At 48.4% G+C, this 142676-nt stretch overlaps 2 protein-coding genes and 1 pseudogene across 3 annotated transcripts; 1 reads left to right on the top strand and 2 right to left on the bottom strand.

The window, feature by feature from the left end:
- Positions 1-31352: 31352 nt before the first annotated feature.
- LOC118713468 lies at positions 31353-32551 on the bottom strand (annotated as a pseudogene).
- Positions 32552-56997: 24446 nt separating this feature from the next.
- Positions 56998-117664, top strand: DRD2 (dopamine receptor D2). 2 transcript variants are annotated; one of them, XM_036428070.2, is made up of 8 exons: positions 56998-57387; positions 106458-106777; positions 109961-110070; positions 111029-111165; positions 112332-112522; positions 113454-113540; positions 114988-115315; positions 116442-117664. In XM_036428070.2, the coding sequence occupies exons 2-8, from the start codon at positions 106493-106495 to the stop codon at positions 116633-116635; spliced, it is 1332 nt and encodes a 443-aa protein (XP_036283963.1). In that variant the 5' UTR covers positions 56998-57387; positions 106458-106492; the 3' UTR covers positions 116636-117664. The 2 variants fall into 2 exon arrangements, with proteins under 2 accessions (XP_036283963.1, XP_036283964.1); XM_036428071.2 differs by lacking the exon at positions 113454-113540.
- A 7823-nt stretch (positions 117665-125487) lies between these two features.
- On the bottom strand, positions 125488-137874 carry ANKK1 (ankyrin repeat and kinase domain containing 1). The gene is made up of 8 exons (XM_036428072.2): positions 137665-137874; positions 132140-132434; positions 129950-130101; positions 129700-129749; positions 128923-129078; positions 128136-128254; positions 127525-127561; positions 125488-126990 (listed from the first exon to the last, which is right to left on the bottom strand). The coding sequence occupies exons 1-8, from the start codon at positions 137844-137846 to the stop codon at positions 125687-125689; spliced, it is 2295 nt and encodes a 764-aa protein (XP_036283965.1). The 5' UTR covers positions 137847-137874; the 3' UTR covers positions 125488-125686.
- Between the last annotated feature and the right edge of the window lie 4802 nt (positions 137875-142676).

Consider the following 142676-nt stretch of genomic DNA (forward strand, 5'->3'; position numbering starts at 1 on the left):
GGGGTGGTGGAGGGTGGGGGTGTGAGCTCTGGCTCCATTGCAGCAGTAGTGCAGGCCTTAAAGGCCCTGGGTGCCAAAGGCATCATTTTGGGAAAAAGCATCTGGTCTGTGGCTTACATGGAAACATCCCATGTTTCCATAAAGGGGATTTGTCAGCATCCCAGAGGCACTCTTTTTCTGCTAAGTGGGGCTGGAATCAGCTTTATGGACCCCCATCTCAGAGAGCCTCTTTTGGCCTCCCCTTTCTGCCCCGGTGATGGCTCCTTGCAGGAGGACCCCATGGGCGACCTGGAAAGCTGGAGGAGGTCCATTATGGGACAGCCACCAGCAATCGTCTCCATCCACCTTGGTCCATGCATCACTCATTAACCAGACACTCTCTCATTTATTTGCTTATTCAGCAAATGTTTATTAAGTACGCTTTCTGTGCCGAGAGCTCAGCGAGGCTCTGGGAAAGAGATGTGGCCCCTAGGGCTCACCTTGCCAACCAAACCACCCATTTCATTGCCTTTATTTCACTTCCGGCCCCTGTCCCCATGTTCACACTCCCCTTTGGACTGTCCCTCCCATACACCCAGCTCGGGCCTATGTCAGGGCTGTGGTGTTGGCTGTTCCTCTTCCCTGGGGCCTCACAGGACTGGCACCTTCTCTTTATGTAGCTCAAAGATACCTCATTGCCTCCTTAGGGAGGCAGCTCACCTGCCCTTCGAGGCCTCATTACTCCGAATTCACTGGGTAGTATTTGTTTAGCATGGTGTTTGCTTCCCTCCCTCTGAATGTTGGCTCTGTGAGAGCAGGGGCCCTTTCTGCTTGTTTACAATGGTTCCTGCCACGTGGAATGGGGCTTGGCAAACAGGTGCTTGAGGAAGTATTGGCTGAACCAATGGGTAGCCAGGCTTTCACTACCTCACCTGGCCTCCAGGCTGCTCTGCTCACTCATTTCAACCTTAGCTTGGCCTGTACATGGTAACATGGTTGGAAAGAAAAATCACGAAGCAATGATAGAAAACTTGGTACATTTCAAAAGCTAGCTAGTTAATCAAATGGTTATCCTAGCAGGTGTCTTCAAACTACGGCCCGCGGGCCACATGCGGCCCGCAGAGGAGTCTGATCCGGCCCGCCAGGTTTTTTGGGCAGTGAGCGCAGCCGAGGTGTTACAGTAGGAATTAGTAGTTCATATAGTCCGGCCCTCCAGCTCTCTGAGGGACCGTGATCTGGCCCCCACTTTAAAAAGTTTGAGGACCCCTGTAAGGTGACATAAAGCCTCGTGGGCATCGTGGCTGATACTGATCCTGCTTCATCCTGCATGTGGGTGTTAAATCAGCTGTGCCCCCTCCTGCCAGCGCCAGAGCCTTCGCCCAGCCTCCTCCCTGGGAGAGGACCAGGACATGCTTCCTGGCCCTGGTGACTGCATGTATCTCTGCAGCAGTCCTGGCCTCTCAGGTCGACCTGGGCTTTTGCTGTTGGCAGAGTAGCTTCAAAGAAACAAGCCCCATGCAGAACAGAGCTGTGTCCACTGCTTGTTCTGGAGGGCTCTTCCCCCGGCCCATCATCCTCCCTGCACATCCGCAGCAGGTCCCCTGGCTGAGCATGCACTTCTTGCTTCTCCTGTTCTTTCGGGCGAAGTCTGGCTTTTTCCCCTACCTCCTCTAAGCCAGTGCCTGGCCCCACTGCACCCGAGGCCTCATGCCCTGAAAGGAAAGGTTCCTATGAGGAATCTTGGGATATTTGTTACAGAACTTCTGAGTTTCACTTTACTCATCTGTAAAATGGGGGTGATAACAACTGCCTCCTAAAGTTTTGTGAGGTTCAAAGAGATAACTGTATAGAATCTGGCAAAAAGTGAGAAAAATGTGGATCTGATTATTGTTAGTAAGCTTCAAGGTCTTCAGCCCCATTACTGGCTGGTAGAAGTTTCTGAATTCTCATAGTAACAGGGGAGTTTCCATCCATCCTTAGGTTGAGGGCACTACCTATTTCCATCCCAGGCAGCCAGGGAAACAAGGATATTGGCCTGGGCGTCAGGACCTGGGTAGACATAACCAAGTATCCCCCTGTGTGACCAGGTGAGCCTCTTTTCAGCCCTGCTGTGCCCTATTTTGCAGTCTGTGTGGTCGGAAACCCACAGGAAGCTGGAGAGCTGATTTTAAGGAGTAAGAAAGGAGATGTCCAGCCTTGCTAGTGAATGAGGGCTGCAGGCAACACATGCACCAACCCAAAAGTTGACTCCATCTATGAAAACAATTGTGAGAAACCTCTAAGATTAAATTCCTCCCAGTGCACTATCCATGCTGGTTTTCACAGCTCCTGAGAAAGCAGAGGGGGTTCTTTGCTTTGGTCATAAGAAAAGGCAGCAGCCCCAGTGCAGGTTCAGCTCTGGAGAGAGAAAGGCCAAGCTTGCCTGCTGAGGGGGTAGGAGAGCCTGTGTCCCTCTGCTGTTACAAGCAATGGGCACACTTCTCTGGCTGGTGCACACAGCTGTCCTTATCTTCAGGAAGCAGAGTGTAAGCAAGATGGTTAAACTTTAGTTAATGCCAGGTGACAGTCTGGGCACCCTGGGAGAGCATGTGCCCTCCAAACCCCATCCCCTTCCTCCTGTGAGCTGGAGATAAGGGTGGTGTGACCATCCTTGCCTTGCCAGAACTCCAGGCAATCAGTGAGATCGAGAAAGTCACTTCCTCACTTGGGAGAAAAGGCATGTGACTATTGGTAGAAATCCTGGCCAAATGGCATCCACATTTATTGCAGGGAGAAGGGGCCTGAGAGACTGACTGACTTGGTTATTACTTATCTGTCTATCTATCTATTATCTATCTATCTATCTATCTATCTAGTCACACTGCTACTTAGCAAGCATTTATCGTCTCTTATACTTGGTAATACAGAAATGAACAGAACATGGCTTCTGTCCCTACGACTCACATTAAAAGTCCCTGTTTGATCAAGTATCCTCTTAGTGTAACAATCCCGGTTCTGCCTCCCATCCTTCATATGAAAGGCTCTGAGCCCTCTCCACATTGGCTTGCCTTCCAGTCTCCTAGACTGCTGTGTATTTCATCTCACTTTGTTCCCGTAATGACAGCCTCTGGAATGGGCATTTGAAGCCTCATTGTTTCAGGAGGCTCCAGAAGGTCTCTGATGGCACCTGGACAGGACCTGGAAGGCTTCCCAGAGGGCATGACACTGGCTAGATTTTCATGGACCTAGTTGAAGGCCACTGGATAAGACGCCAAAGATATTTCAGGTATTTTACTCAAAAGCTTAGAGGTGGGATACGGCCTCCTGTGCTATGGAAATAATAGGTAGTTTAGTTGCAGCTTAGAAAAGTCAAGAGACCCTTCTATACCAGGCTAAGGAGCTAAGAATTCATAATGGGGTGCTACCAAGTATGGTGTGTGCATGTGTGTACATGCTTGTGCATATATGTGCATGCGCACACACATGTGTACACTGGGCTTTACTTGGGGAAGAATTGTTGATGGTTCTGTATTTGCTTGCCCCTCTGGTGAGAGGCAGATGATACAAGAGGAGGTGGGGCTGCTGGTAGACAGACAAGCTAGGAGGTCATCAAAACTGTCCAGTCATGTTGACCAATGTTTATTGAACAAATACCCATTTCCAGGCACAGTGGTGAGCACTTTACAAGACATTTACCAGAAATCTTGCAACAGCCACTAAGGTGTGTATTATTATCCCCATGTTACCTATGAGGAAACAGAAAATTCAAAAGGGTAAATAACTTGCCCAGGATCACACAGCTATCAGCATAAATTGATTATTGTTAAAAGAGCTTTTTCTGACCAGATTCCAAACCCTTTGCCATTAATTCCCTGGCACAACGAGGGCCTACACTGGGACAGGGACGATAGGAATTCAAGTAAAGGAAAAGTCTGAGAAACATTCAGGAGGGAAAACGAGTGTATTTGGTGAGTGGATGGACTTAGGGAAGGAGTGAGAGGGAGAAACTTCTGGCCCAAGTGACTCTGGAGCCTGAAAAAAGGTTTGATGGAAAATATTGCATTTTTTTTTTGTCTCCAGGTTCAGCTGGTGCAATGTAGCTAGATGCTGACTCCACTTCCCAACACATGAACTGCCCCTCCTTGTTTCATTCAGAGCTGGTGGGCAATCCATCCACACTCTCCCCTGGTCAATAAGGAAAGCATGGGCTAGGACAGGCTCGGATGAGAGCCCTGCCTGAGGACTCCAGGCCCCTCCAGGTTGGTCCACCTAAGCTGCTCTCTTTGGATATGGTCATTCCTTCAGGTACTAAGCCCCTGAGTGCATCTTCATCTAGTGCACACTTCTCCATCCGGGATCATTGAACCAAGGATAATGCACTTTTTGGCTATTCATCTAGCACCTCTATCAGAGAAGGCAATGATGTGCGTGAGGCATGATGGGTTCTCTGTGGACCCACACTAGTATCACCGCATCTCTTTCTGAGGGCTCGGAAGGCACCTGTGTAATATGGAATTCTGCAGTTCTACCTGGGATGGACCTCAGGAAGCCTTCTACCCTTTTGGAAAAGCAAGGCACTTGTTTGCTTCTTGCTGCTTTCCAGTAACACTCAAAAATACAAAAATTTTCATGGAAGGTTTGCTATGTACCAGGCATACCTGTTGTCCCTCTCCTGTTCCATGGGCTTCTTTTAGGATTCCCAACAGCAACTCCACACTCTGCCTGGTATCCTTAACCAGCAGTTCCAGGACCACAGGAGGGAGCTGACGGCTGAGACTCATTGAGAACTTTCCTCAGGGCTGGCTTTCTGTTTGCTTGTTTTTAATGTATCATCCCATGCAATACAACAAAGCCACAGGGTAAGCAACATTATGCCCATTTTAGGGACAGGAAACCGAGGTTCAGAGTGCTTAGGAAAATTGTCCAAGGTCGCATAGCCTGTACTGAAGAGGTGCCTCAGCCCTTCTCTGTCCTGTTGCTCTGAATATACCCAGGAAGGCCTGTGTCATGTCCACAGCTCATTCTGGCTGCAGCCTTCCTGACATTAAGCCTGAAGGTCTGTGTCACTCTTTGAATTTCTCCTGTGCAGCCATGTTTCTTCTGCATCAGAGTCACTTGCAATCGTATTGTCAGAATTTCATTTTGAAAAGTCATCCCTCCAGAGCTGTCTTCCTTGAGAGCATAAGGTTATGGGGTTTGCACGTCTTTTTTCTCTGAAGGTTTGGCAATCTGCCTTTATAAACATACATGCCAGACTGCCAGATCCCCCCATGAATAGTATAAACTTGGAGATGACCTGACTCCTATTTCTCAGGGGCTGTCCTCCCATTCCTTCCTCAGACAGTGTGTCTTGTTGGAGCAGAATCAGGTTTAAGATAGACACTTTGCCCTCTCCCCGACCTCTGCATTCTGAGAGTCAGTTTCGGAAGCAAATCACAAGAGCACTGGATGCTCACCGCTCTTACCTGCTCTGGTAGTTCCTGCAATGAGAGGTATCTGTAAATAGAGCTGATTAGGTAGCGTAGACTGGAAAATTACATGTCTGTGGGTCTGAGAAGTAGGAATGTTGATGTGTCTGTGTGACAGCGTGCAGGGACTCATTGAGCTCTCCATTGTATGTACTTCTGTGATATCAGCGTGTGTGGCTGTGAAGAGCGGCATTGGAGTGCATGTGCAGTTTTATGTAAAACAACATGAACCAACTTTGTATTTGGTAGACAACACAGAGGAAGGGTTTGGAGCATTTATTTTTGGAGACAGATGGGTTTTAGTGTTTTCTCCACACTTCATTGGCTCTGAGATGTGGGTCGATTTCTAACGTCTTTAAGTTTTCACCTCTGTAAAGTGAGACTGATAGGGTACCTCTGTAATGTCATAGGGTGTGTGAACACTGAGTAAGATAATCTACTGCAGAGCCTGGCACCAAGCGAACCACCCAGTTCACTTTAGAGCAGAGGTTCTCAACCTTCCTAATGCTGCGGCCCTTTAATACAGTTCCTCATGCTGTGGTGACCCCCAACCATAAAACTATTTTTGTTGCTACTTCATAACTGTAATTTTGCTACTGTTATGAATCATAATGTAAATATCTGTGTTTTCTGATGGTCTTAGGTGACCCTGCTAGCGGTTTTCAACTTGTGGGTCTCAACTCAGGTTGAGAACCACTGCTTTAGAAGTTATTGTGAGTATTTGCACCTGTTCTTACGGAACATTATTCTGGTTTGTATCCGTGTTTAGAGCTGAACGAAAACCTGTTTGTGCTTGAACTGTTTCAGTCTGTGGTGTGTCCCAAGGACAGGAGACCTCAAGAGCCTGGGATCCTTCTTGATCAGGGTCAGCTCTGCGAGGAATCCAGGTGGAGACAGCTCTCTTCTGAGAAGCCAGGCATGGGTGCGCCCTTTGACGTGCAGGGAGGGAAGGGAAAGGCAGAGGCTTCCATGTCTCTTCTCCACAGGATGAACGAAGATCAGTAACAGGTGGAGGTGGTTTTGGATTCATGGAGAGAAAGGTGGCGCTCTGACACCCAGGCTGACTGCGGCTGGGACCTCTCCCCGGGGAGGCACTCAGAGTGGCTGGGCACCCTCCGCCCAGCACTAGGCCACACAGACCTCTGCTGTGTGCTCCTGAGTGCTTCCTGCGGAAGAGCAGCAGCCTGCATGTGGTAATTCCTCCTCAACTGAAATCCAGCTTAGATTTCCAGGCAGCACAACATGTGTTTTTAGAAAAAACCCAGCCAGCTCAGAGGTGACGAGGGTGACAGGGCTGCAATTACCATCCGCTCCTCAGCACCTGGTGTATTGTGGGAAGGGTGCTGACAGCTCTTGAACTCTCTTTGTGTGGGGAGCTGAAGCCCCCAACCTCTGCTCAGAACGTTGGATACAGACATACAGCTGTGGGACCTGCGTGGGGTGGGCTGGGGTGGGGGGCTGTCACCTCCTCTCTTTCTTATGCTGTGGGAGTGGGGCTGAGAGGTTATAATACTAAGCTCGACTTTACTTAGGAGTCTCCTTAGGGTGTCAGACCCTACAATAAAGGAAAGCAAATCAGGTGTTCATTTGAGATTAACTGACCTTTGTAAGGGGTCAGGATGGAGAGTGACCTCCAGAGGGCGCCAGAACGACTCCATGTTAAGTAGCTGCTCAAGAAGTCAGTGGAACAGTATAGAGAGGTAGGGCTTTTGAGTCACAAACAGGTTAGAAACCTGATTCTGTGCCGCATGCAGAATCACTCACATGGACAACTCAGCCTCGTAGAGCTTCCACCTCCCCATCTGTGAAGCAGGGCAGCAGTGCCTGCCTTGAAGGGTTTCTAATGAAAACTGAAATGAAGATTAAATGAGATAATGCAGACCAAGGTGGGAGGGGCAACGAATTACTGCAAAAGATCTGGGTCTCCATTGGTACATCCCGCCCATCATCCACACATTGAATTTATGCTCCCCACTCAGATATGTTCAACCATTTTCCCCTGTGAACATTGGTGCTGCTCCAATAATAAAATGTGAATAATAAAATGTGAATTCAAGAAAAAGCACCCAGAATTCCTGGCAGACTTTGTGATCGAAAAGCACTGAGCACCATTCTCTACGTGGGGTCTGGGATGTGATTACTGTGAGTTGGGCGTCATTAGAAGCCCCCGGAATATTGGGGACCACGGAGATAACGCTTGTAAAGAGCTTACTCCCCACGCCCTCCAGCCCTGAGGAGGCGGGCCCTTCTGACCTGGCAGAGCTCTGGTTTCTTTCCTCTGAGGCTGCCTGGTCACCAAAAAACGCACCACAGGCCCACGGACAGGCCTGGCAGGCTTGACTGAACTCCGTAAAACGTTTGGCATTGGTGTTCCCTTCATTTCCTATGATGCCAGCTCCAAATTGGGAGCGTTACCCAGGGAATGACGCTTGTTACCTGACCTCCTGTGCTTAGTGTTCTTCCCACTGCTGCCCTCTGATACTGTGGAGAAGCTGGGGGCTCCTGGTTTGTATACAGTATTCTCTCCTCCAAGAGAAAGCTCCCCTGCTCCCTCTTACCTCCACTGCCCTGAAATGGACTGCCTCAGGGGTTCTCTGCAGTTCTACTGTTTGCCCTACAGGGAGGAGCCCTAGAGCTGGAGGGACCCACTATTGAGGGAGACAGATTCATGGAAGCAGCTGAACCATGACCACTCTCACTGCCCCCTCCACTTGCAGTGACCACCCCCTGCTGCCCAGGGCTCTTTCTGCACTCACCTCACAGCTGATGCTGTGGCCTTTGCTCCTCAAGGAGTGCTCCCTGGCCAGCAGCACCCTATCACCCGAGTGCCTGCTAGAAATGCAGTATCTGCTCTCGCCCCCTGCCCCCAAACCCACTGAATTAAAATCTATGTGCTAACAGGGTTCCTGACAACTTGTATGCACATAAACAGCTGAGAAGTGTGTATCTAGCTCAGCTATGGGCTCTCCTCACTTGCTGAGATACTTCATGGTAAGAATAACTCTAAGGATTAGATGGATCCTGCACACCCTCTCTCCAAGGCAGTGTGTTACCTCCATACACGACTGAGGACTGAAGACGTCTGGGACTAGCTTACCATCCCAGGGCTGGTGAGAAGGCTGTATGCCGGGTAGATGAGGAGAGAAAGGGAATTCTGGGCACAGAAACAGCCATATAGAGGCATTGCAATGGAAGACAGCATCAGTGGTGTCTTTGCTAAGAAACCATACCTTCATTGTGCTGGGCTAGGTGTTCATTCATCTGTTCCCTCCTCAACTTCACAGCTACTTACTGAATCCCTACTCTGTGCCAAACTCTGGGAAAGTCATTCCAATGTGGAAGAAGACAGATGTAGTCTCTGCCCTTGAGTATCTATCTGCCTTTCTACCGGGAAGAAAGACTCACTAAATATGACTTCATTAATTAAAATAAGAGCCACATGGCATAAGAAAGGAATCTAACTTAGGCCTGGAGGAGAGAATACTGTATATAAACCAGAAGTGCACCCCTTTTTTAGGGCCTCTGACTTCTCTCCAGGTTGTCAGAGAAGCTGAAATCATGGATTTATGTACATGCCACATACACAGGGATGCTAGACAGAGTGAGCAGGAGCTTGGGACCACCCTGCTAGAGAAGGGGCCAGAGCACAGAATTCCCCTTGAGTACCCGCATGGAGGGATAATGCTAAATATGATTTTTTCTTTTCTGATATCAAAAGCCCTGGGAGTTTCCTGTGATGCTGCTGCCAGGTGTGTTTTTGAGGAGGCTCCAGAGGAACGTAACATGAAAGCGTGGCCCAGCCTTTCTTTCTCCTCTTCAACAAAGACCACTCATGCTCTGACACAGCTGCAGCTCTTGCTCAGGTGTTTCTATTGCAAGGCTGTGCTTTGATTTAGGGCTCCAGTTCTCTCACTTGGGTTTGTTGCTTCTGGCAGCCCTGGTCCCAGCAAGTGACCTTGGCACATAGGACAGCTGCAGTGACCAGCCAGGGTTGCCAGGGAGGATGCATTCTGTGTCAGGAGTCAGGCACTTTGGAGTTTCCACATTGGCCTGCTCCAGTTGTTTGTGATGGTGTAACAAATCTCTATGAATTTTTGGAGAGTTTGTTCTAGGTCTGTGAAATATGCTGTTGGTATCTTAATGGGGATTGCACTGAATTTATATATTGCTTTGCATAGTATGGACATTTTAATGATGTTGATTCTATAGATTCATGAACACGATATATTCTTCCATTTGTTCCTCTGTCTCTTTTTTCACCATCCTATATCTTTCTGAGTACAGGTCTTTTACCTCATTAGTTAAGTTTATTCCTAGGTATCTTAATTTTTTTTGTTGCAATGGTAAATGGGATTTTTTTTTTTTTTGGTTTCTTTTTCTGTGAGTTAATTATTAATATACAAAAGAGCCACAGATTTCTGGGTGTTAATTTTGTATCCTGCTACATTGCTGAATTCATTTATTAAGTCTAGTAGCTTTTTTGATGGAGACTTTGAGGTTTTTATGTACAATATCGTGCCATCTGTAAATAATGATAGTTTTACTTCTTTTTCAATTTAGATGCCTTTTATCTCTTTTTCTTGTCTGATCACTATAACTAGCATTTCCAGTATTATATCAAGCAGGAGTGGTGAAAGTAAACATTCTTATCTTGTTCCTGTTCTTAGGGGAAATGCTTTTCGGTTTTGCCCATTAAGTATGATGTTGGCTGTAGGTTTGTCATAATTGGCCTTTATTGTGTTGAGATATGCTCCCTCTATTTCCACTTTGCTGAGAGTTTTTATAAAAAATGAGTGTTGGATTTTGTCAAATGCTTTTTCTGCATCTATTGATATGATCATGTAATTTTTGTCTTTCAATTTGTTTATGTGATGCATCACATTTATTTATTTGCAAATATTATATCAGCCTTGCATCCCTGGAATAAATTCCACTTGATCATGATGTATGATCTTTTTGATATATTGCTAGAAGTGATTTGCTAATATTTTGTTGAGGATTTTAGCATTTATGCTTATCAGGGATATTGTCCTGTAATTCTCTTTCTTTATAGTGTCTTTATCTGATTTTAACATTAGGATAAATATTCCTTCCTCTTGGATTTTTCTGAAATAGTTTGAGGAGTATAGGTGTTAGTTCTTATCTGTGAAGCTGTATGGACCTGGGCTTTTGTTTGCTGGGAGTTTTCTATTACTGCTTCTATTTCATCAGTTGTTATTGGCCTATTCAGTTTTTTTATTCTTTCTGATTCAGTTTTTGGGAGATTGCATTTTTCTAAAAATTTGTCTATTTTACCCACATTCTCCAGCTTTGAATCCTTTGTATTTCTGTTGTGCCAGTGGTTGTCCTTCACTTTTATTCTGACTTTACTTATTTGTTTTTTCTCTCTCTTTGTTTCTTGATGAGTCTGGCTAATAGTTTATCAATTTTGCTTATCCTTTCAAAGAACCAGCTCTTGGTTTCATTGATATTTATTTATTTATTTATTTATTTATTTATTTATTTTTCTCTGTTATTTATTGCTGCTCTAACCTTTATTTACTTTTACTTACTCTGGACTTTTCTTGTTGTTCTTTTTCTAGTTCTTTAAGTTGAGGGTTAAATCATTAATTGCTGATTTTTCTTTTTTTTTGAGGTATGTCTGTAGTCTATGAACTTCCCTCTCAGGACTGCTTTAGCTGTCTCAGGGATTTTGGGTTGTTGTGTGTTCATTTTCACTTGATTTCTTCCTTGATCTCATTGGTAAGCCATTCATTGTTTAATATTATGCTATTTAGCCTCCATGTGTTTGAATGTTTTTGGTTCTTGTTTTTTTTTGTTTGTTTGTTTGTTTGTTTTTTGTTTTGTTTTTTTACTATAGTTGATTTTTAATTGCATTCTACTGTGATCTGAGAACATGCTTGATATGACTTCAATCCTCTTGAACTTGTAGAGACTTGTTTTGTGTCCTAACATGTGGTCTTGGTGAGTGATCCATGCGCACTTGAAAAGAATGTATATTCTGTTGCGTTGGGGTGAAATGTTCTATAAATGTCAATTAAATCCATTTGATCCAGTGTGTCCTTTAGAGTCTCTGTTTTCTTGTTAAGTTTTTGTTGAGAAGATCTATCCATTGAAGTCAGAAGGGTGTTAAATTCCCCTACTATGACTGTATTGTTGTCAATCTTTCCATTAAAGTCCTCTAGAAGTTGTTTTGTTTTTAATATATTTAGGTGCTCCTATATTTGGTGTATATATGTTTATCAGAGTTATATACTCTTATTGGATTGATCCCTTGAGTAGTGACATTTGTTGTCTCTTGTGATGACCTTCATTTTAAAGTCTATTTGATCAGATATGAATATTGCTACTTCAGCTTTTTTTTCTTTTTCACTTGCATGGAAAATTTTTTTTCATCCCTTTACTCTCATCCTGTGTGTGTGTCTTTTGTATTGAGGTGAGTCTCTTGTAGACAGCATATAGTTGGATCATGTTTTTGTATCCATTCAGCTATCCTACACCTTTTCATTGGAGTACTTAATCCATTTACATTTAGGGTTATTATTGTTGGGTACTTATTTAATGCTATTTTAATTCTGTAGGTTCTTCTCTCTGTTTCTTCTTCTCATTACAGCAGTCCCTTTAGCATTTCTTGTGATGTTGGCTTTGTGATGATGTACCCTTTCGCCTTTTTTTTTTTTTTTTTTTCCTTTTTGGTCTGGGAAGCTCTTTATTTGTCCACCAATTTTGAATGATAGCTTTGCTGGATATAATAGTCTTGGTCTCAGATCCTTGCTTTCCATTATCTTGAGTACTTCATGCCATTCCATTACTCTGAACTCTGTTTCAGATAAATTTCTTATCTCTTCTTCATTTATCTCTTCTTCTGGAGAATTCTCTAGTTCTTATATTTGGGGGGTTGTTTCTTTGTCTCCTCATTTTGGCTTTCTGTTTAGGTTTATGACTATGGATTAGGTAGATCCTCTACACCTCTCAATCTCCAGTGCAGGATAGTGTTAAAGGCTCCTTCTTTTAAAATCAGACTTAGAAACTTATTTTGTAAAAATTTCTGACATGTAATATTACAGAGAGAAAAATTGCCAACTTTTTCTATTTTTTCTTCTGTAATTGGTTTGTTTAGATTTTCTCTTTTGTAGTCAGTTTAGAAAATCATATGACTTATGCAATTATTCAGTCTTTTAAAAATTTCAACTGGATTTACATAGAATTGAGGAAAGTAGTGTTTTGATTTCCTTTATACCATGGTTTCCCCCTCTATATACCTTATTTGGTAGAGTTTTGCTTTCTTTCTTATTAATTAGATTATTTATTTACTTATGATGTATTTTCCTAAAAGTCAGCTCTTGAATTTATTCTAACACTTTCCTTTTTAAATTAATATTTAGTTTTGTTCTTAGCTATTAAAGCCTTCCTTCTGCTTTCCTAAGCATTGTCTCATTAGTTTTATAGCTTCTAAAATTGAATGCTTAACTCATTTATTTTATATACCCTTGATTAATATTAGTATTTAATGAAATAAATTTCCCTTTTGATATTACTTTGGCTGTATCTCATTGAATTTATATATATTGTCTTAATTATCATGTTCTAACTATTCTGCTCTGTTATGAATATTTTCATTCCTTTTTTGACCTAAGACTTGTTTTAAAAAGACTTTAAACTTTTTCCCCCAATAATGAGAATTTTTTAGTTTAGATTTTATTATTCATTTCTAGTTTTAGTGCATATGACCAGAGAATGAATTTTGTACTGTTTTACTTTGAGTACATTTCAAATGAAGATGTTGTCTTTGTTTTAAGACAAATAAAATGTACTTATTTTGTCTGTTTTAAGACAAATAAAATGTACTTTTAAAGCTATATTATTATAGTCTTCTGTAGACTTAATTTTTATCCACTTGATCTTTGACCATAGAAAGTTGAATGAAGGCCTATTTCTTCTTTTCTTAGATCTTCTTCTATATTTGCTTTGTAAATATTGATGTTATTCATTTATACATGGGTAGTCAGAATGCTTTATTTCATGGTGAATTGTTGCTTTTAGCATTATAAAGTGTTATTCTTTGTTTCATTTTCATTCCAATTCAGCCTACCCAGTGTTTAGATACTGAACTGTTTATTTTTGTGTGCATGTGCCTGGTACCACTGCCTATCCGTTTCTTGTCAATCTTCTAAATCCCTTTGTTTTAGGTGGGTTTTACATGCATCAGGATTGGTTTTGCTTTGTGATATAGTCTGAAGCCTTTTTTTTTTTTTTTTTTTTTAAATAAAGTAGGTGAGTTTTAGTTGTTAACAAAGATTTACATGACATATGCATATGTTTGTCCATAGTTCTGTCATTGTTTTTATAATATGCTTTTGGTTTTTTACTTACAAAACATTCTCTTATGTTGACTCCCTCTCCCCTTTCCCTGCATTTGCCTTGTGTGTGTATTTTAGAAAGTTTGTACTTTTCTGGTACTTATCTTCATAACTATAACTTTGTATAATTCACTTAATCCCCTCTTTTTAGGCAGTGTCTGTAATTTTCTATATAATACATTCAATCCTCTATTTCTTTAGATAATAGGTACTAATTTCTTTTACATCTTTATTCAGTGTTTTTGCTTCACCAAGATAATTGCCTCATTATTTTCTTTTAAAATCATGGTGAAATATTTAGTCACAATTTATCCAGCTCTGTGGAAACATTTTCCTGTTGATTTGTTTCTCCTGTTTCTTTACTCCTTTCCTTTTGCTTTCTTTGTAGGAACCTGTGTTGGTTCCTTTCTGAATGTTCACTTTTGAGGGAGAAGAGGAGTGTTTCCTTGCAGTTAGCATGTGTGGGCTGGGCTGCGTTCATGTTGCCAGAACTCAGTGGGACTCAGGGTTCTGCATACAGTAGTTTAGGCTTTACTTCTCTACAGCCAGAGAAGATAAGCTGCTGTGGGCTAACCCACAGGCACAGCCCTTCCATCTGGCCCACTGTCACGAGGATGGACTGTCTCTGGGTGGCAACAGGTCTCTCTCCACTCTCTCTGCTTCATGGATTTGGGTCCAGAAATTCTCCTGGCACCACTCCATTTCCTTTGTCCTGCTTTTGAAATCATGGGGGTTGGGCTTTACATTTCAAGGAGGGCTTCTCACCTTCCAGAAATGTATTTTGCAAGTTCTCTCCAAGCTGTGCTGCTGGGACTTTCTCTTTCCACTCCTTCCAAATGGACCTTCAGTATTGGGGTGGCACGTCCATCTGCCGTGTGACTTCAACTTTCTGGTTTCTCCTACTTTACAAGGATGGAGTTTGTGTTCCTGCCTCTCGTTTGCCTTGTGGCATGGAGGTGATTTCTGAGAAGAGAAGGAAGAAATGCCAGCTCTATGTTACTCCAGTCCTGGCTGATATTATTATACAACTCTGCTGCTGGGCAGTGGGCACAGTGGGGGTAGCTGTGCCTGGAGACAGGGGATGGCTTCTAGGGAGCCATGCAGGTGTGGGAGGGCTGGATCTTCAGGCTTAGAGAGACAGACACAGGTGAGGAGGAGAGTGGCCTATCTCACAAGGGGGTCCTCAGCTGCTGACAGTCACCCACAGGGCAAGAGCTGAGGGCGCAGCTCGGCCTCCTGGGGACCCAGAATCTGTTCTGTGCATGAAGGGGCTCCATGACCTTGAACATGTTCAGTGCACACAGGAACAAGAGTGGCCATCTTACATTTACAGGTGGGGCCACCAAGGTTAGAAGGAAAAATGGTGTCCCAGCTGGTGAGCCTCTTGACTTACAGCCATGAACTCTCTCCCCTGAAAGTTCTGCCTCACAAACCATCGTGGAGCCTGTGGTCTCAAACTCAGGCTCCTCAGAAGAGACCACCTGCAGCACCCTGAAGGCTGTCTGCACGCTCAGCCCTGGGCCAGGCCCTGCAGTTCCCTGTGTGCGGACCTCTCCTCCCACTGCTTCATATCCAACCCCCGCCTGGCACAGCACCCTTGTACACCCCTGGGGCAGCCCTCCTTACCCTTCCCTGTTCTCTCCTGTGCTCGTCTAATGAGGTCCCTGGCCTTGAACTTCCTTTGTATCTCTTACTTATCCCACTATTTTGAAAGACTCTGCTTGTTTTTGTTTTTTGCCATTATTCTCCCCGATATAGGAATTTTCTTTCCTTTTTTTTGTTTTTTTTGTTTTTTTTGTTTGTTTGTTTAATATATTTTATTGATTTTTTTTTCTTTTTTTTTTTTTTTTTTTTCTGAGAGGAAGGGAGAGAGAGTGTTAGGAATATCAATGAGAGAGAAACATTGATCCTGAACACCCCTACTGGGGATGTACCCGCAGCCAAAGTACATGTCCTTGACTGGAATCAGTCCATAGGCCAACGTTTTATCCACTCAGCAAAACTGGCCAGGGCTTTCCCTTCATTTTTTATTGTTTATTCCCTCCTCTTACTTAGGTCCCTGCTCAAAAGTCATCTGTTGGAGGCTGCCCCTAACCACCCCTAATAAAATAGCACCCCAAGTACCCTCTAATCAAATTACTTTAATTCATAGTAAGTTATTTAATAGATTTTTTTGTTTGTTAATTGCCTACCTTCAACCATTAAGTTTCATGAGAGCAAGGATTTTATTTGTTATACACTGAGTGGTTATTATGATCTCTGGACATATAATAATCTGGCCACTCAGTGTATATCCTATATAATAAAAGACTAATATGCAAATTGTCCCCTCATCCAGGAGTTCTACCAGCAGGCAGGTCAACTTCCATGTACCCTCTCCCTGGCCAGGCTGGACGAACACCACCCATGCACGAATTCATGCACTGGGACTCTAAAACACACACACACACACACACACACACACACTCACACACACACACACACACACACACACACACACACACACACACACACACACACATATATATATATACATACTGAGTGGCCAGGTTATTATGCATTCAGAAATCATAATAATCTGGCCACTCAGTGTATATGGCACCACATACTCTGCAACTAGAAAAGTGATGCTACCAAGTAAGTGCTTCATATATATTATAGGAAGGAAGAAGGGAAAAAGGAAGGAGAGTGAGGGAGGAAGGAGGGAAGATCACTACATTTACACACCGCACTGAGCTAGCATTTGTGTTGAATTGCCTACCTCTTCCTTTAAACTGTCACGTCTTTCTGCCTGAGGCAGAGGCTGCCTCTGCATAGTAGAGGCTCAATATAGGTTTATTCAGTTGAATCAAAACACAGCATTTCTACCCCCAAATGAACCTCAGAGTGAAGAAGTTCATGTCAGAAACCTTGGGGAACAGCCTATTAATACCCCACCTCCCTCTAAGAATTCTTTATTTGCAAAGGCATCCCTTGTGATGTGGAGAATGTTTTATAAGCAACAGATTTCTTTCTGTCAGGACCACTAGTGTTCCTAGGAGAGCTAGCTAGGCCCGCCCTACCCTCTGCAGGAAGTGGGTGGAGGCAGGTGGGGTTGGTCCACCCATCAATGTGTCCTCTGACTGATTACTCCCCGTCCCCCCATCTGCATAGAGGAGCCTGGAAAGGGAAATGCCCAGGAGTCGTGAGCTCTGGGAGTTCACTGATGGGTGGACTTGCTGGGTCAGGAGGGCCTTGCTTTCTCCTACGCCTCATGGGAAACCGGTTCCTCTCCTGCCCCCTTCACTCAGTCCCAGCTTCCCGAAGAGCACTCCCCACTCTAAAGCCATGTTCTGAGCATTTATGCACAGAGAATCCATCTGGTACCATCCAGCTGCGATCCCTCTTGGAGTCCATTGTGCTCAGAACCCCGACTGTTCAGGCTCAGATAATTCATTGTAATGCTCACTTCAGATGGAAGAATATGAAATTGCTCAACGTGCCAGGCAATCTACTAAGAAAGGGAGCAGAGTCCTCAGGGCTGGAGAGCCAGCGCCCATTTACAGCGCCCTGGCCTGTCCACCTGCTGGGGCTGGTGATGTGGGTCAAGCCCTCGGAGGTCGCCTGGCCCCACAGCTGTGCTAGTGTCAGTATCTCATTTTAATAGCATCACCACAGAGATCTCTGCAGAAAACCGCTGCTCTAATCCAGATTCCTGGTGGCAGGACTCCTTCTATACATCCTTGACAGGACCATCGGCTTCTACTTGGAAACTGAGGTGTGGTGTGTTAACAGCAAAAACCATTGAAACCTGTAAATAATTTTTGTGAGTTTGAGCCAAATGATCGACATATGCCAGGAAGCAGAACTTCAACGGATTGAGATAATGCTCCGGAGAATGCAGGGTTATATCTATATTTATACATTGCAGTCAAAGGAAAGAGACATAAGTGAGTTACATGAAATTCATTGGTGATAGATTAGGGAAGTGGGACAGAGCAAAGAGGGGAAACCTCTGGGATAGGGTAAAAGGTGAAATGATGGACGTGCGCTTCTTTTACAGGATATTTTAATGAAATTAACAGTTGACAATTAACTTGATAACAATAACAATGAGGCCATTTGTTGTGCCCTGAGGGATCCAGGGTAAAAAGGAAGTTATAAGTTAACCAGGCATCTCACAGATATGTTATCTTAGAGGCAGGAAGGCAAATGCGCTCAGGAAAGAAGATGTAAGTTGATCTTTGTCAGATAAAATATCGGTCTAGGACATGACTACCCACTATAACCTGTTTGTAGTTAGATATTTAATTTTCAAACCATCTTTTGTGGTTGTTTTAGTTCTCTGAGTTTGCAAGACTGCCATGCAGGCTTCCCCTGAGCTTGTCAGGTTAGCATGTGGCTCTTTTCGTTCATAGGTGGCACTTTCGTTCATGTGGCTCTTTTCGTTCATCTCAGATGACACCTGGATTCAGCAGAAAGCTCATAGACTACTGAACTGTGGTGGTCTCCAGCTGTAGCCCCAGTTTCCCTCCTAAGAAGGATGACTGTCCTACAGGCTGCCCAGAGCCTGGATAGTGCTCACACCTCCATGGTTGCCATCACCATTTCTTTGTAGCACCAGCTCTTGCTCCCTTGTGGCTGTCCTGTGGGAAACCACGGCTGCACAGCCTGGACAGAAGCTGGGGTTAATTCTTCCTAGAGGCAGCCGGGGACCAATAAGTGTGTATGCAGGGGATAACTCGGAGTCACGAACGTCGTGCCATTCTCCAGTGTCCCTGCAGGATATGGCTCCTGTCACCATTGAGAAGCTGGCTTAAGTAAACGCCCCTTCATTGGCTGCCTTCATCCCCTGGATCACTCTGCCCTGTGCTCCTTGTACCTTCCAATAAACTTTACTCTTGAACTCTTGGCTCAGAGGTTGCTTCTGGGGGGACCCAAACCAAAAACCTTAACCACAAACATACAGGAAAATTGGAGACAATCAAATAAACACAAATGGAGAGATGTAACATTCAATTGGTGTGAAGACTCCGCTATATAATAAGATCCTTTCCCCAACTAATCTTTGCTTTTGGTGTCACTGTAATCAGGATCTCTCTAGGACATTCCAGAAATTTGACAAAATGATAGCAAAGATCATGGTGGAATCAAGGGCACATATATCTAAAACAAATCTGAGAGAGAACAAAAAAGGGAACCTTACTTGGCCATACACCAACACAAGTTCAAAGGTGTAGAAAATCCGCATGCACTACATGGGAATGGGAGCAGGCCTGGGAAAGGCAGCTGGAGCCAGCACCTGGGCCGGGGGAGGTGGGTGTCAGGAGGACAGGCCACGAGTGGGATGGAGGCCACTGGCTCTTCTCCATTTCTACAAAGACCCACCAGCAGACATGAGCTTGGCCTCCAGTAGAAGTGTGCAGTTTAGGTAAAAGTGAGAGAAAAAGGGTCCGGTCCAAGGCGTGTCCAGCTCTGTTCCACATGATGCTCCTTGGTTTGATAAACATGTCCCACCCAGGACAGGTGGGACAGACAGCGAGCCCAGTCCCTGATCAGGGTGTCATTTTGATGTGGCACTTCCCCTTAGTGCTTCCATTATCACGCAAAGAGAGTGATGGCCACATTTCTGGACAACGATGTGCTGTGAGTTCTGGCAAAGTGGCCGGTGGTGTGGACTCTGCTTAACACTGAGAGAGCCACACACTCCTGTCACAAGCATCTGGCCACATCTACTCCCTGACCTCAGACTCAGAATCAGAGAGACACATGACTCTTATAACAAGAAACCCCACACAGAGACATACAGATGTGTTGAGAGGACATTTCAACAAAATTTGGTGTACATGCTAAGTTCCATGGCAGACGCCTTTCCTAGTGCTGGGAGCTGTTTGGATGTGGGAGACACGATGCTTCAAGCCCTCCCCAAACACTCATGCACACGCACGTTCTATGATATTGTATGTCAGCTTGGCTGTGCCGCAGGGTGCCCAAGACACTTAGTCACACATTATTCTGGGTATCTCTGGGATGGTGCTTTTCAGATGAGATTATCATTTAAATTGGTGTTCTCTGAGGAAAGGAGATAAGGTGGGCGGGCCGCATCCAGTAAGATGAAGGCCTGGATAGAAGAAAAAGTCCAGTAGAGAATTCCCCAGCCAGCTGCCCTTGGACTTCATCGGCAACATTGGCTCTTCCCTATTTTACAGCAGACAGCTTTGGGATTTGAATTGCACATTGGCTCTCCAGGGTCTCTAGTCTGCTGGCCCGCCCTGCAGAGTTTGGTCTTGATAGCTTCCATATTCATGTGAGCCAATTACTTACAATAAGTCTTTTTACATTCTATTCTTTTTCTCTGAACAACTCTGACTTAAATGCATATGCACACACTCACACACATGCACACACTCATGCACATGCACATACATGTGCACACATGCACATATGTAGAATTTTCCCCTAAGGCTGTAGTGCAGAGTGGGGTTTGACAGCATACCTCTCTTGCTCTCCTCATCCTCTGCTTTCATTCCTTTGCCTCACACCTACCCACAAGTCCCAAGGATGGATAGAGGTAAACATTTAGAGCCAACATCCAAAGAGCATCTAGAGGCTGACTCTGGGAGACCCATCTGTAGGAACTTGGCCCCCACTCCACACCTGGAGTTTCTTCAACCTTACCCAGATCTCTGGGAGTGTTCCTAGAAGACAGCACAGGAGGACCTCTCCTGCCTGGGGACCACAGGGTCTTAACAAGCTCTAGTTTCTCTAGCAGAGTCTCTTCTCCATTCTGCCTCTACCCTCTCTCCCTCACTCCCTTCTCATTTCCACTCCCCATACACGTGGGCCATGTAGTCACTGCTGTTCTCACATCCTTGGGAAATAGACCCCTGGTCTCAATGAGAGGAGGGACATGGAGAAGGGAGGAGCCTGGAGTAGAAGTCAGAAAACAGTCCCCTGACCTCACTTCACCACTGCCCAGTCCACTGACCTAGTGCCTGTTGCCAACTAGTGCCCTTTTCCCAGCATATGAGAGGAAGAGGATGGATGAGATGGTCTCCAAAATGGGCATTTAGCAAGCCTACACTATGCCCCAGCTGGATGTAGTGGAGAGAATGCTGGGCGTGTCTGGCACCTGATGGGGACCCAGTGAATACTTGCTGATGCAACTGAATGACGGAATGACAAATGACCTGCACTTGTGATCCAGTGATATGACTTTTGCCAAATCACTGGTGTTGCTTAGATCTCAATTTCAGTAGAAATGAGTGTCTTGACGTGACCATCCCAGGAGACCGCAGCTATGAAAAAGGTCATTTCCCCTCAAGGTGGCCTAATTTTCTACTTTTGACATAGCCCTCTATAAGAACGAACACATTCAGGGCCACCACATTTGACCATCTCAGCAATTTTCTGCATAACCCTTTGTTATCAAGTGTTTCACAGATGTCAAAGGAGATGGTGAAGTGATCCTTCCAAGTCACATAGCTAGAAAGTGACTGAATTTGTTCATTCATTCAGTTATTCATTCATTCACAATACCTCCAGGCCCCACACTTGACACTGGGCACCCATTGATGAATCAGGATGACAGGGCTTTTGTGCCCAAGGAGCTTAGATCTTTCAGAGTCCTGCTCAGAGCTCCTCCACTCTCCCTGGTCACATGGTCTCTAGAGATCAGGTCCCAACACTGAGTTTAGATCCTAGGATGGCTCTTGATCTGGCACAACTGCCCTCTACCTTGGGCCAGTGGCTCTCTTTGCTGAAAAGTTAAAGAACCAGCCCCTGAGGTGGCTTATTAGGAGCTCCAAATAACCCTTGCCCATCTGAGTCACACCAGACTAGGTTTGGAGCCTGTGCTTTGGGTGAGTCTATCCCAGCAAAGTTTATTCTAAATATTAGGGTGTGCTTCTGTCTCCAAAGTCACCAGGTTCTGGGGGCTTCCAGGACATGGACCTCCAGGCTTTGGTACAGGTGCCTTGCACAAGTCAGCATTTGAGAAATTTGCTGAGCGAATGAATGAATACAGAGCTCCTCAGGGGGCTGAGTGTGAGCCCTAGAGGCTGGGCCACAGTGTTATGCACCTGACTCTGGCTACCTTTCCCAAAAGTTCCCTAGCTTGAGCATACAGCTTCCCTCCCCTTTCAGAGTCCATAATTAATGTGGCGTCCTCAGTAATAAACATGCGCGCTGTGGGCTCCAATCTTTCTCATTAGAAGCCCAGGCAGATTGCTTCTCTTCATTTTCCTGGCACTAGTGAATGAATCATGCTGCCCAGCAGATGACCCTGTGTTGTACTTGGGTGAAAATGCTCTGATCCTTTCAAGGATTCAGTGCTAGTGGCCAACACAGAGCCACACATCGAAGAGACATAGGCCCAGGTTTGGTGTTTTGGGGTATAAGATGGTCTAGGTGTGCCCCAGCCTGATGGCCTTCAGGATAAAGCCTCAACTTTCAGTATGCATTCATGACCTTCTCAGGCTTGGTCTCAACCTACTCTGTTGAATCTTTTGTTTCCCATACCACTCCCTGTAGCGTGTTTCTTCCTTCCTCAGTAGGTTATTCATTCATTTCCCTTTTATCTATTCCTCATCCTGTGGGTCTCTGAAGCCCAGTTATTGTGAAAAACCCATAAAATGGCACTTCCTTCAGGAAGCCTTCCTGGATCAATCCCTGTGCAGAGCCCCATGCCATCCTTTCACCTTCAACATAGAATGTCCTCTAGTCCTAGCTCTGTCCCTGTGTGTCATTTTCCTTCCCTGTGCCTCAGAGTCCTTCTTTTTAAATGAAAGGAAATTCTTTCATAGACTTTTATGAAATTTAAATGAACTTATTTCATTGAATAGTTACAAATATTTATTCTGTATTTAGTTCAAAACATGTAGGACTAGGTGCAGAGGACAAGAAGATGAATAAAAATACAGCTTATTCTCAAGTAGCTTATAGTTCAGTGGGAAATTATATAAATAACAGTAATAATAGCTTCACATTTATGCTTTCCAGGGAACAGGGAACATTGGGCTGAATGCTCTATATACAGAAAAGTGTACAGGAGATTCTAATACCAAGTAATAAAGTGCTTTGGAATTAGATCGAGTCACAAATAACTTGAGATAATCACCTTATCAATGCCCGGGCCCCATCAAGTGACACCATAGAGGACAGAGTGTATGTGGTCAGTCTGTCTCCCTTCTCCATCTCTCTGGGAAGGTTCTGCAGGTGGGTGGAGAAGGCAGGGCAATGTCTTGAGGTGCTGGGCAGGGAGAGAACAGGTGGGGAGGTCACTGCAGCATCTGGCGGGGCAGGATGCTCCTTGGGGCCCAGTCTGACTCTAGGTCACTTCACAAAAGGTCATTGCATTTGCATGGAGAATTTTCCAGCTCTTAATGAAGCCACCGAGGCAGTGCGTTGGTAAAGTTCAGCCTCTAATCCCCAATTAAGGTGCTGGGTCTTAACTGCATCCGGCACCTGGTTGCCAATGGCTACGGTAATTGTGTTTCTCGAGCTCTCTCTCTTTCCAGTACAATTTCCAGTAGGAGTGGGTCCTTTCCCTCAGGCTCCTGACAGCCAGAAACCCCTCCCCAAGGTGATGTCTGAGAGGGTGAGCAGAGAAAACTCTTCCGTCAGCTTAGCGCCCAGCTCTCCCCATGTCCCTGTTCATTCCTAAGCCCCTCTCCTGCTCCCTTCAGAGTCCTCACCCACGTCTCTTGTGGCCTCAGGCCATTTATGAAGAACCTACTCTGTGTCAGGTAGTTTGCATACATAATCACTTAATTTTCAAAACAAGCTGTGGAGGAAGAGTGAACCCCCTTCACCAGAGGGCAAAGTGAGGGTCTTAGAAGGCATGACCAGGTGAGACAGGGTAGAGCCCAGATTTACTCTGGGCTTGTGTGACCCTGAGTCCTTCACCACACCCATTCTCACTCCACTGCTGGTGTGACAGGGGCTCTGCAGGGCCTGTGGCTGAGGACAAGGAAGAAGACCAGATTGCTATAATACTACTGCTTATGACAATAATGATGACACCTGCCATTTTGAGCCAGTGCCTGGAATTTAGTAGATGCTGAGTGTTCAATTTTCATATGAAAGGAATCTGTTCAGATGCTGTCTGGGCATATTGCTATACATCTCACTTAGCTTCACAACGATCCTGACAGCTAAGTAACTTTACCCAATTTTACAGATGAACAAATTGAGGCATAAAGAAACTAAATTTATCTACAGGTTGGAATATATAAAATTTCTACATATGTAAGTAGAAATGGAAATATATCATCAACTTCATATAACTCAGCCAAATTATAAATGAAATAACCAGGATCTGAACCTAGTTATTTGTTCATTCCAAAATTCCTTCCTTCCCTAGCATAGCCCTCCTTTTGCAGTTTTTGGAAACTGTCTGATAAAGTAAAAGGGACTTGATGCCGAGCAAAAGAGAATGAAGCTCTGTTCACTGTCTCCTTCAACTTTGGAAGACTCCTCCTGCTCCAGGAAGCCTTGGCCTGGTGACAGTTTTCTGAACTGGGGCCATCTCTAAGGCTTGCGGTCAGAACTTTGGGCTTGTAACAACCATAACAACATAGACAAACAAACTCTCTAAGTAGGAATGAGCTCAGAGGAAGGGGTGGGGGAGATGGGAAGAAGTTAACCAAAGAACTTATATGCATAGATGCACAGCCCATGGACACAGACAAGTGTGGTGAAGGCCTTGGGGGGGGGGGGGGACAGGGAGTGGGTGAAAGGGGGCCCAGGGCAGAAAAATGGGGGACATCAGTAATACTATCAACAATAAAAAACACATTAAATTTAGAAAAAAGAAAAGAATGCATAGGTGATGCCCATGTTGAGATTCTCACACAGCCTTGTTCTTGAGACAAGGCAGAGCAGAGACAGAGCCCCCTCAAGAGTGAAAGGGAGTAGGTTGGGGTCTTGTCACATGCCTACCCTGGGCTCAGCAGAATGCTGGTTGTAGTAGATGTGCAATTGGGTTTACTTTGAATAATAAAGGGTAATTGGCCCAGCCTTGGAACACCAGAAAGCATATGCATTATTCACCAGCCACTAGGAAATCAGCTTCGGAGGTGAGGAGCATCTTTCCATTTCAACTCCTGTCAAAGTGTCACAGAGTCATGAAGGATATCCGTCTCTTTCGGAGCCTCAGCTATTTCTCTCTTTATGTCCTTGATTTATAGCCTCATGTGTACCCTGCCCAAGACCATGCATGAGCTCCTGGGGGATGGGACCAGGTTGTTTTTATCTCTAAGCTCCCAGTGTCTATGCCTGAGTCATGCTAGGTGCTCAAAGCTGTTTAAAAAACATGAACAAAAGTGTTGACAAAAGAGCACAGATAATAGAATGAGATGAAAGATGTCTGCCTCTGGCCTTGTCCCATCGCCACTCCCCCTAGAAATGGTGATGTTCCCTGAGCATATGAGCACCTGGCTTCCAGGCAGAGATCATGTGGTTCCTGGGGCCAGGCCATTTCAAGTTCCGGTTTGTGGCCCCACCAACTTCAGGGGCTGAGATGGGGCTGTTTCTTCCTTCTTTGGGACAGCACTGAGTCCTATGTCCTTTGAACACTCGCTGGGTGAATCCTCCCCATCCCCTCTGTGCTAACCCCTGCCTGAAGAAGGACGCTGAGGATACTTAGCAGGCTAGCATGGGTGCTGGGACTGCATCCTCAATGGGAAAGATTGCTGATCTCCCCAACAAGGGTAAGTGAGAAGCCCCATCCTCCCCAGCCCATGCTCTCACAGAATTCTTTCACCCTCAAGCCAAAATATTGAAATCATGTGCAGCACTTTAAAAATGCTGATACCTCGGTCTTACTCCCAAGAGATTCTTATTTTGTTGCTATGGATCATGGCCAGAGCGTCAGGATTTTCAAAAGTGCTCCAGGTGTGTTTTGTGTTTTTTTTTAAATAATTTTTATAGCTTTAATATGTTTTTATTGATTTCAGAGAGAGGAAGGGAGAGGGAGAGAGAGATAAAAAACATCAATGATGAGGCAGAATTATTGATGGGCTGCCTCCTGTATGTCCCCCAAGGGGGAGAGAGCCCAAAACCTGGGCATGTGCCCTGACCGAGAATTGAACCGTGACCTTCTGGTGCAAAGGTCAATACTAACCACTGAGAACACTGGCTGATCTCTTCAGTTGTTTTTAATGTTCAACCAAGCCCAAGGACCTCTGCATATGGTCCATTGTCTCCTCATCACCTAACACAGTCCTTGCATTCAGGGAATGTTTTTTGTTTGTTAATTTATAATCTTTGTTGTTGAAAAGATTATATAGGTCCTCCTTTTTCTCTCATTAACCCCTTCCAGCCTGCTACAGTCTCCCCGTCCCAGACTCTCACCCTCCATTGTCTGTGCAAGGAATGTTTGTTGAGCAGATAAATGAATGGTGAAAGAATGAATGAACATAGGGCTTCCCACCCAGGTGCCAACAACAGCATAAGCTGGCAATGTTTTGGGGACATATGAGCCCAGACCCAATGCCTCTCCATGCCCCTCACCACCCTTCCCATTCTCCACACTCTCAGGTTCAGTTTGCCTGCCTATAGTTTGGGTTTGTGTGCTTTGAAAAAGCTCTCCAGGTGATTCGGATGTGCAGCTTTGGTTAAGAAAAATGAGTGAGCGAATGAATCCATGAGACATCTGAGCTAATCAGAGGGGCGTAGAAGCAAAAACAAATGAGCATCCTATAATGTTTAGGAACCTGGTTGGTTTGCTCTCCCACTGATCTTGTTTCTTTTTGCTTGATTGGCAAACCAAACAGCACTTGGTCGGGAAGCAAGAAGTGGCCCTTTCCTCTTTCCTTCCAGAAGTCAGTAATGGCCTGGAAACGTGAGCCTGGCCTTTTCTTTTTTTATAATATATTTTGTTGATTTTTTACAGAGAGGAAGAAAGAGGGATAGAGAGTTAGAAACATCAACGAGAGAGAAACATAGATCAGCTGCCCCCCCCCCCCCCCCACTGGGGATGTGCCCGCAACCAAGGTACATGCCCTTGACCGGAATCGAACCCGGGACCCTTCAGGCCGCAGGCTGACGCTCTATCCACTGAGCCAAACTGGCTTCTGCTGGCCTTTTTTTTTTTTTTTTTTTTTTTTTAATTCCCAATGTGCAGGTCGCTGTGGTTGCTGTCTGGTTGTTAGTCCCTATGTTGGGTTGGAAGTTGAGGTCATGGTGTGGAGTAATACATCATGGAGGGGGAGGAGGGATGAGTCAGTTTGGAAGTGGGTGATAAATCTAGTGCTCCGCTCAATTCAGCAGAACCTGGGAGCCTGAGTTGCTGTTCAAGCCACTTAACTTTTAGTCACCTTGGACACTGGGGAGGAACAGAGGAAGTCAGAGATGATGGTGAAGAAAGAGACCAACAAGTCAGCCCCTGCAGGCAGTGCAGAGTCTCCTCTTCCTACTCGTCCATCCACTGCTCTGAAAGAAGGCACGGCAGCATCTCCTGGGCACACACCTTCCTGGGCTGGCAGCCACGCCACAGCCAGGCAGGGGCCTGCAACTGCCCCCAGCTGCGCTTATAGCAGTTTCCAGTAGAAACAGCAAGACAAACATACAAAGAACAGCAAAACGACAGGAGTGGGCCTTTTACTGCCAGTGTCCAATGGCATTTTCTGCAGGGGTGGGAATGTTCTGGATTCAGCCACTGGCTTACAGGCCACACTTAGAGTGTGGCTAGGAGAGGGAACTGACTTTTAAATTTTATTTCATGTCGTGAACTTCAATGTAAATAGCCATCGTAGTGGCTACCGTATGAGATAGTGCGGGTCTATGTGGCTGGGCTGATGGAGGAGGAAGAAGCCTGGAACTGGGTGAGTAGGAAAAACAACAACACTGGCCTGGCACCACATGGCAGGCAGACATCTCAAGTCTTTGTGGTGGGGCTGGAATACGATATGGAGTATTTCCCTTTGAGCCAGGTGCTCTGAGCTGTGGCTTCTTGGGATCGTGAGCTGCTGTAGAGTTTTGTTCTTATGGTTCCGTTCCCAGCAGGAAGGGAGGCTCCCAGTGAACCCTGCTGCATTCAAGGGAGAAGTGACTTTGTTCTTCCATTGCAACAGTTCTCAATGGAGGTGACCCTAGAAGGCAAGCCTCTCCTGCCTGGCGGAGAGGGGAGCTGAGCTAAGAGCTCAGGCTCTTAGCAGCATGCAGCTGCCTCTCACATTGGGATTTCCCGGCTCACATTCTGCTACCCCGTGTTTCCCTGAAAATAAGACATCCCCCGAAAATAAGACCTACCTACAGATTTCCTTCTGAGTGAAATATAAGAGATCCCTGAAAATAAGGCCCCCCTAGGCTAAACATGAGAGATTTGGTCCACTGATTCTGAAAGAAATGGAGTCATAAGAAATTCACCAGGAAATTCAGGAATTGGATTGTTCTGATGATGTTCCAGAAGATAATGACATGATTGTCATTGAATAAATGAGTAAATTCTTGATGCTGTAGGATTCACAGTTTGTCTGGTTTGTGTTGACAACTACCATACTACTATACTGTATACAGGTAATAAATTTTCTTTATTTTCATTTAACAATAAATGTGTACCGTATTCTTCTTCATGGAAAAATAAGACATCCCCTGAAAATAAGACCTAGAGCATCTTTGGGAGCAAATATTAATATAAGACATTGTCTTATTTTCGGGGAAACAGGGTATTAACTTGCAGGGCTGTGTTAAGAAAATCATGTAATCTCTCTGTGCCTTCTCTGTACAATGAGTGACTGACAGCCTCTAGCGTGACAATTCAGTTTCTAAGGGTTTAACATTTCCTTACTAGGACACAAATTAAAGTCAAATGGGCATTGGAATGGCTTCCCTCTCACTGCAGCGAGCTTTTCTTTCCACCCAATTACTGTCTACATTAGCTCTTTTATTTATTAGTATTATTAGTACTATTGGAACATCTTCTATTTTCTACTGCTCAGCCTGGATTACCCCCAGGAAAATCATCATCAGTTTCAGCAGGGCCTGAGTGAGCAGAGCCCAGAAGCACACAGTGTGGTCTGCAACCAATGGATGGGGTTCCCATAGCAAATACTTGCTATCATCTCCGCCTTTCTCCCCCTCTATTCCTTCCTTGCTTCTATCATCCTCCCCCCTCTTCTGTCTTTCTACTTCCTCTCTTTCCTCCCCAACTCTTTCCTCTAGCTTCCTCTTTCTCTGCCCCTCTCTCTCCCATCCCTCACCCTCAAGTCTTCACCTCCCCTTGTACTCCTGCCTTCTCTATGTCCTGGGAGCTCAGCTGGTTTTATGCTCTTCCCAAGCTACAGACGAAGGCACCCTTTGGTGGGTGGGAGGGGCACAGGGTGGCTGCAAAGCCTGAGAACACAACCTCCAATGTTTTTCAGATGAGCTTCCCTCTCCAAACACAAGGAGGGAGCCTGGCTATGGGAATAGCTCCTGTGGCAAGCAGAAAACACAAAAGGAAAGTAAAAACCTTCCAGCTGTTGTAGATAGAATATTTGTGTTCTCCCCAAATTTAGTGTTGAACCCCTACCACCCAATGTGATGATATTAGAAGGTGGGGGTTTGGGAAGGTAGTTAGGATTAAAGGAACGCATAAGGGTGGAATCCTCCTGAATGGGATTAGTGTCCTTTTAAGAGTCAGTAGAGAACTTGCTTCCTCACTCTTTTTCTGCCACAAGAGGATAGAAGTTGGCTATATGAAATCTGGGAGTAAGCTCTCACCAGAACCCACAAAAAAGCACTATAATCTTAAACTTATAGTCTCTGGAACTGTAAGAAATACATTTCCGTTGTTGATAAGCCACCCAGTCTGTGGTATTCTGTTATAGCAGCCTGAACGGACTAAGACACAGCCGAGCCCACCCCAAGTCCAAATGTTCCATAAGGCATTAGCAGGGATGTTTGGGAGTTGGGAATCAAAATGGGAGAGATTACCCCCCTGTCCTCCAGCTTAGGAAGGAATCAGAGAGTCTTGTCTCACAGAGAAGGCAGGCAAAGGATGGGCACAGTCCTGGGGGCATCCAGCAACTTCTCCAAGGAAGTCCTGCAGTCCCCCACCTGTAATCCAGGCTCCACAGCCTGGTGGCCACTCTGTCAGGAGATGTTGATGGGAAGCTTGGGCTGGGGACCAGTGAGTCTGCACATCACAGTGCCTCTCTTTTCCTTTCCCATGGAGGGTAGTAAAGAAAAGCCTTGGCTTCAGGGACTGTGCTCTCAACACAGTCTTGAGGATTTGCTGCTAGCTCAAATCAGTCATGCTTACTCCGTATTGTCCGCACCCCCTTTCCTTTTTGCTCCACAGAGATAAGACTTGAAATTCTGGTTGCTTCTGTGACCAAAGCTTCCTGTTCAAGCCCTATTCCTCTTTGTCAGGGGTAGCTGAAAAGCAGAGGAAGAAAATATGACCTTGAATTGTTTTTTCTAAATCTTCAGCAATAGTCTGAGGGAATAAAATTAGTCCTAAATCTGGATTCTTAGCCTGTGCACCATTTTCTAGCCTTGTGTTCCTTTCAAACATTCTTTTTTAAATCTGTGAAATGAGTGGAACACCTCATTCATTAGGGATCTTACGAGGACTGAAGGGATAATAGGTGCCCCCTTCTCTTGGACAGTGGATAGATAGGTGGTTCAGCTAGCCAGGAAGTTGGAGGAAGGTAGACCCAATAACCTCTTCAGGTTACTCCTAGCTTGACAATCTATAGCTCCAGGGAAACTTAAGTGAGTCCAGAAATAACCATGCGATTGACAGAAGTAGGTAACACTTAACAGCTCATTACCTGTGTGGCTAACAAAGCAACAGGGTCTTCAGCAACATTGAAACAGTCAAGAGAAGGTGCCAACAATGGGCATTTCTTTAGCATCCAGAGCAAGTTTCTCCAGCATCATGAATCAGTTTCCAGCAGGCTCCTGCTGATTTGATTTGCGCAGCCGGGTGGTATGGAAAGGCTGACGCTGATGTGTCCAGAGGAGGAGAACAGAGGGAGCATTTCCACATTTGAGTAATATGACACTTAGCCAGGAACAGACGAGCTTGTTATGCAATAGACATAATGGAAAGGGCCAGCCCAGGGCAGCAGCCTTGAATGGTAAAGCTGTGGAGGCAGAATTCTCCAATGGACATAAAATCAAACTTCAACTTCAGCATTGGGTAATGGGAGGGAAGTGGCTCAGCCTAAATAAAGAGCTGGCCGGCTTTCAAGGAGAGAGATGCTTTCAATAACCACCCTCCAAAGCCACTGTGGCTAGTAACAGACTTAAAGTCAATAGGCATTGACAGGAGCAGGAGGCACGTCCCCAAACTTGAGTCCTGCAAGCAGATACTATCTGTTCTCCCTCCTCTGTCATTTCTGTAGAGGTAGTGGATGGAAGGGTAGAGTAAGGCTGGGGCAGGACGGGCCACTTGCTCGTGATTAGGGCAGAGCTGTTGGGCACCCTATAAGGTTGGGACTTTTACGTGGAAGGCTGAAGAGGTGTCCTACAGTCCTGTTAGAAGTGCTTTATTCAGAGAAGGGTGCCTTCCTGTTTTCTGCTCCTATCAAGGAAAGAGAGTTTAACAGAGCAGTACAGTGGCCAGGGAACAAAAAATATATAAATTCGTTGCTGCACCTATTTGTGCATTCATTGGTTGCTTCCTATATGTGCCCTGACAGGGATGGAACCTGAAAGCTTGGCTTGTTGAAACAACATTCCAACCAACTGAGCTGCCCGGCCAAGGCCTAAATACTCTCTGTTCCCCTGGCCTTTGTTAGAAGTGAAAGTGCTGTTTCCATGAGAAAAGTGTCATGAACATGAACATCATAAAACCAAGCGCCTCAATGATTTTTCAGTTTAACCTCAGAAGAATCAACCCAAGAGCTTCAAAAGCCCAGGGTAGACTGGTCCCAGAGCACTTCCTCCTCTGCCCTTTCGTTGCCTTGTTCCCTTTTCTCTCTTCTACACATATGATTCTCTTTCTTAGAGGCTACATCTTGTCTGTCTTTTTCTCTCCCTTTGATTCTTAAGCTTTTTTGTACTGATCTTGTTTCTACTTCTGTTTTGCTGTTTTGGGTGCTCTTGTGTTTGTCTAAATTCTATTTTGTCACAACCTTTTTTTTCTTATGTTTGGGCTGCTTTTCCTCTGATTTCTCTCTGCCTTCTTCTGGGTGCTGTTTTCTGCTATATCCATTTGTGACTGGCTTTATGGGCACTGGTACTGTCTCCTGAGAGATGCTTGCAAACTCTAGATTCTATACTGTTTGAGCTGTAATAATACTCTTGCTGACTGCAGTTCAGGGGTGCTGGTTTTTTTAAGAAACAGTGCCTGGTGAATTGACAGTAGCTCAGGGAGTCTAGTCTCCGCCTGCTGTCATGGGCTGGTAGCATGAGGTAACTGTTTTTCCACTGTTTGTGAAATATTTCAAGTCTTGGGTGGGTCTGGATGGTTTCACTTGGGAGTCTTTGATCAAACATTCTGTACCTGGGTTTGAAACCAACTTCTTCTTTGTACCTACAGGTTTCCAAATAGTCCTCTCTCATCTGTCTGACAAAAGTCTTTGGTTCCAAGCCTCTGGCTCTCTGCACTTTGATATAATCTTCAAGTTCATCTTGAAAAGAGTCAGATGTCTTCTTTGAATGCTCCATTAGGTTGGCAACAAGGGATTTTCCTTATCAGGCTGAGAACTTGGTGGAGAAATCTGATCATATGCACACATGAATTGCCTTCAGTTTTCTAGTATAAACTTTCCCCAAACAGTGAGACTGTGCAACAACTGGGGAGCCTTTGAGGGGCAGGGGCCTGCATCTATAACTACTGTTGCTCTCCCTGCCAAACCCCTCTCTGGCCAGGGAGTAAGGGGGGGGCGGGCAGGGGGTAGGAATAGGCCCAGGTGGAGGTGCCAGAGAGGTAGGGTGGGAGGAGGAGGCGGAGACCAGGATTCTTGAGGGGGGGGGGGGCAGGGGGTAGGAATAGGCCCAGGTGGAGGTGCCAGAGAGGTAGGGTGGGAGGAGGAGGCGGAGACCAGGATTCTTGAGGGGAAGTTGCTGCTATCAGCAGCAGCTGACTGGCTGGTGCTGACACATGACCAAGGGAAGGCTTCTCTGACCATAGAGACGGTGAGCATGTGAGCCATAAGGTGGTACTTTGCTGCAGCAGTCCTAGGAAACTAATGCAGTTGGATAGATGGGTAATTAGAGGTTTAGATAGATATATGGTACATGATAAAAATAAGTATAGTGAAATGTTGAAAATTCTTTCAACATTGCTGTATATTTGAAATTTTGAAAAATTGTTAGGAGGGAAAGAGAGCATTATAAAATGTTCACTTAGAACAAAGAAAAGTCAACTTAGTTACCAATAGCAGCTAAATTCCTAGAAATTCAATGACTAAATAATTCCACAGAAAATATCAAATGAGCTATAAACACAGTAACCATGGCATTCCTCTCTCTCCCTCTCTCTCTCTCTCTCTCTCTCTCTCTCTCTCTCTCTCTCTCTCTCTCACACACACACACACACACACACACACACACACATCACAACTGAACTCTGGACCAGATGCTGAAACTTGGTTCCCAAATCCTGATGTCTCCATTGGTACAGTGCACACATCAGTCAGATGTATATGTGAATCAAGATTAGTTATTATCAGGACACTATTGTGATGGGTTCTTTCCCGGGCTTCCTGCCATTTGAGCTGTCTAAGGGATGCATTCCTCAGCTGCATGCAAAAACAATAAAAGATAAAGCACAAGGGTTTGTGGGACAGAAAGCCAAAGAGGGCAGAAGCAAGCTTATCTCTTTTTTCATTTCCAGGGAAGACTAGGAAAACACTGTACTAATGGTCATGGTCATCATTGCTGAGCACCTGCTGTGAATGGGTGTATGTACACAGGGATGCTAATAATAATACGTCACTGTTGAACTTTTACAGTATATATTTTATATACATAATCTCTTTGTTCCTTTCATCAAACCTAGAAGGTGAAGATCATTATTTCCATTTTATAAGACAAGATAGAATGAGGCATCTGCTCACCCTCACAGGTAGTAAATCAGCCGGAATTTTCAAAACCAGGTTATTCTGACTCTGGAATCTTCATACTTGCACATATACCTGCTGTTTAGTGTTCTCCTGGCCCTCTATGTCAGGATTTTTAATGAACTAATCCCAGTTTCTTCACCAGACTGAACCCCAGTTCTGTTCTCATTTCCACTGCTGTCAGGAGGAACTAGTGAGCACATTTCATTCCTTTAGTTTGATTTCCTGGCCTGACTCCAGGTTCCTTCCTTGTTTCTTTCTTTTTTTGTTTACTTTAAATTATTTTTTATTTTTCAATTACAGCTGACATATAGTATTATATTAACTTCAGGTGTACAATCCAGTGGTTTGACATTATATAACTTACTAAATGATCATGCTGACAAATCTTATACCTATCTGACACCATACGTAGTTACTACAATATTATTGATTATATTCCATATACTATACTTTATATCCCCATCACTATTCTGTAACTACCAATTTGCACTTCTTAATCCCTTCACCTTTTTTACTATCCCCACAATTCCCCACCCATTTGGCTACTATCAAAATATCCTCTATATCTATGAGTCTGTTTCTGTTCTGATTATGTGTTTTTTTAGATTCAGTTGCTAATAGATACATATTTATTGCTTTTTCATTATTCATAATCTTTTCTCTTCTTCTCCTTCTTCTTCTTAAAGAAGACCCTTTAATATTTCATGTGATACTGGTTTGGTGGTGATGAACTTTTTTAGGTTTTTCTTGTCTGGAAAGTTCTTTATCTTACCTTCAATTTTAAATGTTAGCTTTGCTGGGTAGAGTAATCTTGGTTGTGGGTCCTTGCTTTTCATCACTTTGTATATTTCTCGCTAGTCCATTCTGGCCTGCCAAGTTGAAAAATCAGCTGACAGTCTTATGGGAGCTCCCTTGTAGATAACTAACTGCTTTTCTCTTACTTCTTTTAAGCTACTCTTTTTTGTTTCTGACCTTTGGCATTTTAAATTTTGTTGTGTCTTGATGTGGACAGTCAGGTATGTTCCAATTTAATGTCATTACAACCAAAAGTGAAATAAGCACATATATATTTATACATTGGTATTATTTTTATAAGACAGTGTCTCCAAAGTGGAATTTCCAAGTCAACATGTAGAGATGTGCTGTGTGTTAAGTGCCATTGTTACTGTGGAGATTGCTTATTTGATGTTTTCTGTGGGATTATCTAATAATTGGGTTTCTAGGAACTGAACTGCTATTTGTAATGAAGTTGACTTTTCTTTATTGTAAGTGAACATTTTGTGATGCTTAAACCACAGACATGTATTGTCTCACAGCTCTGGAGGCTGGAAGTCTGAGATCAAAGTATCAACACAGGTAGTTCCTGTGAGGGCTGTGAGGAAAGAACCTGTTCCAGGCCTTTATCCATAGCTTGTATATGGCTGTCTTCTCCCTGGCCTCTTCACATTGTCATCCTTCACGTGTATCTGTGCCAAAATTTCTCTCTTTCACAAGGACTCCTGTCATATTGGATTTCACCCACCCCTATGACATGATTTTAACTGTATGAGCTCTGTAATGACTTTGTCTTCAGATAAGGTCACTTCAGAGGGGCTTTAACATGTGGATTTTGATGTGATGTAATTCAACCCATAACATCTACTTATTTTTTTTATGTCTTTCAAAGTAAATTTCAGACCTTAGTTCACATACCTTTGGATATTTCAGTGATCAAATCATTAAGTAGAGCCCCATATAGGGCAGGTTGCTTGAGTTGCTATCCGCAGTGTCACATTGATACGTAGTGAAACACACCATAATTCCAGCTTTTTTTGAAACAGCTGTGATTGAACTGGCAGGTACTACTGCTCTGTTCAGGTGTGAGGAGGATATTTCTTTGTTTCTTAGTCAGTCCATAGGTGGTGCTTGGTAAAATTCCACCAGTGCTGATCCCAGAACCTCTGGACCACTAGTTCAAGGATCAGGCAGATTCCTTTTTAGACCTACACAAAACAGGCAGTTAGAACCGCTTCCCAGCAGGTTCACGGCCTTCTTCTGGCTAAGCTCCCTCTACCTCTCTGAAAACCAGAAAAATTTCCAATTTCTCCCCAGGCCCAAGGAAATGGAAATCCAAATTTCTATTGCTGGAACCTTCGCTCTTGCCAGGTTCTCAGGTGATTAAAACTCATTCTCTTTCTCAATCCCTGAGCTCTCACATGCACCCTCCTCCTGCTACCAGTGTGGATGTTTTGGGTATGGCAAACTGTTTCATGTAGCTGTAAGTATTTCATTTTCAATGCTATAGTATTCCACTAATGAGTATAATTTATTACTCATTTTATAGTTGAAGGACTTTGGGGTTATGTCTAATTTGAGACTACTATAAGCAATGCTCTGAAAATGTTTCTATAGACGTTACTGATACCCAGGGGGCATGCACCTTCCATAGCAGTAGTCTGCTGCTCCAAGGAATCTCCAAGACCTTTTTAGGAATTCATGAGGTCACAGCTGTCTAAATGAGAATCCTGACATTGGCAACAGATGGTACTGGAAATCATTGTTGTGTTCACCACAATGTATCACAGTTTAAAACATGCCAGTTCCATTTAAGAATGCCCTTAATTAAGTAGGAAAAATTATGCATTGTTTTAAATCATGACCCTTGAGTACATGTCTTTTTAATATTCTGTATAACATAAAAGAAAAGTTAAGCACCTAGGAAATATGTAAGAAGAGCAAGATTTCTACAAGAAAAACTACTTTTATTAAAGGACACTGAATAAGACTTAAATAGATGGAGAGGTATGCTGAATTCATAGATTAGAAGACTCAGTATTATAAAGATGTTATCTCAAATTTAATTTCAAGATCTGATGCATAGAGATTGCTATACATGTACACTTTTGCAAAACTCTATTAGCACCTTAATGCAAGAAAGTTGATTCCTAGGTGCTTGATATGTTTTTATGCTATTATAAAATGTCTTTAATAAATATTTTACATGTAGAAGTATGTGGAGTTTTATTTATTTATTTATTTATTTACTTATTTATTTAATTTATTTATATTATAATGTGTACATACCTTACCAATCCCCACCCCCGCACTCCCAAACATGCCCTCCCTCCCCATAGTTTTTCCTCCATTGGTTATGCTTATATGCATGCATACAAGTCCTTCGGTTGATCTCTTATCTCCCCCATATCTGCCTCCCCTCCCCGCTGTAATTTGACAGTCTATTTGTTTCTTTACTGTCTCTGTATCTATCTTTTTGTTCATCAGTTTATAATGTTTCTTATTATCCATAAATGAGTGAGATTATGTGGTGTTTTTCTTTCATTGACTGGCTTATTTCACTCAGCATAATGTTCTCCAATTCCATCCAGGTCGCTGCAAATGATAAGAATTCCTTCTTTTTTATGGCAGCATAGTATTCCATTGTGTAGATGTACCATAGTTTTTTGATCCAATCATCTGCTAACAGGCACCTAGGCTGTTTCCAAATCCTAGCTATTGTAGATTGTGCTGCTATGAACATAGGGGTGCATATATCTGTTTTGATTGGTGTTTCTAGTTCTTAGAATATATTCCTAAGAGTGGAATTACTGGGTCAAATGGGAGTTCCATTTTCAGTTTTTTGAGGAAACTCCATATTGTTCTCCACAGTGGTTACACCAGTCTGCATTCCCACCAGCAGTGCACGAGGGTTCCTTTTTCTCTGCATCTTCGCCAGCCCTTGTCGTTTGCTGATTTATTATGATAGCCATTCTGACAGGCCTAGATGGTACCACATTGTCGTTTTGATTTGCATCTCTCAGATAATATGTGGAGTTTTTGTTACTACTAGTTCGATTCCTTTAATATTTACATGGAATTGTTCAGCTTTTCTCCATAATTTATTTAATTGGAATCTGTTGATGATTCCAATGTCTTTCAGTTTCACTATTATTAAGGGTGCTGCAACACATTTATACAAGTATTTGACAAATTTGTGACTCTATATTTAAAATATATTTTATAAGCTAAATTCTTACAAGAGAAATTGCTGGGTCACAAAATAAAAACAAGTTTAGCTGTTTGGGTCTTGACGTCAGACCATTTCTTACCTGAAGAAGCAGCACTGAGGAGAGAAGTGGTCTCTGTATGAGTTGTTTATTGGGGTGACAAGTTACCCAGAACTCCATGGCTTAAACCATAATAAACATTGTGTTCCTCAGAGTTTTTGTAAGTCAGGAGCTTTGGAGGGGCTTAGTCTTGAGATGCTCATCCAGACACCAGCCAGAGCTGCATCACCGGATGACTGTCTGAGGGTGGAGGATCCACTTCCAAGGTGGCTCACTCATGTGGCTGGATAGCTGGTGCCAGTTCCTGACAAAAGGCCTCAGCTTCTTCCCCAGTGTGGACTCTCCACGGGCTGTTTGAGTAGCATCACCACATGGTGGTTGGGTTCCCCAGAGCAGGGGGGCAGGAAGGGGGAGAAGGAAGAGGAAGGGAGGGAGGGAGGGAGAGAGAGAGAGAGAGAGAGAGAGAAGGAGGGAGAGAGAAGCACACGTGTTACAAACTAGCTCTGGAAGTCACACCATCACTTCCACCACATTCTATTCCTTAAAAGTAATACATTGTGAGCATGTTTTAAGAGCATTACAGCCTCTCTATGAGGCTAGTTTAAGTGGATTGATCTCCTTGGCACGAATCTTCAAAAATATGTTTCTAAGGAGATGCTGCCAACCCAGTAGAAGTCACTGAGGTAAATGAGATCAGCTGGTGGAAGTGTGGAACTCTGACTACGAGCTTTGAAGCATCTGCTGCCCTTGGTGTCCAGTGTCCTTAGTGTTCTGGCTACTACTCAGGCTGGAGATTTATGTCTTAATTATGTAAATGGAGCGATTATGCCATCAGGGGCTCTGGTAAGCTAATCACTAAACAAGAAATCAATACCACTGAAGTTCAAGGCTCCCACCATTCTGACTGCAATTGCAATATTGAAGATCTTATTTCCACAGACCATGTGAGAGAGCTTGGAGGGAGAGGGCCCTTCTCACCATGATTGCTTCAGTGAGCCAAACTTCCTTTTCTCATGGATGCTGGGGGCTGACAACAATCCCTGGCCAGCCTCTCCCACTGCGTGGCCACTGCTGCCCTTACCACTCAGCCTGTAAAAGCGCAGGTTCTGGGAAGTAACCATATGGCTTACTATGGCCAAGTGCCAGTGGGAGGGAGGGGCTCCAGCCAGAGCATCAGCTCAATTGGATGCGACATTTGCATTAGAAGGATCGAGGGAAGTTGAGAAGGTTTCACCAAGGTCCCTTTCTCTCTTACTCTCTGCTTCTCATGACCTGATTGTCCCTGGCAACGGGCAAGACTGGACAGGGAGGTCTCCGGACTCTAAAGCCCCTGGAGGCACAAGAACGTCTACTCTCCTTCCGGTGCACCCTTTGCTCTCTTCCACTCCCACATCGTAGGGCTCTGGGCTCTGTTTGTCTTGCTCTGTGAGGCTCTTTTCCCTTTAATTCCGAATGGCCTGGTTTTGCCTTCCGCATTTATCCAGTGCTGATATGAGAAACAGACATGTGCAATCTGGTTCTGCATTTATTATAAAAATGCTCTTGAGGCTGTGTCTGGGTGCATCTACAACAATGTTATGATGAGGATTTGTCTGGTGTCCCAGAATTGTGACCACGGTCCAAACCAAAGCAGTGAACAAGAGGCTCAGAGGAGCTCTGCATTCTACAGAGAGCTGTCCGGGAGGCAGAGTCAACATATCCTGGCAATATGACAACGTGGTCAGAACCAGCTGCACCTTCAACCCGCACCCCATCCTGACCCTTGTCCCCCCACTCTTGCTTCTATAAAGGAAGGATGGGGGTATGTGAAGAGAGAACATCAGAGTTGCCAAGCCTACAGTGTTTGGTGTGAGGGGCAGTTCCTCTGAAAAGACATATGTCATCACAGAGACCACAGCCACTTCTGATCTGAATGGAGGTGGCCCATGCCAATGAGGGAGAAGGGACTATAAAGGGCCTGAAAGGAAGGGCTGGAGGTACCCCCATCCCAGTTCCCATCAGTGCTTAGAAAACAAAAAAGTCTCCAGCCTTTCCTGTGGTTCCACCTAAAGGATATGGGCTGAGGAGGGTCAGGAGCTGTGGACTCTGCAGACTGAGTGCCTCCTGCCAAGGAAGGTTAGGGATTATGGCCCAGATTGAAGGGGGACTTTGCCATCACCTCTCTGAATGGGAGAGGCGATCAGGCTGAGTTGGGTATGGCTCCAAATCATGACCTCACCTTCCATGTGGTCACTGTCACTTCAGCAGGGTCACAGGTCTCACGAGGGAGTAGAATGAACCAGGCCAAGATCAGGAATGCCTCCTTACCACCACTGCCCCTCCACCATGCAGAAATGCCTCCTGCCTGCCCGAAGTCTAGAGAGCTAGACCAGGAGAGGAAGGAGGAGGAGCAGAAGTGAAAGAAGAGAGTACATTGCCCCTTCCACCTCCATCCCTGGAGCCATAATCCTCCTGAGGCTTCAGGGAAGGAAGAACTTTAAAAAAAAATATTTTATTGATTTTTTACAGAGAGGAAGGGAGAGAGATAGAGAGCCAGAAACATTGATGAGAGAGAAACATCGACCAGCTGCCTCTTGCACACCCCCTACTGGGGATGTGCCCGCAACCAACGTACATGTCCCTGACCGGAATCGAACCTGGGACCTTTCAGTCCGCAGACTAACGCTCTACCACTGAGCCAAACCGGTTTCGGCGGAAGGGAGAACTTTGAATGGACTGGACTGGGATTTTAACAACTGAAAGTGATAGGAACATTACGTTCTACCCAAAATGTCATGTAATGACAGGGGAAAGGAATTCAATAGAACACAGAAGAAAGCAGTGACTGGAAAAAATTAATTCGTGTTTATACCCCACTGAGTTGAGACTCTTCAATAATCCACTGCACACATTCCAGTCAGCGCTCCCTAAGTAAAGCCCCATGGACAGAAACTTCAAATTTTTTGCAAGGCCATTCAGAATCTGATGAAATGAGCATGTGCACACACTATGGGAGCAGAGGGAAATTGGGAAGGCATTTTGAGGAAGCAATTTGGCAATAATGTATCATAAGCCTTAAAAAGTCCATGCCATTAATACAGCTGTTTTATTCTTAGGAATCTATTTATTCAGTGTACAACAGATTTTTAAAAAGTTTTAAAATATGTTTTTATTGATTTTATAGAGAGAGGAAGGGAGAGAGGAACATCGATGGGTTGCCTCCCATACCCACCCTGACCGGGGACTGAACCCACAATCTGTGCACGTGCCCTGACCTGGAATCAAACCGGCAACATTTAATGTGCAGGAAGATGCCCGACCAACTGAGCCACACTGGCCAGGGCATTGTTCTACAGATCGTTATGGAGCACCAGTATGTGCTGGGCACTGTTCCAGGAGTGCTGACCAAGACAGACATGATCTTATCCTGTGAACTTGGTGAAGGGGAGAGACAGGAAAATAGGACATTACACGGTAGCCTGACTCCTGCTCTAGTAGAATGAAGGGCAGGCGATGGTGGCCACCGTGAGAAGGACAGCTGAGCCTGTCTGTGGTGATAATGGTGATGGTGCAGTGTCAGGGAGGTGATGTTTAAAAGGTGAATAGGGATTAGCTAGGTATTAGATTGCAGGTTGAGGGAGCGTGTGTATAAGAGCACAAAGCTGAATGGCACGGAGAGAGCCTGGTGGGCTTAAAAGCCCTGATATCCAATTGTCACTCATGACTTGCTAGTTGGGTGATCTTGGGAAATTTACTTGACCTTTAAGAAATTCAATGCACTCTTGGCCAGAAAGAGTGGGAAGATGATAAGGAGGAGTCTCTTAAGGGGAGGCAAAGGACCCTAAGGAAATAATTCCAGACGCACACAAAGGCTCACCAAAGCCTCATGTATAATTGTGATACCTGAAGTCTGGAGACAACTTCGATATCAAACAGTAGGTTCCCAGTGACACAAATACAATAGAACACTGCTCTGCTCTGAATGTATCGACGCAAACAATATTCAATGTTATATTATCAAATAAAAATCAGGATATAAAATAGTATGTAGAATATGGTCTTATTTTTATTTTAAAAATTTTACAAAGCCCTACCTTGTGTGGCTCAATGGATAGAGCACAGGCCTGAGGACTGACTCTGCTCAAGGGCACATACCTGGATTGTAGGCTTGATCCCTGACCCTGGTCCAGGTGAATGCAGGAGGCAATCAATTGATATATTCCTTACACGTGGATGTTTCTTGCTTTCTCTCTCTCTCCCTCTATCCTTCCCTTCCACTCTCTCTAAAAATCAATGGGAAAAAATGTCCCCAGGCAAGGATTAACAAAAATAAATAAAATACAGATTATAGAAAGATTCTGGGAAAATATTAACAATACTTACCTCTGAGTGCTAAGGTTGCAGGTGAATTTTATTATTTGCTGTTTGCTCAGCTGTAGTTTCTACTGTTGTTTATCTGTGTGCAAGTACTGCTGGGTAATAAAGAAGTGAAAATTATAAGACATAAAATCTCTAAAAGTAAGCTTAAAAAACCTAGTGACAGGAAAATCTTGATTAAACAAAGAAATTATTCAAAATTGAGAAGGGGAAGTCTGTGTAAATGCAACTGACATGAAGTATCGATTTTAACATTTATGAGCTTCAACAAATTTGCATGCTCATCCAACTGTGCACCACATGCAGACGCCACTCCCACCATGGCAGAGTGTGAGCCCAGGCAGCACCGGCATCTCAGAGATGTCTCCAATTCTGCCTTTACTGCAGTTTTGATCTTTGCCTAATAAAACTACATTCTCTAGTTTCTTTTTATTTTTTGAGGTATAATTCATATAAAAAACACTGCATATATTTAATGTACATAATTTGATGACATGAGCCTATACCTATGAAACTGTCAAGGTAATAAATATACCCATCACCTCCAAAAGGTTCCTTGTGCCTTTTTTTGTGGTGTGTGTGTGAAACACAACATAAAATCTGTTCCCTTAACAAAATTTTAAATGCACAGTCCAATGTTAACCACAGGTGTAATATTGCACAGTGGATTCTAGAATTTAATCATCTTGCAGAACAGACTTCATGCCCATTGAAGAATTTGCAAGCAGATTAGCTTATAACTACACTTAAGTTCACTCAAGGCCTTACTGATTCCAGTGGTTCACACAGCTTTGTCTAGGAAATAGGCAGCTTTTGCTGGTCCTGGTGGGTGTCCCACTTTGGAACCTGCACACACACATCTAGCATCATGAGTATATACCAATGTCTTACGGAGGCTTGCACAGCTGTCATGTACTGTCTCCTCTTTGATGACAAGCCCTTGTGTTAGTGACCACGTTTCCTTTTTGCCTGGGATGTGTGTAATCAGAAACCATGCGATGCTCAAGTATCAGGATTAGAGGAGAGCTCTTCCGAGTCAGCGGTGAACTCAAGCTGCCCCTCAGATGTGAGTCCACCAGCGCTGTGTCTGAAGCATGCCAATCTTCTTTTGTCTCCTTTTCCACTCCTGTGTTCATGATGGTTCTCTGAGCAAGAATTCCTCCTCTGAATCACTTTTGGTCTCCTGGCCTGTCACAATCCAGCTTACGTCTCACCTATGAAAAGGCCTCTCCAACGCTACAATTTACATAAACCTGGCCTGTGCGTGTTTTATGGGAAGAGCATAGACTTTGTCACTGGAAGCCCTGACATCCAACTGTCACTCAGAACTTGCTAGTTGGGTGATCTTGGGAAATTCATTTGACCTTTAAGAATTTTTTTCCCCTCTTAGACGTTGTGAGGGTTACAACATATTATATTTTAGGTCCCTTAAATTACCAAACATATGTGTATTCAACAAACATTTATGAAGCACCAACCATGCAGTCAACAGTAAACTAGACATCACATGAATGCAAGTCTTGTTACAGCATTCATTTATCAACAGTAGCCGTCTAGAGAATTTAGCAAACTGTGCCTCTTATGTTTCACCTATGAATGTCTCATTAATTCTTTTGTATTACCAAAATATTTATCAAATTCTTACTGTGAGCCTGTGGGGACAAAATTATGAACAAGAATCTGCCCTTCTTTGATTGCATGGATACAAAGGGTACTTTTGAAGACTTTAAGAAAGTGATTTGATGGGATTTATACCTTTAAAAATACCACGTTTTCCCCAATTAGTTGAAACTTCCTCCCCTTCCTTGCCTGGCTAAGTCCTCCCATTTGTTATTTTTCCAATTTGATGTTTCCTCCTGCAGAGATACTTCCCTGACCTCCAGGTCTGAGTTTGCACTCTCCCACGTGCCCCTCACAGCTGTAATTACACTGGGCAATAATCATTTTGAAAGTTGTCTATGTGCCCCCAGCCCACGAGCTCCACATTTTCATATATGTATCCCAATGTCCAACCAGAGCATAGAATCGGTGCTCAGTAAGAATTTGCTGAAAAATGGCGACTCTGGCAAGAACAGTTTCAGGGAGCAGTAGGAACAGAGCCAGACTACAGGAAAATGAAGCAAGAATGGGAGGTGAGTCCTGGAGACAATGAAAAGAGTTACTTCTTCAAGAATATTACTTAAGAAGGAAATGGTGGAGAAGGGCAATAGCTTGAAAAGGATACCGGTGGGATTGGGGGTAATATTGTAAGATGGAAGAGACTTAACTATATTTAAATATTGATGGGAAATATCTGGAAGAAAGGATATTAAGATAAAGAAGATTGCATTAGTCAAATGTGGCTGTTGCATAAGAAACAACCTCCAGTTTCAGTGGCTTCCAATGAGAACAAACAGTTATTTGATTTGCTCATATGTCTGTAGGTTGGCTCGGCAACATGTTGCATGTCTGCATATCTGGGTCTGCTCCTTGGGCCAGTGGGCTAGCCAACGCATGTTCCTCTCAAGGTGTTGGCCCAGGCTGAAGAGGGAGGATCAGAAACATTCAGGTCTCTTAAGGCCTTGGATCAGAATAGGCACGTTATTACTTGTGTTCACATTCCATTATCCAAAATAAGTCACATGGTAATCTCAATCTCAACATCGATATGTCAGGGAAAAGCACTCTGTCCACATGCCAGAAGCCAGTTCTAGGATGTCATAATTGCAAGAGTTTCATTGAAAGGTTGATGGGACTTGGGGACTTAACAAGGGCTGAGTCACATATGTTATCACCTGTTGGGAATGGCTAAAGGCATTTCCCCAAACCTGAAAAGGATGCATAAAATGATTGCTTGCTGCCAGACAGCTCAGGGCATCTTAATCTACATGCTATTGCCTCCTACTGGCCAAATACCTGAACAGGTGAAGGCAATTCCCCAATCTGAATGGATTCTGTACCTAACCCTACCCTTTGATGTGTATATCTCCACCTTGCCTTAGGACAAACTGTGTTAATAAAAAGCAAGGGGTTCTGAGACAAGGAGAACTTAGTTCCTTTAGCTTTGTCTTCTCTGACCCCCCATACTACCTTTCAAAGTTATGTTTAATCTCTGGTCTCTTATTTAATCTATGTATGACCCCCTCTTTAGATTCCAGAATCCTTCTAGATGCCAGATCAAGATAAAGACTAGCAGCATTAAATGACTCCTCAATGTCTGGCACATGCAGATGATAAAATCACCCAGTGTGGAGCAGCATGGTGAAGATGGATGTCACAGGGAACCTGGAGAAGGCAGGGTTAAGGAAAGGCTGGGATACAAACCTCAGGGAGGCAGGGCTTTGGATAGTATTAGAGGCACCTTTTTTGAAAGCAGTATCAGGGAGCATGGAGTAATCCATCTCTAACTTCTTTTAATATATTTTATTAAGTTTTACAGAGAGGAAGGGAGAGGGATAGAGAGTTAGAAACCTCAACAAGAGAGAAACATCTATCAGCTGCATCCTGCACACTCCCTGTTGGGTATGTGCCTGCAACCAAGTTACATGCTCTTGACTGGAATCGAACCTGGGACTCTTGAGTCCACAGGCCGACACTGTATCCACTGAGCTAAACCCATTAGGGCACCATCTCCAACTTCTGATAGACATTTCTGGGTTATGGAAGAAGGAGCAATTCCTAATAGAGAAGATTGCAGGGAACCAACATTTTTGAGAAAGAGTCAAGTTCCAGTTAGCAAGAAAGAGAACTATGTCATTGAAGAGTCTGAGGAAACAGGAAGTTTGTTTACTGAAGAGTTGGTTCTGCAGAGGGGCAAGCCTACAGCAGTGGAAGAGCAGACACATGCCCAGGGGAAAGACAGCATGAGTGTGAGGCATGCCTGGGCCTCTCGGGGAAAGAAGGTGCCAGGTGTTTCTGGAAAGAGGGAATCCAAAGCCAGGAAACGTAGTTGCTAAGACTCCTACCACAGAGGGAAAACAATAGGTATCCTTGGAGGATGAGGCAGTCCTAACTCACTAGAAAAGCACAAGGCCATAAGAAATGCTTAATAAAAAGAATTATATCAGAAGAAAGTACTGGGTCCATGAGCCACCTTCTCCTCCATCGGAAAGAGCTACAGCTCTTATATTTTGGTCCTGGTTAGGGAAAGGGTCAGTAGCCTTCTATGCCACAATAATTTGACTCCTACTGCTTTCAATCTTGGGAATTACCTGCCTAGAAATTTCAAAACCTTTGGTTATGAGTTTTGATTTCTCATGAATTTTTATGGAGTTTACCTTGAGAATTAAATTACATTATTTACCAGGTCATCCTCTCAATTAAGATGACAATTAGCTTCCATGTTCTATGAGGTGTTTAAACACTAGCATCTCCATGAAAAAGCTTAATGAAACAATTAGGACATATAATCACACTAACAAGGTGGAGCCCATAAGGAGGATTTGAAACGCCCAACAGTAGACTGCAGAGTAATGGAACTTCATGGTAAACACAGAACCAGTACTGACTGTCATATATCCAGTGGCACTTGAAGAGTGTGAGCCAGCTGGGACAACTGGGCACTTCTTGCCTTGGCAGGTCAAAGAAACAGGAAATTCATGTGCAGAACAGTGTGGGCAATAGGCCTCAATATAATGATGGCCAACAACAAATTTACTACTGCTATTTGTCAGATGCTTATTGTGTGTAAAGCATTATACCAGAAACTCTACAAACATTATGCTAATTCATAAGTACTAAAACCTCATGAAGTTAAGTATTATACTGACAAAGAAATTGGAGCTCAAATAAGTATAATAACTGGCCTAAGATCATGTGGATAGTAAGTAGCAGAGTTGTTACTTGAATCCTGTCTGAGAAGAGGCATGTTTCTCCATATGGTGAGAGACTGATGGAAAGCAAAGAAGTACTGGCCATAATGGTGCCTGTTGCTAAGATCATGTGGCTGCCACAAGAATGGCTTGGACCAAGAACAGCAAATATATGGCATATGTACTGCCTGTTGCTCCCCGTAGTTGTTCCCATGGCAGACATATCTAATTTATCATGATATTCTCCCCCACTGAACATAGATGCAGCCTCATAATCCTTCTCACCACAGCAATGCAGGCCACCCCTAAGTCAGTCTTTGCCATCCTGGTGTAGATGCTGCAGGAACATGTGATTGACAAAGAACTGGGTTTAGAGTTTGAGGTACCTAGCCCTGCCCAGCGTTTCTCCCTCTTCAAGTGGTTCCTGAGCTCACTTCACCATCTGTGAGATTTGAAGGCTGGTGTAGGATTAAATAAATGTCAAAGTGTGAACCACAGTGCCTCCAGCACAGTTAGTCCCAGGGAAGCATTTGTGTCCTTCTTTCACAAATAGTGATCAACACGTTTAGTCTTGGGTCAGGGCAAGAATAGGTTTCTCAACATCTTAGAAACTGACCTGGTAGAAAAAGACAATGACAATGAGCCTGTATAAAGAGGTCCAGGCGCCAGGACTTGCAGTGATGAGAGTGGCTAATGTGTCAAAAAGTTATCCAGCCAGATTCTAAGGGAGATCCCATAAAGAGAGGCAAGGAAGCCAATTGTGGCAGCAACCAAGAATCCCTTGATCAAGCTCAACCTGGATACAAATTCAAACCTATATCTGCCAAGGTGAGCCAGCCAAGGTGACCTGAGGTGAGGCTTTGGTAGCCCTAGGATGAAGAATGTGTGCTAGACAAACAGAATGTGTCTTACTTGACCTTTTCATTATTTTCCATGTAGGTTGAGTCGGGTTTTCTTTTAGTTTTCTAAAATTGAAAAATGCCAACTTATTCTGTTTTAATTTGAGGGGAGGAAGGTACTGTCCATAAAAAAAGGAAGGTGGGGTTTAGAGTAACCTAGATGCCAAGAGTCCTGAGGGCAATGATCATCTTTGGGAGAATGGAGAAGAACCATGGAGCTGGAGAAGCAGAGAAAGGACAATTTAGGAGTGTGGATGGAAGAAGACCAGGAAGTAGTCAGCGGGAACTGCAAGGTCTTCTCCTGCCTTTGATTTCAGTCTCCTATCAGATTTAAGTAGGTCGCTGAATGTCCCTCTAGAGTCCTCGTGTTCTGTTATCTCATTTACCCTTTCCAGGTCTTGACCTTGCGTTGATGGATGATGGCAGGGGGGGTCTAGAAAGAGCCCCAAGTTATAGAGGTTATCAAGTCAGAGATCCCAGCGTAGAGCACCAGATCTGGGCAGCAAGATAGGGCCTGGGTCTTGGAAAGAAGGAAGGAAAGCCTTGTTCAGAATCAGGACTCAGTTCAGAGTGGGTGTATTAGGCTCTACTGATGGAAAGGACTGGTGGCTTTCTTGGGTCACCTCGAGTCAGTATATGCTTATGTTTTGTGTGAGGAAAGAAGAATTATAAGGAGGAACATAGAAACAAGGCAGTTAGAAATCTCAACCACATTGTCAGGTGTCATGAGTACCAAGAAAGAAGAACCTTGAAGAAGAACAGGAACTGAAGTTTAACTATTAGATTTTGCAGAGATCAAAACCGGAAGACTGAGCTAATCCTATGTGGCTCTAGTGATCAGGATAGATTGTCACCCACAGCAGTTTCATTGCCACTGAAGTGTTTTCTACTCCACATGTCTGCTTCTTTGTGTTTATCTACTTCTCAGTCAGTAAACCAACACCCCTCACTCTACTCATATCTTTTGCTTACTTATAATTTAGTTATACATAAATATCACTTACTTATGGTTGGTCATGGTCTCTCCTTGCATCAGTGTCTGATCCTAACATCAATGAAAATATTCTCTCTAGAGTAGGGGTGTCGAACTCAATCAGAGAAGGGGCCAAAATCTAAAATCCAGCCTAAATTGCAGGCCGAATGGTTTACTGAACAGTCATAAACTGTCATTGTGATGGAAACGCAGCGGAGTGCAGTGATGACAGCGCGGTGCGGGCCACATTGCAAGGCCTGGCGGGACGGATTTGGCCCTCGGGCCTTGTGTTTGACACATGTGCTCTAGAGAATCTCATAATTCAGATTCCCAATAGAGAAAATCTAATTGGTCCAGATCATCATTATTGTCTCAGTTGAGAAAGAACTTTTGAAATCAGATGACCTCATAGATTGGTTGTTGTGAGTTACCCAACTATGAAAGCAGCCCATGACTGTGAAACTGTGCACTTGGTCTGTGTCCTCTCTCTGTCCAGATTGGAAGTTCCCAAAGGGCAAGGCCTGGAAACTAAGACTCTGTTGCTCCCTCCTGTGTCAGTCATAGGTGATCCTGAGGACTGTGTGGGAGATGAATATACCAGCCTCAGAGGTAAAGCTCATCACTAACAGGAGTCAATCCCAGTTACGTAGCACTTCCCATGGCCAGGCAATCTATAGAGAGAATCACATTTAATCCTCACAACTTTTAAAAATAAATTGTTATGTCAATTTTACAGATATGGAAACTAAGAGTTAAGCAACTTGTTCAAGGTCACAAAGTCAGGCAATAATATACAACTTTTGGAGCTCTTCATGAGTTTGGCCTTCCCAGCACAGATCCCTGTAGCAACTATGTGATCAAACTGGGAAAAGGGGAGTCAAATAGGAAAGCCAGTCTCCGGACTCTGTGGGAAGGTCAGAAACATAGAGAAGGAAGTTCCTGATCCTGGACTTGTGTGCTTTTCTCCTCTAGCCCCAAGCTGGCCACAAACTCAGTTGGGGATGGATGACTGATGGGTGGCTCCTTTCTGTATTATATATTTGTTAAAGAGAAGGGTCTATGCTCAAAACAAGAGTATGTCAAAGTATAAAGAGGGACCAGTTATGCTTTGGTCTCATCACTACTCTTCTTCTTCTTCTTCTTCTTCTTCTTCTTCTTCTTCTTCTTCTTCTTCTTCTTCTTCTCTCTCTTCTTCTTCTTCCTCTCTCTCTCTCTCTCTCTCTCTCTCTCTCTCTCTCTCTCTCTCTCTCCCTCCCTCCCTCCCTCCCTCCACCTTCCCTCTCTTCCTCTCTCCCTCCTGCTTCTGCTTCTTCCAATAGCCTGGTGCCTCAGTGTCAAGATATCTAACAACACCCAACTATTCTCTCAAAAGCCCTGAGACAGTTTGTCCCACCCACCCAGATATCCCTTTGTCCAGATTCTGGACACCAGGACCTTTCCCCTACCTCTAATTTTCCCTGTCTCTTCCCCATCAAAGCATCTACACGACCAGAGCCTCTCAGCTAGGAAACTGGAAAGCAATTTAAATAAACCAACTAACTCTAAATTGGGAGTAAACCAAATGGATTACTAATTGGGGAGATTTAGAAAACATTTGTTGCAAGTCTACCTTGTGATAGGTTTTGCGCAGGGGACTGGGCAGGGGGACTGTGAGTCAGGGGATATCCCTTTTTACTCAAAAAGTAAGAGAAGAATGCAAATAATGCAGCCATAAATTCCACAAAGAGGAGCATGACTTGATTAAGACTGGGGAAGGGTATTATATTATATCTGGGTTGGGTGTGGGAAATCAAGCAAGGCCTATGGAGCACAATATTTGAGCTGGGCATGGAAAGGTCAGCCAGATTCCGACATATAGAGATATGGAGTATGGTCAGGCATTTCAGACAAGGGTGCAGGTGGGACACAACCATGAAGGTGGGCCTGGAGCCTGTATCCACAGCACAATGGGCATAATGTGTGAGGAAGATGATTCTCTTTAAAATTAGGGAGGAAAGGGGCATTCTTTAAATCCCAGCCTTTGGTTTGTTCCTAGAAGGAACCAAGACCTTCTACAATTTTTCCCCTCCCCCTTCCCATCTTCCCTATCCAGTCCAGTCCCTCCCTCCCTGGAAAATGGGGCTGTGTGCTGTTTTGTCTTCCTCCAGCCTTATCTAAGGGCTGACCTGCAATGGAGGCAGCTCCCACCTGACTCTGCAAGGCTTTGGGCGGACTTACCTGTCATCAGGCCTATTGGAACCCAGATGACAAACCTGGAGGCCCTCTATGGGGCCTCCGAATAGCATCCCAATCTTTTTCAATGTTCCTTTCACTCTTCTCAAGTTGACCCAAAATTCTTGGTTTCTATAACTGTAATAATAGTCCTCCCTCTGGATAACTTATCCACTATTGATGCCTAATTACCATGTGGCACAATAATGACATGAACAGCACCAAATGTGTCACATTAACTTTGCATACAGTTTTGTATCATTATACCACCACACTTGATTTATATACACTGAGTCTTTTACTGCCCTGGGTCTCACCCCACATACATAAAATGAGGGTATGGGTTAGGTTAGGCTTTCCCCACCTGGCTGGGGCTCAGAGCCACTGGTCAATCAGCTTTTAGAAAGAGAGAACTCTAAGCCCTGCTCCCTAAATTCTGACCTAGCATAACTGGCATGGGGCTCCCAAATCTGCATCTTTTTCTTAGTTTTTCCAGGTGTTCCTATTTCATCCAACCCAAGGACTGACATTTAGGAAATGCTGGAGTAGATCATTGCTGGGACCCTTTCCAAACTCATTTATTCATTTATCGATTTATTCACTGCAGAGGGACACTAGCAGAGATGGGTTGAGAGAAGAAAGGGACAGATGTGGCAGGCATTTAATCCATTTTAACAAGATTAGAGTTTATCTCAAAGGCAACGGAAAGGCTTTGGAGGGTTTTAAGCAGGGGTGACACATCAGATTTTGTATTAGAAACATTCTTGTGTGGAAGGTGGGCTGGAGGTAGACACAGGGAGGAGCGCCATTATCTGCCTGAGTCAATGATGGTGACACCGAGACTGGAGTAGTGGCAGAGGGTGAAGAAAGGACAGGTCTGTGGTGTTCAGAAAGTGGGATGGAAGGGGTTGAATGATTTTTTTTTCCTTTTGGATCTGCACGTAGTGAGTTATAGTTTTTGTTAAATTCTACAGCCTTCATTCCTTCCTAAGCTGGGAACTCCTCACTGTGTGGCTCTTTCTCAGTTTGAGTTCAGGGAGAAGCAGATACCCCGGGTTTTCACTCAAGTGCTGGTGAGTCAGGAAAGCAGAGACAGCAAAGCAGTTATTCCGGGGGCAGCACAAGCAACCCCAACTTTCAATTCCCAGAAGCAGCATAACAGAGCTGCAGGGGGTGCCACCATGTCGGCAGTGGTGGCCATGCCACCTGATGCCCTGCCTTTGCCTGCAACAACCAAGTTCTCTCTTGTTGGAGTGCTGCGTGGGCTTGACTTGGTGAAGTCCTAACAGCATCAGACTCTCTGTTCCTGCTTTGCAAGACAGGTTCTCTCATCTCCCGTGTGACGCTGTAAGCCATGAAAACACTTCCAGTGAATTCCTTTTCTGCCCAAACTGTCCAGATTGTGTCTTACATCCAGGATCCCTGACTGGTAGTAACTGTGTTGAAGGCAGCAAAGGTGTGAGCAGTTGGGACAGTCCTTAGGAGCAGGCTGTGAGGGAAGAATCCCAGGTGCTGCTGGCTGGTTTACAGAACTCTGGTCCTGACTTGCTCACCCTCAAGAAAGGAAGCTTGGGTTGAGCCTTTCTTCACTAGGGAGTGTTCTCCAAACTGTAAAACTCCATTCCAGCCTGAGTGGCTGAAAGGTCCTTGCATTTGCTGACCATCAGAAACATCCTGGTTCCATTGTGGTCCCACCTTCTGGGAGGGAGAGCCTTTGATCGCCTTCCCAGTGCTCTTCCAAATCAATGATATTCTTGACCTCCCAAGCTATTGGAAGTAGATGAGACCACAGATGAGCAAGTACTTTATTAGCCACAGACAGGGCTGAAAAAAATCCTGGGCAGCACATACTGTTCATACTTTACTAAATGCAACTTCAGAAGTTATATACATTGACACTTAGGTTGGCTCTACCTTTTGGTTACTGTGAACATGGGTGCTATGAACATGGATGTGCAAACAAAGTGTGTATTTTTATCTTCTCTTCTGATCAAGAGATTAAATAAATTTGTAAACCTGCACTTTAATTTTTCTGTTTTGTAACGCTAAAGAACTGTATAGTAGAATTTTCATAAGGTGGGTCACCCCTGTATTCTTTATTGTTCCAAATGAGGAGGATGCAAAGAACACCTACCCATATCCCTTTCACACTGATGTAGTGCAGTACAGTAGGGCCCACCAGTAAGGAGTCATTCTTTAAGGCAGTTGCACGTGCAGATGTGAAAGCTATCAGGTAAGTAAGTCTCTCCGCTCTTCAATCTTGATCAGAGAGACTTCCCTGACCCTCAGTCTTTTTAAAAGGATCCTCCCTGCTCTAACTGGTTTGGCTCAGTAGACAGAGCATCAGCCTGCGGAATGAAAGGTCCCAGGTTCGATTCTGGTCAAGGGCATGTACGTTGGTTGTGGGCACATCTCCAGTAGGAGGTGTGCAGGAGGCAGCTTTCTCTCCCATCAATGTTTCTGACTTTATGTCCCTCTCCCTTTCTCTCTGTAAGAAATCAATAAAATATATTTTTAAAATAAAGAAAAAAAGAAGCCACTTCTCATTCCAGAGATATCCAGGCTTCATAGTTAAAAATAATAAATAAATAAATAAATAAATAAATAAACAAACAGATCCTCTGGGAGGACTAGCTTAACCTACCTTCAGACCGTCACTAGATTATTCTGACGTGCTGTGGCTCACTCAGTAACATCAGTAACCATGAATTCTGCATCTCTCAATGGTTTCCTGCACTTTGGTAGAAATAATAAAGTATAAGTAGTACATGTTCATTTGCCTTTGTCCACATCTCCTCTGGCTCAGGACTGCCACCTTAGCGTTCTCAGAGTCATTTGCAAATGGGATAAGAACAAAATGGCAAAAGACAGAGGAGGAGAACAAAAAAGATTCCCATAGTTTGAATGTAGGGGCTCTGTTTTCATCCACAAAGTAGGTTTGGAGTCTGGACTTGGGACACCACAGAGAGGGCGTCTGCGCTCCCTCAGTGCTCCTCCAGCTGAAGCTTTCTGTAAGAGGGAAAATGCACAGGATGCCTCTATCACCCAGGTGTGTTGCTCGTTGTTCACGCTTAAACTTCACGTAATCCAGCTGTGCGGGTCTCTATTCCCCTTTTACAACCGAGGAAACAGACTTACAGACATTTAGAACTTTCCAGGTTGTGGAGTTTGGACTTGAACAGAGTCCTGCCTTGGATGGTGCTGCTTCCCTCACCCTGCTCTGCTTCTGACCCTCCAACCAGGGCATTTCCCTTCTTTTCTATTGGAGTGACCTTCAGAGGGAGGGCTGTGACAGCCTGTGTCTCTCCCGCTGTGGGTGCATCAGATTTTGACAAGCTCCAGCCATACCTCACTGCCGGGCTTGGAGGCAGTCGTTGGAACACAATAGGGATTTCTAGAAGTGCCTTATTCTCGGTTGATTCAATTCTTTTTTCCTCATTTCTGTAGTCCAAGAAAACTCCCGCCTGCCTCGAACCACCTTCTATTCCTAATAGCCATTATTAATCATTTCTTACCAGTTTCAACAATAAAGAGGATAGTAATAAAAATTTAGACACATACTCTGAGACATACAGATGAGAAACTCAAAGAGAAAAGCTATCAAGGAAAATCTGACTTTGGTCCAACCCGGCCTACTTGGACCCAGTGCCTTTCTGCCTGGAGCCTGGGAGGCACCGAATGACCTCTAGGGGGCCCTGCCTGCCAGGGAAGCTGAGAGGCTCCGGTGCAGTTGCCTGCTGTCTGCAAATGGTCCCTGTCACCAGTCAGTGAGTTCCTTTGCTGTCTTGCTTGTTTAAAGAGGGAGGCTAATTGAAAACTAAAACTATATGAAGTTTGCTAATTGAAAACTAAAGATCCCTCCATTGTCCCTCACAGCTGGCTTGCAATCCACTCAGCCCTGCAATCCGCCTAAAAAGACAGCACAGAGACACAGGATTCGTGGGTCATAGAGCCCACTGAGGTCACATCTTGCTCTCCCTTCTTGTACTTGGATGAACAAGCTACCCTTCCCCCCACTCTCGGAGCAGTCAGGCAACAATTTGTCTAACACTTCCTCATCTATTACCTTCAATGAAGCCAGAGAGAAAGGTATTTTCAGACCCAATTAAAATATGGGGAATCTGAGGCTCAGTGAGATTAAACATTAGCCAAGGTCACATAACTGATAGGTGACAGAAGCAGGACACCAATCCAAGTCCTCTGACTAGTCAGAAGAGGGGTGGCTTACCTGCTGAGTGGCTCTGCCCTGGGCCCATGCTGAGCTAGAAGGCACCAAATCCTCCTTAAATGGATTAGACCTGGAAAAAATGGCTTAAGTAGATGAGGAGGAGCACTGGGGTTCCAACTATGTCTGTAATGTTTCATTGCGTTGAAAGCAAATACATCAAAATGATAGGATTCTTGATTGTTATAAAATCTCCCTATGAAGCTTGTGTGTGGGAGTGGGGGGGGGGGGGGAGGGCAGGCACTGGGCAGGGGACAGTCCAGATCCACACAATAGTTCCAAAGGCAAGGGGTAGGGGAAGAGGCACACCATGTCCACTTACTCCTGCCCCAACTTCCTCCAAAAGATGATGTATTTGAGAGAAGTGCTGGTCTTTGCTTGGGCAAATGGTCCAGCGCTGATCTCTGTAGGATCTGGAAGGTCACTCCAATTCTCTGGGCCTAGGTTCCCCCTTCTAGAGCAATGAAAGTGGAAATTAGAGGAATGCCAAGGTCCTTTCCAACTCAATTTTTCATAATTGTGTGGGTCAATGGAGGAAATGCAAACTTAAATGTTTGTGGCCTGGAGTGGCTTGACTCCAGCCATGATGGACGGACTGCCTGGCATGCAAGGCCAGTGCCCCTACGCTGTTCCCTGTGCCTGGAGTGCTGTGCTGCCTTCTTCGATGGGCAGCCCCCTGTGAGGTGTCTTTCGTTTGTGCTCCACAGCACCCCTTTAAGCCATATGTGCTGTGGTATGTTACACTATTTCCTGGAGGTCTGCACTCTGGATTGGCAGGGCATCAGAGCAAGGGCCTGGTTTTATTCCTCACTGTGACCCCAGCATCTGACATAGAGCCCAGCAAAGGGAGGACAGTCTATACTAATTCCTAAAGAAGAAAGGGAGTGGGGGTAATAGAAGAGGAAGGAGATTTCTCTGCAGCCCAAAGGACCCTGGGCAGAAGGAACTACAATCTCCTTTCCTCCCCACCCCCATCTCCATTTGGAGTCAAAGTTGAGTTGGAATTCCAGAGTCCCCTTTTTGAATTATTATTTCAGGTCAACTCCAAGCAGGCTTTCACCAGGAAGAGTCAAGCATCAAAAGGGGGTTGACCACAGGGCTTCCAAGAGCAGAGGTCAGGAAACGGACCTTGGCCCAGTCAGCTTGGCTCAGTGGTTGAGTGATGACGTATGAACCAGGAGGTCACAGTTCGATTCTTGGTCAGGGCATATGCCCAGGTTACAGGCTCGATCTCCCAGATCCCCCTGCATGGGGCATGCAGGATCAATGATTCTCTCTTATCATTGATGTTTCTCTCTCTTCCCTTCCTTTCTGAAATCAATAAAAATATATTTAAAAAAAAAAGAAGAGAAAAAAGTAATTACATTACTAGGAAGAAAAAAGGACTTTCTATATAAAAAAAGAAAATGGACCTTGGACCTGTTCTCTTCCGGGTCTCCCTGGCTGGTGGTGCCTCCCGGGCTCACCAGTCCTTGTTCTCTGACTTCTCCAAGGAGGAAACAGAAAAGCCGGCGATACAGCCGGCGATCACAGCAGCCCTGCACATATACAGGGTCTGGTGGGAGCGCAACATGTAGGCGACCGCTCAGTTCCTGCCTGGCTCCGACCTGCCTCAGAGCCAGAGAAGATTGCATCTCCGACCCTAAGCCAATCCCACCACGCCCTGGCTCTGGGAGCCTGGACACGTGCGCACAGTAGGGCAAGGCGGGGCCTGTCCCAGGGGCGGGGCTCAGGGCGCTGGTGGCCCCGGCGGCCCCGCCTCGCCCTCCCGCGCTCCGGACGCACGGAGCAGCGGAGCTGTCTAGGATCAGAGCCGGAGCCGGCGGCCCTCGGCGCGCCCCGCGCGGCCTCCACGCCCGGTCCTGCGCCGCAGCCCAGCCCGGCGCCCCGCCCCGCCCCGCCGCGGCCGGTCCGCCGCTCCCGGAAGGCCGGAGCCCATCCAGCGGCTGCCCGCCGGGGCACTGATCAGCGCGGAGGGGCCGGGAGCCGGGAGCCCGCGGAGGAAAGCGGCGGCCCAGACGGCTGCCGGAGGGGTGGCCGAGGGTGGATGCGGCGGGAGACGGAAGCCTCGAGCAGCCTGCGCCCGCTCCGCCTCAGCCCCAGTGCGCCCTATGGCTTGAAGGTAAGCGCCAGCAGGATGGAGGGACCGGCGGCCCCGGGCCGAGTCTGGTCGCAGGGGAAGGAGGAGGGAGCTGGGAGGCCGGTGCAGCCCGGCCAGAAGTTTGGCCACTTTGCCGCGTTCTGCCCAGGACTGCTCCGCCTGCCGTAGGGCTCTCCAAAGACTTTCCTTCGAGACGCTTGCGGGGAGCGGAGGGCTGGGGTGGGGTGGTGGGTGGGGACCCGAGGCAAGGGGGGCCAACGGGAACGCAGCGGCCGCCGTCCCCTCTCCCTCCCTCTCGGTTTCTTTCGCGCCGCCCGGGCGGGAATCGCCGTGGGCACGAGCGGGAGGGGCTGGGGCGGCTTCCCCGCGGAGCATCGGGAGCGAGCCCCGCGAGCCGCAGCTCCGGAGGGCGGCCGCCTGTTGGCGATTTCAGGAGGGCACTCTCCGCCCGGCACCCCAGGGCGCCCGGCCAGAGGTTCCGACCGCCACGGAAGGAGGAGGGTTATTTGTGCGACCTGAGGTTTTTCCGTTTCTACGGACCGAAGCCCAGGGCTGGGGAGAGGCGGGTTCTGGCTTTAATCTCAAGCTTTCTAATGTGCCGCTGTCCTTGGTGCTGAATCAGCGTTCTCCTCAGCCATCTCCCTGTTTGAGATCCAGTTGAGGAAGGAAACTGGTTTCAGACCCATCTAGACTTGAGAATGGGTATGATGGTGGGGCAGTAGCGGAGAGTGACTGTCGGACTCTGAAATGGACCGGGAGCCAGGAAGGATGGGGTGCGGAGGAAGGAGGCAGGAAGCTCTAAGCGCCAGACAGAGCCTGCCCCTCTCCCTGCCTGAGACTGGCAGCCCGTGTGCAGTTCCTTTCGAAGAGCAGAGGTAAGAAGCCGTGTGTGCATGTACGCAACAGGCTTTGTCATGGACACAAGTCACAGCCCAGCAGCTCCGTGGGAACAGGTCCTTGTCTCAGACACAGGGAAGCTGTCTGAGCAAGTCACTGTTGCCCCATCTGATACCCCAGTACTTTTAGTGCTGGAGGCTCCTGAGGTTGGTCTGAGGTTGATGAGGTACAAGGCACTTTGTGGATCTTTGCAGTTTCTTTTGCAGATCCAACTACTTATGGATTGTGAGCAGGCTTCAAACCTTTCAGGCTAATCTTAGATTCTCCCCAGAAACTAGATTTTCAGTGATTCTCTGTCCTTTAGATGCAAATAATCTGTGCATCCCTGATTCATCCTGCGGAATTAGAACCACTTGAAAAATAAATCATTCTTCTCATCTTTCTCCCCATTCCTGCTGTTTGGTGAGAGAGAGAGAGAGAGAGAGAGAGAGAGAGAGAGAGAGAGAGAGAGAGAGAGAGAGAGAGAGAGAGACCAATTGCAAGAGAAGCAGTGAGTGGTTTGCTGGGTCCCAGTCCCCTTGCCTTTGATTTCTCTGCTTAGAGTTCAAAATTCCTGGAATGTGACTGGGGGTGGTGGTGTGATGCTATCTCTGAAATTAAACATCTGACAAGAAAGAGGGTTAGATTTAGAGTAAAGTAAGGGTGATGGTAGCCCCAGACTTATTCTCCTGAAGAGCTTCTGAATTCCTTCTACCTTTCCTGCCCAAACTGGGGATGGAAGGTGCCTGGTAATGGGAAGGGGGATTCTGATTTACTGTAGAGGTCTAGGACATTTCTCCAAGGTCATTTTTTTTGTTTGTTTTAATGAACTCCCTGCATCTAAATCACCTGGGAACTTGGTTAAGATGCATATTTTTGGTTCTTCCCAGAAGAACTGCTGAATGAGAATCTCAAGCTGAGACCCAGGAATGTGCTGTATATATTAATTCTATATCTGGGTGATTCATATGTACATTGGGTTAAGAAATCACCTCTCATAAAAGTTCTAACTCCGTTGACTGGAAGGAACATGATTAAGGTCTTTCCTTGACCTTCTCCTTGCTTCCTGCAGTTATACATGTTAAACTTCACAGGTGTGAGACTGTTGCTGATGGAGGAGGACCCCCCCCTTCCCGATTAAATCCCTTTGCTGCAATAAAGGTGGCAGCTCAATCTCCTCTCCCCCAGGATTTTCCTGGACTTTTATTCCTTCTAAAACATATTTTTTTTTTTCTTCTCTAAGAATCTCCAGTATGGCTTCAGATTGACCTGTCCCCTTCTGGAGCCAACCTGATGTGTTCCTTCTACCTCCCCTTCCCTTCTGAGGGAATTGTCTTTCATTGTGTATGTGCTGTGATCTGCTAACTCAACTGCTCCTGAAATACCAAGGAGTGATTAGTTCAGCTTGGTAGCATGTTATGTTCCCCAGGGCTGGTAGCCACTTGTGCCCTGCTGGCAATGACACATTGACTGTATTGATTTGATCTAACTATAAGCTAGGATGCTCATAAGGGTGAATAAGTCCAGTAACATTGCTTGTGGGAGAGTCAGTCTTCTACCTACACATGCAAGGTTACATTACTTCTGCCTATAACATGCAATGATGCAGGCAAGTCTGAACTTGATAGAAACCCTCCTGTTTCTCCTTCTAAACCAGAGGAAACAAAGATAGCTAAGTGGCTCTTAAAAAAATATGACCTCATATATACCAGGGATTGATCTGCTGAATTTAGACAGGCCTGAGATCTTTGTTATGTGTAAGGGGAAAAGCATGTGGGCTCAGCCTGGAAACAGCTGTCTCCATCTCCCCTACAAATGGGAAGTCTCACTTTGGTTGAAGAAGCAGGGCTGTGAAGATGGCATGGGCAGGGGAGGTGAGAATGAGAATGATGAGGCTCCTTGAGATAACCCACCTTTTCCAGTGACTCATATTTTCTGACCTCCATTTCTTTCTCCCTTAGGGCTTAATACCTATGCATCTCCAGCAGTGAGTGTCTCAGCACCTAGGCAGGGAAGGCAGGATCAAAGTGGAGGTTTTTAATGCCAGGATCACAAGCACCAGATTGTATGTCACAGGTCATAGTAACCTAAGAGTTGAGGTCTTGAAAACAACTTAGAATGGCTTGCCTGGTCAGTTGTAGTTGCTGGGACTTTGTAGTTATCTCAGATTATTTGGGTTCCTCAGAGGTCGTCCTGGATGCCCCAGACCCTAAACAGGGAAGCTTTTCCTTTAGTCCAGAAAAATGGTGGTCTCTCTCCTATTATTCAAGTTCTCCCAAAAAGGAGTGGCGTACTCTTTCTAGTTCCAGAGCACCAGGACTGGGCTCTGCAATAAAAACGTCTCCATCCTATCAGGAGCTATGCTTAGCAAGAGAACATCTTGTATCTAGGAAGTGCTTGTAAACCACATACAGAAGGAAGGGCACAGTTTGGTTCAGCTTCCTAGCAGATGCCCTCCCTTGGATGTGGCCTCTCATTTAGCTGAACCCCAGCATGACGTTTTCCTCACCCACACCCATTAGGGCATCTTACAGCCCTGGGAGGACCAATGATTTGGCCCTAGGGTTATGTCTGAGCTCTCCAGCTCTCCAGGATACTAAATGGAACCACTCAGGTTGTGAGGTTGCTTATTCTGCGGTGCTGGGCAAGAGACTGATATGTTAGCTCCAGCCTTTTCAATTACTCTAATAGTGTTAGAATCTTACCTATACCCACTACCAATGTATTTGAAGATTTCTTCCTTCCTTCCTTCCTTCCTTCCTTCCTTCCTTCCTTCCTTCCTTCCTCCCTCCCTCCCTCCCTCCCTCCCTCCCTCTCTCCCTCCCTCTCCCTCTCTCTCTCTCTCTCTCTCTCTCTCTCTCTCTCTCTCTCTCTCTCTCTCTTTCTTTCTTTCTTTCTTTCTTTTTTTAAACAATAGAATCACATTATCTAAATGCACAGGCTTGGAAAATAGCTTGATTATAGTGTCAGTACTGTGGGTAGAGGAATAGAACTATAAGATTAGCCACTTGGTTAGTCCCTCTTTGGGTCCAGAGAAAGGAGAGAACTTGTCCTTCTGATCTGCACACATTTCCACTTCTTTCTCCTTTCACCTCAATTTGATAAATGGGTTAAATCAACACCCTTGGCAGCTGGGATGTCCCCTGGGAGGGTGCAGCTTCCTCTCTTCCTGGGAGTCATGGGAATGTTTCTCTGTGGAGGAGCAGAGGCCCATCCCTCTGGATAGAAGAGGCTGTGCTGCTGCAGAGCCCCAGGGTCTGAGACCCAGAGGCCACCGGGCATCAGAGTGGGAGAGTGTACAGGGGTGGGAGCTGAGAGGTAGAATCTTGGGGGCCTTGTAAGTGGTTGACATTAGGTATGCACATATAAGGCATTGGCTTAGTGCAGTTTAGACAACTTTGTCATCTGATGGCATCTATAGGGATCCTTGTTTTTTTCTAGGAGGAGATGGCAAACTGTTTGCTTTCTGCAGTGATGGGGAGGGGACACAGGGAGCATCAGGCTTTCCGCGGAGCCCTTCAAGTCATGCAAGCCTGATGTCAGACAGGATGATGAGTGAAGTTGAGCAGTATCGGCTCTTGGGGTCCTGTTTATAGGCCCCTGCCAGCCCTGACCTCCAACTCAAGGTGCAGCTCAGTGTGCCAAACAGCAGCCATGGCTCCAAGGACACCCCCTGCAGATGTTGGGGAGCCAGAGTGAGTCCTGAGGCCTGTCCATTGGTCACGGGGCTTCTTGTCCCTAATCTCACTTTGCTGTTATTGCTTGGATTCCAAGAGGCTCAGCAGGGAAAGGCGTGAGAAATGAAGTTGTTTTTGTTACGTGCTGTCTAATTGCCTCCTCTTCTTCCTGCTACCCCAGGCAGCAATATCACTAGCAATTCTCCAGGAACTCTTGGTCTGGGAAAGTGGTTTGCTCACAGACTTCCTTAGAAGGGCTGCTTTGACAAGTGTTCCTGCTCCCCAGTCCCTCCATCACTGGTCTCACCATCTCAGCGTGAACTTGCTATGTGCGTGCGGGGCAGGGTACTGAGCACTTGAAATGTGCTTTTTATTTCAACTCTTGATTCTGCAACAACTCTATGTAGGCACCCTTATTATCCCTCCTTTACACAGGAAGAAGCATGGGCATCAAGAGATTAAGTGGCTTGCACAAGGCCAAGGGCTAAATGCAGGGTGAGAGTCACAGCCAGACTGATGCTAAAGCCATAGCTCTCTGACCTATGTAAGGGGCACCCAGAATAAGAAAAGGAGAAGAATGGGGATAAGAAGAAACTTTCTTGAAACACTGAAGTGACAGTGAACTTTACATGTGATACCAGGAAAGGAGAAGGAGACAGCAGAGGGGGAATGATGGATGAAATATACTTTTTGAGATTCTTAAATTTGAGGACCGTTCTAAGAAGTGTGGTTCTGCACCTGGATCTGGGCACCACTGGAAGAAATGCACCGGGGAGAACCTCAGCAAGCAGTGTGCACAGAGGGGAGGGAGGGAGACAGGCACAGGAGGGAGGCAGGTCAACTAAGCTAGCAGACTTCTAACCTCACCACAAGTTTTATAAATGACACTTACCAGCATTCAGTCCCTTATTTAAACTTTTTAAAAACAACCCAGAGAGATAGTTAAGCCTGTGGGCCTGGAGTTAGATGACCAAAATCCGAATCCCAACTTTAATATTTACCAGTTTACTACCTTAAGCAAGTTGGTTAACTTCTATCATCTTGGGCTTCTCATCTATAAGTGAGGATGGTAGTATTTACCTCATTGTGCTATAGTAGTAAGCCAATAGATACAAGAGATTTGCGAGTCCCTGGCTAAGCACCTCATAAATGTTAACGCTAATGATAGTTATTAAGAAACTCCAGAGGGAACATTTTTAGCTGCTTTCCTTTTGCACTAGTTCAGCACCTGATTTTACGTCTCTGAAGTTAAGAGCGTTTCTAAAACTTTTACAGAATCCAAGCTTACATTTACTACATTCTCCACTTAATCTGCGCTACAACTCTTTGGTACTCACCTGTAAGAAGCTCTTACTCATTTCGGGCAAGAGGGACTCAGGTTGCTTGTCACCTCTTTGCATTAGGTTCAGCTGAGCTCCCATTTTACCACATGCAAGTCAGGAAGAGATATTGGTCTTAATGGCTATGGCTTTGCACAGCCTCATTTTTTCTTCCCAGTTTTCCAGTTCCTCCATCTACTTCCTCAGGGTTGGAGCCTTCTTGATTGGCATTGGCACATGCTGTGATGCACTCTGCATAGACCACGTTTTATTAAAATGAGATAGAAGGAGAACATACTGGTGCACAAGGATTGGGAGACTTCTGTCTTCTCCCCCTATTGAAAAGGCCAATGAACCTCACACTAGAATCCCCAAAGCTGGCAGGAATACACCTTTTGGGGCCATTGATGGCAGGAGTAAATGCATCTGTTTTGGAGGTGAAGTATGGTCCTTCCTGAAAAAGGGATGTAACAATCGTTTCTAGGACACTTCTCTGAAAGTTGTTCATGACTTTCACTTTTTTCTTTTTCTGTGAATCCTTCCTTGAGGAGGACTCTTCCTTAATTGATGCAGCTGCTTCTGACCACTTAATCAGGCTTGCTGTTCAGTGAAGGTGGAAGATTTCTGAGGGTGTGGCAGATGTTCTGTTTCCTGGCATCTCTCTCGGGTCACGTGGTTATTCCTTGTTGGACTCAGAGCTCCCTCAGTTCTTACATTCATCGAGCAAGGTCCCAAAAAGAGGATGTCAGGCCAGCCAGAGAAACAAAGATATTCCCATACACATCTTTCCTTGAGTGATATACATTATATACATAGGTGAAGGCCTGGGTCACTCTGGATGACTAATGGCACAAAATCTGCCCTTTTGTCAGTCTTCTCTGGTGAGCTGGAGGGAGGTGGTGGGAGGCAAAGACTCTTCCAGAGACCCATGCTGCCCTCCACCCATTCTGAATCCTTCCTTAGCTGCATTTTGTGGTGGCCAGCCTCCAAGATGGCCCTTGACACCCCGACCTCTTCCTCCATTAAATAGGGAAGACCTGTGTACAATAATGCCTACCTGATGGATGGTGACTCCTGAAGATAGGTCATAGAGTATATCATGACTTCCACCCTGTTCTTTCTTGGACCACTCATTCTAGGAAAGCCAGCTGCCATGGCATGAAGAAACTCAAGCAGTTCTGTAGAAAGGTCTGCCCTGCAAGTAACTGGGATCTCCTGCCAACAGCCACATGAATGGACCATCTTGGGAGCAAATCTTTCCTCCCTGGACAAGCCTTTAAATGATTGTGGCCACTGCTAAGGTCTTAGCTACAACCTTTTGAGAGACCCAGAGCCAGAACCACCCAACTGATCTGTTGGAATTCCTAACCCAGAGGAACTGTGAGATAATAAATTTTTGTTGTTTTAAGAGACTAGGATAGGATCATTTATTTTGCAATAGTATATAACTATATTTCACTCACTATGGTCATGAACCTCTCGGCCATCATCTCTCCAGACCAGGCTACTGATTTCTGTATTCTTCTTTCTTGTACTCATTCTTCTCTGAATATCTTCTGGCATGCTAACCATTCAATATGCAGCTTGTTTTTAATTATTTAATTGAGTAAATATTATTGAACACCTACTGTGTACTAGGCACTCTTCTTGGTTGCAAATATGTCAGTAAACAAAACAAAGATCCCTGCTCTCTGGGAACTTACATTCTAGTGGAGGAGAAATAATGGTAAAAATAAATATAAAAATAAATTACTGAGTATATTACCTGGCAAATAATACTTTGGAAAGTAAAACATCTGTTAGAATTAGATGATGTGAAGTGCTGAGGGGTGAGAGGAAGTTTGCGGTATTCAACAGGGTGGGCAGGATGGATCTCAATGAGGAAGTGACATTTGAGGAAAGACTTAGAGAATTGTGAGGGTGAGCTTTTCAGAGCTATCAGAGGGAAGAGTGCACAGGCAGAGGGCATCACGGGTCTGCATGCATTTGAAAGCATTTTAATTCTTATTCCCTACGGAACAATAATAGCACTCTGCATTTGGAACTCTCTTTTAATTTTCAAAACCCATGAGGCAATAGTAATCTCTTTGATTTGTAAATCACTTTCACATACACTATCTTCTTTGGTCATTACAAGCCCCTACTTTGCAGATGTGGCCACTGAGACAATAACTGCAGTACTTCCTACTTTTGTGGCAATAACTGCAGTACTTTCTACTTCTGTGAAACTTGCTCAGGCTCACAGAAGTAGGAAGTACTGCAGTTATTGCCTCTTGTGATTCTTTCTCATATAACCATCTTTTTTTTTCCTTTTTATCCTCACCGTAGGATGTTGGTTTTTTAAATTGGTTGATTGAGAGAGAGAGAGAGAGAGAGAGAGAGAGAGAGAGAGAGAGAGAGAGAGAGAGAAACATAAATGTGAAAGAAAAACATTAATCAGTTGCCTCCTATACGTGCTTGTTATAATAATGTAACTCCTCTAATGTATGAAATAATGAATGTGTGAAATGTTTGCTGTATGGAAACCCCCAATACTCTGTAACTTCCAAAATGAGTAAACACCCCAATATCTTTTTAAAAATATATATTTTATTGATTTTTTTACAGAGAGAAAGGGAAAGAGATAGAGAGCTAGAAACATCGATGAGAGAGAAACATCGACCAGCTGCCTCCTGCACACCCCCTATCAGGGATGTGCCCGCAACCAATGTACATGCCCTTGACCGGAATCGAACCTGGAACCTTTCAGTCTGCAGGCCAATGCTCTATCCACTGAGCCAAACCGGTTTCAGCCACCCCAATATCTTGATATTAAAAGCTCTGCACCCTTAAAGTGTAAATGCCCTGCTTCCAGCATAAGGCACATCATCTGCCCACACTGATAAAGACACAAGTTGTTTACCACGGTCTATATAACCCAGAGACTATCTCCAGATGAAGTCTTTTGCCCGATAAGAGGAGGACTCCATTTTGCTCTGAGAGACAAGCTTCTGATTGCTTTGCTGTGTGAGCCTGAACCAACTGCGGCTGCCTGCCTGTCTCTGTTTTCGTCGTCTGTGCCTTGCCGGGTGGCCTTTGCTGGAGCCTAGGACCCACTAGGAATAGGTAAATAAACCAATTCTGTCTTGTGTGTCTTGTGTTCTGGTTCTGCTCAGCTGTCTAGACATTGAAGTACCAGGGGATAGGCCATTATTGCTGACTCCTGGTCACGCGTTTGTCCCACTAAGTCTAGACAGATAATCAATTAATTGGAGCATAATTGGGACAGTGCCCCAAACCCACAACCTAGTGCCCTGATGGGGAATCAAACCTGTCACCTTTTGGTGTAGGCATGGCTCTCCAACCAATTGAGTCACCTGGCCAGGGTTCCTATAGGACATCTTATTGCATAATGATGATCTTTCAATTGTGCATGTCTGTCTTCCTCACTAGATGAGAACTCCTTGATGCAGAGTCTGTTTCATATTGTCCCCAGAACCTATTGTAGCTAAAGATGATGCTAAGCACTTGGTAGTCACTTAAACTGTTGAGTAAGTGGGTGAGTGAGGAGGTGAGTGATGGCTTACTTCTCCATGGCTGTGCTTACTTGAAGCCCAGCAAGAGTGTCTGGAAGTGGCTGGGGTGTCCTCGACAGGCTGAGTGGGTCAGCAAGATGCTCAGACCTTCTTTTCATCTTCAGTTAGCATTCTCTGCTTCCCTACATTATAGTTTGGCTGGAAATCCTTCACGGGTTCATAGGGCTTAGATCCTGTTTCAGTCAGACACTCCCATAGAGAAGGTGTTGGGAGAGTTGTCAAGGAAACATATACAGATGTGTTGGTCCAGATCAGCCTTCTGGTGTCTGGGACAATGCTCCAACCAAATGAGCCAAACCAGCCTGGGCAACCTTCCTTAATGCTTCAGTCCTTGGCATTAAAAGCTAACGTCTAAGCAGCCTTTAAAACTGAGCACAGGCATCACTTCTTCCAGGGAGCCTTCCCTGATTTTCCCACTATATTGTACCACCAGCCTGGCTAGGGATCCCCTCCTCTCTAGTTCCAAACCTGGAAATGTAGGATTTACCAAACCATATTATGATTGTCTATTTCCCTGCTAGTTGGTAAACTCCTTGAAGATGGGAGTGGAGCCCTTACCTCTTCAGGCTAGGTACCAGCCCTTTGCACTGTACGCAGTGGGACTGTGATTAGGAGACACCTCCCCCAGCACCCCCCGTCCCCGCCACAATAATAAGGCAGGAGGGCACAGTGTCTTCTGCTTATCCTTGAAAACACCACATTATTTTTTTAAATATATTTTATTGATTTTTTTTTTTTTTATAGAGAGAGGAAGAGAGAGGGATAGAGAGTTAGAAACATCGATGAGAGAAAACCATCGATCAGCTGCCTATTGCACACCCCCTACTGGGGATGTGCCTGCAACCAAGGTACATGCCCTTGACCGGAATCGAACCCGGGACCCTTCAGTCCGCAGGCCAACACTCTATCCACTGAGCCAAACCAGTTTCGGCAAAATCCCACATTATTAAGGCAGACTAGAAAGTTCCTCTAGCAAGTGATTTAGACTGGAGGGAGCCCAGCATGTCAAGGCTGTGAAGTAACTCCTCATGTGCAGACAAGAAAATGTGCCCAGAGCATGAGCAATATATCTAGAGTCTCATGGCAGCTTAGAAGGACCAGACCTAGACCCTGGGCCCATGACCCAGCCCACTTCCCACTATACCAAACCAGTGCCCCACACCATGCCTGAGAGCCAGGGTGGTGTTTGCCACACTACTTGGCCTCTGATAGCTTTACCAAAAATTTCCTAAATTTAACCAGCTCCAAAAAAATCATCCTCTTCTCCTTTCTCCCAGTTTCTAGGTTGAAATTGCTGATTTGGTGACCTTTATTACTCAGCTCAATTCAATGGCGAGGGAAATACAGATAAATGAAGATAAAGTGAAGTGAAAAGTAGACCAAGTTGGTCGTACTTTTCCCATTTCTCATAGAAAGGCAGATTGTAGGCAAGTTAGTGCTCCATATAGCAAGTGCCATGCAAAAGCTTTTTGGATGCTGTGTTATTGTCACTGATGTTAAAGTGCACTGATAACTCATCAGTCAGATCTGACCACGGGGCAGCAAGGAGGGGACAGGAGAAAGGGTAGTTAGTTCCCTGGCCCTACACTGAGAACATGCTTGGCAAGTAGTAGGCTGTCAATAAATAATCGCTGCAATGAATGAATGAATGAATGTGTACTGTTCCCTTGCAGAGCAGGCTGAGATTTGCTCCAAAGCTGATATACCACCTCTCAGTGGGTCTGGTGCCACAAGGAACTGGATGGCAGGCAGTCAGCTTGGAGAAAGCTAACGCTACCTCCTTCCTTTCCAAGCACGTTGGCTTGGCTCCTAAATGTGATAGTAAAGCGTTTGGAGATGGATGGCTGTGAAACTGCTCAGATTCCCTGCATCCCAGAGGGAGAGGGGAAGAGGCAGACCTCTCTGCAGAGCACATAGCTGTGACCCTTACACCCTATAGGATCATGTAAGCTTGAGGAATGTTAGTTTCGTAGGGCAGCTCTAACAAAGCACCACAAACTGGTGGCTTAAAACAACAAACTTATTCCCTCTTAGTTCTGGAGACTGGATGTCTGAAATCCATATGCCAGCAGGGCTGTGCTCCCTCCAAAGGCTCTAGATGCCCCCGGCCTCTTCCAGCTTCTCCTGGCCCCTGGGGTAATGCCAGTCTCTGCCTCCATCCTCATATCGGCTCTTTCTCCTTGTGTCTGTCTCCTCTCCTCAGAAGGATACCAGGTATTGGACTTAGGGCCTAATCCAGTGTGATCCCATCTCAATCCTTAACTACTGTATTTCATAATTTACTCGTAATCATATCTGCAAACACTCTATTTCCAAATAATGTCACATTTTTAGGTTCTGGGTGTTCATGAATTTGGCAGCTTGGGGAAGGGTGTATGTGTGCGTGTGTGTATGCTGTGTGGAGCTGCCTGCCTCGCTGGTCCCTGGTCCCTGCAGACATCTTTGGCCTCTTCCAGGGCAGGACCATTTCCCTTCAAGTCACCTGTTCTCGGAACAGCTGCCTGGTTATCTAATTGAAGCCTTGTCTCTCCTGCATTAGAAGGCAAATCAGGACAAGAAAGAAAGCAATTAGTATGGCTGGTAGCTCGGGATTAAAGGGATTCACTGACCTGCTGGCAGCACGGTTAGGAAGAGGGAAGGGGAGGGGAGTTTGGAGAAAGAGGGGATGACGGGGATGAGTGTTCAGACAGGGGAGGCCCATGGGAAGCTGGGTTCCTGCAGCATGTGGGCTCTGGCCCAGTGAAGGCAGAGGCTGGGTGCTCATACAAAGGGCCCCTCCGTAGTCATTAGGGATGCAGGGATTTGTATTATTTCACTCAGTATTCATTCAGACAGCCTTTATTAATGCCTCCTCTGTGTCAGATCCTCTGTCCAATGCTCTCATTTAACAGGTGAGAACACTGATGCCCCAGTAGGCCAAGAGAACTATGCAAGGTCTCTAATGGGGAGGAGGGAGGGCAGAGTCAGGGCACAAATCCAAATCTCTGACATTCAATGTACCTCACACACAGTAATAATAACAACCCCTGCATCTGGACAGGGCTTGACTTTGCACAGTGTTTCCCCAGAAGTTACGGTACAGCTGTGCCCTGTGTGGAGGGGGTGGAGGCAGGAGGAGGAGGGCTTCACAGCTCCTGCCCCTGAGTTCAGCTTTGCCGAGGGTGGAGGAAGTGAGGTGTAGAGAAGGGAAAGTGCGAGGGCCTCACAGACAGAAGCTAGCAGGGACTGGCTCTGTTGTCAATCTCAAGGGAGCCCCATCCTAAGTTTTCCCAGCTGGCCAGTCCTCAAGGAGATGTTGATGTTGCTGGGAACTTTCTGGACCCTTGGCATGGATCACACGCCTGCAACCGAAGAATCCACAGCCTTGAGATTCACCGTCCCGGGGTTCTGCCTTAGCAGCCAACACGGCAATATGGGGTTGCCTTTGGCATCTCCTAGTGGGGCAGGGTGGTCTGACCCTGTCCTTCTGAACTTTCCGATGTGCATGCTGGTCTTTAATGACCTGGTCAAAGCAAGTGCTCAGGAATTATGTGTTAAAGGCCTGAGTGAGCCCAGAGAGAAAAGTGTACCCCTCCTGTAACAGGTGAGGGGGTGTCGTGGAAGGAGGCCTGGAAGATTTCCAAGCTGTTCTCTCAGCCCGGCTTTGGGACTTGAGGCCTTTGCTGCTCAATCTGAGGCTTGTCTTGGGGCCTGCCCCTCCTCCCAGCCTTTCTGGCATCGACCTCTTTATTTCTTTGCAGTTACTTGCCATCCACAGCATCTTCCCACCCTGTCTCCATGATAATAATGGAGACGTAGCCCCAGGGGTCCATGGTCCTGGTGGAGGGAAGAGGAGGAAAAGGGCAAGGGCAGGAGCATAGGAGACCAGCTGTGTCCATAGGCCTGTTCTCAGCAGTGAAGCTCCAACAGGCCAGGAAGGTGCCACCACTAAGGCTGGCAGTGAGGAGGGGTGAAGCTGAAGGCATCCGGGCACCCTTTGGTTCAGAAAAGGAGCCAGGAACTCATGGATGGCAGGTAGAGTCTCTGTCCTTAGGGAGTGTTTGAAGGCTAGCAGCTCGGGACCTCCTTAGGTGGGAATCATGGACAGGCCAGCTTGGGGCAGAACTCAGGCCTTTGTAGCCCAGGAAACCCACCTAGCTGGGAGTCCCACAGTCCTCCCTTGTTAGTCCTTGCCTCCGTTTCACTTTTTTTCTTCCATTCAGGTGTCTGCCTGTGAGAGTCACATGTTCCATGGTGCTGAGGAAGGCCTGGATGGTGCGGGGGACACCAGTGCCAGCTGGGTGGGTGCAGGGCCCTCAGCAAACAGCACTGGCTGCCTCAGCCCTGGGAGAGCCTGGCTGCATGGACTGTAATAATGGTCAAAACGAGCAACTGGTCTGAAGATGGTCAATGTGATAGTGCTTAGAGCTTCTGTGTTTTAGGCCCCCAGACACAGAGACCCAGGCAAAACTTATAGAAAGGACACAAAAAGTGACAAAATAAAACACAGAGCCAGAATCCAGTATATTTCTGCCAGGCCATAGCACTGCTTTTGGGCTCCCACTACCTAGTATCTGGGAGATTTGGCATGCTGCTACTTTGCTAGACTTTTCCCCTATGCAGACTAGACTCACATGGGCGTTTATGGGGGTCTAGAGCGTTGGGAGACTTGGGGTCCAGCCTCAGTACCATCACTCTGTTAAAAAAAAGTTATTTCATTTGTTAAAACAAACACTAAGGAAAACATATTCATGACTATTGAGATTGGCATCCAGACTGTCATAATAGGAGAGAGAGAGAGAGCCTCCACCCTAAATACACAGGGCCAGCCAGGGATTTGTAACCAGTGAGCAGAACGAGGGGGTCAGTGGATGGAAAATTACTGTGAGGAGGCATCATGGGTAAGGGAGTTCTTGTTATTAGGATAAATGAACTTCAAAGGCAGGCCAATGGCATCAGGTACCAAGGGTGGGCATTCTTTCTAAACTCAGTGGGATTCTTGCTAAGACTGGGCTGGAAGATGAGGCCCAGCTGGGAAGAGTGCTCAGGGGTCCCTGACTAAAGTTTGTTCATCTTAATCAAGGGTCTAGGGATATTTAACCTCCAGACCTCTGATTCCTATTTCTAAGACAATGGGATAGGATTGGATGAGGTCCCTTTCAATGGGAACAGACTGACCATCAACATCTGCTCTTGTTGTACCTCCCTTCACCCGGAGCTGCAATTGAAAATCACAAATGCTGCCTTAAAATGTCTACTTTGAAGGTGTTAATTTCACAATCAGATGCCTTCTTGTGTACAGTGTACAGTAGCATTCAATGTACCCAACTGAATAATATCTATTTTAAAATGCTGGCTATACTATATTAGAGATAATGTGTATCATCTTTAATTTGTGACAGCTATGAAAGGTAGGGCACCTTCCTATTCTTGTTGCTTAGTGCACGGTAGACCCTGAACACATATAGAGTGAATGGATGAGTGAAGAAATGTGTATATCCCCTTAACTTAGAACTTGGATAAGTTGGAACCTACTTTTTATTGTGTTAATCCCCCTTCAAGGATGTTTTCCATTGATTTCTAGAGAGAGAAGAAAAGAGGGGCAGAGACAGAATGAGAGAGAAACATCGATGTGAGAGAGACACATCTACTAGTTGCCTCTTGCATGTCCCCAGACTGGGGCTGGGAATCCAGCCTGCAACCAAGGTACCTGCCTGGTGCCCTTAACTGGAATCAAACCTGAAATCCTTCAGTCCTCAGGCCAACATTTGATCCACTGAGCCAAAAGGCCATGGTGGAAACTGCTTTTAAATACTTAAACATTGTTCACAGTGCTATGCACAAGAATGAGCATTCAATAAATGCTAACTCACACGTGCACGCATAACACACACACACACACACACACACACACACACACACACACACCATCAGTGCTTGTTTCTGGTGGTATCTGAACAGCATTGGTTTTGCGGTTGTGATGGACCAGCACTTTTTTCCAGGTCATAACTGATACATGTCCTTTCAAATACATCAGTGCATTACTCTTGGCTCATGCAGTTGGAGGAAGCAGTAAACCTATGCTGATCCTAGGTGACCTCTTCATCAAACCCCAGGAAGGGCTGTATTTCCACATTAGCAGACATTGAGTGGAAAGCAGTAGACACTTTCCTCATTTTCTCCTGGGGATATCTGTGGGCCTCCACTTGGCATTCTGTGACACCGATTTGGGTCAGAGATGACAATGCAGGGAGCAGAGTCCAGGCAGGGAATAAGGAAATTGGTGATAGAAGCATTTATCAAAATTGAAAGCCTGGAAAACCATTTTCTAATTTAAAAAGTAGTGCTATGTGTGTTACAGGGATATGTGTGTTTATTTACAAAAATTGCTAAATGCTCAGGTTAGACAACATTTAACTGCTGAGCTATGGCCTCAGGCGGTTGTTTTTTCTAATTGCAGATCTTGGCTGTGTTACCAGCTGGCTGGGTGTCCCAAGGGTGGCTTAGAAATTTTTGCATTTCCCTCTGCCCTTTTAATCCATTTTATAAGGTCTTGCCTCCTCATCATCGGCCACTCACAGGGCCTGGGAGCCTACAGGTCTTTGGTGTCTCTCCCCAGCCCAGGCTGGTCCTGGCCTGCCCTGCCTGGTGCCCCGTGAGCAGCCCTGGGAACCAGAGGCTGCTGTTCTGTTTGAGCTTCCAGGGCTGGGGCAGTCACTGGCCTGGCTCTAATGAGCAGGATCAAGGTGACAAAACCCATCAGCCACTTGGAACCACTTCCTGCAGAGGGACCAGGACCAGCATCAAGCCAGCAGCCTGGAGACACTTGAACAGCACATAATTTCCAAATTAGATATTTCTGAGGCCTGGATCTTGCAGTGCAGCGTGAGTTCAGAGCTGCTCTGACCGAAGCTGCAGAAAGCAAGCAAATGGAAATCTTACACAGACTGTGATTTCATTCATGGGCAACTGGGCCGGGGGTTTCCCTCTTCCCCTTTTCATTTAGATGCAAATGCAGATTTTGTTCCAGCAAAGTCCCACTGCTGTGGTGGTGGTGCTCAGGGTGGTGATGATGATGGGGAATTCCAGCTGCTCCAGTGTTGGGGGAAGTCAGTTACATCAGAGCCTGGAGGAGGGACTGGAGGTATTAGAGCCAATGAAGCTGGAGCTGCTGAGAGCCAGTTCTGTTGCACTCTTTCACCTCTGAAAGTAGCAGCACTATCCACCCTGTAGATTAGACAAGCTCCCTAGACAAGCCTAGACACAGACAGAAACAGCCTGGTCCAAGAAGTGCTGTGTGGAACAGGGTCATTGTCTTTACTGCTGGTAGTTCCCCTTCTCTCTGTTTCACTGTGGCTTTCTAGGACTGAATGAGTCAATGAAGATTCATTGCATCAGGCAACTCTCGCCTTACTAGGCACATATCCTTCATAGCCCAACCCACCCTGGGAAGAGATACCATCTCTATTTTATGGATGTGTCACTGAGCCTCTCAGAGGAGGAGTGACTGGTCTAAGGACATGGCACGGCTGGGATTCAAACGCAGCTGGGATTCTCCCCTCTGACCTTCCCAGCAACTCCCTGCTCCACCTACTGTAGGAGCTTTGAGAAGGAAGGCGTGCTACCTCCCTGTCACCGTGAGGCCTAGCAACCAGCTTTGCACACAATAGGCACAGATGCATATTTGTTCAATAAATGCATCCATTTTTAGAATTCTTATAAAACTGCTTGGCCCTGTCCTACTTAGCCTTGGAGACTTGGGAAAGTTACTAGTACAGGTATTTTGTGTCTCTCAGTTTTCTTCATGGGAGAATCTGGACAACAGTCACCTCTGGGGCTGGTTGAGTCCTTGGAGGTGAGTCTGGTTGGGTGGCTTCTCAGAGATGCTGCCTCATGAGCCCCCAGAGGGCTCCGTGCTTCTCATTCTTTTGGGGGAGAGAGAGAGAGACAAGAAGATGAGTTCCATTTGGAACCACCAATAATTTCTTTTTCTTCATTTTTTAAGTTACCATCTTAACCCTTTGGGAGCATGCAGTTCAGCAGCATTAATTGTGTTTGCATTGTTGTGTGACAGTTCTCCAGAAATTTCTCAGGCTGCAACACCATCAAACACTAGCTCCCTATTTTCTTCTCTCCCAGTCCCTAGCAACCACCATTCCACTTCCTGTTTCTCTGAGTTTGGCTACTTTAGATACATCAGTAAGTTAATCATACTGTATATGTGACTGGCTTGTTTCACTTAGTGTAATGTTTTCAAGGTTCATCCATGTTGTAATATGAGTGAGAATTTCCTTCTTTTTAAGATTGAATAATATTCTATTATATGTACATACTGTATTGTGTTTATCCATTCACCCATTGATGGAAACTTGGGTTGCTTTTACCTCTTGGCTATTGTGAATAATGTACAGATCTGCACACTCATCATCTGCACACTCATCATCACAGCAACATTTTTAACAATAGTTTTTAGATATATAACTGGAAGTAGGATTGCTAGGGCATAGGGTAACTCTATTTTTAATATTTTGAGGTACCTCTACACCATTTTCCATAGAGATTCACCACTTTTCACTCCCACCAGCAGAGTGCAAGTGTTCTGATTTCTCCAAATCCTTACCAACACTTGTTATTTTCTATTTTTTAAAAGTGGCCATCCTATAAATGTATATCCCTACCTCATGCCTTACATAAAAATTAACTCAAAGTGAATCATAGACTTAAATGTAAGAGTTTAAACTGTAAACTTTTTATAAGAAGACAGAGGGGTTGATCTTCATGAGTTTGGGTTAGGTAATGTTTTCTTAGATGCAACACCACACAGTTTAAGTAATTTTCTCCAAGTCATATGACCATAGAAGGCAGATTCAGGGTTAGAATTTGTCTCACTCACTCCTAGGCCCTGGCTTTTCCCTCTGAAACTTGTGGCCCTTCCCTATCAGGCCCCCATGAGCTTGATCAGTTATAGATTAATTCATCCTCTGTAACTTGTTCTGGCTGAAAAGGAAATCAGAAAAGTTTCAGTCTGGCTGCTGTGGCTCAGTGGTTGAGCATTGACCGTTGAACCAGGAGGTCAGGGCGTGATTCCTGGTTAGGGCACATGCCTAGGTTGCAGGCCCAATCTCCAGTAGGGGGCATGCAGGAGGCAGCCAATCAATGATTCCCTATCATTGATGGTTTTCTCTCTACATTGATGGTTTTCTCTCTAGTTATGTCTCCCCTCTCCTTTCCTCTCTGAAATCAATAAAAAAAAAACTTTTTTTTCTCTCTCTCTCTTTTTTTTTTTTTTTTTTTTAAGCTTCACCTTCTTCTTAGTCTTTTTAAACATCAGGGCTCCCCCAGGTCCAGACCAAGATCTATGAGAGATACCTATGGCTGTGTGCTGGTGAATGGTTTAACTACCAGCTCTCAAGAAAATAACTCCACAATGTTCTGATTTGTGGCACATGCAATCAGTCTAAACGAAACGGGGACTGATTGCATGCTGCCCACTTGACGTGGATGAATGCAGAGCTGGGAAGAAAGGTCTGAACAGCCAGGCAGTGTGGACACCAAACTAAGACACATCATAGCCTTCAAGATCTCAGCTCAGTGAAAAAGACAAATACAAAGGTGATTAAAGGTCACTTGATTGAGAGGACTGCACATGGGAAGGTCACCTAACCAAGCAGGAGTCTCTAAAGGCAAGGCTAGGTCACAGGCCTAAAAAATTCCCTTCCTGTTCTTTATGCCCTGTACTCTGCTCTAGGACAGGGTCTCAGACAGAGCAGAAGCTCAATATATATTTGTTGAATAAGCCCGGAGAATTACACAACCTTTCTTATTACTGATGTCACCCAGAGTCTCTTTGGTGGGGGAAGAGAGGAAGGGAACTAACATTGATGAGAACTTGAATCACCCAATGTCATCCCTGTGTTCTCCAACCCTCTCCTCCTCCCTCCCCTCCCCCCACACACCAGTGGTCCTGCCTCCTGATCACCAGAGTGGAAAGCAAGGGATAACTTGTAGGCAAGCTCACCCATCTTGCGGAGACCACAGGAGAAGCGCTTGGCAGCTGCTACTGCTTCTCCTGTGTGTTTATTTGTTAGTTAGATAAAGGATCCACCGGCCCCTAGGCTGCTCAGATGGCACTGGCCTTTCTCAAGGTCTTCATCTCTGACTCCTGCAGAGGTGGTCATGCTTTCGATTACCTGGAAAGCACCTGCCTCCCACATATGATCTGGAGTTAGCCACCTCTCACCTTGAGGGCAGTGGCATAACCACATGGCTGAGCCTGAATCCATGAATCACCATTGGAGGAGGAATTGCGTAACTTGTCGTACAGACAGGCTGGTATGAGCCTAGTGCATTGGGCTGATGGGAGCAGGTGAGGGGAGAAGAATGAGACAGTGGAGTTCTCTTGGCCTCTTGACCCATCTCCCCTGTTGGATTTTCCTGTTTTGTTTTTTTTGTGTGTGTGTGTGTGTGTGTGTGTGTGTGTGTGTGTTCTAAATAAGCTTTACCTGAGGACATACTTAGGGAGAGGAAGGGGGAGAGAGAGAGAGAAAGAGAGAGACATCAATCAATTGCCTTCTGTATGTGCCCCCACCGGAGATCCAACCTGCAACCTTTCTGTGCATGGGATGATGCTCCAATCAACTGAGCTACATTGGCCGGGCAGAGTGTTCACTTTTTAGTCATGTAAACTGTTAAAGTAGTCATTTTCAAAAGGTTAAAAAACTATTTCTCAATTACACATGAAAGATTTATTTAACTCATTAATGAGAGGACCAGTGAGATGACAAAGCTAGGTTTAAAAGAGGATACTTGTATGTATCATCAGAAGAAAGGAAGAAAGCTAGAATAATATTGCTAAATTAGATAAAATCATGAAGTTTGGGATTGTCTTCCCTACTGGATAGCAGTCATTCACAGCATATTATCGATTCTGCTCCTGTTACCATCTCTTTAGTGTGGGCCCATTCGGAGAGTAGATAGTAAATAAACAAAGTGCCTTCCCCTAGAGATGGGCTGTAGGTAGCCTTTGGTGCCTTACTTCCAGGTTTTGGATACATTTTCTTAAAGCTTAGAGGGTCCCGTGAGTTTATGAGATTATGCCAGTTGCTGAGTATGTCCAGTCTAATTATGCATTCTGGAACTGGGGAAATAACCACAGGATTGGTTCAGGGACCCAATGATTGGACCCATCGTGATGAGAACCCAGCTCAAACCCCTTGATCACCTGCCTCTGTGAACCCCTACTAGGACTGGTGATCACAGTGGTGTTTGCTCCCCTGGAATGTGTCAGCTCCAAGCAGCATCTAGTTGTCCCTGAAAAATCAGATTATTTCTTTTCCTCCAGCACATGGTCACCCCGGTAAAAGGCCATCAGTCCCTTTGGAGAAGTCTGGGAGGGAGATTAACGATATACATTTTTGGCAGTGTAGGAAGTTCTTCCTGAAGGGGACCCGGCCTCCCCTCTTCATTCAAAGGATTCTGGTCTGTAAATTGGCTCAAGCCTGGGAGTTGATTAAGGGGTGATAACCTCTGTTTTGGTGATTTAAGTTAGACTTCTGCTTACTTCACCCAGCACTTTCCCGCTTACACAGACCAGGTAGGCTCCACCAGCGGCTGCCACAGGTCTCGGAGAGGCAGATTCTTCCAATGCTGCATGGGCTCTGCTGTCATCAGGGCCTGAGACTGTGGGTTGGGCAATAGCCTGTGAGAAGAGTGTTGAGATGTGAGCCCTGAACCTGCCTTCATGACTAATTAGATTAGCGGAGTGACCTTGGGCAATTTGCTAAGCCTCTTGGACCATCTTCTTCAAGTCTTGAAGAGGGAGTAGGAACCCTCCTGCGTGGTCAGAGGGCTGCTGGAAAGAACTCAGCATCTTTAACGAGCTTTGGTGTTTTCGATGGTGTGAGTGGAGGACATAAGCTGGGTTTGACCCATCACAGTGCTTTAGCTCAAACAGTGTGAGAATTAGTTGCCTGAATCTTAAAATGAGGGATTTCAGGCAAAAGTCCACATTTCTGTCTTCTTTTGAAACCCCGGAAGTTGGCACATTCTCACGTGGCAGCAATAGACTGAGGGGCCTCCTTTAACTGGGCCAGATTTTCCCCAATTTCCTGCCCACCACCACCTCCCTCCTGCACCTGCTTACTGAGGTACCTCTAGGGGCCAGGTGCTGGGGATAGGTGGTGGTGGACAGGAAATTGGGGAAAATGTGCCATTTCATACGATGTGAACTCTTCACCTTGCAGCGTGACAAGTGCAAGGAACGGGGATGGTGCTAGCATGAGCAGCAGCTCAAGGAGCAGTCAGTCCTCCCCACTGGAGTGCACTTCACCCCAGATTCCCTCCTGCACTTCAGCCCTCTCACTCTGACTCCGGGGTGACTTTTCACTTCTCTCTGGCTCCAGTTCTTAGAAGACCCATCTGGTGGGTCTGAGCATCTTCACTTGTTAGATATGAAGCCAGTCCTGCTCTTTCCTCAATGAGCATTCCAGCTTCGCATCTTGAACCAGCCTCCCTCTGGCACAGCAGTCCTTCCTCCAGCAAGTGTGACTGAGCAACCTACTGTGGGGGTGTGCTTAGTGGCAGAAACATGTTGTTTTCCAAGACCTGCCCTTGACCCACTGTGCTCCCTGCCTGTTGGAAGGGCACCTGTCATTCCCGACCCATTTGCATAGCACAGGTGCCTGCCTTGCCTACACCTAGTGAGAGCTAAGCCCTTTCTGTCTCACCTGCCCCTCTGCCCAGGGGTCTTGGGTGCTCTCCTTCCCCAGGGATCTGGGATGCTCCTCAGCATTATAATGAGAATTAGTCATGGAGTCAGAGGGAGGAGGGGCCGATGAGCTCGGACAGTTGGGGAAGGTGTCTTCTAGGAGAATCCCTGAGGGAGAATTCTCTGAGATGAGTAGGGAATGGGGGCAGGTGAAAAAATGACTACCTTCGAAGTTAAGTGAGTAGGAGGATGAAGCAAAGCGAGGAGGTAGGACTAGTTCAGCTCTCGCTGGAGTGCAGCCTTTCTGCAGGAGAGCTACAGGTGTACTTTCAGAAGGTCAAAGGCATAGAGCAAAGAACTTAGACCAGCAGTTCTCAACCTGTGGGTCGAGACCCCTTTCACAAGGGTTGCCTAAGACCATCGGAAAACACAGATATTTATATTAACGATTCATAACAGTAGCAAAATTACAGTTAAGAAGTAGCAATGAAAATAATTTTATGGTTGGGGGAGGACCTGTATTAAAGGGTCAAGACATTAGAAAGGTTGAGAACCACTGACTTAGACCCTGCCCTTCAGGGAAGTTGGGGGAGGTATTTTGAGCAAAATGATGGATGGCCAAGCCTAAAGTTGTGACTTTGGAGGTGGACTTAGAGTCTCCTGCAGGATGGGCAGGAAGTGGGGCTGTGTGCAGGAGGGGAATGAGAGGCTTGAATACCAGTCCCCCTGACCCTGCCCATCCTGGCCATCCAGGCTCCGGGCTGGGGCACCTGGTCTCACTGTACAGGCCACGCCGGGCACAGCTCCTTCGGAATTGGCAAGAGAGCTCCCCGCCCTCTGCCTCCCTCACCTCAGGAGGAGCAAATGAATTCTGAACCCAGCCTTCTCTGGAAAGTGGGCCAGCCTGCAGAAGAAAAGGCCAGGCTGCTTTGGCCTTGCCCTTGGTGAGGACTGCATCACCAGGCCCTCTGGTTCTGTTTTTCCCAAGTTCTTCTCTGTGGCTGGGCCGGGACTGGAGTGCCACGCTGCCATTACTGAGGTGCTCCTCCAGAGGGGAAATGTGTGGTGGGGACTCCTGGCTTGGAGTGGGGAGCGCCTGAGAGGAATAGCCAGGGAGCTTCCAGGGCACGGGGCGTGGTCCCCAGGCCCAGCTCCTCTGGACTGGAGTGGGCACTGGTTGCCTCTGAGGCTGGGCTGCCCCAGGCAGAAGCTGGACCTGCCACCCATGGCTCTGGGTTCCTCTCAAGGCTTGGGAGCTCTCCTGGCCTCTGAACCCCAGGCACCATCAGGACGGGAAAAGGGTGCCAGAAGATGGAGACTCCTGTCTCGAAGCTCCTCGCCCTGGGGACTCACCCTCCCTGGCTCTGGCTCCATCTCACAAAGCGATGAGGATTCCTTGGCCTGCAGGTCCTCTAAGTGTATTCTCTGTTGCTGGGAACCACCCCACAAACCCCTCAGAGTCTTTTTTTTTTGGGGGGGGTGGTGGCGGGGGGAGTCTTATCCTCACCTGGCCACAGACCTCTGTGTGAATGGACAGAAACCACCGCTGACAGTTGTTCCCAGGCTGCAAGGGAGGATGCCGGGGCTGTGAGCACCTCCCTCCACATCGGCCTCAGCATGGCGGCCGGAGATCACGTGTGTGTGTGTGGGGGGGGGGTTGGGAGGGGTGGGAAGAGGCCGCACTGGGAGGAAGGACTTGCTTGAGGGCACACAGCTGGAGATGCAGTGCAGAGCTGGGCTGGCCCCGGGGCCACTGGCACAGAGCTCTTCCCTGCTGTCCTTCCTGTGCCCTGTGCACTCAGCCCCGGAGCTCCGCCCTCACTCCCTGTGGCCCACGGAGCCCACTGGCCCTTGCTCCTCTGCAAGCTGAACGACGGCTTTCCCCGCTGACTTGCCAGCTGTATGTGTTGGAACCAGCATCACCTTTTCTGTCTTTTTTTCCTTCAGAGTGTGGTATGAAAGCTGTCCTCACAGCTGCTTCCGTCCATCCATGCCAGGCATTCTGTGCAATAGGGATGTGTCAGAAATACCAATTTTATAGCAAGCCGGGAAAGGTGCAGGAGTGGGAGAGTGTATGATTTAAAAGCCATCACGGAGCCCGTGCCATTGCCAGTGCAGCAACGGTGGGGACAGACACGAGTGCAGAGGAGCCGAAGGCTCCGTGCAGAGCAGTGGTCTCCCAACCTCACCCCACGTCGCCTTCAGTCCGGGCTGGGGGTTGGGGGCTGCTATCTTTGGAGGTGGAAGCAGAACGGGGGCTGTGATGTGCTCCTGGATCTGTCCCCTGTGCTCCGAGGGCTTCGGCGCAGACCTGTACCTGCTTGGTGTTTTGCAACTCTCTCCTCTGCCCAGTCTGAGCCCTGCCTGTCAAGGCTGTGAACGAGATCTGAGCAGGCCCTTTAGGATTGTCCCACCAGCCTGTCGGCAGATTTTGCAGGTAGGCAGGCAGATTGGGAAAGTGTGGCTGGTCCCAAGCAAACTCCTCCCATTTTGGAAACAGAGTATGGGCCTCACTATAGGTGACATGTCACCTTCATCTGCGGGAAGTCCGGTTCCTGACGAGCCAGTAGGACTACATCTCAGTGGGACTTCTTTCTGATTGGTCCATTACCAGGAGTCTGCGCCCAGGGAACTGGGCTGTGATGATGGCAATGAGAACATGGCTTTGAAGAGCAAGGGGCCTGGGTCAGAACCCAGACCTGCCATTTACTAGCATGTGCACACCAAGGTCCTCCGTGGGATGGCAGTGGGGACACGCACCTTCTTCTACGGGAGGCCGCATGTGTCTTCACCCAGCAGCGTGATAAATGCTCCCGGTTTCTTTTTTCTTGTTTCCACAACTGCATGCATCAGCCTGTATTGTCAAATCAGGTCCTGAACTGACCCTGGGCTGTCGTGAGGCTTGGCAGTGACTGGTATGGCACTAGGAGAGGGCCTGGCATTGTGGTGCCCCCGCCTAGGGGAAGGGAGCTCTGCAGCCGACATGCCAGCCTCAGGCCTCCCCTGAGCTTGCGGCTGAGCTGGGTTCTGGGCCACCTTAGCCCCACTGGCTTCACCTGCCCTAAAAGGGGCAACGATATTTACATAACTGTGGTGCAGTTTTCAAAACCAAGAAAGCAGAGCTCATTCAGTACCATTAACCAAATGGCAGGCTTTCTTTGAATTTTTCCCTTTGTTCACTACTGCCCTTCTCTGCTACAGGATCGAATGCAGTGTCCGCACTGTGTTCACTTGTCGTCATATCACAGTCTCCTCTAATGTGTGATAGCTCCGTATTCTTTCCGGGCCTGTCATGACTTCGGGACCCTCGGAGGGTTCTGGTCAGGGCCTTGCAGGCTGTGGGATGCCTCCTTTGAACATCTGTGATGAGCGGGCAGCATAGGGTCCTGCAGTCTCGCTTCCATACTTTCCTGCTGATCGTTCTCTAGACTCCCGGAGCCTTGGCTGCTGCCCAAACTGCCCCGTGGAGGGGGAGATCCCGTCCAGCTGCTCAGTGGTGGACAGTTAGCCTGTGCAGCGCTCCACACTAGCCTTGTCACCCCTCTTCCGTCTTCTTTCTGTCCAGCTTGTGCTCCTGTCTGGGCCTCAGCTGTGGAGAGTCACTTTCTCTGAACGGCAAACCTCACGAGAACAGGGCTTGCCTCTTGTTCAGGGCTGTCTCCCCGTTTCTAGCCAGGGCTGCACATGACGGGGGCTGAGGACTGTGCTGAAGGAATGAGCACTCACCATCGCCGTGAGGCATGTTTGCAGGGGCCCACACAGGGCAAAGGGCAGACATACCGGGTGTAGAAGCACAGGGCATGTTACTTTCTCAAAGGGCAAACAGCCCTGGCGAGATCAAACACATGCAGACAAAGCTAACATGTGGCCTATGATGCAGTAGAAGCCCCTTGTCCAGGATGGTTGATAGGCCAGCTGGAAAAGCTTATTAAAGAGAACACTCGTTAAAAAACGATACTTCAAACATTTTGTTTCCTCTTTCTAACAATTTTTTTGTCTTTCCTTTGAGTACGGGTTTACCAGTTGGAGTTTGGCCTCATCTTGTTTGCATGTGTCCACATAAAGCTGTGTGTACAGCCTCCAACTATGTTTACTTAAAGCACAGCAAAGACTTATACTTATTAAACAGTGTAGATGTATGCATCTAGACAGAGTATCAGGATTTTCAGTTATCTCATTCACATGCAACTAGTCAGGATTTTTGTTTCTTTCTAGCGAACTTCCTTTATCAAAAATTTCCCCAAGGCATTCAGTTTTGTTTTTATGAAGCCCATATCTCAATTTGGTGTTCATATTTTGTCACTTATGAAGTAGTGAGCTAGATTAATGACAATTACAAGAACTAGCGTGGACAGGCTTGGGAGCAATCCAGCTGATTGGTAAGCACACAGCTCTCCAGGGGTGCCAGGCAAATGGGGAGAGCTCAGCAGAAAAGTGAGCATGCTGAGTGCCAGGGGCATCGACCAGCATGTTTTCCTGAGAGGGTGATCAGAGAGCAGTGATCAGTCCAATGATCCAATGTGTCAACAACAGGGAGGGGAGGGCACTGAAGAGATCTTTTTTTTGTTAATTCTCACCTGGGGATATTTTTTCCATTAATTTATTCGGAGAGATTGTGGAAGGGAGGACTGAGGTGGGGGGAGAGAAGAAGGGAAAAAGAGAGAGAGAGAGAGAGAGAGAGAGAGAGAGAGAGAGAGAGAGATCAATTGGTTGCCTTCTGTATGTGCCTGACCCGGCCAGGAATCCCCGCAACCCTTTGGTCTGTGGGCTGACACTCTAACCATTGAGCCAAACCGGCCAGGGCTGAAGTACTTTGGAAGCATATGATCTTCCATCTCAGTTGGTTGTCATCTGCTGAGCTCCCACTCTCTGCCTAGCATGTGTCATTCGCTGGAGGATAAAGAGAGGAACTGGATGCAGACCTTGCCATGAAAAGGCACGGGAGATGGGAGGAGTCAGACTAGCAGGTTTTCCTATCACAAGCACTAAGAACAAAGAGTGTGCTGCAAGACTGAATAAACAAGAAGTTCTTCTGGATGAAATCATGGAAGTCTTCTTGGAGGAGGTGGCAGTAGAGACCCTAAGTGAGGAAGGAATTTGGAAGAGGCAGAGACGACTGAGCATCATCCTCTCCATAAAGCCAAGATGTTGGTATTCTCTGAAACAGAAGCAGAAGGTACCAGCAGCATCTGTGTTTACCTGTTTATGTCATCACCACATCCCACAGGGGACAGGATTCTTGGGCCTCTCCTCCATCGAGTACACCCTGGTGTATTTGTTCGAATTACAAGAGAAGGAAGGCCTGTGCAGAGTAGGAAAGCAATGAACAGGGCGTCCTAGCAGCCCTGCTTATCAGGCTGGTGCATGCAGGGACCTCCAGACCTCCGTCTGTCTCCTGCCAGGAAGATGGAATGCTTTGCTTCAACCTGGGGTGCACACCCCAGTAGCTGAAGAGATAGTTACTTCCTGAGCCACAAATGTAATTAGATGATCAGTCACAGAAAGTCTGAAGCGAAGGCACCTCTGGGGGAGAGAGGCTTGTTTTCGCTGTGTCACTGGAACTGTCAGCCGGGCATAAAGGGCTGCAAGGGAGCCTCAGCTTCACAACAGCAGGACAGCGGCCTCCAGAAAGAGGGCTGAGTCCCCCGACAGGGCTGGGGAGTGGGAGAAAAACCTATTTGCCCCAAAGGCCCAGAGCTTCCTCAGCTAGGGTGCCATCATCCTGCCACCACCAGCCTTAATGGCGAGCTTTGGGTAAGATGTGAGAGCCTCGTTCAGACACAGCTTTGGTAGTACAGCAACACAGGAACCACTCCATTACCCCAGGCAGGCTTATAAAACAGGGGACTCAAACGGAAGTATGCTCTGGGACCTAGCAGTGGATGTAAATGGAGGGAAAGCAGTTGGGTATAAGGCTATAGGATTGGTGGGGACAATGGCAAACTTGAAGGCACTGTGCCCCAATCCCTGGAGCTGAATGGGTGACAGGAGAAAGGGGGCTTTGCCAAAGCCTTGGGGCCTTGCTCCTTTCAAATTGAGACAATTGGGTGGGGAGCACAGGGTAGGGCTGTAGCTCCTTCCTCTTCTTCCATCCTCCAGTGCAGGCACAGCCTCTTCCCCACCAGCGGGGCCTCCTCTGGGAGGGAGGCCCCTACCATCTTTGGTCAGTGTGTCCCCATGGGAAAGAGGGCTGCCTCCACTTGGCTCCAGCTTGGGGTTGCCTTGCCAGAATGCTGACCCAGCCCTAACCGGTTTGGCTCAGTGGATAGTGCGTCTGCCTGTGGACTCAAGGGTCCAGGGTTCGATTCCGGTCGGGGGCATGTACCTTGGTTATGGGCACATCCTGAGTAGGGGGTGTGCAGGAGGCAGCTGATTGATGTTTCTCTCTCATCGATGTTTCTAACTCTCTCTTCCTCTCCCTTTCTCTCTGTAAAAAATCAATAAGGTATATTTAAAAAAAAAAAATGCTGCCCCAGTGTTTCCAAAACCACGTCATTCTTTTTATAAGAGAAGCTAGACACTGCATGTTAATGTAAAATCTTCAGATTTTAAATACTGTTAATAGTAATTTTTTTGAATATTTTCATTGATTTCAGAGAGGAAGGGAGCAGGAAAGACAGAAACATCACTGAGGAGAGAGAATCATTGATCGGCTGCCTCCTGGATGCCTCCATACTGGGCATCGAGCCTGCATTCCGGGCATTGCCCTGACGGGGAAGGGAACAGTGACTTCCTAGTTCTTAGATTGCTGCTCAACCACTGATCCATGCCAGCTGAGCGGCAATAGTAATTTTTCAACAATGCTCTGTGAACCCAACAGCACATATCTGCAAGGCAGTCGTGGCCTGTAGCTGCCAGTTTGCCGCTGGCATGGCAGGGATTAGCCAATCAGTGCTGGGCTTCCTTGCTGGGCTGGTGGAGATCTGCCTAGGTAGCAGGCAACCTTGCCAATAAGACTTTTACCAGCCTCCCATTGCCAGCCTGCGTTTCCCATGCAGTGAAATGGATAGGTCCCATGTTCTGGCCTGCCCAGGGTGGCTACTTCTTGGGCCTCAGGCATGCACCTTGCTTTGGGAAGACAGCCCGCTCAGTTTGTCGGAGTCACCTCGGCTTACACTGCTCGGATGGGGGCTGTGCGAGGGGGCTCGGGTTGCAGGGGGAAGCAGGGGAAGCACAGTGCCTTCGCCTCAGCGGGTTATTTGCAAAAACTTGGCAGGTCAAACCAATCCGAGAAGAGCTTCCCCTCCCTCCTGCCAGAGCGCTCCGTCAGTCAGCCTGCACCTCGGGAGCTGTCACAGCCTCATTACAGCTAATTCATCTCCACTTAGTGCCGCAGAGGCTGGTTTATCAAACTGGGTGGGCGCGGAGGAAGCGTGATTAGCGACGTTATGCTGTTTGCCATGACAGGCTCCGAACACTCAGCTCATCCGTGTCCCAGGAGTCCCCAGAGAAGCCCGGGGTGTTTATGTTCTGCCTCAGAAATAAATTCTCAGGATCAGAAGCCAGGGTGGCAGCTCCAGCCAGGGGAGCTTCCTGCGCGGTGTTCTGCAGGGCGCCTGTTGGGCTCCGTCCCCCCCTCGCCCTGGTCTCCGCTGCATAGGTGGGAGAGCTGGGGCAGCAGCTAGCACAGGAGGGCAGGGGGCAAGCAGGGCCCCTGGTCCCTCCAGCATCCTCTGGCTCCGCTGTTGTCCTACTGGGAATACGCTGCCTCTTTTGCCTGAACACAGCTCTCCAGGATCTGGACGGTTTGCTGGCGCTGCTGTCTTCCTGGCTGATGTGTCAGGTTGCTAACAACACATCCTGAGCTTCCCCCATCCCCTCAGCTCCTGTGGAAGAATGAGGCAGAAAACCTCCCGAAGATACCTTCTCCAGAAACAAAATTCTCCAAAGAAATTACCAGCCCGTGGTCCTGGGCTCCGCCCTGGACATCTGGCCACCACGTAGGGGCACAGACACTGTGATGTGCATGGCCTCACCAGGGTCCGGGAGAGCAGCCCTTACAAAGAACAGGGTCGTTGCCAGGAAGGGAACAGGCTGGTGGGGGTAACAGGTTCCAAGTGCCAGCTGTTGCCTCGCTCTGCTAGGGCAGGAATGGGGGAGACAGGGTTCATGAGAAGTTGGGTGATACCCGGGAGAGATGCCATGGAGCCTCCAGACCCTTCTCCTTGAGCTGGCTTCATACGTTTGAAAATGCAGGTGATGCCCTGACCCGTTTGGCTCAGTGGATTGAGCGTCCCGCCTGCAGACTGAAGGGTCCCAGGTTCGATTCCGGTCCAGGGCATGTACCTTGGTTGTGGGCACATCCTCAGTGAGGAGTGTGCAGGAGGCAGCTGATTAATGCTTCTCTCTCAATGATGTTTCTAACTCTCTATCACTCTACCTTCCTCTCTGTAAAAAAAAGCAATACAAATATTTTTTTAAAACGAGAAAACACAGGTGATGATGATAATAATGATAGTGACCGTGTTGGTGGCTAATACCTGCCATTGGCTGAGTCCTTTCTATTAGCCAGCCAGGGAGCCGTGAAGGGTAAAGCAATGACCCATCCAGAGGCAGTAATTGCGATTCTGGAAGCAACCATCTCTGTGAAGGGCAAATCCTTTCACTTTTCTGGGTCTTTGTTTTTAATCTAAAAAAAAAAAAAGCGATCAGGTGATACCATCTCTAAGTGTCCTTCCCCGGGTAAAATGGAATATTTTACATTTTCCAGGTTAGTGATCAAGAGAACATGAGCATCCGAGCGCCTCCTCTGGGCCAGAGACTAGGGAGAGGGCATAGTGTGCCTCGTTAGCCTTCACAGTGGCCCCCTGGGAAAGGCGGCATCAACGGCTTCAGAGCTGTGCAGACCAGCACTGCCGCTCCCGGAGTCCACCAACGCCACCAGCACTCAGCGATGCTTATCCAACCAGGAGCCTTCCCTGCAGATGCTAAGGCTACACAGCGGGGTTAGCACAACCTCTGCCCATCAGACACACACAGAGATGGGCCGGACACAGAAGCAGCGGGGACCACAGTGGTAGTAAACACCTCCCCGGCTGATTCTCCTTAGCGAGGAGGAGTGATCAGTTTACAGACGGCCAAAGGAAGGTCTGAAGTCCTGACCTTTCCCTAGGGCTTCAGAGCTTGCAAGAGACTCTGAGATGTATCATTTTATCTTATTCTTCCTCCACTCTCTGAAATTACTATGACTGCTGTCATTAAGTTATTGCTAATTATTAATGAATAAATTGATCATCAGAGAAGCGGCTCATCCAGGGGGGCTGGATCATCCTTTGCATGCCAGGCACTCGCTGGCAGGCAGCAGATGTTGGATGAAATGACGCAGTGCTGACGATAGCTCACCTTGTCCTCCAGGTCTGACTGTGTGCCTGGACTCCCTCTGCCTTCCAGCCAAGAGACACCCATAGCTTTTGTCTCGTCAGACTTTACCAGGGAGGCTGTAGGCCAAGCCGGGCTTCTGATGGTGGAGGTGTAGAGGGCAGAGTCAAGGTTGCTGCAATCTGCATGGATACTTGAACCCAGGTCAGCTGCGGGTGCCCCCACACCTCAGGGCATGAGCTTAGGGCTGGCGGGTGGGAACTACATGTTGGGCACGGCTGAGTCTCTCTGGAGTGTGCAGAGGACAGGGGCCACAGACAACAGGGAGGTCTCTTTCTTTCAGGGCCCCTCACGCAGTTCAGGCCTTTAGCTGGCACCCTCCCATGGCTCAGCTCCAGCTCCCTGGCAGCCGGGGCATCCCTCTTGATGATACCAGCCGCCATTTATTGAGCATCTAGTGGTGCCGGCCCCTTCATCTTCATTTTCTAAGTTAAGCTGAGAACCACGCCAGTGAAGAGGGAGTTCCTGTGTCCGTTTTACAGATGAGAAGACTGAGGCCCAGAGCAATCCCACTGTCAAGGCCACACTGCCAGCCAGTGTTGGAGCTGAGACTGAAACCCAGGCTGCTGCCTGATTTAAAAAACCAGGCCACCCTGACTCCTCCCCCCTCAGATCCCAGGATAGAAGGAAGCGGCTCCTTTTTATTTTCTGGTTCTCACTGCTTAGAAAAACCTCAGATGTTGGGGACAGGGATGTGAAGGGGTGAGAGTATGCAGTGCCAGTGAGCACACAGCCCTCGTCATTGTGGTTGCCTATGACTTGCAATCTGTGGAAGAGGAAGTCAGGGGCTCTGTCCATGGTCCCCAGCCTGTCCTGGGTCAAGGAAGCGGCCTCCCCGCTCCCTCTGTGGCTGTGCCCATGTTGCTCTCCTCTGAGTGAGGTGCCAGGAGCTCAGGCAGGCAAGGTGCCCAGGCCCATAGTGTTACCCCTGTTGGCATCCACACCCCATGGAAGGAAAGCAGGTGCAGAGATAGCAGGGAGGGTGAGCTGCACTGGTCTGAAGGGACGAGCCCTCAGGCAGCCCCTGGGCTGAGCCAGGGTGAGGTGAGACCCCCATGGTCGCCCACACTCTGCTCTCCCCCACACCCAGCACGTCCTGTCCTCAGAGCTCATTTCACCCGGGCAGCCTGTCGTCCTGGACACTCCGAGTGTCATTTTCTGTAAGCACCCAGTTGCTTAATGGCGCTCAGGACTCTGAGGAAACTCAGGTGTGGCCTGTACCCCAACTCCCCTCTTTGTAAGGCTGTGAGAGGTTCTACTGGGGGGCCTTCGTGGACCCCAGTCTGAGACCTAACGGCCTGGTGGGGCAAGGCCCTAGACGTGGAACCATGGTGGAACCATTGTGGAGCTGAGATAGAGGCACCTGAGGCCTGGTTTCTGATCTTACCTCTCCTCCTCCCAGGTCCTCTGCAGACTGGAATTGATTGTGGGTGCAAGGAGAAGGGTGGAGGCAGGCAGACCTGTGTTCATAACCCACTGCACTGGTGAACTCGGGCAGGTTGCTCACCCTCTCTGCTCCTGATTCTTCATCTTTAAGATGGAAATAATATCTCTTAGGGCTGCTGTGCAGATTGAAGGAAATGAGATTACACAGTGCTTCACACCATGACTGGGATAGACTGGGAGCTCAGCAGCTGTTATTTTTGCCGTTAGAGTGGGAGCCACCCGCGCCACCTCCTGTCCCTACCCGCTGAGCCACTGACCTCTGTGAAAGGGGGCGATGGCCCTTAGACTAGGGGTGTCAAACTCAATCAGAGAAGGGGCCAAAATCTAAAATCCAGCCTAAATCGCGGGCCGAATGGTTTACTGAACAGTCATAAACTGTCATTGTGATGGAAACGCAGCGGAGTGCAGTGATGACAGCGCGGTGCAGGCCACATTGTAAGGCCTGGCGGGACGGATTTGGCCCGCAGGCCTTGTGTTTGACACATGTGCCTTAGACCAAAGCCGTCCTGTCTTAGAGAAAGGGCCCCAAACTCCAGCTGTCCTGGGCAGAACCACAGGGGTGAAGGGACAGGCTGTCCGGCCGCTCAAATTCATATTTGGGAGGGAGACTGCAAGGGTTGAAGAGCACATGAGACTTTTTTTTTTTTTTTTTTTTTTTTACAATTTGTTATAGAAAATTTGAGACATCTATAACATTAGAAAGATTAATGCAGCAGATCTCAGTGGATCATCACCCAACTCCAGCCATCAGCACCTTGTGGCCCATTTTGTTTCCTCTATACCCCCGACATATTCTTTCCAAAGAAATCATTCTGTAACTTTATCTGTAAATGTTTCAGTGAGTATCTCTAAACAATAAGGATTCTTCAAAATCTAACTAGAATGTCACTGCCACACCTAGACATTATTGCCAGTAATTCTTTAATAACAACAATCTACCCTTGAGATTTTCCATTGTCTTATGAATGTCAAAGACTTTTAAAGAGCTGGTCTCTGTGAATCAGGATTTAAATCAGACCCGGATGTTGCAATTGGCTGATGTGGCTTTTGTTATAAATCCCCTCCCCTTCCCTCCATCTCTTTTTCTGTTTCTGTGCAACTTATGTTTGGAAGAAACCAGGTCATCAGTGCATTTTGCACATCTGGATTTTGCTCAGTGGGTTCCCGTGTAGTTTTGCTTTCACTTTGTCTTGGGTGTACTACACCAAATAGGTACTTGTGTTGGGGTCCTCAGGTGAAACCTCGGCCCCTCCTTTCACCTCTGTGGGCAGGATACATGCCCAGGGCCAGCCTGGCAAAGCCGAGGGACTGGCTGACATGGGGAGAGGTCTGGCACGGGGATGGGGGACGGCGGCTGTTATCTGGCCGGGATTCTCTCATTTTTTGTGAACAGGGACGTGTTTTCATAAAGCAGAGCAATTTTCTGCTAAATAGTGAGGATTGTTTTTCCTTCTTCTAGAGCAATAAGGTTCAGGATTTGTCTCTCTCTTGACTTTCAAGAGCATGTTTTCTCAATTCCTTCCTGAAATTAAAGTAAAGGTCAAGGAGGCTGTTCCGAGACCCAGTCCTCCTCCCGCCGGCTCCTGCGGGCAAGTCTGGCGGCAAAGAAGTGTGCCTGCCTCCTGGGCTAGTGACCTGGCCTGGCTCCAGGGCAAAGCAAGCCCAATTCCTGATTCCTTCCTTTCTGGGGGAAACTGAGGAGGGAGGGTGAGATGGGGAAAGGATAGGAGAAAACATGCCAGGCTGTGGGCTCTGCTCCTGATTTAGATCTCCTGAGTAATTTTTAGCTCCTTGCTTATCCCCACCGTGTTCCCTTCCTTCGGGAGGGCCCGGGCCCCACACCCTCCACCCTGCTTCCCACCAGCCAACTTTCTGCTTCGCACACGTGTGAGCTGCCCCTATCCTGGCACGGTGTTGAGAAGTGAGGATTTTTAATCAAAAGGCAGTGCACGCAGAGAACAGTACCGCCACCGCCCTGCTCAGCAGCACTCCCCCACCTCCTCCCCACTGAGTCACTCCAGCTAACAGTTAATTAATTTGTGACACTTTGACAGTTTGCGAGGAGACAGTTTTATGGAGCCATCAAAATCCACAGGGATGGGCTGTCAGGCAGACACTCCCTCTTGCAGCCCCAGACCCTGTCTCACCCCACGGTAGACCCCAGGATTCCTGAGGACCTGAGGGGGGCCTGGGATGAGGCCATGAAACTCTGAATCCTCAGCAGTCCAGGCAGTTGTAGACTGCCTGGCCCCCTGGGCGTGGCAGAAACAGCAGGTGTCCAGGATGAGAGCAGCAGAGGTGAGGAGGCCCCAGCCATGCTCACCACTGGTCTTCTGGTTCCCAGACAAATCCTCAGGCAGGGGCCCCTCTCCGCAGCTGGAGGCTGAGTTGTGGTGCCCCTGCCCTCCCTGGGATATCTCCACCCTCCTTACGAGGAGATGAGCTGGGCATCTGGTTATAGTCTATAGCTGCTGGTTGGTGGGGAGTGAGAAGACAGCTCTGGGCCACCTTGCCTGCTGCCTGCGACTTCACAACCACAGTGGGTGCTACTCTATAAGCTGTGAAGCCCTGTCCCAGGCTTTCCAGGAGCCCAGGAGCCATCCTCACCGGCTCTGTGCTTCCCTTCCCAGGGAACTCAGCTTATCTCCCCACCGCCCCACACACCAACACTCCCATTCACACGCGTGCACTCTCCTTCTCTTTCCATGCCTGTACCCCTGCGAGCCCCAGTGCTGGCCGACCTGGAGAACTCCTGGAGGGATCCTAACCCGAGGAGCATCCAGCCCCAGTTCTCACCATGACTGGGATCTGACGGTCCAGGTGGAGATCTCAGAGGAGGTCCTGGTATCCTTTGAATGGATCCAGGGAGAGAAACAACAACCAGGGTAGAAAAAGCCTTGGCACTGGCTCCTTCACACTTGGAGGAGATATTATACTCGCTCCCAGGGATGCCTCTCATTTACTGAGCACCCGCCGCTGCCGCGCTGGGAAGTGAGAAGATCATAAGACTATAAGATAGGTATGATTATCTTCTTTTTATTGAGGCCACATGGGTTAGTAAGATTATATAGGCTTCAAGTACACAATTTTATGTCATCTGTGTATTGCATTGTGTGTTCACCATCCAGAGTCAAATCTCCTTCCATCACCATTATCCGGCCTCCTTTACCCTCTTCTACCTCCTCCCTGAGCGTGCGTCCGCCCCTCCCCCCTTTCCCTCTGGTAATCACCATACTGTTGTTTGTATCTGTGAGGTGTGTTTTTTTTCTTAATCCCTTTACCCTTTCACCCAGCTCCCCAACCACCCTCCCCTCGAATAACTATTAATCTGATCTCTGTATCTATGGGTCTGTTTCTATTTTGTTTGTTGTTGTCTTTTAGTTTATTTTGTTCATTTGATCCCACGTATAAGTGAAATCATATGGTACTAGAGGTCCCATGCACGAAATTCGTACAAGAGTAGGCCTTCCTTCCCCCACATGCCGGCACTGGCTTCCCTCTGGCACCCGGGACCCAGATTTCCCTCACAGCCCTGGCTTCATCTCAAAGGTTGTCCAGAAGGACATCCGGTCTAATTAGCTTTTATTATTATAGATTGGTCTTCTCTGATTAGCTTATTTCATTTAATATAATGGTCTCCAGATTCATCCAGGCTGTCCCAAAAGATGAGAGTCCTTTCTTTCTAACAGTCGAATAACATGCCATTGTGTAAATGTGACATGCGTGTTTATCCACTCATATACTGATGGGGACTTGGGCTGCTTCCAAATGTTGGCTGTTATAAATAATGCTGTAATGAACATAGGGGGGAATATATTCTTTCCAATTAGTGTTTCAGGTTTCTTCAGAGAAATTCCCAGAAGTGGAATTGCTGGGTCATAAGGCAGTTCCATTTTTAATGTTTTGAGGAAACTCCATGTTGCTTTCCACAGTGGCTGCACCAATCTGTATTCCCACCAGAGGCGCACCACAGCTCCCTTTTTCCCACATCCTCGCCACTATTTGTTTGTTGATTTATTGGTGATAGCCCTTTTGACAGGTGGGAGGTGATACCTCATTGTTAGTTTTAAATTGTATTTCTCTCTGATTAATGACATGGAATATCTGTTCATATATCGATTGGCCATCTGAATATTCTCTTTCAAAAAGTGTCTATTCAGGTCTTTGCCCATTTTTTAATTGTATTGTTTGTTTGTTTTTGGTGTTGAGTTGTATGAATTCTTTAAAATTTTTGGATATTAACCCCTTATGAGATGTATCACCGGTGAATGTGTTCTCCCATTCATTGGGCTGTCTTTTCATTATGTTGATGATCCCTTTTGCTGTGCAAAAATGTTTTTTATGTAGTCAATTTGCTTTTTTTGGTGTGTGTGTGTTTATTTCCCTTGCTTAAGTAGATATCAAAAAAAAAAAATATTGGGCATATATGAAAGCTGTCCAAGATTTACTGACTATGTTTTCATCTAGGATTTTTATGGTTTTAAGTCTGACATTTCAGTCTTTAATCCCTTTTGAGTTTATTCGTGTGTATGGTGTAAAAAGGTGGTCTAGTTTCACTTTTTTGCATGTATCTGTCAAATTTTCTCCCCAAAAATTTATTGAATTCACTGTCTTTATCCCATTGTATGTTTTTGCCTCTTTTGTCAAATATTAATTTACCATAAAAGTGTGTGTTTATTTCTGGGATCTCTAAGCTATTCAATTGTCCTATGTGTCTCTTTTTATGCCAGTAACAGGCTGTTTTGATTACTATGGGTAATTGCTTTGGATAGTATGGATGATGTTGATTCTTCCTATCCATGAACATGGTATATGCTTCCACTTTTTTGTATCTTCTTCAATTTCTTTCTTGTCTTATAATTTTCTGAGTATAGGTTTTTTTTACATCCTTGGATAAGTTTATTGCTAGGTATTTTTTTTAATGCAGTTGTAAATGGGATTGTTTTCTTAGTTTGCATTTGTGATAGTTTACTATGAGTGTCTAAAAAGCAACTGATTTCTGGATATTTATTTTATAGGCCTAGTTCACAAAATTCGTGTGTGGGTAGGGTCCTTAGTGGCTGCCAGCTGCTGGCGAGGGCCTCCTTTTCCCAGCTGCCAACTGCCAGCCCAGGCCTTTCTTCATTCAGCGCTTCCCCCTGGTGGTCAGTGTACATTATAGCGAGTGATCAAACTCATGGTTGGTCAAACTCCTGAGGGGACCCTTTGCATGTTAGGCTTATATATATATACTGCTACTTTACTGAATTCATTTATTAGTTCCAGTAGGGTTTTTTGTTTGTTTTGTTTTTGTGGAGCCTATAGGGTTCTCTAAATACAGTATCATGTCATCTGCAAATAATGACAGTTTTACTTTTTCCTTTCCAATTTGGATGCCTTTTATTTCTTTTTCTTATCTGATTTGGGCTTCTAGTTACTATTGAATAAGAGTGGTGAAAGTGGCCAAAACCGGTTTGGCTCGGTGGATAGGGCATTGGCCTGCAGACTGAAGGGTCCCAGGTTTGATTCTGGTCAAGGGCACATACCTTGGTTGTGGGCACATCCCCAGTAGAGGTGTGCAGGAGACAGCTGATTGGTGTTTCTCTCTCATCAATATTTCTGACTCTATCTCTCTCTCTTCCCCTCTGTAAAAAAATCAATAAAATATATTTTAAAAAAGAGTGGTAAAAGTGGGCATACCTGTCCTGTTCCTGATCTTAAAGGAAACACTTGCAGGGTTGCCCATTGAGTCTGATGTTGGCTGTGGGTTTATCATATATGGCCTTTAGTATGTTGATATATGTTCCCTATAGTCGCACTTTGCTCAAAGGTTTTATCATAAACGGTTGCTGGATTTTATAAAATTCTTTTTCTGCATGTATTGATATGAGCATGTGATTTTTATCCTTTATTTTATTTTTTTAATAAACAGATTTATTTATTTATTTATTTATTTATTTATTTTTTATTGATTTACAGAGAGGAAGGGAGAGAGACAGAGAGTTAGAAACATTGATGAGAGGGAAACACCAATCAGCTGCTTCCTGCACACCCCCTACTGGGGATATGCCCACATCCGAGGTACATGCCCTTGATTGGAATCAAACCCAGGACCTATCAGTCCATAGGTTGACACTCCATCCACTTAGCCAAACCTGTCAGGGCTCCTTCATTTTGTTTATGTGGTATATCATGTTTATTGATTTGTGGATATTGTACCAACCTTACCTCCTTGAAATGAATCTTACTTGATTATGGTATATGATTTTTAAAATGTATTGCTGAATTAAGTTTGCTACTATTTTGTTGAGGATTTTAGCATCTACATTTATCAGGGATATTGGCCTGTAATTCTTTTTATTTTTTATTTTTAGTTTTTTTTAATCTGGTTTTGAACTTAGGATAATGCTGGCCTCATAAAATGAGCCTGAGAGTCTTTGCTTCTCTTGAATTTTTTGGAATAGTTTGAGAAAGATAAGTTTTAGTTCTTTTAATGTTTGGTAAAATTATTTGGTGAAGCCATCATCTGGTCCAGGATTTTTGTTTGTTGGGAATTTTTTGATTACTGCTTCAATTTTATTAGCTGTAAACTATCTATTCAGATTTTCTGATTCTTTCTGATCTGATAGCTTTTTGGAAGATTGTCCAAAAATTTCTAAGAATTTACCCATTTCTTCCAGATTGTCAAATTATTGGCATATAGTTATAATATTTTCTTACAATCTTTTGCATTTCTTTGGTGTCAGTTGTTACTTCTCTTTCATTTCTGATTTTATTTATTTGGGTCCTCCCTTTTTTTTTTCCTTGTAAGTTAAAAGTTTGTCAGTCTTGTTTATCTTTTCAAAGAACCAACTCTTGGTTTCATTGATTTTATGTATATTTTTCTAGACTCTATTTGGTTTATTTATGCTGTGATCTTTATTATTTCTTTTCTTTTACTCAGCTTGGTCTTTGCTTATGTTCTTTTTCTAGTTCCTTTAAATGTAAAGGTAGATTGTTTATTTGATATTTTTCTTGTTCCTTGAGGTAGGCCTGTGATACTATGAGTTTTCCCTTGGATTGATTTTATTATGTCCTGTAGATTTTGGGTTATGTTCTCATTTTCATTTGTTTCAAGGTATCTTTTGATTTCTTTCTTGATCTCATTCTTAACCCATTCATTGTTTAGTAGCATGTTACTTAGCTTCCATGTTTTTGTGTGTTTTTCATTTTTTTCTTGTGATTGATTTCTAGTTTCATACTATTATGGTCATAGAAGATGTTTGATATGATTTCATTCTTCTTAAATTTATTGAGAGCTGTTTCGTGTCCTTTCCATCCACACTCCATCCACTGAGCCAAACCGGTTAGGGTGAATGTTTAACATTTTTTTGCAATACTATTTGGTGTTAATAAAATCCTTATCTTTCTCTTGTCTGGGAAGCTCTTTATTTCTCTATCAATTTTAAATGATAGCCTTGCTGGGTAGACTAGTCTTGGTTGTAGGTTCTTTCTTTTCATCGGTTTGAATATTTCATGACAATCCTTTTTAGCTTCAAATGTTTTTGTCTTTCTCTTGCTGCTTTTAGATTCTCTTTTTGTCTTTAACCTTTGCCATTTTAATAACGATGAGTTTTGGTATGGGCCTGTTTTGGTTCATCTTGTTGAGGACTCTTTTTTTGCGTTTTGGACTTGTGTGTCCTCTTTCTTCACCAGATTAGAGAAGTTTTCAGTTATTATTTTCTCAAATAGGTTCTCAATCCCTTGCTTTCTCCCTTCTTTTTCTGGTACCTCTATAATGTTGCTATGTTTCACGTTGTTGCAGAAGTCCTTATATTAGCCACATTTTTTTAAACTTCTTTTTTCTTTTTTGCTGCTCTGATGGGTGTTTTTCTACTTGTCTTCCAAATCATTGATTCAATCTTCTGCTTTATCCACCTACTTTTAATTCCTTCCAGTGTATACATTTTAGTTTTTTTCAAATGGTTTTTATTGATTTCAGAGAGAGGAAGGGAGAGGAGGAGAGAGATAGAAGCATCAATGATGAGAAAGAATCATTGATCATCTGTCTTCTTCATATCAAGCCTGTAACCTGGGTATATGCACTGACAGGGAAAGAACCATGACCTCCTGATTCATGGTTGATGCACAGCCACTCATCACTGGCAACACTGGCCAGGCCCTTCCAGTTTATTCTTGATGTAATTGACTCTTGATTGCTATTGGCCTATTTATGCATGGTGTCAACCCTCATGGTAGCTGACTGTGAGAATTCAGAACCAACATACCCTGTGGCCAGCTTCAGACAATATTAGAGCAGGATCCAGTTAGTTTACAAGCAGCATATCCAAAGGGAGATCTCGGCAGCTACCACCTTGCTAAGTAAGGCAAATTTCATTTAATGTGGTCAGCACCTGCACAACAGCTTGTGCAGGGTGGTTAGAGTGGATCCTCACAGTGCCCATCCTCCTGGTTCCAGCTGGGTTGGGCTAGACACAGCCAGAGAACAAGAATGGAACAGATTTATCCAAGCTGTTTTATACTTTCTGAGGAAGTCCAAATAATTTCCCCACAAATAACATCTGCTGCTGATTGGCTGACCTGTAGAACTCCAGGTTGCATTAGTGGGCTTACTATGCTTGGAGGGGGCATCAAGTGGGGATGGTGTTAGTCCTTCCCACTCACCCCCTCAGCCCCTTCCCACTCCCAGGCCATTGGAGAGCAAGTTTTCCCTCTAGTCCACATCTGTCCATAGCAGCGAGAGGGAGGGCTATCCCTACCATCCCCTGAACGTTTGGAGTCAAGGAATTTCTGGGAGCAGGACCTTGCCTGTGCCTGAGCCAGATGTCTAGCTTCACCACCCCACTCGCCTGCATGAATGGCTTGGGACACTGGGAAAGTTGTTCAGGGCGAGAAGATGGAGGATGCACTCTAGAAGTGACAGTGTTCATTGCCCCACCCCTACTCCTCAGCCTCCCCTATTCTCCATCCCAACATTCCTTTCCATTCTTCTTCCTCCCCACAGACCCTTCCCCACCATCCCTTCCAGCCCCAGCCCCAGCGCTTGGAGGCTTTACCCTGGAGACAAGATGGGACTGTCCCTGTCTGCCCACCATAGAGGTCTTCCGAAGGCCTGAACCCAGGGGTTCTCCTGTGGCTGCCCAGCCTAGAGCTTTGGGAACCTGAGTCCCAAGGTCCACATTCCTCTGTCCCCTGCTGGGGTAGCCCTCCTGGACAGTAAGTGAGGCATTGTTCACTGACTCTTCTCTTTCCCCCATTGGAGTAGGAAGGAATATGATGCTTCCTCCTCTCCCTTTCCCTCTCCCACTCTTTCTTCCTAAAGCTGCAGGAGGAGCTAAGGGAGGGTGGGCCCATCCCCAAGTCACAGCCTGGATCTTTGACTGGAGAAGCAGACATGGCTTGAATTAGGAGGTCCTAGCAGGAGCCCTTACCCCACTTTGTCCCAATTCCCATCCAAATGAGGTCTCTCCAACAAATGGCTTTTGAAATGCAAATGTTACCCTCCCTTCCTTTATCACTCAAATGTTTCAAGTCTCAGAAAAGAAGGGAAAATGATGTGTTTAAGACAGCAGTGTCTCACCCGCCATCCAGCCTGATAAGGGACTGTTCAGTTTTAATTAGACAATTTGATTCCTTCAAATGCCAAACTTCTAGAGGAGGCAGCACATAGGAACCAAATTGCTTGAGTTTATGCTGTGCTGAGGGTGCCTCAGCCCCACCTCTGGGCCCTGCACCCCAGAGTCTTGCTGGGGGATGGAATCAAATTGCAACCAGATTAATGGAACCCTCTCCTCTCTCCTCTGGGACCAGCCAGTTTTCCTCCAGGGCACCAGGCTGCCCTAAATGATGGGCTCTTTTGTCCCCACTCCACCAGCCTGGGGCCCAAGGGTGACACTAGCCTCCAAGTTTTATTGAGAGAAAATGCCAGCACTAGTGGTCAGCCTCGAATTGTGGGGCTTGAAAGGAGTTTTCGTCCAGCATACTCGGGAGAAGCTGTTCTATTTGCAGGCTGGGTGTGACAGGGAGAACGGCCTGCCTCTTCTCTGCAACATCTACTTCCCTCCTCCATCCCAGCCCCAGAACTAGCCAATTTTCAAGTTGGGCACACAGAAAATTGGCCCACCGGGAAGGCACTACGGAAAAATGGCAGAGGAGCCTGGAAACGTAGCTCCACAATCCACATGCCCTGGTATCTCTGCATTCCTCCGTTCATTGCTACAAAGCTGCTGTGTGGACTCTAAGGACACAGCAACCACAGCAGGCTGGAGGTGGCCTGGTGTGAGGGCGGACTTGATGGAGGGTTCAGACCATTGGAGTGGGTGATTCTGGAAGATTTTTCAGTAGACACTTACCCTTCTGAGCTGGGGCAGGGCGATGAGTATTGGAGGCAGGTGAGGGCCAGGTACTTTGATGGCCTGAAGCTTGCAGGCCACCCACAAATGGAGATTTTCTGTATTCCTTGTGCCCACACACCAGAGCGGTGGAGAAAGCAGAGCCTGGAGCCCATTGTGAGCACGGCCTGGGGAGGGGGAAGTGGGAGCAGCAGGGGCCCACCTTGCTGCCGAGGGAAGATGAGGGAAGATGGGGGAGAGGCAGCCCCTGCTAGAGGGAGCCAAGATGAGGGAAGATGGGGGAGAGGCAGCCCCTGCTAGAGGGAGCCGGGTGTCTGCAGGCGTCTTTGACAGTTCAGGCTGCCATCAGGAAATACCAGAGGTCGAGTGACTGAAACAGCAATCATGTCTGGGGGCTGGATGGCTGAGATCCTGACCTGTTTCTGGGGGGGACTCTTCCCGGCGTGTATGGCTGTCTCTCGTTGTGTGCTCACCTGTCAGGAACAGGGAGAGCAAGCTTTCCTGCGTCTCTTCTTATGAGCACATGCATCTCATCAGGAGGACCCCACCCTCATGACCTCCTCTAGCCTAACCGCCTCCCAAAGTCCCTACTTCCAAATACCATCGCCTTGGAAGAGGGCAAGTTAGAGCTCCAAACTATGAATTTGGGGGTGTCCACAGCAGCAGAGTTAGAGCATCCATTCCTCTCCCACGAGATAGGGCTGCATAGCTGAATTAGCAAATGCTAAGAAATGGTAGTGACCGTGTACACATTTGGCGCTAGCTAAATGCTCAGTGACTGGGGCCTGTGAATTAGAGCTTTTCCACATGAAGCAGGAGCCACCTGGGAGGAAGATGAAGGTGGGTGGTGTGAGAAAGTTGGTATTTTCATAACACCAAATCGAAATACTTGCTCTGACAACAACAACAAGGTAAAATACTGGGATCTTACTTATCTGAAAAGTCTTATGACTTCTAAGAATAATTCATCTTGGGTTACATATTCGGCCAATCTTCATTTAAAACAAAAACAAAACCAGAAAAAAAACAAACCCACAGGACATTTGAGCACCTGGCACACCCAGGGTGCCGGCTGCTGTGTGGCCCTGGCTCTCCCCACCTACACAGAGGGTGTTGGCTTCACCTGGCTTCTGTGGAGCCAGGACCCGGCCAGGTCACTTGGTGCTCTCCCAGCTGCCAGAGGCAATATTTGCCTGGATGGAGAAGCTTGAGGGGCAGGGCAAGGGCAGGTATCTGGGGGGAAATGCCAGGCGGTCACTGTTTTTCATTCATCCCAAGTTGACACACACCCCACCAGCATTTTAACGTCTCTGAAATCAGAATTCATTTTACACTGGACCCCATCTGAGAGCTTTGTTGGGGGTTGATGGCATTTTTTGTTTCCTAGTGGCACATGAAACAATGGTGCATATTACATTTCATTCTGTCTTTTAAAAAATATTTATTCAACCTATTGGGGTGATGTTGGTCAGCATGAACATACAGATTTCAGGTGTTGCAAGATATGTATATTGCACTGTGTGTCCACCACCCACAGTCACATCTCCTCCTGTCACTGTATATTAGGCCTCCTTCTCTCCCCCCTCTCCTCGCCCCCCCTCCTCACCCCCCCTCCCCTCCCCTCCCCTCCCCTCCCCTCCCCCTCCCCTCCCCTTCCCTTCCCTTCCCTTCCCTCTAGCAATCACCATACTGCTGTTTGTGTTCATGCGTTCTGTCTTGAAGCCTAGGAAATACAACAATCGGTATTACAGTTGCTGACTAAGTGGCAGGTGGGCTGGGGGCGCTGGATCTTCCAGCTGCTACCCCACCCCAAGGGTCACCCACCTTTATCCTCATCCATGGTTCAGGAACAAACTCCCCTTCCTTCCTTCCTTCCTTCTCCTTCCTTCCTTCCTTCCTTCCTTCCTTCCTTCCTCCTTCCTTTTTTTTCTTTCTTTCTTTCTTTCTTTCTTTCTTTCTTTCTTTCTTTCTTTCTTTCTTTCTTTCTTTCTTCTTTCTTTCTTTCTTTCTTTCTTTCTTCTTTCTTTCTTTTCCCTTACTCCCTCCCAAGGGAAAATAAACCTTATTGTTTCTTTTCATCTTTTTGCTTTGTTTGATTTTTAAAGTTAACATTCCTTTAGGTTTACTTGTGCTGGTCACACATATTGCCACTTTCCTTAATCCTCACAACAATAATTGCTCTCTCCATTTTATAGATGAGAAAATTGAGGCCCAGGAAAGCCAAGTAATCTGGCCAAGACGCCAGAGCTCACAAAGGTAGAGCTGGGATTTGAACCAGGTGTTTGGTCGTCAGCCCCTATGCTAACCCAGTGCCTCTCATGCTAGGGCACCTTGCTGGTGGGGGTGGATTTGCCGAGGTTTGAATGCCTGCTCAGTGTGATCCAGTGTGAGAGCCAGCCAGGCGGCTTTGCTTGTGAGAAATGTGAAATGTCAGCGGCAGGTGGGGAGGGTGCTGAGGACACGGGAGGGACTGGGGCTGGAAGACAAGCCTGTACCAAGATGGTAATAGGGTCTACAGGCATGTAGGCATTTTCCATTCTTTCTTTTTTTAATTTTTTTTTTTTTTTTTAGGGTAAAACCAGCATTACAATGTTACAACCATTTTTAAAAATATATTTTATTGATTTTTTTTTACAGAGAGGAAGGAAGAGGGATAGGGAGTAAGAAACATTGATGAGAGAGAAGCATAGATCAGCTGTCTCCTGCACACCCCCTACTGGGGATGTACATGCCCTTGACAGGAATTAAACCTGGGACCCTTCAGTCCCCAGTTCGACGCCCTATCCACTGAGCCAAACCTGCTGGGCCCCATTCTTTCTATAATGTGAGTATATTACATTTGTGTCAGCAAAAAGGAACCAGAACAATTGAGAACAGATAGTAAATTAGAAAATTTACTGCCACAGTGAACCATTTTCCAGCCTCAGGGGAGGGGACTTCCCTTTGTCCCGCAGCATCAGCAGCAGACAGTGGAATGTGTGCTCCCCAGCCCCCCTCACTGACGATGCTCATATTTGCCATCTAAGCTGTACCCAAAATTTGAAGTCCCAGCTTAAGTGTACCCGCTCCGGGAAGCTTCTCGTGAACACCCCAGCCGTGCCCATGTGCACATCCTCTCGGATTTCTGGACGGCCGTGGGTGCTGGTGTGCACTCATGTTAGCTCATCCATGTTAGCTCATCTCCCCCCACACTGACCCCGCCTCCCTCCGGGGCAGCTAATGCACTCCTTCCCCACACTGGGAGTGTGGTCGGTGGACAGTGCGCGGCCAGGCCCACCTTCTTGGTGATTGAAGAGATGCTTGTCTCAAACCCTTTCCCTGGGACAGCGCACACTGATGAGAGGAGACAGAGGCCTGACCCTGTGGCCCTAACTTCCCAAGGCTCCTTGAGGGGGACACCTGAGGCCGCTGCTGTGGCTGCAGCGCAGCCCCGCCTCTCTGTCCAGTCCTGCTTCCTCACTTCCAGGCAAGTCTCCTAGGCATAGAGGTGGGCAGACCCTCCTCCCAGGTTAGAGATGGGGTCCCCCTGGCTGCAGTGGTTGCTGCGCCTCCGCCCTGACTTGGACCCGGTACCGTGTTCATCCTGATGGCATGAGTGATTTCCACAGCACCTGGAACTCATGGTGCTTGGTGCGGGATGCCTTGAAATGCTCGTAAATTTAATTCCATTGTGTGAAATAGGAACACTTTTGTTAGCAGGAAAGCCAGCTCTATTATGTGTGCATTATGTTTCAGTCACAACCGAAACCCAGGCTGTCAAGCTCATCAGCCCTCCGACTGCCTCTGAGCCGCTGCTCCCATTCCTCAGGGACAGCGCCGCCAGCGCCCAGACCCCATGGGGAGATTCAGCGTTATCCTCGACGGCTCCCTCCCTGCCTGCTCCCAGGGCCCTCACCCACATCCACCCTGTGACCAAATGCCATGACTCTGCCTCCAGGTTAGCTCCTGATGCTGAACACGTCTCTGCAGGCTTATCCCCGTCCCCACTTTCACCTGAACCAGCACCTCTCTCACCTGTGTTATAGCCACACCTCACTCCCGCCACGCTCTCCTCCACTGCAGCAGCCCTGACCACTAGTGTACCAGGGAGCCCTCTGCGCCGGGCCTTTTAGGAGCTCCCACGCTGACGAGGCCAGGTCTGGCTCATGAATGGCCCTCCAGTGTAATTTCCCCCAGTGTCACTGTCATACCTTACACTTGTAGCCAACAGAATTATCCGCCAGTTGGCACTGTGTTCTCTCTGGCTGGGATATCCCCCCACCCAGTTGCCTGGCTAACTCCTCCTTCTACTTCATCTCAGATGACGCTTCTTTCAGGTCCTCTTTCCCCCTGGGGTGCAGGGCACCCATTCCCAAGTGCACATGTGCAGACCTCATCATTTCTTTTTTTATTTTTAAATATATATTTTATTGATTTTTACAGAGAGGAATGGAGAGGGATAGAGAGTTAGAAACATCGATGAGAGAGAAATATCGATCAGCTGCCTTCTGCACACCTTCTACTGGAGATGAGCCTGCAACTGAGGTACATGCCCTTGACCGGAATCGAATCTGTGACCTTCTCAGTCCAAAGGCGGACATTCTAGCCACTGAGCCAAACCGGTTAGGGCCTCATCATTTCTTGGTGGGGTTCCTGCAACAGCCTCCCAGCTGGTGTCCTGCCACATTACTTGGCCCACCCTCTCATTCTCTACACAGCAGTTCCCGCTGCCATTAGGCTCAAGTCTAAACCCCTTTAAAGCCCCTATAGTATGGCCTTAAGACTCTCTGTGATCCTGTATGATCTTACCTATTACAATCTCCCCACTTTATTTATTTTTATTTTTTTAATACGTTTTATTGATTTTTTACAGAGAAGAAGGGAGAGGGGGAGAGAGTTAGAAACATCATCAGCTGTTTCATGCACACTCCCTACTGGGTATTTATCTTCAACCAAGGTACATGCCCTTGACCAGAATCGAACCTGGAGCCCTTCAGGTTGATACTCTATCCACTGAGCCAAACCTGTTAGGACCCAACCTCCCCACTTTACCTCGTTCCAAGTCCCTCCATGCTTCAGCTAGTCCCAATCTCTTTCTGGGCCTCCACCCTGACACCTGCTCTCTTGCTCTGTCCTCTGACTCCTATGTCTAGGTCCTCCCCTGACTCCCAACTCTTTACCTGGCTAATTCCTACACACCTTCAGGAGTTTGTTGAACATGACTTCCTCTGGAAAGCCTTTGCTAAATCTCTAAACTAGGCTAGGTGTCTCTCCCCCATTCTATTTCCTAGAGCTGACCACTCACAGATTTAATTGCTTGATTCATTGGCCATTGTTTCTTTTAGACTGTGAGTTGGAGAGCCATGTATATTTTGCTCCTGCCTGTTTCTAGCACTATGTAGAGCAATGCTCCCTAAATATTTACAGAAGTAAGAATGAAGGAATGTATATTTCTATTCCTAACTTTAGAAGCTGGGACTCCTCACTAACTTGCCTTAGGTGTGTGCTGTACGGGATGCGCTTTAATGTGCTTGTTGAATAAATGAATAATGAGTGGTCAGCTCTTCTCAAGCTTATTTATGTTATTATACTTCTTCAAAAATTATACTGACTCAATTATTTTACCATCTGCAAGAACTTGCCAGCAGAGTAGTGGCAGCAGGCTGCCATGTATTAAGAAAATTGTTGGATACAACACTTAACATTCTGAGGCTGGAGGATTCTCTATTAACTTCTAGTGGTTGGTTTTAGCTCCAGAGTCCTCCCTGGGAGGCAGCCTGCTTTGGGAGGGCCTCCAGCTCACTCCCTGTGTCCGTTTCTCCCAGCCAGAGCCTGGCCACCCGGTGGCCCTGCTGCCCCGATGGATCCACTGAACCTGTCCTGGTACGATGACGACCTGGAGAGCCAGAACTGGAGCCGGCCCTTCAATGGGTCTGCGGGGAAGGCCGACAAGCCCCCCTACAACTACTATGCCATGCTGCTCACCCTGCTCATCTTCATCATCGTCTTTGGCAACGTACTGGTGTGCATGGCCGTGTCCCGCGAGAAGGCGCTGCAGACCACCACCAACTACCTGATCGTCAGCCTCGCCGTCGCCGACCTCCTCGTGGCCACGCTCGTCATGCCCTGGGTTGTTTACCTGGAGGTAGGTCTGGGCCCTGCCTCACTCAGCACCTTCTCCAGAGAACACCTCACTGCTTTCTACCCACAAGTTGCCTGGTGCTTTCTCAGATTGTCTCCTCTCCACTCTGGCCTCAGTTTTTCTCTCATGAAATGGGTAGATTGTCTTCCTAAACATCCCAATTATCAGTTACACAATCCTTACTCAATGCCAGACCTTGTGTTAGGTCCTTTATACACAGCATTTTCGAAGAGTGTCCTCACTGCAGCCCTGAGAGACCAATGTATTATCGCCATTTCACAGAAGTCAGGTGGCCTCTTGGCGGGCCCAGCCAGCACTCTGTCTGGCCCCCAGGATGTTCATCGGGGCTGCTGGAAATGGGAGTCACTGACGAGAGCCCACAAGGGTGGACATGTTTCTGATTCCAGGCCTGAATGCTCCATTTCTCTTTCCTTCTTCAAACGTAGGGGCTGCTGCTCTCCTCCTCCCTTCCGTCTCCCCCAAGTTTGAGGCCTCTGGGAACTGGCTGCAGCCCCTTCCTCAGGGGGCACCAGTCACCACTGCTCAGCCAGGACAGAGCCCAGCTCTGGGCCTCAGCACAGTGAGCGGGCAGCCGGCTGTGGTCCAGGCACCGTCAGGCATGTTCAGACCCAGGCTCAGCAGTGAACACTCATGCTGGCCCTGGGAGCCGATGCTGCTCTCTCACTGAGAGAGGAAACAGAAGCTTTGAGAAGGTGCCTGTCTTCACCCAGATCACACAGCACAGGGAGAAGCGCTGTAAGAAGTCCCTAAGGGGATTCACCTCCCGGTGGATGCTTTTCCAAGTTGGCGGGCAGATGGAAGGGCCTGGGGGCTGTGAGTAGGCACAATCTGGGTCCCACCCCTTTCCCACCAGGGGTTCTGGGTGGAGTCTGGGTGCATAGGCATCTGGCTAGGCGGTCAGGAAAGAACCAGTGCTGGCCATTACCATGGCGGAGCTGTTTCCTTCAGGCCCTGGGCTAGAGAGGAGTTATGTGGGCCAGGGGGCAAGCCCTTCTTTCCAGAAAACATGAGCCCTCAGCAGGTTTGAGGGAGAAGAGGCCATCAGTAGAAGCAGCTGAGAGGGTTAGGGAGGGAGGAGGCCGGCCAAAGTGCACTCCTCTCGCAGGGCTCGCTGTGCTTCCTGTGGCTACAACACTATCACTTCCGAGGGGAGGCAGGGGGGAACTCCTCAGCACAGTCTAACCAGGCTGGAGCTTCCTAGGGTGCCCGAGGGAGCGCTAAGGATGAGCCAAAAGGAAACACACGAAAGAAAACAACACAGGAAGAGAGAGGTGCCCCAGACCAAGGCTCATTCCACCGTGACCCCAGTGTATGAGGCCCCCGACTCTGCTCATTGGTGTCTGTCGGGGGTCCTGTCCTCCCCCACCCCAGGAGCCTCCTTACTTCACAGGCCTGTCCCCTCCTGCTAGCGCTCAGGAGAGGCCCTGCCTCAGACCACCAGGGAAAACGACCGCTCCGTGTGTCCGTCTTCTTGCCCACAGAGCGGCGATAACAGTAGTAACTACCACATAGCGTTGTATGAGAATCGGATGCACTAAAATAGAAAAGGTGCTTATCATGGAAGCGGCACGTAATAAGGTGTGTATGAGTCAGCCGTGCCCATCGGTATTCAAATGAAATGGCCATAGATAATCAGCTCCTCCCCAGACAGGGGACCCTCCCGTGCCAGGCAAGAGGCACCCTCTTCCCAGAGTGAGGTGTGCTCTGCCCGGGGCTATGGGTGTGCGTTCTGGGGCTTCAGACCCACCACCCCACCACACTCTAGGGGAGGTCCGAATCTCCACATGGGCTGTATGGGCTCCTAGCGATCTCTGAGTCTCTGAACAGATAGGTTAGACATGCCTGTTCGCCTAACACTGCTTACAGGGAAAGCGCGGTGTTCTGGGGGCAGGTTGGAGAATGGCATCTCACAGTCTCCCCCAAAACAAGCGCTGGACAGGGAGCCCTGCTCACAGGACGTGGTCTCAGCTACTTAGTCCCCCCCTTGAAAGTGTCCCAAGTAAAGTCTCTCTCTCTCCCAACCCTCTGTCCAAGGATTCTTGCAGCCACGTACTGCACCCTCTGTGGTCTGGAACTTTCCATCTTGCCCCCTTCACAGCGGTGACAAACACCTCCAGTGGCCTGTCGTGTCAGCATGTGTCTGATGTGGAACTGTCTGTGCCTTGTCTCTTCCGCTCGGCACACGGAAAGCCCCCTGGGGTTGGAGTGGGCGGACTAGGCTCCATCCCCGATGCGGCCACTTTCCCCCGGAGGGTTCCCGAGGGAAAGGAGCGGCTGTCTGCTCAGTCCCCTGGCCTCAGCCTCTTGAGGGGGCTCCCTGTGCATGGTCCAGGCAGGAAGGTGACACTGAGAAGGGAGCAGACTCAGATCACAGGGCTGGTTAGCCACTCACTCAACACGCATGAGCAGTCTGGTGGATATGACAAATAAAGCTGTCCCCACCGGAGACCCGGGAATGCTGCAGGGGCCTAATACTTGGTGTGTGGGAACAAGGAGGTGGTGCAGGAGGAAGGGATGCTGTCAGAGAGTCATCCAGGGGAGGGAGCGGGGCCTGCACCCCAGGCTTTGAAGTGTGGCAGCCATATCATGAGCTAGCGCATGGGAAGATAAGACATCCCCTGAAAATAAGACCTAGCGCAACTTTGGGAGAAAAAATTAATATAAAACACTGTCTTATTTTCCGGGAAACAGGATAGTAGGTGCTTACTGGGCCCCTGCCCTGCGCCGCACACCATTGTGGGGCCTGAAGGAGCCACCTGGTCCCCCAGACACATGGGCCAGAGCAGGACCAGATGCTGCCCTGGGCAAGTCACTCCCCTTTCCTGAGACTTGGTTTCCTTGTTGGTAAAATGGGGGTCGCAGGTGATCACACAAATGTTTTGCAGATAAAGAATTGAAGCATTCAGTGTCGGCTGGTCATCTTTCTTCTAGCTTAGTTCTTGGCACAAAGTAGCTTTCCATGTCTAGAAGAGGGGCTGGGACCAAGGGCCTTGGACATCATGGGCATGATCCCTTTGTTGCCCCTCTTCCTGCCCAGATCCCAGGCAGAGACCACGGGCCCCCCAGCTACCGTCTACGCCGTGGCTGGCCTCCCCCCGGAGAGCCGAGCTACCGAGCCCGAGCTACTCTCCCTCTTCTGTCACCATCATGCTGCTTTGTCCCCAGGTGGTGGGCGAGTGGAGATTCAGCAGGATTCACTGTGACATCTTTGTCACTCTGGACGTCATGATGTGCACAGCAAGCATCCTGAACCTGTGTGCCATCAGCATCGACAGGTGAGCCCAGGCCTTCCACCTTTTAGGCTGCCCCATCTCGCCTGCAGTCAGGCTCTGTCTATGATGCCATGTGGCTGGCTTTGTGCCTGTGAGTCAGTGTGTCTGTGTGCATGTGTGCCTATGTGTATATGTGTATGTGTACACACAAGCACATATGTGTAGGTGCATGCGTGTCTGGCTAGGGAAGTACATCTTACCGACAGTGATGCTGCTAAGACCATCCGGACTGGTACATGGGAGAAAGCAGTTGATTCTGCCTGGAGCCCCAGTTCTATCACTTTCTACTAGGTGACCTATGGCAGATTATGGAGGTTCTAGAACCATAGTTTCATTGTCCAGACACAAGGATGACAACACCTACCCAGGAGGTGTGGTGTCTGTTATGCATTTATGTCCAGCACAGGGCACATGCCCCAGGAGCCCAGGCTGTGCTCACCTTGCTGAGCTGTGACCATGAAGTCTTTCACTGATTCGTACACACAGGCCATGTGGGCTCCCAGGGGCCCCGGCCCAACTCCCTTTGTAGGATTATTGGAGGATAAAATGAGCTAATTCCTGTACATACATGATTCCTGTTGTTATTGTTTCTGTTGAATGGGCTTAACCTTATTCTAGGGTTCTGCCTACCAGTCCATCAACAAATACTTCCACCTCCAGTGGGCTCAGCACAGGTGGACTAAGTGGGGTCTCGAAGGCACAAAGAGCCAGACCATAAGATCCAAGTGGAGGGACTGGGGTGAAAGGTGGCCCAGGATGAATGGTAGCCAGTTAGTCATCAAGCAGTCAATTGGGCAGCAACATTGTCCTCACTGTCTGAACTGGGGACAGGAAAGAGGGTTGATTTTAGGCAAATCGGTGGGCATCATGGAGGAGGACCAGCTGTCAATCCCTAAAGAGTGGGTGTCTCTGGTTGTGCGTGTTGTGGAGTGAGGGCCTCCTTTCCCCGGTTGCCTTGCAGGTACACGGCTGTGGCCATGCCCATGCTCTACAACACACGCTACAGCTCCAAGCGCCGAGTCACCGTCATGATTGCCATCGTCTGGGTCCTGTCCTTCACCATCTCCTGTCCGCTGCTCTTTGGACTCAACAACCCAGGTGAGCCATGCCTCTGCCTGCCGAGGGCTCAGCTGGCCTCCGTGAGGATCTTGTGGGAGCTGAGTCCCCAGCACAGATGTGGTGGAGACCCCTGGGGGCCCGATTGCCACCCTGGGCCAAGCCTGACTCCATGAGGTACCTGGTTGGGCCAGAAAGGAGTAATGAATGATCTGGGGCAGCACGGAGTTGGGAGAGAGGTGGGCATAATGATTCAGGAGGATGCCTGGCCATTTTCAACTTTGTTTATTAGACGTAATCAGGCCTGATAGCCTCACAAATGGCATGTGTGTTCTTGTTGCGTGTGTGTGCGCACACGTGGGAGGCTACTGGGCCTCATCACCCCTGGCAATGGTGTTTGTGTAGGGAGGCTGCAGCCCCAGGGCCAGCTGAGCTCAGGCCAGGCCTAGGCCACCGGGGCAGAAAAGGTAGAAACAAGCGGGAGGCTGGCACACCATGGCCTGCCCTTCGCGAGGCAGCCGGAGCATCTCAGGCAGAAGAGGCACCGTGCCTGCCTGCTGGTGTGGCCTCTAGCTCACTCCCATCAGGGAGGCCAGAGCAATGAGGGGTGCCTGTGCAGGGCACTGCAGGACAATAGTGCGCAATGAAGCCGTGAGACGTTGGTACAGATCTTATTCTTGTCGGAATTGCAAGAAGCAGGAATAGGCCTCCATATGCTCGGATTAACCTGGAGAGGCCCTGAGATAGCGGACAGACATCTACTAGACCTGGAGGGAGCGTGGGAACAGAAGTGCATTCAGCAAACAGAACCCAGTTACCTTGCCCCTAAAATTGAAAGGTCCCAGGCCTCCCCCCAGCATTCAGGAAAGGCTAAAATAATAGCTTTCTCTCTTAAAATAAATTTCTTTGGGGCATTTTTTTCCCAAGCATCCTGGCTCCACTTGTGCGCTCAAAGGTGGCAGAACTAATGCCGATGTAGTAAGGGAATATTAATGGAAAAACTTGGAAGGGTCGATCACAGCTTAGCTTTTTGTTCACGGTTGTGTTTTTAATGCTCTGATTTAGGCTACGCATTTGCTTGCATCTGGCCCTTTCAGGCCACCATGGAAGTCTAGTCCCTGCACCTGTGCCCTGCCCCTTTGGTGGAGGGGCCATGCTCTGGCCCCTGGGCCTGCTGACCCACCCTCCTGGGGCTCTCCCTCCTCCAGAACAGAGAGAGTGTATCATCGCCAACCCCGCCTTCGTGGTCTACTCCTCCGTCGTCTCCTTCTACGTGCCCTTCATTGTCACCCTGCTGGTCTACATCAAGATCTACATAGTCCTCCGGAGGCGCCGGAAGCGGGTCAACACTAAGCGCAGCAGCCGGGCTTTCAGGGCCACCCTGAAGGCCCCACTCAAGGTCCCAAGATCCCCCTTCCCTCCAAAGTCCCCACTTAACCATCACTGAGGTGGGTCATCTAGTGCTCAGCGTGGACCTGGGACACTGCAGCAGGAGGGAGTCCAGGATGGGGAGCTCTGAGCAGGCTTGGACCTCAAAGGCTTGGACCTCAGTGGAGGGACTTAGACCTCCAGGAGTAGGAGGTGGGAGGGTGGAAGGGATGGCCTGGAAAAGTCTTTGCTTGGAGATCCTTGTGTGGACACGGCAGCCCTTGGCACCCTCCTGGGCTCCTCTCCTCCTCTTTTCTTCACTTCTCCTTTTCTCACTCTGAGCCCTCTGCCTCCCTTTCCCTCCCGCTGATATCTCCATCCCATCTCCTTACTTCCCACACTCTCCGACCTCCTTTCTATGCACAACTCCTCCTTCCTCCCCTGCTGTTGCCTACTTCTCTATTCTGTCCCACTTTAACCACCTTTCTCCAATTTTCTTTGTGAATTCTCTCTGCTCAGCCCTCCCTGAGGAAGACATTATGTGGGCATGGAAGGAACAAGAGCTTTGGGGTTAGACATATTAGGTTCAAGTCCTGGCGCTGCCACTTTCACTGAGTGACCTTGGGCAACTTGCTTAACTTCTCTGAGCCTCAGTTTCCTCATCTGTTAAATGGAAATCATAATACTGACCTCCCAAGGATGGCTTGAAGATTCAGTGTGAGAGAGATGTGAGCCTGCCTCGCGTGCCACCAGGCCCTTGGAGGTGCTCCGTAAAAGGCAGGGCTTGTTTGTCCCTTGTCCTGACCACCTCTTGCCTCCTGACCTTGATTGTTTCTTCAGGCCCCTAGCTTTCTGTTCCCTGCCCTCCTCTGAGCCCCTGTGCCCAGCCCGACTACCCTGCACTGGGTCTCTGTGCCCGCCCTCCTCCCCGTGATGACCCAGTATGCTGGCTCACTCCACAGGGCAGCTGCACTCACCCCGAGGACATCAAACTCTGCACCGTTATCATGAAGTCTAATGGCAGCTTCCCTGTGAGCAGGCGAAGAGTGGTAAGTGCTTAGGCCAGGGACCCAGAGCCAGGGAAACCCACCTGCCGTGATTCTCAGAGACCTTCCCCAACTGCTCAAGGGGATAAGCACCTCCTTGGATCTTAAGAAAGGAGGCTCGACTCACCACACACACCTCACTACAGGCATGAGCAGGGCAGCTCTCAAGTCTGCAAGGTCCAGAGAGGTCCTCCTAACACAAGAAAATGTTTGGGAGAAAGGACTTGGCCATAATAACAAGATGAAAACAATAAGAAAGGCTATTCCCATTCATTGAACACCTACCATGTCCCTATTGTCTCATCAAATCCTCACAGCAATCCTGGGAGGTAAGTCTTATTGATCATGCCCACCTTCATTTTACGGAAGAGGAAACGGAGGCTCCGAGAGGTTAGGTAACTCCCCAAAAGCTGGGTGGTTAGTGAGAGAGCACATAGCTGAGCCCAGACTCCTGTGACTGTGAAACCCACGCCTCCGCTGGGCTTTGCACTTGTGTGAGCTGCCCCAGGTTCTGGGGCTGGAGGCTGGGCAGGAGCTGGGGGAGGAGGGAGCCGAGCAGCTGTAGGGCTAGTGTGAATTATGGCCTCTCAGGAGAGCCCAGAGGTGCAGAGTCACAGCAAACCCTAGTGGTGGTAGCACCAGGGTCCAAGCAGCAGGTGTCTCGTTCCCCGGGGTGCTCCAGGGAACCCCCCGAGGCCACATGGGGAGTCCAGGCCAGTGTCCTCTGGAAGCAGGGCCCCCAAGTTTACCTGCACAGCAAGAGCAGGACTCAGAGGAGCCGTTTTGGAGGCAGGCGCCAAAACTGAGACTCAGGATGGGACCAAGGTAGCATCCCAGTTATACCACCTGGGCACACAGTGAGGCTGCGTTTCAGCAGTTTAGGTGGAGAACCTGAGGCTTAGAACAAGGGATCCTCAGGGAGAACCTGGGAGGTCCTCGAGCCCAGCTCAGCAGGGAGGCTGTGGGGGCCTAAGAGAAATGGAGCCATGTGAGCGCTGCTGCAGGTGCTGCGGGTGAGCCTGCAGGGAGCACAGCAGTGCCCTCTTGCAGTTTGGGCGTGAGCTCCTGTGGGCAGGCCCCAGGCATCCATCAGCAATGTATCCCCAGCCGCCAGCTCAGCACCCAGCACTGAGCGGATGCTCAGTAAGTATTGCTCAGTGAATAAAAGAGAAGTGCCTGGGTAGTAACCTCACCCCAAAAGGTTATGGGCTTACTGAGGACACATAAGGATTGCTCTGGGATAGGGGCCCAGATGACCGCACCGTCAGGGACTGCTGTGGGTCCTGGGTCCTGTACCCAGACAGCCTCTGCCTCTGAGTGATCGCAGACATCTGAAGAGGGAGGTAGGGAAGAGCTGGGAGGGGCCAGGTGGGGCCAGGTAGGCCAGGCGCGCTGGGTGGCTCCTGCTTGAGACTTGCCTGGCTTGACCCGAGCTCTCTGCCTGGTGCAGGAGGCTGCCCGCCGAGCCCAGGAGCTGGAGATGGAGATGCTCTCCAGCACCAGCCCGCCTGAGAGGACCCGGTACAGCCCCATCCCGCCAAGCCACCACCAGCTGACCCTCCCTGACGCATCCCACCACAGCCTCCACGGCACTCCCGACAGCTCCGCCAAACCCGAGAAGAATGGGCATGCCAAAGACCACCCCAAGATTGCCAAGATCTTTGAGATCCAGTCCATGCCCAATGGCAAAACTCGGACCTCGCTTAAGACCCTGAGCCGCAGGAAGCTCTCGCAGCAGAAGGAGAGGAAAGCCACCCAGATGCTCGCCATCGTGCTCGGTGAGTCAGCCCTACTGCCGGCCACACCCAGCTCTGCTCAGCCCTGGTCGGGGGAGGGACTCTCCATTACCTGCCATCCTCTTTCCAGCTAGCATTGGTGAGTCATGGGACTGGCACTTCCTTGGGTCCAGGCCAAGCCTGTGGATGCCCCCTGTTAGGTAGGTTCCATAGTTATGCTCAGCTTACAGATGGGGCAATTGAGGTTCGGAGTGGTCCTATAACGTGACCAACGAGGACCCACAATTAACCTTAGGGAGTCTGACTCAATAACGTGAAACTTGACCAGTCTGCCTTCATAACCCAGAACCTCAAAACCCCGGTTAGCCCATCAGTTGAGTAGATTACTTCTCAGGGCTGTGTGGTCATCAATGGCAGACGGTGGGGAAAGCATTTCATAAACTGTTCAACAGAGCACACAGGTGTTATTGTTACAATCTCTGTTAATATTGCTATTCCTCAGGAATTAGGAAAATCAGTCCCCCTGAGCTTAACCTAGACCCTAAGGGACCAGAGTTGTAAATAATTTAGAAAAGGGTTGTGAGAAAGCCCAATCCAAACTAGGGCGTGGCTATCAGTGGGTCCTGTCTGTCAGGGGATCCCGTAGTGCTTTCAAAGGAAGTCCCTTGGAAAACCAGATGATAAAGGTAAAAAATGTGGGCGGGACTGATGTGGATGGCTGGGAACAGGAGGGACTGATGTGCCCTGTCTTCCATGCCCACCCGGCTAGTGTGTGACACCTCCACGCCCACCGGCAGTTCTGAGATGTGCGTGGGGCAGGTGTAACTCTCCTCATTTCACAAATGAGGGCACAGGGTCACCGCAGGTCAATCATGCCTCTGGGAGCGACGGAGCAGGCTTCGAGCTGGGCACTCTGCTCCAGGCCACAGGGTCTCTGCCTGGCAGTCCTGCCCTCACAGGCACCTCTCCCTCCCAGGGGCCCCCAACATCCCAGCAAAGCATCCTGTGCACACGATGCCTTGACGCCCAGGATCCCGCCCAGAGTGGGTGGGACGGACATCGATCTGGGCTGGGGCCCGCAGCATGTAGTCCAGGTGCCATGGCGCGCGGGCCCTCCTAGCCAGCCTCTCCCTGCCCTGGGCCTCCCTGACCCCGCCTTCTTCCCCAGGCGTGTTCATCATCTGCTGGCTGCCCTTCTTCATCACACACATCCTGAACATTCACTGTGACTGCAACATCCCGCCTGTCCTGTACAGCGCCTTCACGTGGCTGGGCTACGTCAATAGCGCCGTGAACCCCATCATCTACACCACCTTTAACATCGAGTTCCGCAAGGCCTTCATGAAGCTCCTCCACTGCTGACCCGCTGCCCGCCTCCCTGCCCGGCGCCGGCTGCAGTCTCCAGGAGCCCCGGGCGGGAGGGCGTGGGGTGGACTTCCCTCTGCCTGGCAGGCCCTGTAGTGTTAGCTTGGCACCACGCCCCACGCTGTCGGAATGCCCTCGCTCTGCCAGGGTAGTGTAGAGAGCCAGGTGTGGTGCCAGCCCTTGGGTTGGACCCCGTGGCTCGGTGGCAGCTCACAGAGCTCCCCTCCCACTTCCAGACCCTTCTCCTTGGCACCAAAGACGCGGCGCCCCCCTCTGGCCTCTCTCGGGAGCTGGTGTTGCAGGGGCCGGAGTCAGGCTTGAGGCTGTGCCCTCGGTTGGGCTCAGCCTGGTCTCCACAGGTCTGTGCCGGAGAGGACAGTGAGGAGGCATGGACGCTTCAGAGCCCACAAGGCCCACACCGGGGCGCTTGCCAAGGTCCCCGCTAACCTCTTTCTGGTGAGACCCCTGTAAATACCAGACCACAGAATGAACCCCAGGGAAGCCCAAGCCAAAAATCTTCACTCTCCCGCTGGACAGGAGCCTCTGCTTCCCTAAGAGACCACCCCAAGCCCACCCTGCCACCTCCGGAGGGACTCAGGTGAACTTCTTGTAGCAAATGCGTGGCCAGCCTGGAGCTGGGGGTGAACACGGCTGTGACTATGTCTGGGGCCTGGATTGGGGTGTCTGAGGTTCTTTGGGGGCAGCCTCCTGCCATACGATGTCACAAACCCACTTTCCTTTTCCTTTGCCTCCTCTCTTTTCCCTTCCCCCTCCCTCCCACGGCCTGGGCCTCGGAGGAGCCCGGCTGAGGGAGGAGCCCTGGCCTGGCCCTGCTGAGGGGGGAAGGGACGCTGCAGTGGGGGAGCCCCAGCCCCAGGCTCTGTAACATCACTACACATGCTCCAAACAAATAAAACTTTGATAAGTCACCTGGCAGCCCTTGTGGGGACGGGCACGGTGCCAATGGGCACGGCGCCACCTTGTCCTTTGCCTCAGACGCAGCCAAGACCCCTGTCTGTGCAGGAGGGTGGAGAGGCATCCTCACACCCTCCAGGAAAGGGGAGGGGGGAGAAAGGAAGAGGCCCCAGGAAGACAGGGAGATGTGTATGCCTGTGTCTCCCTCCTCCTGCCTTCTCCTCTCAAGCCTCCTGAGAACCTCTCCGTCCTGTCACTGGGCGGCCCTGACCTAGCTGTCAACCAAGATGAAGGCAAGAACATTTCCAGAGGGAACCCCAAGCACCCTGTGGGCTCCCCTAATCACCAGAGTGACAGGGGTTGTCAGAGGGAAGCCAGGCTGTCCCCACATCTCATTCCCGGCTCTAGGGCCCAGCACCCCTGAAGGGACTGAGCCTCAGCCCTCGCCCGCCAGGGCAGAGGCTCCGTGGAGAAGGTGGCCTTCGCAGTGCCGCGGTGCTGTGTCTGCCCCTCGCCTGTCTTCCATGTCACATCAGGACCCCGTTTAGGGCAGGTTCAGGAAGCACGGAGGCCCTGAAGGACATGGCCCGGTCCCCCCTCCTCTGCCTCAAATTCAATCACAGCTCCGAGCCTTCTGGGGCCATGACCCGGTGAGAGAAACAACCCCACGAAGAAGAAATGTTCTTACCACCTGGAGAATAACGGCAGTGATGACAAACAAGGTGCCGGCACCCACGGCCAAGCCCGGGGAGCTGTCAGGGCATAATTTGCATGCTAAATACAATATTTTTAGCACATGAAGTTCGGAGCACTTAACTTGCCCTGAACACTTAATGATGGACTTGGATCTTCTCCTTGAACCTGAACGTAGCCCTGAGCTCTGGGAGAGGCTCCTGGCCCCAGGAGCACCCGGATCCCAGAGGTGGGCAAAACAGGTCCCTCATCTTGCTGGGGTTCAATAACCTAGTGCCCACCTGCTGGGGGAGGCACCAGACCCCCACGGACCTCTCACCAAGGACCTCTCAGCTGCTGATCCCCACATCACAGCCAACATATACACAGCACAGGCTCGCCAACACACACAGCACAGGCTCACCCACACCACAGCCAACACACACAGCACAGGCTCACACACTCAGTCCATAAAAGATCTTGACCTGGATGGAGATTAAAAGCTCATCTTGTCATTAGAAATCTTATGAGATTATATAGGTTAATCGGATGTGGTTATTGGAAGAGATGATAAAGGGAGGGAGAGAGGAAAATGGGAAGGAAGGAAGGAGGGAAAGAAGGAAGGAAGAAAGGAAGGGAGAGAAGGAGGAAAGGACTGAGAGAAGGAGAGGGGAGGGAGGCAGTCTCAGAGCAGCTTGGAGAGGCTGTGGCAGGGAGGAGAGGGGAATAGGGCAGGCATGGGCGGGAGGAGGTACGGGAAAGTGCCTACAGCTGTCATGAAGAGTCAAGTCTCTGCCAGACAGCAGATTGACAGCTAGAGTGGGCAGGGGGAGGGCTGGGCCCCATCCCCTCCCCACCCCCCTCAGTACTTCAGGGGCAAAGGAGTGAGTGTGAGGCTCAGGAATGCCAGAGTGGAAGGGGGTGGCCCAGGTTCTGGCTCTTTCCCAAGAGGCCCTGACATGGCCCCTTGCCTTGACAGCAAGGGTGGAAAGGGAGCTGGAGGCTGCGCAGACTCCAGAGCTCAAACTTTCTCCTCTCTCTGCGTTTCCCTGTGCCTGTCTTTTTTATAGAATGACTTTTACTCCAAGAATCCTCCATCTGCCTTGATAGCAGGTACAGTCCCCCCACCTCCCCAAGAGCCCGGCAAGGAGCCCGCCTCTGCTCAGACACGGTGGGGCATCTGCGTGTGTCCTCTCAGGTGACCACATGTGGCTGCAGGTCTTCAAAGCTTTGGCCCTCATCTTCCCTTGGTGGGTTCTGAGGAGTTCCAGGTGGCCAGGAGCTGGGAGGTGTCCTGGGCCCTGAGAAGGAAAATAGTTCAGGAAAAACTGCAACACTCCATCTACCCACCCGCCCAGCTGTTGTCTTAGCGAGTGTGTATTGAGCCACTGTTGTGCTCCAGGCCCCGAGCAAGGTACTGAGAATAAAACGGCTAAGAAGGTGGACAGGATCCCTGTCTTCTGGAAGCTCATAGGGCAGTGGACAATGGGTGTGAATCATGAAGTCACGGGCAGAGGTCCACGTCCCCGGGCAGAGTGCTGGCTGGGTGTGGAGACCCAGCGCCAGGGCACCGTTTACCGAATGGAGACAATGCTGTGGGATGCAGCAGCCCTGGTGGGCCTTGGCCTGGAGCAAGTAGGTAGGACATTAGAGAACTTCCTGACTGGCAGATCAGAAGGCCCCTGAGAGAAGTGACTGCTGACCCTGCTTCCTGGTGGCCCGAGGACGGGACAGCCAATTGCCAGCAACCGGGACATTGAGGACTGGCCTGCCATGGGACATTGGACATGTGCCCACATCTCTGATCCCTCCCCACACCATCCCTGTCCCAGGGGGGCCTTGGCCCGGGCTGTGTCTGTGGCCTTGATTCCCCTCTAGGCAGCGCCATGGTGGGCCTGGCCCCACGTGATCCCTGTCCTCACGCCCCCAGGGGACGGTCCATATGCTCCCGTGACAGAGGGGGTGGCCTGGGTGGCAGGCTGGCCTTCGCACCCAGTCTTCTGACTATTGTCTGACATTGTCCATTCCACCCCTTCTTGACCAGTTAGAACAAAGTGAGAGGAGGCTTGTATGGACAGAGCATTTTTAAAAGGGAGGTAGAGGAAAAAACCCATCCCGGACTAGGCTTTCAGGGCAGAATTCTTGGGGTGCCTGTGACTAGCTGCTAGAGCAAATGAGTGTGTGTGTGTGTGGCAGGGGAGGCATTGCTTGGCAGGGGCACAGTATCTAGTGCGGCTTTAGCAGCCAGAGGCTCTCCGTGGAACTTCCCTCTCCCCGTGGCCTCCCCTCTCCCTGTGCCTCCCCTCTCCCTGAGGCCTCCCCTCTCCCTGTGCCTCCCCTCTCCCTGTGCCTCCCCTCTCCCTGAGGCCTCCCCTCTCTCTGTGGCCTCCCCTCTCCCTTTGGCCTCCCCTCTCCCTGTGGCCTCCTCTTTCACCGTGGCCTCCCCTCTTCTTGTGGCTTTCCCTCTCCCTGTGGCCTCCTCTCCTGCAAAATGGGCTGAGGAGCCTGACGCCACCTCGGAGGGGGCCAGGCTGGGGCAGCCGGGGGAGGTCGGAGAGGTGAGAGCTGGTGTGTGTTCAGGGGTCCCCCGGGGCCCGGCCTCTGCAGCAGACAGATGTGGTTGGGTCTTGGCCCTATCGCTGTCTAGCTGGGTGGTGCCCAGTAAGCCTCATCCTCCCAGACCCCCACCGCGTTAGGTCAGCAATTTCAACCAGGGCGCCGCAAGAATCTTTAAAACGTGCAATACCTCGGTATGTAGTCAGGGGCACTGACCTCTTTTCCCTGAGATTGTCAAATTAAACAATGCCCACAGCCTTCCACGGTGAATTAGTCAAAATTATGCCTTTTGTTTTTTGGTCAGATCGACAAAACAACAACAACAACAACAACAAAAAACCCTCATTTTTTGGTGTGCTGCAGAATTTTAGTAATTCGTTTGTGTGCCATGAGCTGAAAAGAGGTGAAAGTCGCTGTCTTCGGGAGTAAAACAGTGCTGGTGCTTCTGTCAGGTGCAGGGCTGTGGTGACTGAGAAAGGCCCCGGCCAAGCAGGGCAGGGGGGCCTCCGGAGGTGCCCCGGGGGTGACAGGGCTTCTGTGTCTGATAAGACAGGGGCCCCGTCTGGAATATTCCAGCCAACTGACCGAGTGGGGGCTGCCCCGCTGACTGTGGAAACCTGGAGGAGGGCTGGACTGGACTCACCTCTCCAGAACCTGGAGGCAGAGCGGTCACCACCGACCTCTGAGGAATGATGGGCCTCTCTGGGCATGCACTCCCTTCCTGGGGTCAGAGGTAGGCCTGGGATGTCATTTAAGGTTAAGACCTGCTGGAAGAGCAGCTTGAAAAACCTACCTCGCAGGTGTGGGGGGCGGGATCTAGGGAGGGGTATTGGCTTTGTCTCTCAGGGCTCCCATGGATCTTGAGATCTTCATGGAGACCCCAAGCTGCCCTGATGTGAAAGGGGCAAGGTCATTTGCTAACGCCAGGCTGAGTGCCAGGGTGAACCAGCCTTCCTGGCCCCTTCCAACTCCAGCCAGCCCAGCTCCCCTCTGCCTGGGCTTTCTAGGTCTTGGGATAAGCTGAGCAGATGCTCCTTTGGGTGTGTCCCAGGAGGTGTCAGTGCTGCCCCTTCCTCCCCTGGCGGGGCGGGGGGGGGGGGGGGAGCAGCAAAGGAAAATAGCAGTGGCTCCTCTGAGCACCTGCGAAAAGGCTCCCAAAAGCTGGTTTGTCGGGGCCCCGCTCCAAGAAAAAAATTCCTCTGGCGTGGGAGAAACTGCAAGAAAAGAATATGCTGCATGCCTGCTAACTGCTCCCCCTTCCGACCCACAAGGCACCTGATTCTGCTGTGACCACCGCCAGTGAGAGAAGCGCACGGTGTGGCTGTGCACCAGGCCCAGGAAGTTTCAGCAGCTTGAGGCCACACTAGCAGGTGGCACAGTAGGATTTACACCCAGGCCTCCCTGACTTTAAAGCCCATATCTTCCCACTTCCCAGGGCTTCCCTCCCAGCCTCAGGCCAGTTTAGCAACTACCCTCTGTGCCTGACTTTATAGCAGCAACCCACAGCCCTAATTGGATTCAGTAAGCCCAGATGGCACACCTAGAGGGCTGGGAGGCAGAAATAAACACAGGCAGGGGTGCGCCCATCCCCAAATGGAGGCAATCTCTGAACCTCCCTGCAGGGGGAGTAGATACAGAGTGACCATCTCTAGCTAGCAGTCAAAGAGTGGGGATAGGCATGACAGAGTATAGATTGTCCTGTGGATGCTTACCTTTAACTTACTCAAGTGGAAAATGCGTTCCTTCAGTCTCACCAGCCACATTTCAAATGTCACAACAGCACCGGGGCCTGGTGGCTGTCCTCTTGAACAGCTTCAGACAAAGAGCGTTTCCATCCTCCCAGGGAGTTCTGGGGGGCAGGCTGGTCTAGAATAGCTCCTAGGCTAAGGTCTTAGGTACTAATGGGAGGGTGGAAGGTAGAGGAGCAGGCTGGCGGAGGGCAAGAGGATTCTCAGTTTGGGACACGGTGAGCTTAACAGGTTAGTAGCATGTCCCGGTGGAAATTGAAGCGTTCCTATCCTCCTCAACCCCAGTCTCCCTAAATGGGCTTTGAAATTCAACTAGACACCAGCTCGTTGGTAATTTCAAGGGCCTCACTGACATCCAATTCTAAACATCCCTAGGAAACTGCCAGAAGGCAGCTACTGAAGTGGGTGCAGGGTGGATGCTGTGTGTCTGTGTCTGGACTCAAGGTAGATGCTGGGTCTGTCTGCCTGGAAAGGGGTGGCTCAGAAGAGACAAGACGGTGCTAGCAGGCGAGGAGGGGCTGTGCTGGCCGGAGCCCAGCCAAACCCCCCAGCTCAGTTATCTCTTGGAGGAAGGACATAGAGGAAGCTGGGGTCTTAGGACCTGGACCCTGGATCCTCAGAGTAGAAATGATTCCTAGAGAGAGAGTCTTGTCTGAATCTCATGAGATCCCTGCCATTCATAGGGCAATAGGTGCAAAAGGATCACCTAAGTCTTCTAACTCCCTTTTTCAAGGTTTTCCCTCAAACTCTTTCCAATGGAATGAGACAGGCACTATTGCTCCTCTGCAGCTCACCCTGACCACGCCCATGGGTTAACCTGGGCTCCCCTGGCCTGAATATGGAGCCCACATCCCTTCTCTGGTTCCTTCCCAGACACAGACTTGGAGCCAGACCCAGACCTCAGCCCCCGCCCCTTCCCTCTTCCACTCCAGCATATTCTAGGAAAGACAGGACTCCAGGGACGTTTTTAACTACAAGTTTTGCCTATGGCTTCGTCTCAGGGAGAACAAGAATGGGCCAGGAGGCTAGCAAGGAGCAGGAGGAGGGGACAGTCTGCTGAGTGCCCCCTGTCCCCCTCTCACCCTAACCTCCAGTCCTCAGGACTCCCCACTCATCCAACCAGAAGAAAAGGCCACTGCCCTGGGCTGCTGGCCAGTCTCTGTCTTCCTGGATCCTTAAGGCACAGAGACAAGCCACAGGACGCCCCCTGGTGGATGTGCTCGGCCTTGGCTGCGCTCCAGCGAATGCCTGGGTGCTGTCCGGGAGATTCTGGGTAGCGCCAGATATACATATATATATATATATATATATATATATATATATTTTTTTTTTAAAATATATTTTATTGATTTTTCACAGAGAGGAAGAGAGAGGGATAGAGAGTTAGAAACATCGATGAGAGAGAATCATCGATCAGCTGCCTCTTGCACACCCCCTACTGGGGATGTGCCCACAACCAAGGTACATGCCCTTGACCGGAATCAAACCTGAGACCTTTTAGTCCTCAGGCTGACGCTCTATCCACTGAGCCAAACCGGTCCCGGCTAGCGCCAGATATTTAATAAGCCGCTCTAACAACCCCCTCACACTCTTCCCCTGGGAGATTCTAGTGTGCTAGGGCACACCCCAGCTCAGGGCTTGCGGGGGTCTCTGGGGGCTACAGGCTGCGGCATGGTGGGGTGAAGTGTCCAGGGCCCATGAGCTGGAGCCACAATCCAGGGACCACAGGATGGGAGACACAATGCTCCCAGCTCTGCTGAAAATGACTCATGAGCTTGGCATGTACATAGGCGACAGGTGTCCGCCTCAGGCCACACCGAGGTAAGGCTGCCAGCTAAGGGCGCTGCACGAAGCTGGGGAGGGTGGCCCGCAAAGTGGGCCTGGCAGCTGGCTGAGGATGGAGCTGGCCATTAGATGGGGCAGAAGGTTCCTTTTCTCTGACAACCACGAGACACCCTTGAGGTGGAGGGGCTGCTTCAGCAGTGTGGAAAGGTCGAGGGGGGCAGGTGGGATGCCTTGGTCACCTGTTCTGCCCGTACCACAGCCCCCCTCCACCCCGTTCCAAGGGTTGTCAGCCCTGGCAGAGCCAGAGAGGAAGCAGATGCCAGCCGACTGCTGAGCCAGGGTTCGGTCACACAAGGTTGGTGTGAGCAGCCAGGCCCGTCAGCAGAGGGTGGCCAGGCAGTGGTTACAGGAGAGCTCTCTGCTGCTGCTGGACAGGAAAGGCCCACCGGCTAGCACCATGGAGCCCAGATAACCTCCTCCTCCCCAGCACCCCCTCCTACTGCTGCCTGCGCCCCCGTGTGAACTCACACCCACGGATCTTACACACACACACACACACACACACACACACCATCTAACACCACTGGCCCCTCTGCAGCCAGGCTCCACCGGCCGGTCTCTCTCTAAGGGGAACTCCAATCATAGCTTTATTGACTTCAGGGTCTGAACTGAGCCACGTGAGTGGACACAGTGAAGGCTGGGTAGGGAGACCAGGGACTGAGCGTCCACACAGGATCCCTCGTGGGGAGCTGGAGCACCACCTTCCTTCCCCCCAAGAGCCTGTGCGGGAGATGCAGGCACTGCGGTTAGGCCACGCGAAGGTGCGGTCAGAGCAGCAGCAGGGCTGGCTGGGTGGTGCATGACGAGCAGAATGTCCTCCGGGCTTTTAGCTCCTGCCCTTGTATGAAGCGCCAGTGTCTGGATCTTCTGGCCCTACCCAGGTATGGGGCCAGGTCACACAGACCGGAGCTGGGGGAGCATTCTGTTTCCTCCGTGCCTTCGTCCTCAGAGAGGGCTCCTGGGATGCACAGGGCCGTGTGAGCCCAGGGGCGGCTGGCCCAAGGTGGCACGAGTCTTGGGAATGAGAAGGAAATTCACTTTGGGGGCTTAAGTCCAGGCACAGGAGGAGGAGGAGGAAGAGGAGGAGGAGGAGGAGGAGGAGGCGGCGGCGGCTGGGTCTGTTGGGCTCGCACTTGGGGGAGGTGTTGAAGGACCTCTCCAAGCCAGGCCTTCCCCAGCTGCAGCCTCGGCGTGCCTCTCCCTGTCCCGCCATCACGCAGGGACTAGGTGGCAGGTACAGGGAAGCAGCCCTGCCAGAGCCTGGTGCTCTTCACCCACCCCCCGTCCTTACGGCGAGGAGGGCCCAGGGGTTCTATACTTCGGGCTGCTCCCCAGGCTCAGCGTTGCCCACCACAGCCAGCCAGGGCTCCCTGCCCTCCAGGAAGGCGGCGACGCCCTGCTTCTGGCTGCGGAGGGCCAGCTGCCGGGGTGTGCAGCCCTCCCCGGCCTGGACATCCAGCTGGGCACCGGCTTTGACCAGTGCTTTGAGGACAGCCATGTTGCCCTTCAGGGCAGCCAGGTGGGCGGGGGTCCAGCCGCCCTTGCTGCGGGCATGGACATCCGCGCGGTGCTCCAGGAGGTGGGTGACGCTCAGGAAGGCGCCCCTCTGGACTGCCAGGTGGAGGGGCGTCCAGCCCGACTGCTCGGCGGCATTGGGGTCGGCCCCGCACTGCAGCAGCGCCGCCACCACCTCCTCCTCCCCGTGGCGGGCGGCCAGGTGCAGGGGCGTCCAGCTCATGCTGCCGGGGGCCCCGACGTCTGCGTGGCTTTCGGCCAGCAGGTGGATGATCTCCGGGTGGCCCTTGTAGGCGGCCAGATGCAGGGGTGTCCAGCCCTGCCGGGTGGGCAGCTGGAGGCTGGCCCCGTACCTGAGCAGCATCTTGCAGATGAGGAACCTGCCCCGGGCGGCCGCGGTGTGCAGTGGGCTGTAGCCGTTCCGGTCCAGGGCGTCCGGGGCCGCCCCGCTCTTCAGCAGGTGTTGGATGGCCCTCACTTTGCCTCGCTCCACGGCCAGGTGCAGGGGCGTCCGCATGTTCCGCTGCCGAGCGTCCACCTCAGCCCCCTGGCCCGTCAGCAGCCTGACCAGGGCGACGTGGCCAAAGTAGGCGGCCACGTGGAGCGGGGTCTTGCCCTCGGCCTCGCGCAGGTTGGGGTCCGCCTGCCGGGAGACCAGGAGCCGTGCCACGTTCTCAAAGTTGTTCTGCGCGGCCAGGTGGAGCGGGGTCCACCCCTCGTGCTCCTGGGCATCCACGCGGGCGCCGTGGTCCAGGAGCAGGCGGGCGGTCCGGTCGTCCCCGTTCTGGGCCGCGAAGTGCAGCGGCGTCCAGCCGTCCTCGTCGGCCAGGCCGGCGTCGGCCCCGTGGCCCAGGAGCAGGCTGCACAGCTCCGGCCGCCGGTCCTGGGCGGCGATGAGGAGGGGCGTGTAGCCGTAGGCCGTCCGGCAGTCCACGTCCGCCTCGTGGGCCAGCAGCAGCCGCACCTGCTCCACGCCGCCCTGCGCCACCAGGAAGTGCAGGGGGGTGACCCTGTTCTCATAGAAGCACGACTCCTCGTCGCTGGAGACTGGGCTCCCGCTGTCTGGGAGCCGCAGGAGCCGCTTCCAGCAGCCTCCTGAGTCTGCGGGGAGAGCGGCAGGGGTGAAAAGGACCTTGACCTGCCCAGAGGTCATCGCGGGCACCCCCTGCCTCCTGAAGTGCTGCCAGGGGAACAGAGGCCGGAGGAGTGGCTTTCCTGACACCTTGGGTCTCTGTGCAGGGGCCACTGCGCTGGAGAACGGACTATGGCAGTTCTTCCCCTGAGAATGGGCAGCAAGGCCTGGGTGCAAATCCTGACCCATCCCTCAGCATCATGTGACCTTAGCCAACTCTGACTCTGAGCCTCCAGGTCCTGCCCCTTAAAGGGGACACCAGCAATGCCCACCTCATACTACCATTCCCCAATCTGTGGCCCTTCTCTCCCACAGCCCTGAGATTCTGATTTCATTAGTCTAGATGGCCCAGGCATTGGCATTTTTTTTCCATTTTCTAATTCCTGGAGAGGGGGAGGGGGCCAGGGAGGCTGGGAAAAGGGTGTGGTTTGATTCCACTCTCTCTTCCTGAGAATTCTCTGCACCCCCCCCCCCCCAAGCCCCGATGTGCATTCTGGACTCACCGCTGTCTGTGAGATCCTGGCTGACCTCCTCACTGACCTGGGGAAGGAGAACCAAAGACACAGGGTGGATCAACAGGGCTGTTCTGGCCCAGGCCTCTTCCGCTCCTTCCTTCTCCCCCATACTCTTCCTCAGGAGTAGGACTCACATCCCCCAGTTCCTCAGAGACCCCTCCTCGCCACTCCTACACCAGCTGTGTCTAACGGAAAACCTGATCAGGGAGACCGTGCTGGGAAAAGGTGGCCCAGGGCCTGGACTTGCCCTTGGGCCACATGGAAAGCAGGGTGTCTGTGTGGGTTCAGCCGGGAGCCTACACTAACCGTGGCTGGCTCATAAGTCAGGAGAAGAGAGATGGTGCTGATGTCCACGGTGGGGAAGTCTGGGCCAGCTGAGGTCTCCCTCTGCAGGAAAGGCCTCTGCTTCATCCCACGCATTTGAGAGAGGACACGACCAACACTAGCCCTAGAGAACCCTGGTGTACTTAGCGAAACAGGACCCCTGGCACATGTGGCTGGGTCCCCACTTGCCCCTCGGCCAGGAGGCCTTGTGAGGACCACACCTATGCACGCACCCCAGGGCCTGCCGCAGACCACGCCCAGCCCCCCATACCCACCTCCCGGGGCCGGTGGAGAGATGGTTTGCAGGACACTTTCCTGGCCAGGGCCTCACTCTCGGGGTCGGTCACAGGGCTCTGGAGCAGTGACAGCAGCAGGTCTGTCTCGATGGTGATGTCTGCATCACAAGGGGGAGTGAGAGAGGAAGGAAGCAACAGGCAGACTAGCAATCCTCCCCCACTGTGGATGCGCTACATCTCCTGTGCCCCCGCCCCCACCCTCTCCCGCCCCATCTGTTCCTGAGCTCACACACATGTGCACCCGGAGGCAGAACAGATCGGTCTCAGCCTTGCTCAGTGGGGCCACATGGCAGATCACTACCCTCTGAGGGTCAGTCCTTTTTCACAAATGGGGGGTGGGGGGGTGGGAGGGAGGAGGACTAAGTGATCTCTAAGATGCACTCTTAAGGTCCTAAGCACATGTTTTCACAGTGATCTCCTGGTCTGGGAACATTTACAATGGTGGCAGTGAGTAGTACCCGGAGAACCCAGAAGTAGCAGAGCTAGCCCCAGCCACCTTCGGGCAACAAAGCTTCTAGGCTTCTCCCACAGGCTCAGGGCAACTCCTAGGGGTCAGACCCCCCCCCCCCCCCCCCCCCCCCACTCCCCAAGTCCTCAGCTGCCCTGCCTCCCTCCCAGCACTGCATGCTGCCCAGCTGTCCCAGGCCTCTCTTCAGAGCCTCAGAGTGGCCTGGGGCTCCACTTCCTCTCCTCCCCCTTCTGCGGCAGCCCCGCCCTCCTCCCCGAACTACTCCCTGTTCCCTGGGCAGGCCAGGCAGGTGAGAACCTGGAAAGCAGGGTCTCTTCTTGGGGTCCTGGTCCCAACAGCGCTTCATCAGGTCCCCCATCTGCTGGACCTCCTCTGGCCACTCATCGGAGACAGACTGTAGGGAGGGCCTCATGCCCGCAGCCACTCGGATGATGATGTTCATCATATTGAGGCCTGCGAGAGAAGCCCAGGCTGTGTGGGTGCTGGAATGTGGGGGGTTATGGAGGCAGAGGAACTGGGCAGGAGAGGGCTCTGAGGATCCCCACAGGATGGTGCACCCAGCAGGGTCCCTATGAATGCATAGGGAGTCAACAGCTAGATTGCAGGGCCACTTTAGGTTATAAGTCTCTGGCCCAGCTTCAGCCACCGCCCACCCAAAACCAGACATGGCACCACCCTATAGACCTTTGCTGTCCAAAGACAGCAGGGCTGACCAACAGGCTTAATGGTGAACTTAACTTTCAATTCCACTGGGTTATCCTAGGATTATAACTAGGGTTATCCTAGTTTCCTGACAGTCTGCTTCCCTGACATTCTTGGCAGCAGGGTGGGAGTGGGGGGTGCAGAAAGGAGCACAGGAATTAGAGCAGAAAGCCTGGTCTGGGCTGATGTTCACCCCACCTCTCACGGTAAGGTGAGCTCTGGAAAGTAGGGGAGGAAGGAAGGTGGATGTGGATGGGAACCCCTGAAGAGTTCCCCACAACACAACCCTGCACTGGCTTTGTCCCCATGAGCCCTCAGCACCCCCACAACCCCTGCCAGGACCCCACTGAGGGTCCCACTGCCGTCTGCTACCTGAGTACGGCTTCTTTTGAGTGAGGATGTCCCAGATGACAATCCCGAAGCTGCAGATGGGGAAAGTGTTCCTGGTCAGGGGGCCCATGAGCCACACAATCCCAGGCAAATCCCCTCCAGCCAGAGTCCCTCTCCGTGCATTCCCCTCCCACCTCATCCCCGGCCCACTCTGCCCTTTGGGTCCCGGGTCCAGGCAAGGCTGTGACAAGCTACTTCCTCGGTGTGGAGATGGTGCCAGCCCCCCTCTCACCTGTACACATCGTATTTGGGCCCTGGAGCCATGTTACTCTGCAGGAACATCTCAGGGGGCATGTAGCTGAGGGTGCCCCGCAGAGCCGACCTCTCGATGTACTGCATCCGGGTTGACTGTTCCATCCATTTAGACAAGCCAAAATCCGAAACCTGGGAGGAAGACAGGGAGGGGGGGGGATATCGGGGCAACAGTCTTGCTTCCATAGGACTGTTTCTCCTCCCTTCCCGGCGCAGAGCAGTGGCTAAGGGCTGGCTTATCCCCAGCTCTCCTACTATGATCTGGAGGACCTTAGGCAGGTTTCTTATGTTCTCAGAGCCCATTTCCTCATCTATAAGACGGAAATAGTATGAGCACTTAGCTCATCGTGCTATTGTGAGCATTAAATGAGTACATAAGCAAAAAGCACTCCCACCCTGCTGCCGAGAATGTCAGCAAAACAGACTGTCAGGAAACTAGGATAGCCCAGTGGAATTATAAGTCAAGTTCACGTTTAACTTGTCCTGAATTGGTTTTGAAGTGTGTGATGGTGTGTCATCATGTAGCAAAATTACTTTGCCTTGTCTTCTGGCACATTCTAGTCATTTCACGATCAAAGTGTGGTTCAAATGGATTGTTGTCAGGAGAGATCAGTATTAATGGTTTCACCCGATTCTAGAAGCTCATAATAGACCATACCTTCCCGATCCCACCAAACGCAGAGCATTGTCTTCTTTCCGAAGCGATTCAGCCTTGCAGTCGATGTTGATGGTTGACCTGGACCAACCCATGATTTTGTGCATTTGGGTTTCTCAAAATAAATCCATTTTCATCTCCAGTCACAATTCGATGCAAAAAAAAAGACTTTATTTCATGTCATTAAAGCAACATTTGACTGATGACTTTACAGTTTTTCATTTGTCTTTCATTCAGTTGAGGTGGCACCCATTTTCATTCCTTTAAAATCTTTCCCATTGCTTGTAAATGATCAGAAATTGTTTGCTGAGCAACATTTAATCTTTCTGCAAGTTATTTTTGAGTTTGACATGCATCTTCATCCAATAATGCAATTGTTGGTTTTCAAACTTTTTTGGTTGATCTGGACATTCTTTCTTTCACATTGAAATCATCACTTTTAAACCATTTAAACCAGCGCTCACAACTATCTCGAGATGGAGCATATTCACCATAAACTTCCTGAAGTATACGATAACTTTTTTTTCTTCAAAATAAAGTAATGAATTAAAACTTCCCACAAATGCTCTTTTTTTTTCTCATGAAATTTGACATTTTTAGGCATAAAAATATCTATGATGTTAACACCTTCAGAAGATTTGACATATGAAGTTTTGAAGCTTGCTGTCAATACAACAAAATAGCATACATATCAAATTGCATATATATCAACATATGTGTAACTCCAACTATTGGGAAAAAAAAATCCTCATTATTAACTGGCACACTGGTACTTCCATCCATTAATTCATTCATATGCTGAGTGAGCAGGCACTGGGTGCTAATTTGGCTGGTACTGAGGTCGAGGCAGCAGATAGAAAAGATGAGAACGCTCACACCCACTACTGTCCCAAGTGGCTATTCAGAAAAGGGGTATGGTCACCAATGAAGTAGAGTCACACATATTATTATATATTTACAATGGGGGTCAGCAATATGAAGAGACAGAGGTGTAATAAGGGTATTTTACAGGGGCCAGCAAGGTGGATCAGGGAAAACCTCCCTGAGGAGGCCATGTTTAAGCTGAGAACAGAAAGATGAATGGTCCTTTGTTACATAAAGAAGGGAGTAGGGAAGTGCTGTTCCTGACAATGGGGACAGAATATGCAAAAGCCCTGGGGCAGAAAAAGAGTGGCATATTTGGGGAACTAAAAAAAATGGCCTTTTATAGGGTCATCTCATTTACACACACCCCCACCTGACAGAAAGCATGGGAAGGACAGAGATTCTTCTTCCCACATCAGAATTGGGAGACTGAGGCCCAAAGAGGGGCATTGCAGGCATCCTGATACTGGGCTTCATGCACCAGTTCCACTGCTCATCCAACTGGTTGAGGTGTGATTGCTGCCTTCAGTATTCATCCATGAAGGAAGCTGCTTAAAACCCTTGACAGGCCAGTCAGACAGGTAGATCATCCTGCCCACCCTGGAGGAGATGCCAAAGTAAAAGGGGACAGAGGTTGACCAGGGCAATTACCTTGACATGCATGCTGCTGTCCAGGAGGATATTGCCTGGCTTCAGGTCTAAGTGGAGTAGAGGTGGCTTAATGCTGTGGAGGAAGTTCATGGCCAGGCTGGTCTCATGGATGATGCGGAATTTGAGCTGCCAGGAGATTCTGTGGGTGCACAGCATCTTGTCCAGGGAGCCATTGGCCATGAACTCCATCACAATGCCCAGAGGCTGCTTGCACACCCCGTAGATGGACACGATGTGCTGGAACTTGATCTTCTCCATTTTGGTTGCTTCTTCAATGAGGCAATTCACATCGGAGCTATGGAGGGGGATGGAAATGAAAGGAGGTGACTATCAATTACAAGAACAACTAGCAGAACACACACACTAGGCTTGATGCCAGCCCATGCAGGCCCAGAGGAGCCTCGTGAGGTCAAATAGGAGGAAGGAGAGACCTGGAAGAATGCCCAGTAGGACATACAGATTAGGCTCTAGGTGTCCAACAGGGAAAAAGACAGGACGTAAAGGAGTTTGCAATTAGCCCTGGCCAGTGTTGCTCAGTAATTACAGCGGCAGAATGTGCACCAAAGAGTTGTGGATTTGACTCCCGCTCAAGGGCACCTACCTGGGTTACAGGTCTGATCCCCAGCCCTGGTTGTGTCTCTCTGGCATGGTTGTTTCTCACTCTCTCTTTCCCCTTTCCCTCCCCTTTCCTTCCTCCCTTCCACTCTCTCTAAAAATCAATGGGAAAAAATATCCCCAGGTGAGGATTAACAACAAAAAAAGCCTGCCATCTATTCTGGTTGCTTGTTTACATCTCGCCCAGTAGATTGCAAGCCTCTGGAGGACCAATATTATGCCCCCTGCTTCCATTTTAAAATATTTTTATTGCCATTTGACTATGAAAGTAATACATACACCCTGTAGAAAATCTAGGTAATACAGAGAGTTATAAAGAAAAAAAATTAAATTGTCAGTATCCTAACCTTCCAAATTTGGCCTCTATCAATCCTCTAATATATTCTTTTACAAGATATTTCCAAGGTCTCTGTTTCTCTTCTTCCCTCCTTTTATTCCTTCCTCCTCTTTCTCCCTTTCTATCACATGGTGTGGGCTGGTTCTCATAACCTGAGCACTTACTGACATTGTTATTCTGTCTGCCGCCACTGAGGCAAGACTTCAATGGCTGCATGGTATCTCCTGTTATGGAGAAACTATAATATGATGCGTGTAGATGCTCCCCATAGCGCATTACCACCCATAGCACAATACGTCTCTGTGGAATCTAACAGAAGTGAAGTAAGGGAAGGCCTTAGAAAACAAGCATTTGCAAACCCTCTAGCTCTTCTCACTGAATGAGTCCACAGAGCAGTGAATTCATGCAAATTACAATGAATTGTTTGGGGATTGCAAGAGGAGGGTTAGGGAGAAATGACATTTTGGTTGCTTCTTCAATGAGGCAATTCACATCAGAGCTGTGGTGTATCTGCAAAGCTGTGTTGGCACTGCAGTCAGAAGCTGCTGGCAATGTGCTTGGAGGGCCCCCGTGGGAAGCCAGCCAAACACTCCTGAACTCCAGGAAAAGGCACCTGCTCTTCCTGGAATCTGGGCTGGCCGGCCAGTGTGGTTCTCTGGTTCTCCTCTCTCCCTCCCTGTGGTTCCAGAGAGCTCCCCTTCACCTCTGTGACATTTTTATCTGTCTCCTGTCCTCTGAGTTCACAGGAGCTGAGACATCTGCCAGGAAGTGGGAAAAAGCAGGGATCTGAGGGCACTGTGCCCTAATTCAAATCCCAGTGTCATCACTTGCTCTCTTCATGCCTTGAGCAGGCAAGCTCCACACCTTAGTGACTAGACTGTGGAACAGAAGGAATTGCATAATTCCCCTGCACACCGGGCTTCTTGAAAGCTTTGGCTTTGCCTGTGGTCTCGCTCTTTTTCTCATCTCCCACTGCCCTCTTTTCATCCGGTTTCTGGTCTCAGGACTTCACTGAAGAGCTGCTGCTATGGTTACCAATGACCCCACATTATTCTAGCTTATGAGCATTGTTCAGTTCTTGGTTTATGGGTCAGATCTCTCACTCTTTTTTCCTCAAAATATTATTTCAGCTGTGTGTCAATATTCTGCAGGATTTCTGCCTCTTGTTCTGGTCTCCTCTTCCTGCTTCTTGATCATTACGCTCAGACCTAGGCCCTCTCCCTTCTCCTTCTAACTCTACTCTGTCTCTAGGCAATTTTAGCACCTCCAGTTGAGTATTTGACACTTAATGTGACCAGAGCCTGAACTCTTGCTCCTTCCTCATCTCAGTGAATGGGGCCTCCACTTCCTAGTCCTCAAAGTCTTGGTGTCATCTTTGGATCTTCTCTCTCTTTCCTTCCCACACCAGTCCCTCAGCACATCCTGTCAGTGCTACCTTTAAAATATAGCAAGAATCTGATCATTTCTCACCACCTCTACCCATTGGCATCCTGGCCCAAGTTTCCTAACTGGCCTCTCTGCTTCTCTCCCTTACCCTCTGTCATCTATTTCCAACTCCGCAGCCAGAGTGATATGTTCAAAATGTCAGTCAGAGCATGTCACTACTTGGCTCAGGATCTCCCAGGGATCTCTTCTCAATAACAACAAAGGCTAAAGTTCTTAAAGTGGCCTAGGAAGCCCCATATGATCTGCCCCCAGACACAGATCCCTGATCTCCTATCCTAGGAATCACTCCCTCCCTGACTCTGCTCTTGCCAAGCTGGCCTCTTGCTGCTCCTCCACCGTGTCAAGCACGTTCCCACTTCAGGACCTTGGCACTTGCTGTTCCCTCTGCCTAGAATACCTCTCCGTAAAAGCCACATGGCTTGCTCCTTCTTTGCTTCAAATCTCTACTCAAATAGTACCTAATTAATAAGGGTTTCAAGTCTATATAGAATAGCAACCCTACCCTAACTCTGGCAATCCTTATCCCCTGTACACAGATGGCCAGCAAATTAATATTCCTAGGTCAAATGTTTTCTTGGAAGATCAGATTACTCAACTCTCCTTAGGTGTTTTAATCAAGATAATATCAGGTGGTTGTAATCACTGTAGATCAAATTATTCATTGATTTGTTTGTTTATTTGCACATGTTTGTTTATTTGTTTATATATTGCATATTTATTGCTTATTTTCAAGCTTGTTTGTTTATTTACATATTTGTTATCTTTCTCTATTAGAATATAAACTCCATGAAGGGAGAGATTTTGTTTTTTTCACTTAGTGCTTAACATGAATGAATGTTATCCATGTCCTTAGCTTCAATTACACTAAACAAATGACTCACATATTTTAATATCGTTAGTTCAGACTTTTACTCTGAAGGCTACCAGGCCATTCTTCTCAACATGTACAAAACGGAACTCATGCTCTTCCTCTCCAAACTGGGGCCTCTTTTCATGTTTCCCTTGTTAACTGTCAACAATGTAGTCCAACAAATACTTACTGGACACCAACGATGTGCCTGGCACTGGGGACAGAGTGGGGAACAGGACAGACACAGACTCTCTCTCACAGAATAGACATTCTAGTGGACCTGGTTCCTTTGGGCAAGCCAGACATCAAGTTAGCCTTCACAGTCCCTTCCTCGAGTGGCCCCATAGGCAACCCAGCACCACGCTGAGTGGATTTTTACCTCCTGAATACTGTGTAATCTCTCCCTTTCACTCCATCACAACACACCAGTGTTTATTGTGGCAGCAGAGGAACAGACTAGGCCCAGGCATGCTATTGTTGGTCTCATTGTCTGAACGATGAGAACAGTGTCCTAACTGAACCAGCATCCACTCTAACCTTCCAATTCATTCTCCATACTGCAATCTTGATCAATTCCTCCCTGTCCCCACCACCCCACCTGATTGCAAAGCCTTCAGAGCTCTCCACTGACTGCTCCCTCTCTCTCAGCTCCAGCTACGTTCCCATCCTTTACTCAGTATTCCCCTCCTGCCCTGGGCCCTTTGCACACTTAGTTGCTTCTTCCTGGAAAGTTTTCTCCTCCTCACCTACTTACTCATACTCATCCTTCACATATCAGCTCAAGTGTAGCCTCCTCAGGAAATCCTTTTTCTGAGTTCAGCACTATTAAGAAGCTCTCATAGAACCATGAATCTCTCCTTCCTTGTAATACTTCTCACAGCAGCACACATGTTTACATGTTGGTTAATGTCTTTGTCCTTCTAGGCTGTTTTCTAGAAGAACTGGGCTGTGTCTGTTGTACTACTCATCATCGTACCTCAGGGTCTAGCACAGTGCCTGACATATAGTAGGGCAATAAGCATTCGTCAAGTGGATGAATGATTGAGGAGACGAAAGAAGGATCCAGTGAAGTAATACAGGTAAAACTCCTGGGATAGTACTCCATGCATGGCAGGCATTAATTACCACCCAATCCCTCAGCCCATTCCACCCAGGGAGCTCCTGGGACTTACGAGGAGAGTGGCAGAAGCTATTGTCAGTGTCTAACAATGCAGTCTGCCAATGCCATCTGTTTCCCTTTGTTCTTTACTTCAAAGGCTGTAGATGATTTGGACACACCCTGGGATAATCTATCTCTACTCTGAAGCAACAGGCAGGTGTTAAGGGAGGAAGGTGGGTGAGCCTGGAGCTGCCTCACTCGAAGCAGGTGGGGGTCTGGGAATAAGGAAGGGACTGGCTTCAGTGTGTGGGGCCTGAGGCTGTGTCTTGGGAGCCTGTCCAGAGAACAGGACAAAGAGCACCCAAATACGATGCCAACAAAAGAGCTGCCACCCAGGCCTTCGAGGTGAAGGCCCAGGAGCCTTAGGAGAAAGACATGGGCTTCATGCTCACACTTCACATCCGAGCATCTCTTTCATGGCTGCACAGGGGACAAGCATGCAGCCTGGACCAGCAAGTCAGGCGGGAATGAGACTGAGTCCATCTCAGGGGAAGGCAGTGATATGGACACAGTGGGAAGAGGTGCAGGTGCTGAGTGGGGAGGAGACTGAGACAAAGGCGAGGACAGACAGGGCAGCATCCAGGCTGACCTCCCAGCAGGACCTATGAGAGCCAGCAAGTGGCCTGTCCTGGGTCGCCATCCCTCAGGCCTCCTCCAGCCTGCACTCCTGGGCAGGGAGCAAGGGATGGCCATGGGAGGGGACCTCTTCCCTTTGTCCTTGAGCATCATGGAGCCAGAGCACAGCCTCCCCGGGGCACAGCCTCTCCGCCAGCCCAGCCCTGCCGCTCGGAGATGGTGAGGGTGGTAGGAGGGTGACAGAGGGCCACCAAGATCAGCCCTCACCACCCTGACACCCAGAAGAAAGAGGTGCTAGGAAGAAGGAGCAGGACCAGTTTGGGGGGTAATTCCTGCTCCCCTGCAACCTCTGGATTCCACCAGCAGGTGTGGTGCCATCTGCATGCAGTCACAGGATGGAGGCATGCTGAGCCTGGGGAGCCTGGCCTCTGGCTAGAGTTCAGAAAGGCGAGGGAACAATCCCCTCTCCCCACCCATTCGGCCCTCCCTCTGGAGCCCCTGCCCTCAGTTCCTGCCAAAGGGGAGGGCGAGCCCACAGGTACCTGGCGGTGTCTGGCAGGAGGCAGGGGGCGCACTTGATGGCGTACTGGGTCCGCCAGCGCCGGTGCCGCGCCTGGAACACCTGGCCGAAACCCCCGCCGGCCACCGGCCGCCAGGCGCCCTCGAAGTCCTCACGGGTGAAGATGGGGAGGCCGCCCAGCCGCTGCTCCAGGCCCAGGGCCATGGGGCCTGCGCTCCGCACTCCTGCAGGGCTCCCGCCCTCTGGGTCCCTTGGAGGCTGGGACGGGGAGGAGAGCCGCCCTCCCTCCCTCCCTCCTTCCGCAGGAGGAGGAGCCAGCCTGTCTGCAAGGGCGGGGAAACACAAATGGGAGCCCTAGGCCCCAGGCAGCTTGGCCCTGGCCTCAGAAGAGGGTATGTCCCTCTGAGCACCCAGAGAGACCCTTCCAGCCAGCACCCTTCCTCAGGCTCCGCCTGTGATTCCCCTGCCTCTCCCCCGTACCTTCCCCCCCCTCCCCCGACCCGTTAGTTAGGGGGGCTCTGCAAGAGGAGGTGTCCTGAAGTTGGAAGCAGGAGTCTGGCAGAGGAGTTGGCCCTGTTTGATTGAGATCCAGCTCTAAGGGCAACGCATACTGAGGGTTTATGTGGATTCAGTAATAGATCCTCCCTTCCTCCAACTGATGGACAGACATAAACTCCACCTGCCTCCGGACATTCCTGAGCACCTAACAAGGCACCTTACATGGACTGTACATTGAACCACCAATCAGCACCTGCCAAATACCGCAAGCCCCCCATTCCTAAGTCCCTAGGTCCCTAATCATAGGCCTTACATGAAACCACCAATCAGCATGTGCTGAGTGCCCTAAGCCCTGTCCCCTATCCTCCCCTTAAAAGTACATGGACCCCGCCCTCACTCTCTTCTCTCTCTCTGGATGCAGGTGCCAATGGTACTCTTCTCTTCAATAAAGCTGTGTCCTGGCATCCCAGTCCGGCCCACTCTATTTCATCTATCATTCAGGACTATGCTAGGGGTTTCCATCTGAGTGTGGATGCTTGCTCCGCCCCTCCCTCATCTCAACCCCCTTCCCCCCCCCCCCCCCCCCAGCAAGTAGAGAGTAAGAAAGTTGCAATGGGGATTTTTCTGTTCTGAATCTGTGAGCCCCACTGGCTTAATGCTTCCTTTGTTGTTGTTGGGTTTTGTTTGTTTGTTAACCAGAGTTGGTGTGTTAAAGGCTACCAAGAAGGGGTCACCAAGAACAATGGGGTGAGAGGCAGGGTGCCTGTCTGCAGGGAGCTCCCCCAACTGGCCCTGCTTTCAACCCCAACCTCAGGGGGATGGGTGCCTGGGGTTGACCATGGGGGAGGTGGACTCCTTGGCCCACGTGTGGGGAGAGTTGGCTGCCTGGACCAGAGATGAAGGTCAGGGAGCAGCAGAGCGCATTCCTGCCCTACTCCCAGGCCACAGAGTGGATGTGCTGGTGGTTCCCATGGCACCTCCAGGATGAATTCTGACAAGGAGAGAAGGACCAAAGACTGGCCCAGAGACCCTTGTCAAAGGGACCAGTGTGGCCACAACTGAGCGTGAACTTTGTCCGGAAGCAGTAGCTATCTTGCCTATGGCACATGCTTTACAGATGTGATCTCCCTGTTTACAGATGTGGGAACCGGGCTTGAAAGCAGTAAGTAGTGCATGGCCACATGGCTAGTAAGTGGTAGTTGAGTTTCAAACCCAGGTTTGTTTTGTTGCTATAGAAAGAGTTAGGCATAGGGAGCAAAGGGTAGCCTTTTAAGAATGGGGGTGGGGTGGGGGGGTTAGAATCTTGCCCCTGAAAGAGGGTGGAAGTGATAGAACCTGAATTTGGAGCAGGAGCCATACCCCAAACAATGTCAGAGGGGGGCCCCAGCTTGCTTTGGCTGTAGGGCACGGCCACGTTGACATATTGCTCCTCCAGCAGCCCTGTCTGTTCTCACCCTCCCCACTCCCCCTGGAGGTTTGGAAGATTATAGAGGACATTACTGATGGGAGACGAGGAGATTTGCAGGGGGGGAGGTGTGAGGGGGCAGTGAGCATGGAGAATGGGGAGGTACACTCTACAGCGGTAGAGGTGGAGGGACAGACAGGGCCCAGGTGTGCTATTGTTGGTCCACCTGTTAAAACAGACAACCTATGAGTTCAAACAACCCAGAGGCTTCTGAAGAATCTGGGAAAATAGATATATTCTCATTCCTATAGAAACTGGAGCCATTAGACTGGACTAATTCTTTTTCCTCTCTCTCTCTCCTAAGTGGGCCAGGACAAAAGCCTGGTAGTCTTTGGACAGCCCTGGGAGAAGTTGTAGGGAGAGAGGACCTTCCCAGTGTAAGGTCACAGAGGCAGAAGCTTCCTAGATCCCTTGTTAATAAGCGCATGATGCTCAGGGATTTGGGAAGAGTGAGATCAACTTAGAGGCGTCAGTTTCTTTCCAGGGCCGGGAGTGCAGAGGTTCCTAGGTCCTGCCTGGCCGGAAGTCCACGGCCAGTGAGTAGGGAGGAGAGAGCTGGAGAGGAGAAATCCACCTTCCACCGCCACTCCTACAAGTGAATGGGGACAGGAATGGATGAGGGAAGGAGGTGGGAATAGTCTGACCACAAACCAAAACCTCCGAGAGGGGCGAGAAACAGGCTCTGGGCACAGGAATTTTGACTCAAGATGCTCTTTGACCTTGACATCTTTCAATGAATTTTATTTTGGCAGCTGGGGGATGGAAATGTTCTGGACTTGGACTTAATAAATGTGTGTGTGTGCTTTGCGTGTGTGTGTGTGTGTGTGTGTGTGTGCGCTCGCGCGGGCACGTGTAATTGTTTTTTTTTTGGGGGATCCTAAAATTTTCAACCTGCTGCACCCAAACCAGTGCTGGTAAAGCAGTTCTGCAATACTCTGGAAGATGCTGAAACCCAGTGTAAGCCTTCCCCTAAGGAGAATGACGAAGTCTTTGCACACAGGGCAGTTTCCAATTTGTCTCCATTCTCCACTCTGCACACATATCACAGGACACTTGGACACGCCCTGGCAGGTTCTGTCCCGGGTAGCCTACAGGGATGACAAGGTGACTCAGGAGGAAGGAATGTGTGCAGGAACATCTGGGAAGCAAGAGTCCCAGGGGGAATGGGATGGCAGGAGGCAGGAGGGCAGGGCCTAAATGCAAAGCAGGTGAATCAGTTGGGCTTTTCCCTAACACTCCTTAACTGTGGGGCCCAGTCACAGGCCAAATCTCTCTGGGCATCTCCATTTGTAAAATGGGCTGATACTAGAATACCCATTTCAAAAGGTTGCTGTAGGGATTAACCTTTAAAAATACACCTAAATGAATACTCATAAACAAACAAAAAACAAAAACAACAGAAACCTCACATATTTTCTGAAAATTAACTCAAGATGAATCATGAACTTTAATGCAAAATGTAAAACGATAAAAATTTTAGGGGAAAATATGGAAGAAAATCTTCTGGACCTAGTGTTAGGGAAAAGTTCTTAGGCTTAATGCCAAAAACATAGTCCGTAAAGGAAAAAAAAACAAAAACAAAAAAAAAAAACTGATAAAAATGACTGACTCGTTTATTCTGTGGCAAAGCCTGTGAAGAGGATGAAAAGCCAAACTCAGACAGAGAGAAAATATTCACAAACCACATATTTGATGCTAGTTTTCTAGAATAGTTAAAGACAGAGGCTTTACCAAATCAATGGTAAAAAAGAACAACTATCCAGTTAGAAAATTATGTAGGCAGGCAGTTCACTGAAGAGGATATACAAGCAGCAGATGAGTGCAGGAAAAGATGTTAGAGAGCATTAACCATGGAGGAGATGCAAATTGACACTGCAGTGAAATTTCACTGCACACCTACCAGCATGGCTGTGGGGAAGACATACGCTGTGACTCCCTTGAGTGGGGACCTGGCAGGAAAATAGCCTGTAGGTCAACCTTGAGAATGGTCAGAGCTGTGCATCGGGACAAGCCAGCCTCCCACTTCCTCTGGGCCAGTCCTGGAAGGGCTGAGCCAGGAACACCTGGGACAGGGAAGGTCCCAGAAACTAAAAGGCATTTTTCTTGGATCGTGCGACAAGAGGCACTGGAAGCTTGCTCACTGTGTGAAAAACAGAACAAAACCGGACTTCTACAATGTGACTGGTTTCATGCTTCTTGTATTTCATTTCTCTTTTTTCCTTACTGCTTAGACAAGTTCTTTCTTCCTGTCTATATTTCAGGGGTGGGGGATTAGTCAGATTACTTTGGGCACACTAAGAGAAACCAAAACAAGGTTTTGGTTCACCATCTGGTGGTTGTGAAGACCTCATTTTTAAAATCAAGGCCCATTCCCCACCCTAGACCAATTCAGTTCCTGGGAATGGAGCTCAAGCATGAGCATAAGGACACAGCTCTTAAAAGTCTAAAAACCTCAAAGGGATTAATAGATTACGAGTTACTGGACAGGAATCATAGTCTGTGATGTTCATTGCTGCATTCTCAGCACTTGACAGGTAGGAGAGAGCTCATGTCATATTTGATAATGAATGAATGAATGAATGAAGAATGAATGAATGAAGGGGAAGGTGAAACTCAAGGGTTGGAGGCTGATTTTTGCAGTCCCTCCCACCTTTCTGCAGGGTCTTCTTTCGTCTCCATGAGTTTCTCCCCTTACAGTTCCCACTTCCACCCCAGGGCCAGGCTGCTAGGACCTCTTTAGACAGTTAAGCTTTCTGAAAGTTAAGCTTCAGGGACTTCCAAAGGTCCATATTCCCTGGGGGATAAGCCTGTCATTGGCTGAGTCTGCTTTGTGCCCACTCCATTGGCGGTGATCAACCTGCATTATCTCATTAATCTAATCCTCAGAGACAGTTACTATAATTATTCCCCTTTTTATGGACCTAGAGGAGCTCAGTAATTTAGCTGGTAATTAAAAGCTCCAGGATTCGAAGCTGGCTTGGCTTCGGCTGAGGCACAAACTCTCAGCATTGAAATATGGCCCCTGGGACTGTGAGCTTCATCCAGGTGTGGTGGTGGGCCTCCACTCTAGA

This window comes from Pipistrellus kuhlii, unplaced genomic scaffold, assembly GCF_014108245.1.
Source record: "Pipistrellus kuhlii isolate mPipKuh1 unplaced genomic scaffold, mPipKuh1.p scaffold_m20_p_9, whole genome shotgun sequence".
Taxonomy (NCBI): Eukaryota; Metazoa; Chordata; class Mammalia; order Chiroptera; family Vespertilionidae; genus Pipistrellus; species Pipistrellus kuhlii.

Coding starts and splice junctions, on each gene's coding strand:
- DRD2 (XM_036428070.2), top strand. CDS start 106,493: ATGGATCCACTGAACCTGTCCTGGTACGATGACGACCTGGAGAGCCAG. Junction 113,541..114,987: donor CTGTGAGCAGGCGAAGAGTG/GTAAGTGCTTAG, acceptor TGCCTGGTGCAG/GAGGCTGCCCGCCGAGCCCA. Junction 115,316..116,441: donor GATGCTCGCCATCGTGCTCG/GTGAGTCAGCCC, acceptor CTTCTTCCCCAG/GCGTGTTCATCATCTGCTGG.
- ANKK1 (XM_036428072.2), bottom strand. CDS start 137,846: ATGGCCCTGGGCCTGGAGCAGCGGCTGGGCGGCCTCCCCATCTTCACC. Junction 130,102..132,139: donor ACAGCAGCATGCATGTCAAG/GTAATTGCCCTG, acceptor TCTTCCTCCCAG/GTTTCGGATTTTGGCTTGTC. Junction 128,255..128,922: donor GAAGAGACCCTGCTTTCCAG/GTTCTCACCTGC, acceptor CTTGTGATGCAG/ACATCACCATCGAGACAGAC.